General features: G+C 46.0%; 3 protein-coding genes and 2 pseudogenes across 10 annotated transcripts; 2 read left to right on the forward strand and 3 right to left on the reverse strand.

Moving 5' to 3' along the window:
- Positions 1-23,487: 23,487 nt before the first annotated feature.
- Rplp0-ps1 (ribosomal protein lateral stalk subunit P0, pseudogene 1) lies at positions 23,488-24,581 on the reverse strand (annotated as a pseudogene).
- A 14,526-nt stretch (positions 24,582-39,107) lies between these two features.
- Positions 39,108-39,577, reverse strand: Rpl35al5 (ribosomal protein L35A like 5). The gene has a single exon (XM_063276994.1). The coding sequence runs from the start codon at positions 39,474-39,476 to the stop codon at positions 39,144-39,146; it is 333 nt and encodes a 110-aa protein (XP_063133064.1). The 5' UTR covers positions 39,477-39,577; the 3' UTR covers positions 39,108-39,143.
- Positions 39,578-47,513: 7,936 nt separating this feature from the next.
- Positions 47,514-83,992, reverse strand: Sfxn1 (sideroflexin 1). 6 transcript variants are annotated; one of them, XR_005495309.2, is made up of 12 exons: positions 83,375-83,652; positions 69,870-70,044; positions 66,765-66,935; positions 64,873-64,971; positions 63,825-63,900; positions 63,178-63,263; positions 62,231-62,358; positions 59,365-59,414; positions 51,984-52,003; positions 51,168-51,217; positions 50,255-50,302; positions 49,492-49,543 (listed from the first exon to the last, which is right to left on the reverse strand). XR_005495309.2 is itself a non-coding variant. In XM_008771502.4 (11 exons), the coding sequence occupies exons 2-11, from the start codon at positions 70,031-70,033 to the stop codon at positions 49,447-49,449; spliced, it is 969 nt and encodes a 322-aa protein (XP_008769724.1). In that variant the 5' UTR covers positions 70,034-70,044; positions 83,877-83,992; the 3' UTR covers positions 47,514-49,446. The 6 variants fall into 6 exon arrangements, 5 of the variants coding, with proteins under 5 accessions (XP_008769724.1, XP_063132735.1, XP_038951897.1 ...); XM_008771502.4 differs by lacking the exons at positions 51,984-52,003; positions 83,375-83,652 and adding an exon at positions 83,877-83,992 and having other exon boundaries at positions 47,514-49,543; XM_063276665.1 differs by lacking the exon at positions 51,984-52,003 and having other exon boundaries at positions 47,514-49,543; positions 83,375-83,714.
- On the forward strand, positions 47,764-47,883 carry LOC120098019 (U2 spliceosomal RNA; annotated as a pseudogene).
- A 17,694-nt stretch (positions 83,993-101,686) lies between the features above and the next one.
- Positions 101,687-106,228, forward strand: Drd1 (dopamine receptor D1). Of its 3 annotated transcripts, none has more exons than XM_006253600.5 (2): positions 101,687-101,864; positions 102,803-106,228. In XM_006253600.5, the coding sequence occupies exon 2, from the start codon at positions 103,241-103,243 to the stop codon at positions 104,579-104,581; it is 1,341 nt and encodes a 446-aa protein (XP_006253662.1). In that variant the 5' UTR covers positions 101,687-101,864; positions 102,803-103,240; the 3' UTR covers positions 104,582-106,228. The 3 variants fall into 3 exon arrangements, with proteins under 3 accessions (XP_006253662.1, XP_006253661.1, NP_036678.3); XM_006253599.5 differs by lacking the exon at positions 101,687-101,864 and adding an exon at positions 101,896-102,687; NM_012546.3 differs by lacking the exon at positions 101,687-101,864.
- The last annotated feature ends 37,444 nt before the right edge of the window (positions 106,229-143,672 follow it).

Genomic DNA, 143,672 nt, shown 5'->3' on the forward strand with positions numbered 1-143,672 from the left:
TGAGGACCTGCAGTTAGCCTATCTGTTTTCCCCAGGATATCTTTCCCTTTTTAAGTTAGAAGACATGTTATACATGTCATCTTGTAATATTTCTTTCGCTTCATCATAAGTTATGAAACCCTCCCCTAAGTGCACACTTAACTACACCTTCCTCTGTACCCACCTGTAGTCATACAGTTTTTGTAATGTACTTTTAGTAAATGTTCAACCTCTCCCCTCACCCATTCCCCAACAGAGGTAGTAGAAGAGAAAAGTTATTAGGCTATTGGGGAAGTGGTCATGTTCAGCAGTAGTTCCTTGGGGGTGAGCTCAATCTTCTGTGGCAGCAGTTCAGTCCCAGAGCAAACACCAAGTCCAACTCAGCAGCTGCAAACCAGTCCTCTAGGCAGGCAGACACCACACAAACCGGGAGATGAAGAAACCACAAGGCTCGACAACCAGCCTGAAGCAAGGCTGCCTCGTGGGCGGTTCTTGGGCAAGTGTCTCCCATTGGTGGCATTACCACAAGTGGAGCTCAACAATGCCATGTAAGGCGAACCAATACACGCATGTTGTTAGTGAAGAATAGCGAGGCGTAACTCAGTGCTTGTGTCCCACTGTCTGTCTCCTTCATCAAGTATCCTTTGAAGTAGAAACTTGAGGGTTCTTTGGTAAGGTGGTTGAATGGTGTTTTGCTGGGGTTGATTTGAGGCACATGTTGAGGCAAGGCACAGTGGGGTACACGTGATGTTTGGAGGGGATAAATCGGACTCCGTGGAATGACAGAGACAGAGCTTGGCTTGCTGGTACAACTAGCTGTGCAATGCTTGTGGGTCTCATGTCTTGGCTGATCTTCTCTTCCCTGAGAGAGGCACAGCCAAGAACTTCTGCTGGTGTCCCTCTGGGTCCCTCCTGCTGACTTCAGCTGAGGCTGAGGCCTGGCTGTCTCTGCTAAATCGTGTCACCGCTGTTGCTAACCCACCTCTACGGAACTGAACTATTGATGGATCCATGAAGTGTTTGCGAGTGGATCGAGCTGCCGCTGACTGCTGACCTGTGAACTGAACTGCTGATTTCCAGACAACACAGACAGGAGTTGTTCCATAGAACCTTTCTAAACAGATCCACCTCCCCGTATCCTTTCTACCTCTGGTGGGTGGTAGGTTACAAGGGAGGTTAAAGCATTTAAGAACCATCATTAAAAATAAGGTTTAAAAAAATTAAAGTTACAGTCCTTTTATGTGTCTGCTATAGCAAAACACCCTTTCACCTGTGTGCCCCAGCAGAACATCATTTGACGTAACTGACTTTCCGAAGAAACTAGAAATTTCCACTTCAATCACCACACTCCTTGTACACTAGGGAGGGTCAGAAAATAGCACCTTAGGTTCTGAGGGCTGAGAGGCCTTAGAAACTACTTCATGGTCAAGGCTACTCTGGCCTTTCCCTGTTTCTGCTTCTACCCTATGGGATTGGAGTTACCAATGGCTTTGGCTGCCCTGGGAGTGCTGACGACTAAACCTGGGGAAGATGTTTCCCTGCGTAAGAGGAACCAAGTTCAGTTCCCAACACCCACCTGGTGGGACACAATTGCCTGTAATTCCAATTCCAGGGAATCTGCTGGCCTCCTCTGGGTGTTTCATGCATGTAGTACACAAGCATATAAGCAGGCAACACACACACACACACACACACACACACACACACACACACACACTTTTTCATGTTAAAAAAATACGCATGTACATGTGTAGATAAGAGTTTTGGGAGGATAATAATTTTGGACTATATCACAGGCCCTGTTGCCCTTTCCCCTCTCTCTTCCTTTGAAAAAGTATTTAGCTAAAATGTATGCGTCAACTGTGGAATTCGGGACAGAAAACAAAAGCCGATTATGCAAGGCCTTTATCTCAGTCAGACCTAACCAAATGTTAACTAATTCCAGCGTTCATTTCGAGCTCGCTGGTAAATGAATTCCTGTCTGGTTCTTTAATGTTAACTGGTAGGAATGGTTTTCGTCTGCACTTTCAGATGTTAATTTGGAGAACTGAGGGTAAAGGGAGGACGGGCGAGCAGGAGGCAGCTGCTTGCAGAATTTATAGGAGATAGAACGATAGAACGGTCTGCAATAGGATTGGAAGTGAAGGAGCCCAAGCGTGAATGCAACTCACACCACAGAGGGAAGAAGAGAAAGTTTATCGAGAAGTTAAATATGAGTGACTGTGGCCCTAGGACACAGATTTAGGTCCCATGCTCCAGTGTGGCATCACTTGAAGGAAGGGGTTTATAGTAACAGAACAGTGAAAGCTATAAAGTGGGGTGAAAATGGGGTGCTTTTCGAATGCACTGATGTGAACAGTAAGCAGGCGGGTACAGCAAAGTGGGAATTCTCCGGCCACAGACCTAGGGTCTTGTCTGATGACCCTTAGGCCTTCAGTTGGTGGAAACTAGGACTTTGTTAAGGCATTCCAAAAAGTTGTTTTCTCTTAGCTATAGGGATGTTAGGTCTGACACAGAGGTGGGCAGATGATGGCTAGTTCAGGAACCAGAAGGCAGCTCAAAAGAAATTGTAATTAGGCTCTGGACCTGTGACTCTCTGACCCACTCCAGGGGTTCTCAGAGTGAGATACCGTTTATGATCTGAATGTGAGACTCCCTCTCGAGGCTCATGTCTTTGAACATGTGCTTTCCAGCTGGTGAGGAGGACTTGGAAGGCTCTTATGATATGGGGTCTCACAGGAGGGAGTGGGATGTTGTGGGATATACCACCTGCCCTGGTTCTAGCTGAGTTTGTTTCCTGGTAACCTTTAAGGTAGATGGGAGCAAGCTGCCCCCTGCCCCCCCTGCTGCCACAGATAGGAACGGCTCCACCACCTTAAACGCTACTGCACCTTCCCTGCTGTGCAGCTATGAGCCACAGTACCTCTTCCTCCTCTGAGAACAGCAGCTAATCTAGGCCCCCAGGCTGCACACAGCAACACCACCCAAGAACATGCTGGAAACGCCGAATCTTGGTTGTGTCCCAGACCCGCTGGCTCAGAGAGGAAGAGGCAATGCCCAGAATTATTTTCTTTGACAAGTCCCCAGCTGGCCTTGCTGCTGGTTTGAGGCTCGTATCTATTGACTAGGGCGAGCTTCAATGTCACCAGCTGGGCATTCAGGGGACTGGGCAATCTGAGGAAGGTTTCCCACCATGACCTGCTTCTGATGGTGCCTTTACCTTCAGGTTTGTTAAGACTTGAAATGAGATGGCCGTCAGGTGCCTGACATGGAGCAAGTCAAATATAATCATGGTGAGTGTCTATCATGTTATCATCATCATCATCATCATCATCATCATCATCATCACCACCACCACCACCACCACCACCACCACCACCACCACCACCATCACCATCATCACCACCACCATCATCACCATCATCACCATCATCACCACCATCATCATCGTCGATGTTGCTGCTGCCGCAACTCTGTGGCAGGCACTGCTGCAGGCACTTGAGAAAAATCTGTTAACAAAAGAATCCATCGTGTTGGACCTCTCGAAGCTCAGAGTGGAACAGAAGTGCAGATGTTTCCCAGGCAGCGAAGGTTTGACTTAGGAGTTCCAGACAACCTCAGCACAGACGCAGCACACATTCTACTCGGGTCTCCCACTCAGCTCCAGGTTTACATGAGACAACAGACTCGGAGGTCTGAGTAGCGATAGGCGGTTTCACTGTTGTGACACGGTCCTGAGAAAAACAACTTAAGGAAGATCTATTTCATTTTGCAGCCTTACGGGATCAGTCCCCCTGCGACAGGAAGGGCAGAGCATAGCAGCTTGCCTCATGGTGGTCAGGAAGTGGGGAACGAGGGGCGGGGAGCTTCTCCTCTGGCGCTTCTTCTCCCCTTTATTCCATGAGGTCTGAGGAATTAGGGATGGCGCTGCCTACGTTGACTGTGGTTGGGCATGCTCCTCACCTCCAGTACGCCTCTCTGGAAACATCCTCACGGACACCCAGAAGCACTTGCTAGCTGCTCCTTGATCAGCCAAGGTGGCCATCACAATTTACCACCACAGAGACCTGGAGCGATGGATCACTCAAAATGCTTGCCAGGCAAGCATAGGGATCTGAGTTGGATCCCCTAGTACACATGGTAAGACATTCCTGAAATCCCAGCACTGGAAAAGAGACAGGAGTGTCAGGTCCCAAGGAAACCCTAGACAAATCTCCCTTAGTACCTGTGGCTCCGCCCAGCGTTTCTTATCCCACCCACTACCCTAAACCTCTCCAGCCCAGGGGCGGGACTTCCCGTCCCTCCCAGGGGCGGGACTTCCCGCTCCTTAGCCCAGCTTCTCTTATACAATCCAAACACTTTGGCCAAGTACTCTGTCCTTGTCTCCTCTTTTGGTCTGCCCTTTTTCCTCTTCTTTCTCTCTTCTCTTCCTCTCTTGATCTCTCCCCCTTTCTCTCCTCTCACAGCCTGGTTTAGTCTGGACTCTTCCAGATGCCTCTGGCTGAATTCTCTCTCAAGTCTATAATAAAACCCATCTCCCTCAACCATAACTGGGACAGTCATGTCCTCTTTTCGTTCACCTGATTCTCGAAACCATGGAGCAGCATATGTAAGCTCCCTTCGAAGGGACTCACAGCCTCTGTAAGCCAAGCTTCTGGTCGGACTCTCCTAAGGTATGTACGCATCATTTGTTTCTGCTGGCTTCTGCCGCCCATTCTATTTGACTCTTAATGCTAGAGTCTGCCTCTCTGTACCTTCTTCCCTCTGCTTGCCTGACCCATCCGTTCCTCCTCACCTACTTGGTAAGTGTCCTCGCTGGTTCCAGGAGCCTGCAGTGCCCTCATGGGACACCCATTCTTTGGGCACCTTTGCATCTTTCTGGTTCCTGAAACCTACTATGCCTTCCATTTTGGGAACTTGCTCCTCTGCCTATATTGGAACCCTCTGCTTTCCCAAAGCCTCTCTCCATCCACCTCTTCAGCTGTTCTCCTCTACCTGCTCCCAGCAGGCACCTCTCCTCCATTAGGTGAGTGTCACCACAGAGCTGCCTGCTCTTTCTACTATGTACAAAAGCCACTCCAATATGCCAAAGCTCCTCTAGCCAGCCTGGGCCCTCGTCACATGGAAAGAGATGCCTCTCCTCTGTGATTTGGGACATTTTCCTCTGACAAGTCTCTCAGTCAGGACTGAGTCAGTAAGGATGCTACCTCCCCACCCTCCCCCACACACCTCTACTCCCCACCCCCTCCCTCAAGCCCTGATTAAATTTTTTTGTCACCACAGCAATTACCTCTGCTCCCTTTGCTCTTGGATCCTTCCTGGAACTTCCTTGACAGTCCCTACAGCTGCAGACTTACAGCTTCTGTCTGTCTGCCCTCCTGGCCTTTAAGATACTGGGATCCTCCCTCTGGAAAAACTCCTGTCTGTGACCTGTTCTCTGTCTCTCAGCTTCTTGGAGCTTCTAGGAACCCACCCTCCATTGGAATTCCTAACCCTGTCTCCTTTTTCCCTCAGACTCAGTTTTCCACTTGGACTCAGAGATTTTACTAAGGCCTAGCTGTCTTCCTACAAACAGCTTGGCCACAGTACAGCTCAATGGCCCACTCAGCTTTCAGACTCTCTCCTAGGGAAACGACCTCTGCCCTGTCCAAACACACGGTCCCCAAATCTCTTATATCTAAACTTTCTCTGCTTCACACTCCCCAAAGTCTCTTATCTCTAAGGTTTTTCTACTTTCCACTCGTAAAAATCTTTTATCTCTATGATTTCTTGGCTCTCTCACTTTCAAAAAAAAAAAAAAGGAATCTACTAGGAAAATAGATGTTTTTAAATAGCAACATATAATTCCATCTTGGCTGATGATTCACCGTAATGGAAGCAACCATGTGACTGGCAGCCATCTTTACTAAGATTAAGAGAGAGTATACGCAATGTGACATCACCACCATCTTGATTAAGATGACCACGTGATATAAATCACCAAAGGGACACTCCTAAAACTTCTTAGTCCCACTGAGCCCTCTGCTTTAAGTTACATTTCCTTTTTAGACTAAGGAGACAACAGCAGGTCTCAAAAGTTTTGATTTAGAATGGGTTTTTGTATGACGTATGACAACACATTCCTAAGGTTGTTAAAAGTGTCCTTAGGTTGACAGAACGTGACTTACAGATGATGCCTCACTGCTTATGTCTTTATGAACTATACAGCACCAGGCTTCTAGAAACTTTTAGGTAAGTAACAAGGTATGCTTGATAAATGATACATATTTGATAAATAAGGTTTAGGAGTTTCTGAGGTCCGCTCAGGTTAACATCGACTGACCTGAAGATGTGTGTCTAGCCTCTTTGTCTTTGTGAGTTGTGTTACACTTTAGCTATCAGGGCAAACTGAGTCATACAAGAAACTGATATTCTGTAATGGTGCATCATAAAAAAAAGATCAGGAAAGTTCTCAGTCCTGCTATGGATTGCCTTTATGGCTTAAAGCTTTATTTTGATACTAAAAGATTTTCAGTTAAATCTTCAGTTCAAATCTTTAAGGCTCAAAGTTAACCAGACGAAGCTGTAAAATCCCAACCTTATAAAAACTACCAACTTGTAAACTAGTAAGGATTACTAAGACATGCAAATTAATAATCAAATGATCAAAATCTTTTTTTTTTCCGGAGCTGAGGACCGAACCCAGGGCCTTGCGCTTGCTAGGCAAGCGCTCTACCACTGAGCTAAATCCCCAACCCCTTGATCAAAATCTTTAATGTGATCAGAACTATGCTCACTGCCATGCTAAATACGAATGTAATTCGTTTACAGGGATGAGCTTTATTTAGCTTCTTGCGCATGTCTTCTAGGTTAAGCCTAAAGCAAGTAACTAAAACCGAGTAAAGTTTGTTTCAATCAGGTAGACTTGGTAGAAAATGGTCCTCAAACTCTTCAGAGATCTACTAAATATGGTGTTTAAAGTGTTTGTGGAAACGCTTCCTATGATAGACAGAAATGCCAGCTCCTAGAAGCAACACTAAGGCCTCCAAAGAAGACAGTGGGGCACAGATGACTCTATCTGAACTGTAGTGCTAGCCACTGGGAAAAACTGCGCCATGCCTCACCCTACTGCCAAGGCCCCGTCCACAGTGTGGACATGGTTAAGCGACAACTTTACTCTGCCTCTTCAAAGTGAGTCTGTTATCAGGAAAACCTCTCAGACCTGTGTCTGGCGGCACATGAAGGTGCTTGCTGTTCTTTGCAGCAGCTGAACATGTGACACTGGCCTGTATGACCTCTGCCTTCAGAGGAGACCACAGGAGCCTAGGGGATCCGAGGGGATCCGTCCTGGAAGCAGTAAGTCTCTGTCATTCTAACTGATACAAAGACCATTTGGATGAAACTTTCTGCTACAATGTATCCTTCTCCCGTGTTTGATGGTGTGGACAACTTTAGCTTTCTCAGTCTGGCAGCAGCTAGCTCCTAGCTCCCCCTGCAACAATGGGACTGCCTGGTTGGTTCATTTCATATATAAAAATCAGCCCTCACTTTTCTAGAGCTGCTAGGTCTCCTGCTGAAAAAGGAAGACTCACAGTTTACCCTGCTGGCAAGCTTCACTCTGAAAGAGATACGTTCATCAAATAGGTTTCAATATCATGTTTGTACTATTCTCTTATTTAAAGGACTTGCTTTGTGATGGCTGCTCTCGGTGATCTTATACCTCATGATAAAGGATTGGACGGAAAGAAAGTGTTTGAAGCTTATGCAAGTCATGAGGGTCTGAGAAAGTAAATGCAACTCGTAAAGGTCTAAGAAGGTAATTGAAGGGGGCTGGGGATTTAGCTCAGTGGTAGAGCGCTTACCTAGGAAGCGCAAGACCCTGGGTTCGGTCCCCAGCTCCGAAAAAAAGAACCAAAAAAAAAAAAAAGAAGGTAATTGAAGGCTCATAGTTAGACGGAAAAAGAAATGCAAAATGAGAAATGTTTCCGATTTCTTCCCTTCCTGGTCTGCTATTGTGAAGACTGCCAAGGGTCAGAGTTTTAACATTAATCAGTGGCGTTCGGATAAGCTATGAATCTACCATTATCATAGTCGCAAGCCCAAAATTCTAAATGTCCTTTGGTCGTCTTCTAAGCAGAGACATAAAAGTGCTTCTCATCATGATGCTAACACGTCTGTCCAATCTACATATCCAAAGCTCAGGATATAAAGGAACCGTGTTCATGCTTTTAACTCATAATCATTTCTTGGTTCCCAAGCTTTCGCTCTGACTCAGAAGCCTGAGTCTATTGCCTTTTCTACCACGTGGATGTCAGCATAGATGACTCTTGTAAACCAAAACGTGCATGTGAGCTTGAGGGAATCCTGGGACTTGGATCCACCTCTCACAGCTCAAATAGACTCCAGATAAGTACTCCTGTCAATCAAGAGCCTAAGCTCCCCCCACCCCTGCCTACCCCAGAAGGTGACTCCCCATTACCCTGGTCTAAGTTTCATATGTACACCCAAGATAAAAATGCCCCCTAAACTCCTACCTTTACCTTCTGTCCCTCGTCTATATCTGTCCCAGCAGGTTTCCAATCAGCTGCAGCCTGCAAACTGTTCCAAAACTGCCTGCAGTACTCCAGCTTCAAGCGCTCAGTCACAACCTGCATCCTAGACTGCTCCGAGGTGGTTCGTACTTCCCTAGCCCCAGGTACCAACAGAACCTGGGCAGTGACCCGCACAGCTGTCCTCCAGCCTGCACCCCTCCCTCTTCCTAGCTTGGATCAGCATTCCAGTCTTCCTGACCCTGACCAATGACGTTCCTCATCATCAACAAAAAGGCTGCAATGTTAGGTCCCTAAGAAACTAGTCTAGACCAGAATCTATGGCTCCTCCCACACTTCTTGCCTCGCCCCCTATTCTAACCCCCTGCAGCCCAGGGGTGGGGCTTCCTGTCCGTTTCCCCCAGCCTCTTTCTTTACAAAGCAGCCAATTTGGCCGCCCACACTCTTGGTTCTTCTCCTTCCCGGGGCTCCTGGCTGACTCACTCTTGTCCTCTTGAATCTTAGCTCCTCATCTCTCTCTTCCCTTTTCTTCTCTCGCCCTTCACCTCCCTCATAGCTCAGTTCAGTCTGAACCCTTCCAGATGTTTCTGGCTGAATTCTTCCTCATATCTATAATAAAACCTTCTCCTTAACCATGCCTAGGAGCATCTGATGCTCAAAAACCCAGGAGTGGCATATATGAGCTCCCTTCCAAGAGACTCCGCCTCCCTGAACCCAGCTGCTGATTTGACTGTCCTCAGATATGTATGGATTGTTTGTTTCTTCTGGCCTCTGACACCCAGCGTATCTGACTCATAATTCCAGAGTCTATCTCTTCAGCGTCTATCCTCTGTCTGCTCTATATATTAAGATTTCAAAAGTTCAGAGTTCTCACAAGAAGAACTCTGGAGCCTCACTGGCGAGCCAGTTGAATTGGTGAGCTCCGGGTTCAGTGTGTCCTGTGAGTTCTCTTGGGAGATAGGAAGAAACATCTGTTCACCCCAGATGTGGCACCAATGGCAGACTAAGAAATGCTTGCCCTGTACTGCCATCTAACTTGGCAAACCAATTTGGTTTTGTTCTTGTTGTTGTCACTCACAGAAGTATAGGGGAGGAGTTGCAGGACTAGGGATAACAAATGTGCAGTTAATGGATTTGCTAAGCTCAGCCGGGAGAGTGGCACTATTAGAAGGTGTGTCCCTGTCAGGATAGGTGTGGCCTTGTTGGAGCAGGTGTGTCGCCGAGGCTGTGGGCTTTTTTTTTTTTTTAAAGATTTATTTATTTTATTTATGTGAGTACACTGGAGCTGCCTTCATACACACCAGAAGTGGGTGACAGCCTGGGTGACAGTTTACAAGAGTTACAACCCTGAAGCTCTCTGCAGACCTGGGGACTGCTCCACAGATCTCTCTGTCTCTGTCTCTGTCTATCTGTCTCTGTCTGTCTGTCTGTCTCTCTATCTCTCTATCTCTCTTGCAGTCCTTATTGCTTATATAACTTTGGAGAAGGTGGGGCTTTGTGAATTATGTAAGTTGTTTACTTCCTGTCTTCATGAGCCTCCCCTCAGGATAGAAATTTGGAGAGCATTGTTAACACTCAGGCTCCAGTATATCCTTCTACAGTGTTCTCTGTGCCTGATAGGAAGTATGACCATGGAAACTCTTATAAAGGAGAACATTTAACTGGGGCTTTCTTACAGTTCAAAAGTTTAGTCTATCATTGTCATGGTAGGATGCAGACAGAAATGGTGCTGGAGCGGTAGCTGAGAATTCTACATCTGGGTCTACAGGCAGCAGGAAGACACAGTGAGCCACTGGGCCTTCACTGATCCCACCTCCCAGTGACGCACTTCCTCCAACAAGGCCATATTTCCAATTATACCACTGCCTATGAGTCTCTGGGGGCCATTTTCATTCAGAAAAACCACAGGGTCTTACTGCCTACTTCTAATTAACACCAGAGGCAATATCCTTTATTTTTTACGAGGCTTTGGGAGTCTCTCCAGCCACAACTCATACGGATATAACCCTTGCTTGCTAATGGGATTTTTTTTACCCAACAATCTTATGACTCCTGAAAGCATCTTTTGCCATTTATGGAGAATGTCTTTATTTAAGATTCTTAGCTGATGTTCTGTTGTTCTGATAGATGTTTTTACACGTCTGCAAGACACTCGGGTATATCCAGGTGCTCCATTTTCATTTCTGTTGCTAAAACACCCTGTTGAAAAGCCATGTAGGGAAGGAAAGGGTTTATCTGGCCTACAGTCCCAGTTACAGTCCTTTATTTTTGGAGATGTCAAGGCGCAGATTTAATGCATCGTTTCCACAGTCAAGAAGAGAAAGAGGATAAGTAAGAAGATCTCTGCTTGTGGCTCAGAGCCCAGGCAAGGCCGTGGTGGAAGGACAAGTGGCATGAGGGACTAGGATAGATGTCTGAGTCGTCCCCCCCCCCCAAACACACACACGAGGGGGGGTGAGGAGTGGGAGAGGGAGGGGGAGAAGGAAGGGAGAGAGGGAGGGAGGGAGGGAGGGAGAGAGAGAGAGAGAGAGAGAGAGAGAGAGAGAGAGAGAGAGAGAGAGAGAGAGAAAGAGCGCCTCCTAGAGGGCGCTGGAGAGAGAGCTGTCTGAGAACTTATGTTCAGATTGCCAGAAGCCAGGTAAAGCCAGAGTCAGTACCCTTCCTCAAGATGGGAGATAAAGACAGGAGAATCCCTGGAAGCTCCCTAGTAGCTAGCCTGTCCGACACAAGAGTAAATAGGAGACCCTGTCTCAAACCTGAGGTTATCCTCTGACCTCTACACACATGCTATGGCGACACACACACTCACATACATCATTGAGACGGGTGGGAGTGGGGTGGTGAGCAGAAAGAGGACCTGGGATCACTTCGCTGGAACCGCCCTGGGGAAAAGTCACCTACTCTCCCCAGAGATGTGCTGTGTCGGTATTCCGTTTAAGCTCCACCCCCAGAGCTACCTAGCAGCAGCCAGGTATGCTCCGCCCCACAGATGCCTGGCAACAGCCAGCTGTGCCTGACACTATAAAAGGGGCTGCTTGCCCCCCTTCCTCTCTTTCTCTTACCCTCTCTTACCCCTCTTGCTTTTTGTTCTTCTCTGTTCTTGACTCCATTTCCCCCCCGCCCCCCACGTGCCCGTGGCCGGCCACCTTTCCTCTCTTTTTCTACTCTTCTCTCATTAAATCTTCCACGTGGAACCATGGCGTTTCGGTGTCTTCTGTCGGGGCACGGCCGAGATTTAAATCCTAACATGCTGGTCTCTCAGGATGAGGGTCCCATCTCCCAAGACTGCTGCACAGACAGAACTTCAGCTTTCATGAAGGAAGTGAGGAGAGAGCAGGCAGAGAGCTCTCAGCAGGCCACGGAGCCTGCCCCTCCCGATGGCTGCTTTGCTCTTCTGCAGGAAGTAGGAGGCGGAGTTCAAGGGTGACGCTTTTATCTGAGCACTGTAGGTCCTCACTTTAGCTCCTCCCCTTCTACCTTTGCTTCTGGATTTTGAGGGGAAGCCTTGCCCCACTCACTGTGCATTACTAGCACCAGGGGGGCTGCAGGAGTCCTCAGATGAGGCCTGGGTAACCTCAGGCCCAGATACGTGGTTAGAGCGGTGGTTATCCGCCTTCCCAATGCTGTGACCGTTTAATACCGTTCCTCTTGTGGTGACACCCCCCACGCCCCCACCAAAAAAAACCATAAAATTATTTTGTTGCTACTTCATAACTTCGTAATTTTGCTACTGCTACCAATTGTAATGTAAATATCTGGTATGCAGGATAGACGATAAGTGAACCCATGCAGAGGTCATGTCTCACCCGTTCAGAACCTCTGAGTTAGAAGCTCACTATGAGGTGTTTTCCTTGCTAAGCTGTGGGGTGCAGGTGGGTGATCAGCTTGCTCTGGCCCAGGGAAGCTCTGCTCGTGAAGGAAGTCAGCGTGGGGCAGCAGGTTAGAGAAAGGAGAGATCAGGGAGAAGTCTAGATAATGAGGACCAACCTCAGAGCTTAATGTGTCCTGACTGTGTGTGTGTGTGTGTGTGTGTGTGTGTGTGTGTGTGTTTACCGAAGCTAGGTTGAGTTGGTTCTTTGTTCCTGACTCACTGCAAACTGCTCCACCACCAAAATGGAAGCCTTCGTGATATCCTAAGTAGGAGTGGTCCTCGAACTTCGGTGCTCAGCTACTTAGGGCTTTTGTCTTCTCTCACTTGGACTGGGAAATTGCTCTTCTCTCAATATTGTCTGACCCTCACAGCACCCAGCACCATTAGGTGCTTTAGCTTCTTCCTAAGTGGCAGGTGCTTTTTAATTGGCTGCCTGGAGAGCTTGTTAAGAAATCAGTAGGGAAGAATGCTGAGCTTGATTAGTTATGCCTGTTGTGGGGAAGCATGTGTAAGGAGAGCAGATTTCAGTTCATCCATAAGGAAGGATGCTGAGAGTGATTAGGGATCACACATAAGGAGGGCAGGTTGCTGGGCTACAACCTCCCTGTGGGTGTGAATCAATCTTTGCCTGATCTTATCTATGCCAACGTTATCAAGAGAAGGGAGTTTTACTGATTTTCCAAAACAGATTCCCCAAACTGGTGCCATTTATCAGCCCAACTGAGAAGTTAGAGATGGAAAGATATGTAGTCAGAGGTGATTGAGGAGCCTGAAACAGAGGGAGAGCCTTAAGGGATGTGGACCAGAGGCCACATCCTGCCTCCAACACCTTCCTGAAGGATTATTCCCCTCCCATGACATCTGCATGTGAAGAGAGCCCAGGCTGGACTGCAGGGGGCTCCCCTGCTAACTGAGCCAGATGCTCTGGTGCCTTGTCCCTAGCAGATACTATTTGTGTCCTGTGTTTGTGTCCCTTTGAGATGGGGTTTGAATAGATATGGCACCCATAGATTCATTGTTCAAATCCCTGCTTAGACACAGGGACTGGCACTATTAGGAGGTGTGGCCTTGTTGGAGGAAGTGTGTCACTGCGGGGGTAGGTTTTGAGGTCTCCTATGCTCAAGCTACACCTGGTGTGACACACAGTCCCCTTTCGCTTCCTGAGAATCCAAATGTAGAACTCAGCTCCTCCAGCACCATGTCTGCCTGCAGGCTGCCATGCTTTCCGCCATGGCGATGATGGACTGAGCCTCAGAAACTGAAAGCCAGCCCCAATTAAATGGTTTTCTTTATAAGAGCTGCCTTGATCATGGTGTCTCTTCACAGCAATAAAACCCCTAAGACAGATGCTATTCTTTTTTTTTCTTTTTACTTTTCTATTTTTCGGAGCTGGGGACCGAACCCAGGGCCTTGCTCTTGCTAGGCAAGCACTCTACCACTGAGCTAAATCCCCAGCCCGACAGATGCTATTCTTACTAACTCTTTCCCTGTTGTTACAGTAACACTGAAGGCCCATTGAAGGAACGATGCCAGCTCCTAGCCCAGGGGATAAAATCTACTTTTGGATGTCTCAGACCATCCCTTAGGAATGCAAGTTTGCACTAATCCATCCTAAAGCGATAGTGTAGTTGGTCTTTGCTACTTTGTGGGTTCTTCTTTCTCTCACCCTTTATCCCTAGACAGGAGAGAAAGAAGGGCGGGTGGGGGATATGAATCTAATTTCTTTTCTCTTCTTTGAGCAGGACAACTGACAAACTGCAACCAATCTCCCTGAACAACCCACAGCCACCCCCACCAGCCACCTACCTGGGCTCTAGCATTATACACTTCTGAAAAGTTCCCAGCATTCCAAAGGTTGTGCAATTGCAGAAATTATCTACGGCTGACAAAACCATGCCTCTGTTGGAGCATGAAGCACATCATAGTCAGCTGCTGCAGACAGTCCAAAGCAGCCCCACATCCCACCCCTGGGATTAAAAGAAAGATGTGTTCTTATAATATTTCTGTGGGTTTTTTAAAAAAGATTTATTTATTTAATGTATGTGAGTACACTGTCACTGTCTTCAGACACACCAGAAGAGGGGATTGAATCCCATTACAGGTAGTTGCGAGCCACCATGTAGTTGCTGGGAATTGAACTCGGGGCCTCTGGAAGAGCAGTCAGTGCTCTTAATTGCTGAGCCATCTCTCCAGTTCCTATTTGGGTGTCTTTTAAAGAAACCAAAACCCCAGAATTTCCACTGCAAGGTAGGGGGGTAATTATCCCTTCAGTAAGATAATCCTTCTGGAATCCCTGCCTGAAACAAAGTTGCTTATAGATTACAGCTGCTTTCCCCCACTCTTCAGGAAACTCCAACTTTTCCTTTTCTTCTTTTTATCTCTTTTCTGCGTATTCTCTTCCTAACATTTTGGGCTCCGTCTTTCTTCTAAGCCTCTCTGCCCACCCTGTGGTCACTTGCCTATCAGGTGGTTGACCTCCACACTGGCCTGACTCAGAATGGCTTTGTCTCCGTCTTCCTCCTCTGGGAAGCTGCTGAGATGGGCAGCTTATATGCCCTGCCTTTTTTCTTCTACATTCCAACAAGATTAGCCTTGAGATTCCTTTTGGGCTTATTATTAAATCTTTTATCAAAGAAACTAAGAACCCCCCAAGTAGAGATCCAGATTTCTCAATAACATGTAGGGAACCAGGAAGACTCTTCAAAACTTCCAGTAACACGCCTCTGTGATAGGGTGGTTCAGAGCCTCCTTTTGGGATGGGCTGTGCTGTCCTGGGTCTGTGGACCTACTAGGCTGAGCATCCTGTTCTGATTTGGTTTTGCTCTAGCACCTGGCATGCAACCTGGTGCGGCACAGGTGTGTGGGCAATGTTTACTGAATGAACAAAGTTGTGATTCCTTTACAGAGACTCAAAGTAGCTGAGGGACCCAGGAAGAGGACAGAGTACCTCTTTCCTACAGGACTCTGTAGCTGTTGGGTCCCTGCCAGTAGGTGGCCCTATCTCTAGACCAGCCTTCCCCTCTGAAGGCTGTACAGCCCCACCAAGGACAAGGACACTGCAGTCAGTTCGAGGCAGTGTTTACATTCGAGAGCCTGTTTTTCTCCGAGCTTCCTGCAGATTGGGCTGGGTGTGCTAAATGCATAATGAATCTGCTAAACTCTTTAATGCACTCGCAATTCTTATTGATTTCCTTGATGATTACACATAATTTGCTGAACTGATTTCGCAGTGTGACTTGAAAGGCATTTGGGAAAAAAAAATCTCTGTAATTTGTCACTCAGCGCACCCTGGACCTTAAAACGAAGGCAGAGAGACATATTAGGAAACTTGCACGGTTGTAAGCAACTGGTGTTAACGGTGTTATTTTGGGTGGATGTCCCATATGCAATGAAACAATTTTTTTTTTTTTACCGAGTTCCATTCATGTGCCAGACCTCAGGGGAGCACCCAGGGTTTCGCCGTTGGAGTATTCAGAACTGGGGTGTTCAGAACTGGGGAGGGGGTGTTGCGAGGGTAGGCATCAGAGCCATCACTTGAACAGAGGTTATGCTGTGGCTGCATCTTCAGAGGGATGATGTTGTTTGAATATGAAATGTCCCCACAGGCTCGTGTGTTTGAAAAGTTGGTCCCCAGCTGGTGGCTCTGTTTAGCAAAATTACAGAACCATTAGGAGGTGGGGCCTCACTAAAGGTAATGGATCAACGGGTGCAGACTTCGAGGCTGCATAGCTCGGTCCCGCTTCCTGTGCACTCTTGCTTCCTAGATGTAGATGCCATGCACGGCTCCCACCTTTCTGCCTGTTGTGTTTTATAAAAGGAAAAAGAGAAGCCAGGGATATGTTTGGTGGAGGCGCAGTATGGAGTGGGTGGGTGGGGGGAGGGGATACCTCTGCTGGCCCATTCTGAGGCATCCCTTTCCCGTGAGGGACCAGCCACAAGACAGTATAGTATAGAATAGACTTTATTTAGGGCATGGAGGGGAGTGTAGGGGGGTAGTAGAGAGGCGGGGGTAGAGGCTGGTCATGAGCATGTGGAGAGAGGGAGCGGGAGGGGAATGGGAAGAAGGGGGGGGGGGAGAGGAGAGGCAAGAGAGAGGAGAGGGCAAGCAGCCCCTTTTATAGTGAGTCAGGCGCACCTGGCTATTGCCAGGTAACGAAATGCTAGCACTGCCCATGCCACTGTGTTTCCCCTGCTTGCTCCCCTGTCTTTTCTACTGTGGTCGATGGATCGTATCCCTTTGGAAATGTAAGCCCAAGTAAACCCTTCTGTCCTTAAGTCACTTTTGCAGGGTATTTGCTTCCAGCAACAGAAAAAGAAGCTGGGCCAGATGGTGACCTTGGAGCTGGCTCAGAGCGGGACTCTCCAGGAGAAGCAGTTCAGGAGCGGGAGCTAGCTGCGGTTTTCACCTCCCCCCTTCCTCAGCCTTCCTTCCAGACCTTTCTGCCTTGCCCTGTTCCTTGTTCTAAAGGGTTCAGGTGGAGCCAGGTGTGTGCCTCTCCCCGACCCTCACAAGTAAGTATTCACCCTGTGTTCTGTGGCTTCTTCTAAGGACAATGGGCGGCGGCTGAGCTCAACTGACCTCATCCAGTGCTTTCCTTCCAAACTCCCGGCCCAAAGTCCCTTCCAGAGTTGCTGAACACAAACTCTTGAGATCCTAGAAGCAGAAAGGTTTATTGAGCTGTTACTAATGCCTACAAGAAAAGAACTGGGCACTGGGACAAGTTCTGGCTAAGTCCAGTAACCAGGCTAAAGAGACAGAAGGCTGGAGAAGGACCCACTATCTCTAGAGCTACTGGAGGGAAGACCTGTGTTTCTCTGAATTGGCAGAAGGGAGGAGTGGAGGGCACAGGCATCCTGGGATGGGAGGGAGGGTGGAGGGCACAGGCATTCTGGGATTGGGCGTGTCCGGGCAGGAGGGTGAGGATGGGGGAGGGGCGGGGGGTAGTTAAGGAAAGAAATGCCTGCTGAGTCAGAACTCTTTGCAACAGTGTCTAACCTTCAGGAGTCTCCGGTGGCCTTTTGTTCTTTTTACTCCTCGAGATAACTGTGTCTCTTCTTCCCTCCATCTCTATCACCCTCTGAAATTCTCTTATCAAGGCCATGGGCCACTCAGTAGTTTAAGTTAGCTTTATAGCCCAGAGCCCCATAGCGAAGCTTTATCATGAAATGGGAGGGGGAATGGGGGGGCGTACACTCTCTCTTCTCTCAGTCCTTCCCTAGAAAGACGGGATCCGTGCTCCTTCCTCAGCCAGGCCCTGAGTACACTTCCAAAGCATGGGTTTCTATTCCTACCGCCTACCGCCTGTCCCCAGCTTCTCCCCCATCTCACAGAAAGTATTTCCACTCACCCCCTGTTTAAGGACCTTATTACCTGCCTTTTTAAAAATTCTCTCTCCACCTGATTGCTTTGCTTTGGGTGTGATTGAGCTCTGAAAAATCATGTTGGCCCCCATGGTAGCGCATTAAGGAGATAGGACAAAAAAAAACCCAACACTTGTGTTACAGGGTGTTTTGGGGGGAAGTGGGAATTAGATAAAATCGTCTTGGGGCAGCCCTGTGACTGTACTTTTGGGGGGCTACTTTACTGGGTTCTGTTACCTACCACCTTTCTCCACTCTTATTTCCCTATAATCCCCCCCCCCCCCCCCGGAGCTGGGGACGGAACCCAGGGCCTTGCACTCGCTAGGCAAGCGCTCTACCGCTGAGCTAAATCCCCAACCCCCCTATAATCCCTTCCAACCCCCAACACTAGGTAGGAGGGAATAAAGGTTAGAGAGAAAGGGGACATAGATCTTATTAGACTACTTCCTGATGATCAGGGGCATTGAGTTCTTAGGGGCAAGTCTAATCTTTGTCATCAGGTATCTCCAGCCAGCAAACCAGCAACCAGCAAGCCAGCAATTGCAAAAGCAGCAAATGCCACAGCAGGAACCAGCAGCCAGAGGGGGAGCCACAGGCTCTCTTGGGGCTTTTTTTTTTTTTTTGGTTCTTTTTTTTTCGGAGCTGGGACCGAACCCAGGGCCTTGTGCTTCCTAGGTAAGCGCTCTACCACTGAGCTAAATCCCCAGCCCCCTCTTGGAGCTTTATACCCTCTCAAGAGTCCCCAGAAGTGCAAATGTAAACTGTCTGCAGGTGGCAAAAGCCATGGTTAGCAGCCCAATAACCCACACCTGAGATGAAAACAAAGCCACGATCACATAGCATAACTGGGTTTTCTAAAGGAACCAAAATTCTCACTACCCCATGACTGAATCCTGGCAGGTTTGTAAGGAGAAAGACCAGATAGCACACACATACCGTCTTAAGCCAAGCAACGCCCTGAACTTTGGGGCTATGGTGGCTATTTTTGGTTATCAACTTGACTACCTCTAGACTTAACTAAAACCCAAGTAGCTGGGTATACCTGCGAGGAATTTTTCTTAAATTATTTGAAGTGGTAAAACCTATCTTTAATCTGGATATTTTGAGGTGGGAAGATCCACCTTTCATCTGGGCCACACCCTCTGGCGGCCATCTATAGAAAAGGGTATGAGAGGAAAACACTGTGTCTTCTCCATCTCTCTGGCAAGGCTATTTCTTCGTTGGCATTAAAGCCTACTTCTTCGGGCTCTTTCTTATACTAAAAACTGGCTGAATCATCCCGCCCTGTGGACTGAACAGCTACCTGATTGTTGGACCTTCCATTGTTAGACAGCCATGGTTGGACAGCTGGCCCATAGTCTGTGAGACCTTATAATAAACCCCATATATTCATTCTATCAGTTCTGCTCCTCTAGAGAACCCTGACTAATACAGGGATGGATAACCAGGAAGGCCGTCACCACAGGTAGCCTATTGGAGGGGCCTGCTGAAGAAGTTTGCAGTCCACTCAGTCCAGCCAGCTCTACAAGCTTGGTGCAAGATGGGGGACTCCCTAACTCCAGCAGGGATTCTTACTTTCTGCCTGACCTTATTGGAAGAGGTCCCTGAGCATGGATGCCTGGCCTATCTTAAGGGTGACCTTTGACACCGTTCCCTGTTTGTTTGTTTGTTTTAAGTTTTCTCCTTCCTGTCCATATGATAATTAGGTGTTGTGCTCCCACCTGGGTGATTGGATTATGCTACGTAATGCAAATGAAGCATACTGTGAACACCCATCAGGCAGTCCCCTAGTGGCTGTCTTCTTCAGATATATTCCTCTCACCCAGTGAATAAAGTTGGGCTGGCTCTATGAAGCTGATCCCAGAAGTCTGTCATTACACTGTACTTAGGGACCGTCAGAACTGCTTGCTCTGACTCTGCTCCCCTTACCCTTGTGGGCCAGTGGCCAAGGACCCCCCAAGAAAATGGGTGGTGCACAGTAGCCTGTTGACTTTGGACTTCCAGAACGAGGCATAGTGATCTCGATAGGTTTTTTGGCCAACTTGGAACAAAGCCTAAAGTCATCTTCGAGAAGTGAGCCTCAATTGAGAAAATACCTCCAAAAGATGGACCAGTAAGCAACCTTGTGTGACATTTTTCTTGATCAATGATTGCTGTGAGAGGACACATCCTTTGGTGGTTTGAATAGGACTATATTTGATGCTTTTGTTAGGTAAGGTGCAAAATACACAAGAGCTTCTCCAAAGGACATGGGGCCTGCTGGAGGAGCATAGGTGACCGAATGCTACTGGAGCAATGGCTTATGGGCAGAAGACAAGAGCAAGATCATCAGAGGGGTCTTGGCTACCGACTGGTAGTGTTTAGACACTAACAGACAGTAGGGGGTAATGATTCCTATTTCCATACGTGTCTTGTTCTTTCCCTTTCTCTGCTTCCTCAGAGTTAACTGCATTCTCAGACTTCATGTTACAGGACAGCTGCACTGGGTCCAGCTTATTTTCTTTCTTTCCCTCCTTGGCTCCAGTTCTCTACTCCAACCCACTCATGGTGAAAATATGATGACTGATTAGTCAGGCTTGGGTAACTCTGGAAGCAAAGAGGGATCCAACTTTACCAGAAGCCAAAGTACTGGTGAAGAAGGTGGGGAATTGCTCAGAAGGAGATGGGATGAACCCATTCATAATTACTTACTCACATTCTGCAGACAAGTGTTCTGCTCTGAGAGGTGGAAGACACACCTTGTCTGTATCTCTATGATGGAGGCCTTAGTGCGAGGACAAAGGTGAAGGGAAATTCATGCAAGAGAACATCACAGGAGGGATGCTGTGATGGGAGACCAGAGTGCCCGCTCCTCGGAAGGTCCAGTTTTGTGTTGGAATTTGCTTCCTGGGTGACTTCTGACACGCACTCATTTCTCTGATCTTGAACCTTCCTGATCTTGAACGCACATGGAAGGTTTCTGTCTGAGAGCTGGAGAACTTGGGCAGTGCTGGGCCGAGTAGGAGAACTTCACACACTGTAATGGCTCTTATGATTCCTCGCTTTCGTAAGAGACTCAATTGTAGTCGGATCCTTGATTCGGAAAGCTTTTGGAGAGGGGAAGAAAGCAGTCACATCGCTTGCAGGAAATAGCTTGAATTTGTGTGTGTGAACCACATCCCTTCAAACTGTGGCAAGGAGCAGCCCAGAAGGGGTCAGCGGAAAGGTGCAGACTCTGGGGGTTCTGTGCTGTTACTAGGTGTTGATGGGGTCTGTTATTCCAAGGTGTCCACACCCAGTGACTCCTGGACTCTTCCTGCCTGTGCCTCGGTCCCTATGAACTCTCCAGTGTCAGGAGCTCAGAATCACATCCCTCCCCTCCTCATCTTCATCAGATAGGGAAATGAAGTAACAGAACCCCAGCTTATTTGCATTCAAAGGAATCATCCAAATTTCACCCTTGCCCCTAACAATAGCTCCTTTACCATGTTCCCTCCACCCCGTTCCGTTCCTTTCCGTTCCGTTCCGTGTCAGGCTTCACTGCCGCTGGAATCAGCCTGTAATTTCCATTCTGTACCCTCTTCCCCTTTGGGTGATTACCACTCTCCCCATGTAATTACCAGCCTCCCTAAATAGAATTTTAATGACCGTAAGACATTTCATTGTGTGTCTGGGATTGTTGTATTTAATCATTTGCTATTTTTTGAACCTTCAGTAGTTTCCAATTTGTCACTAGGGGTTGATCACTTATCAGTGACTCATTTTCGGGGAAAACTTATTTCCTATCTCTGACAACATCTTGAGAAAACAATCTTGGATGCAGGAATGCTGCAAAGAAAGGTTGGGACCCGTTTTGGGCTCTTCAAAAGTCTGTCAACACTGTAGTCTTGCAGATAAGGTCAGGCCTGTTGGGAAGGCTGTGCTCACGTAGCTGTACTTGCAGAAACATGAGCACGCCCATGTTTGGCATTTGCAGCAATGCCTGTGCACACACATGTAGCCTCTGCTGTGGGACTGGGAAGCTTTGTAAACTAGGGAAGTGACCCTTTAAAATCTGCCATCTGCAGATGGGATGGGAGGAATCCAGGGACGTTTACATGGCTGCCACTAACTGATAGCTTCGGGCTCAGACACCATACCTAAGCTTCCCTGTGAAATCAGACAAAGCTGTGATCTGAAAGCTTCCTCTTCCTTCCCTGAAGAGTGGCATCCACCCCCCCAAACCCCGACTCCCACCCCGCACTCCGCCTCCCAGGCTACTCCTTCCCCTTAGGCACAGCTCCACGTTTCCTTTCTGTCTATCTTGGTCCTCAAACAACTCTCAGGGGTGCAAGAGAAAGTTCTGTCCTTTGTTTCTTTGTTTCTTTCCTTTCCTTTTTTATTTTGGTTTGTTTTCGAAACAAGGTTTCTCTGCATAGCCCTGGCTGTCTAAACACCACCAGTTGGTAGCCAAGACCCTACTGATGTCCCCAGTTCTTGTCTTCTGCCCATAAGCTATCACTCCAGCAGCATTCTGTCACCTATGCTCCTCCAGCAAGCCCCATTTCCTTTGGAGAAGCTCTTGTGTATTCTGCACCTTACCTAGCAAGTGGCCACTTCCTGGGCTCTAGGAATGCAGCTTCTCAGTTCTTAGCTCTGTGGAGACCCTGCCCCTTTGTCATTAGGTTATTAAAGAGCAGACAAAGACCCTTAGATGTGCAGAGACCCCACAGTCCCATGTCTGTTACTACAGTTCAGGGTCTAGGTCCTTACCTCAGAACCAGTTGGAGTATTTAGACCGTAAGTTGCCTGCTGTCTTTGCTAGGTTTCTGTTGCTGTGATGTATTCATCACACAATCAAAAACAACTTGGGAAGGGTTCATTGCAGCTTCCAATTCTCAGGCCACACTCCATCACTGAGGAAGGCAGGAACTGAAGCAGAGGCCCTGGAAGAATGCCACCTACTGGCTTGTCCCTCATGGCTTGCTCATGAACTTGAGATCAGGCTGGCCTCAAACTCACAAAGATCCGCCTTGCCTCTGCCTCCCAAGAGCTGGCATTAAAGGTGTGTGCGCCACAGCCTGCCGAAGGCTTCATATCTCTGAACAAGTTTTCGTGTGTGAAATTTAGTCCATATCCAGGAATGCACACACTGCACATGGCACAGAGAGGTATTCTGGTGAACAGTATTCCGCAGAACATCCTGGGTACCAACTCCCAGACCAGCAAATCAAATAGGGACCAGTCTATCAGGATCTTTTTGCCTCACTTTAGTAGTGCAGCTCTCTGCGTTCTGCTAAAGAGAGGGAGCGCCTGATGCTGGAGTTCGTGTTTTCATTACGATGCCCCAGAACAACGTGACTTAACATTCATGGCTTAAGAGTTCCTATAAATCAACTCAAGGGTCTGTGTCAGCTTGTCTTTGACCTTCCTCTGATCTAAAATATGTGCCTAGTTATTCATCTGTTGTCCTGTAACATTTTCAATGTGTGTTATACTATTTTTAAAAATCGAGCTTTATTAAAGCACAGTCATGGCTCCTCCTCCTCCCCTCCTCTTCCTCCCCTTCTTCCTCTTTTTCTTCCTCCTCCTCCCCTCCTCCTCTTCCTCCTCCTCTCCCTCCTCTTCCTCCTCTTCCTCCTCCTCCTCCTCTCCCTCCTCCTCTCCCTCCTCCTCTCCCTCTTTCTCCTCTTCCTCCTCTCCCTCCTCCTCTCCCTCTTTCTCCTCTTCCTCCTCTTCCTCCTCTTCCTCCTTCTCCTCCTTCCCTTTTGAGAATTATGCTATTATCACCCTGTTTCTCAGGCTAAGCTGGCTGTTTGGTGCCCTGACAGAATTAACCAGAGACCAAATCCCACAGCCTCATCTGACCTCCTCCATCTTTCCTTGGCTTCAGCCTTGCCAAGGGCTGCAGGAGCTATAGGAACATCAATGGTGGGGGCAGCCTTGGAATGCAAATGCATCAGGCAGGAAGGCCTTGACCTTTTTATCGAGTTGCAAGGTACCCTTGGTCTCAGCAGACAAAGCCAGGCTCTGCAAGTACCCACTGATGACAGACTGTGGCACTGAGGTAAGAGTTGGGGTAACCCATCTGCACGCAAACGCTGGCAGCAGTTTGGACACCCTCTGGGAATCCAGAGCACGGAGTTTGTCCTGTGACGGCGCGCACTTCCAGGCTGTGGAGGCTGCTACTGTCTAACACCTGCTGGGTAATCAGCCCAAGGGAGAAGGCGGAGACGCTCAGCGTGTTCTGTAGTGTGGCTTCTCGGCTCTCACTTCGTGTCTGCCATCAGCTCATAATCACTCAGAATTTCACTGGTGCCTCTGGAGATTTCAGTGGTGATACCCAAAGGCCTGGAACAAAGAGGTCCTCTTCCACCCCAGACCACTGTTCTGAGCTGGCATAGTGACCTCCCATGGGGGGATGGCAGCCTGCACTTTATTGGCCAGCAGCATGTCCCTGATTTCAACAGTTTCTGCAGAGCTGGGAAGTTAACAGATGCCTCTGGATAGCCGTGGACATCCTGGGGTTCTTTCTCATCGGCACTGTAGCCTTTCCCTGCAGGAACCCGCCAGTCTGACGTCCTGCTTAGAGCCCACATTGTCTGCTCCACGGATAACCATCTAAAAGATGGATGATCTTAAGGAAGGAGGTGGACTTTCCAGGTTGCCTCATCTTTCCTCATAGCATCAGGGGCTGCCACACAGGGTTTGAAGATGATGTCACTCTAATGAAGAAGCCTGGCGAGAGATCTTTCTCATCTTCTCTACGGTAGTTTTCCCTGCCTAATGGTGGTAGTGGTGCGTACTTGTTCCTCTGTGCCCATGCATTCCACAGCTGAGGACTCAATCCACTGCAGATCAAGAAATTCAGGGAGGAACGCCATCTGTGCTGGACGCAGAATCTCTTTCCTTACCATTATCTCCGGAACGACACAGGATAAAGCGCTCGCCCAGCATTTGCATTGCATTAGATGCCCTAAATAATCCCGAGATGGCTCAAACTCTGCAGGCAGAAGTACACGGCTATAGGCAGACAGTATTCCATTTTAGACGAGGGACCTGCATCCTCCAGTTCTGACGTCTGCTGGGGATCCTGGAGCCAATCCCCATGGAAGGGACAACTGTGCAAGCTCTTGGGCCTTGTCAGAGTTTGCTGACCCACGCGTTGCACCATTGACGGGCAGCCGAGTTGCCTCCCAGTTGGAAGGTGTCCCCAAGAATTACTCTACAACCTGTCAATACCTGTATCTGATGCAGTTGCTCAAAAATTTCCTGTGACCAAGAGATTCACCACAGAGCCCATTCATGCTCTCCTTGTCCACCGGCTCTTGATGTTCAACATCTTCCTGGTACCCACGTGTGGCCAGACAGTAACAGTTTTGTGAAACGTTGACTGAGAAATAGAATCTGGCTTCCATTTGCTCTCTACTAAGTAATGGTGGTGACTCTTTTTTTGGGTGCCTTTATGGGGTTTTTGTTTGTTTGTTTTGGGGGAGCCCTTGCTGTTTCTTCTCCTGTGAGTTTCTTGTTACTTTTACAGAGGCTTCATTTGACTGTTTGTCCTAGGAATGTTTGCCAGAATGCAAGTAGAATCGTGTCTTTCAAACCCTCACAAAAATACACAAAGAAACAACTCAGGACACAGGGATTGCACATACACACTCGGTGATAAGAACGGTAACTAGCTACCTGGTCAGAGCCATGGTGCAGAGACCACTACAGCATGGCCGAGAAGATGCTCCTGCAAGGACAGATGTCCAGCAACTGCCTGCCTGAGGGACCTGCCATCACCTGTAAGTGATGCCCTCGACTGAGAATGGCTGCTCTATGTGACCCCTTTACACCCTCGTGAATTTCCCATGCACGCGCCTTCCTGGGTCAATTCAGAGACTATCTACTTGCTCTTTAGGGTGACAGCCTTTCCATACATGATCTATAGGACTCCTTTACAATATCCTGTTCTCCAGTGTCCGCGAGCGCTCCCACTTTCGACTACTCCCTCCACTTCGTTATTGATCACAGTTGTTTAGCGGCTTTGGATTTTAATCAAATCAACTCATTCCCCTGTGGTTTGTGCCTTTTATATGTCTTAGAAAATTGAACATAGATTTTTTTCTTTTACTTTTTTTTAAAAAAACCTTTTTATTGATTCTTTGTGAAATTCACACCCTGCACCCCAATCCCACTCGTCTCCCCATCCCTCCATATCCACCCTCCGTCCTTGTGACCTCCCCCACTGCTGAAATCCCCAAGGACAAAGATAAAAGGTAAAACAAACAAACAAACAAACAAACAGACAAACAGAAATCTCTTGTGGAATCTGTGTTGTGTCACAGTGTGTCACACAGTACACCCTTTTCCACAAACAGATTACCTGTGAATGTTCATTCCAGTTCGTCCTGAGTCTGGTTGCAGGACCCTGGCTACTCTGTCAATATTGGAACCTCACTGGGGCTCCTCCTCTAGGACATCCTGTTGTTGCTTTGTGTTGTGGATGGGGTAAATATTTGGGTGGGTCACCTCAAAGCTCTGAATCTGGGCCTGAATGGTAACTGATGAGTGTGTCAGCCTGCCAGCTCTCTCATGCTCCAGCCATCAGGGTCAACTCTGCAGCACTGCCCAGGCAAGGGGTGGGGCCAGCTCTATGCAGCCCTTGGGCATCAACATGGCCCTTGAGTCAACCCAGACCAGGGACATCAGCGTGGCCTTTGGTGGTAACATGGGCCACAGACGTCTATATAGACCCCTGCTGCTGCAGGGCCTTGGACCTAGCTAGACGTGGTCCTTGGCAGCAGCAAGAGCTAGGACCTCACCGTGGCCTCTCTTCATTGTGCACACATTGTTCTGTTTCTCGTTCTCTCCCATCCCTCCATCGCTTGGTGGCACCCAGGTCTCTGAGCATCCTCCACCTGACCTGAGCAGCATGGCAACAGGCTGAGGCTTGAAAATAGGTTTTCTTCATACACTACATTCTGATTATGTTTTTTTTCCCTCCTCCAATTCCTCCCACTTTTTCATTCTTTAAAAACCTTTTCCATCTAAAAATATAAAACTCTTTGTGAATTTGCACATCTTCCTTGCACAGACAGGGTCCGTGCTTGTGAATTTGCACATCTTCCTTGCACAGACAGGGTCCATGCTTGTGAATTTGCACGTCTTCCTTCCGCAGGGTCCATGCCCATCTCATGCGTTTGCATGTCATCTTTGCATGGGGTCATGCTCATCCTCAGCATCATTCTGGGTTTACTGCCAGGGTCCCTGTATTGGCCTTTTGGGGTTTGGAGCTGAAGAGGAGCACAGAGTTGGACAAAATCCAAAAGACTTAATGCTCTCCAGCCTTGTAACTCTCTCTAACTGTGCTAGTGGCTAGAGTCTGATCGCCTCTGGAAGCTTAACACTCTTGCTGAAAACCGCTGGCTCCTTTTCTCTCTAACTCTCTGTGCCTTATTAAGTGGTGAGAACTTAACGTTTTTACTACTGTTCTGCACTTAAATGAGCACCGAAAACTTAACTCTTTGTACTTAACTAAGCACTGGGGAATCAACATCTTGTGCTTAAATACATGCTAATTTTATAATTCTCTTATTATTTGTGCTTAAATAAGCACTGATTTCTGGCAATTAATACATGGAGTGGGGAATTAGGAAAAGATTTATTGCTAGTGCTCCTTTCCCTGGCTAGTCAGCCAGGAGCCCCTTGCAGGCTGGGCAAGAGGCTTGGAGCGCCTTAACTCTTCAGACAACACACACACACACACACACACACACACACACACACACACACACACCAAGTGAAGTGGAAAAGGGACACACCATCTTTTTTTTTCTTGTTTTCAGCTTTTTATAGCTTTTAGACAAAAAGTTCTCCATGTAAGAATTACCTCGTAGTTAAAATGTCACAGAAAAGGGAGTTACAGAAAGGTATCAGTAACAAGTTCAAAGCAGTGTTTCATTCTGTAAGTTCATTATAAGTTCAAAACAACAGTTTTTGCATGGCCTTCCTTGTCTTATCATAGTGCACACTTGTGGCTTCATTCTTGGATCTGAATGTTTTTCCTTGAACAAAAATTTGTCCCAAGCCTATTTCTCTTTTTAGTGTAATTATGAAAGCTCATTATATTTCTTATTATGCAGTCTTTACTTACTATTTATGAGGAATGGGCACATTCTATTCTTGATTCTACCATTATTTCTAGCAAAAACAACTAAAACCGTCTCTTAAAGTTTTTTTTCCTAAAATTATTTGAACCAAAACCAGGAATTTTATGAAATAATTAATTCATCTAAGCAGCATTAATTCATGACAGTTCATCTTTGTGTTGATCTGCAGGAAGTTTGCCCAATAGGCGGGCTGATGTCCAGGAATCGTTAGGCTATGTAATAGTGATAGGAAAGGCATATCAGCAGTGAGAAGTGATCCTGAGGTGAAGTCTCTTGAGGCCTTGCCTCTCAGAGCTCATCTATCATAGACCATGCAAAAAATGGTGGGGCTTCTCCAGGAAAGTCATCTGCTAGCCTTAGCCTCTCCTCGAGGCTCCTGGCAGTTTACTGTCTGAGCTGCTGGAGCAGACACTTTCTCTTTCAGTATCTAATCCCAAAAGTACTCTCTTATCTGGACATTAAAAAGGATTTTTCTCTAACGTGTTTTAAAATGTTCTCAGCTGGATTCTGGTGACAGCGCATTCATTCCTAGGGTAGTTTTGTGCAGGCAGCCTCTTGTTCTCTGCTGAGACTGGGAAGCTGAGAGAGACAGTGAGTTCCTCAAGGTTCACAGCCAGGAATGACAAAACGGAGTGAGATCTGTGTCTGCAGTAGCCCATAGCTTGCTCCTGAATCCCACAGCCACAGATTTATTTCCTTCTTGAGAGATTAGGCAGGGACGCTTCCTTCCCATATGGCTTTGGGCCCTGGCAGATGCTGCCATTCCCTAGGGCAGGTTGTGGGCTCTCTGTTCATGTCTGAGTGTGAAGGTGGCCCCCTCTAAAAGTGGCTTCTTTTATTTTGTTTTTCTTAGACGTTTGAGTTCTGCCTTTTAGCCTGGTGTTCAGGCATGGAAAGCTCCCAGCAGGGTGCTGAATAAGCTTTTAAAAGTGATTTGCAGAGAAGATCCACTTTTGAGTGATCAAGGGGAGCTTGGGCCCCTGAAGCATGTTCTCTTGGCTAGTTCTCCATAGCTCTGGCAGGATGCAAAAGCAATCATGTAGGTGTACAGATGTGGCTTGCTTTGACAATAAAGGGTTTATGACTTGCAATGAACATTACATCCTCAAGTAGTCAGCACACTACTTACGTTGGTCACAGGACCTAAATCTAACACTTATTCTTGTAGGCTCATCTCCAAGCCTTTTCCCCAAATCTGAACCTTCCCCTGTGCTCACTTGGATACTTCATGACACAAAGAAAAGTCACCATTTGACCTTATAAGTCTCAGCTCACCAGATCTTCACAGATGGTCCTTGAACCTTGAACTGTCATGACAGGTGAATATCTTCAACTAAGGAGATACTCACTTACACACACACACACACACACACACACACACACACACACACACATCTATTCACACACTCACTAGGGACACAGAGAAACAAGGTGCTTAAGAGAACTTGACTGTGCTTTGTGTAGCCATGGATGCTTAGTCTAGTAAGTGGGCATTATCGTGGTGTCTCCTAGGGGGACTTCTAAGTGACCAGTCTTTCTTAAACTCATGATGATTTGTCCAAAAGTACACTTTGCATGAATATAATTACTTGTGTCTAAAGCAGCATGGGGACAGAGTTAATTGGTCCTTGAAGGGGAAAAAAAAAACCTTCTTGTAGGATTTTCAGGATCAGATAGGTTCTTGAAAATCTTATAATGAAATCTTCTTGAGAGAGAATATTCTCAATATGCAAGTGACCAATATGGGGTGGGAATATGCATGCTGTGCACAGGAAGTGACGGCTCCCATACGGTTAAATGTCTTTAAGCTTTATTTTCTCTCTGTGCTGGGAACTCAGAAGATGCAACCCTGCCATCCTTCAGGACTTGCAAGCTGACTGTGTGCAATAGGAAAAAGGCCATGTTGTTACATGTTACCCCAAGGATAGATAACTAATGGCTTTCCCTTAAAGAGTGATTAAATGGTTAAAATACTCAGGAAATGTCTAAGCTGGTGTTTTGTTAGGCAGATTTAAAACATTTCTTTCTACATAAGTTCTTTTTGGGGGGCATGGTTTCTGGGCTCTGCTCCATATAAAACACACATATATTTGTCCATGTCAGAAGGAGATAATTTTATTATTGGATAGTAAAGCTGTGCTAGGATCAATTCTAATGCTAAGATAGCGTATCACTAGGAGATGATACATTTTGTTATAAATAATGCTACAAGACTGGATAATTCAATATCTGAGTTGGTGTATGTGTATAGTGTATGGTTCTCCAGTATATATTTTATTAAGCTATTTATGTTTTTGACTATTTTTGCTACCCAGGAAATTATGTCCTATCAAAGGCAAGGTTCACTTCCATACCTGCCTATGTTAAGGTCTTTTAAATTTATTATCAACTGTTTTAAGGTGATTTTTCTGTAGGGGTGTATGCTGTGTGCAATACATACATACATACATACATACATACATACATACATACATACATACATACACACACACACACACACAGACACACACACATATATATATCCAGCAAATTTGCACAGCTATATATCTAAACTTTACATACATGTAAAAGCTTTCAAAGTTAAGAACTGGAGAGATAGCTCAGTGGTTAAGAGCTCTGGCTGCTCTTCCAAAGGACCCAGGTTCAGTTCCCAGCACCTACATAGTTCCTCACCACCTTCTGTAACTCCAGTTCCAGGGGATCAGGCGCCCTCTTCTGACATCTGCAGGCATTGCATGCATGTGGTATTACATAATACAAGAAATGCAAAACACTCATACACATTTTTAAGTTTACTTAAATGCATATTCTTAACACATGTAAGGTGGCCAATAAACACTCCTGTTTAAACAGGATACATTATATCTGGATTTTGAATGTGTGAAATGTCCAATGAAATTCTTCTGCCATTGCTAAAATGCCATTCAGAAAAACAAAAACAAAGCATTTAGATACAGTTAAGACCTAACTGAAAGTACTCAGATGTGGTGCTCAAGGGGAAACTGAGGCAGATTGTTGTGAGTAAGAAATATATTAGAAGAGTTACTAATGGCCTAGGCAGACAGACAGATAACAGTAGGGCAAAAACTCTGAGAAAAAATTCAGGTGTCAAGAGTCAGAAATGGACAGTATGGTGGGGCCCTCAGGAGAACCAGGCACATGAGATGGTAGGAATCCTTATAGATCTAGGAGGAGGAGAAGGAGAAGGAGGAGGAAGGGGGGTGAAGGAGGAGGGGGAGGGGAGGAGGAGGAGAAGGAAGGAGAAGAAGAGGGGGAGGGGGAAGAGAAGGAAGGTGGGAAGGAGGAGGAGGAAGGGGAGGAGGAGGAGGAGGAAGGGGAGAGGAGGGGGAGGAGGAGGGGGAGAGGAGGGGGAGAAGGAAGAGGCAGCATTTTACAGTGGGATCCTGCAGCCAGGGTCTCTGATCCTCAGGCAGAAGGCAGAAACACTGGTTGACCACTAAACCCTCCAGCATGAAGTCTGTCAGCTGGAGATCCACAGACTCCACTGTCTCTGTAGGAGGCTCGTGGGTCTCTGGGAGGGGCGTGGCTGTGTGGATACTGTGGCCTCAGTGGCACTCAGGTCTGGATTCTCACATCACACCTGGACACTGTCCGTTTGCCTTGACTAAATCAGTGCTTTGCTTTTGTGCGCATGTACCACACACGTGGTCATCAGAGAATGAGACCGTCATTAGCGCTGTTCCCTCAAACTGCAAAGTGTCTAAAGATTTGATCTGTGTCTGTATTGTAGTCCTACTATCTGACCTGATCCTAGACTCCAAACATCTTGCTTCAAATGTAAAACTGGAACATTGATATGTGAAGATCGTCTCTGTGGTTCTGCGGGAATGATGTTAGCCGTTGCCAGCCCTTTTCTGTGTAAACACAGTCCATGTCCTTGGTGGAGAACATAAGCCCTCCGTAGTTTAGGAGAGCGCTTCACCAAGCTGATTTCCTCTAAGCTAATACTGTTAGTGCAATAAGCCATCCCAAGCAATGTTCATATCTTCCTAATCCTACTGTGACTATTCTCTCTCTTTAATCAGCTAGGCTCCCCGTCCCCAACCCTGCACGTCCCTAGCTGGGTCGCCTACTAGTTAAACAGTACTGGACATTCCTCCATATCTGAAGAATACAGCATTTAACTTTCAAACTCCATCTCTTTAAATATTTGCTCTAATTGCTTGTGTTTTTTGCAAGAGTTCAGATCAGCTGTCAGTTAACATTCTGCAGAAGCACAAGTTCTAAGAAAAGATTCTAGGACATCACCCGCAGGGCTGAAATCATTAAATGGATGAAAGGAATCCAGGTGGGCCTGGCCTAAAAGCCAGTCATTCCAGCACCTCCTGTTGCTCAAACTTGGCCATAAGGGTTTTATTGGCAATTAAGTCCTTGACATCTCTTGCTTTGCCTCCCAACCTAGGGACAGATTGGATCAATGGGGGCACATCAAATCTCAGCAGTGAAGGACAGTCCCAATCAAGTCACAAGATGGTCAATCAGTGGAATGCAGTGGCTTGAATAGAAAGGGTCCCATAGGCTCACAGATTTGAATGCTTGCCCACCAAGGAGTGGCTTATTAGGAATGTGTCACTGGGGGTGGGCTTTGGAGTCTCAGAAGCTCAAGTCAGGCTCAGTGACTCTCTTTCTTCCTTCTGTCTGCTCATCTGTATGTAGAATTCTCAGCTATCTCTCTAGCACCATGTCTGCCTGTGTGCCACCATGCTTCCGCCGTGACGATAATGGACTAAGCCTCTGAACTGTAATCCAGCCCAAATTAAAGGCTTTCCTTTATGAGTTGCCTTGGTCTTGGTTGGTGTCTCTTCACAGCAACAGAACGCTGACTAAGGCATCTTCAGAGAATATTGTTCAGGGACACAGGCAGTGGGTTTGGCAGAATGTCATCAAGACACTTGGAGAGCTGTGACAACTTGACAACAAAAGCCATTTATATAGGTGTGCACCAATCTATTTCTTCATTGGATGTACATCACTGAGACTCTACTGTGTGCTAATCCTCATGCCAGAGGTTCATTTTCAGGAGCTTCCTCTGAAGAAGTGGAGAGAAGTAAATATGGTGGAAACACACAGGCAAGCAAGACCTTGCCAGCTGGGACCCTGAACCCATAGATTCAAAGCACCTTTTTTCCTAACAGCTGAGGGAATGACGTCAGCAGAGGAGTGACGTCAGGACGATGTTTCCAGAACAAAGCACCCTGGGAACTGCCAGCTAGCCCTGTCCACACACCCAGTCTCCACTCCACCATACAGTAGACAAACTTTGCCTCCCACTGTAGCCAGAGCTAGTCCCATAAGTATCAGCAGCATAGTGTCTCGGCTCCATGAGGGCAAGGAGAACAAAGTCGAAGAACAGGGTTTAGACGGCCTGTGAATATGACTGAATGACAGGCTTCTGGGATCAGCTTTGGAGAGGTGGCTGGATTTTATTCCTAGGACAGCAGCTAGGTTATTTCTGATTGGTGTTCACTGTATGTCCTCCATTTTGCTCTGAACTTGGAGAGCTGTCTGAATATGGTGAACTGCAAATGACAGGGCCCACCCAACATCCGTGACTCAACATTCCACATGGGTCAGCAAACAAAAGACCTCAATATGAGAGCCACCTCAGAAGCATACGGTGAACATCAATCAGAAATAACCTAGCTGCTGTCCTAGGAATAAAATCGAGCCGCCTCTCCAAAGCTGATCCCAGAAGCCTGTCATTCAGTTATACTCACAGACCGTCTAAACCCTATTCTTTGACCTTACTCTCCTTGCCTTCATGGAGCCGAGACACTATGCCGCTGATACTTATGGGACTAGCTCTGGCTACAGTGGGAGGCAAAGTTTGTCTACTGTACAGTGGGGTGGAGACTGAGTGTGTGGACAGGGCCAGCTGGCAGCTCCCAGGGTGCTTTGTTCTGGAAACATCATCCTGACGTCACTCCTCTGCTGATGTCACTCCCTTGGCTGTTAGGAAGAGAGGTGCTTTGAACCTCTGGGTTCAGGGTCCCATGTGAACAGATGTTTCAGTCTCCTGGGTGCCTCTCAAAGAGGGAGTGACATGGTAAGTCTACAATGAAATTTTGAGAAACTTCCAGGCCATCTTCTAAGTCAGCTGCACCATTCCCATTTCCACTGGCATCCTGAGGGTTCCGAGTGTCTGCCAATGCTCTCTGTTGTTCAGAGTCTTCGTTCTGGCCTGCCCTGGGTGCTAAGCAGTATCTCTTTGTGGATTTTATGTTCATGCCTCTACTGCTTAAAAATATAGAGCACTTTCCCCCCTGTATTGATTGGCCATCGTATTTAGAGAAATGCCCGTTAAGTTTAATGAAAAAAAAAAGCCAAACAAACAAACCAAAAACAAAAACCCAACCAAACAACAACAAAACTGGGTTACTTGTCTTTTTGTTGTGATTCTGTGAGTTCTTCTGTATTCTAGATTTCTAGATGCAAATCTGGTATCATATACATGACTTGAAAACACCTTTCATTCTGCATTTAATTTTAGTAAGAGTGCCCTTTAAAGTACAAAGGTTTTTTTAGTGTGTGTGTGTGTGTGTGTGTGTGTGTGTGTGTGTGTGTGTGTGTGTGAGAAAGAGAGAGAGAGAGAGACAGACAGACAGACAGACTGACTGACTGACTGAGGTTACTAACTGGAGCCCTCATGCTTTCACTCCACCCTGAGTCTGGAGGGTAAGTTCTGGAGTCACCAGTTACCATGAGTTGTACCGACACACATGGAAGGAAGGGAGAGAGTTTATTACAGGAGAGATGCAGAGGAGTCTGGAGGTGTGCCATAGTTCCCCTGTGCCCTGGCACCAAGAAGGCAAAAAGGGGAAAGCCTGCAGGGACCTGTTATGGGTGATTTATACAGCACGTATTCCACTTTCCAAAACTCCTGTATTGTTAGTTTTTCTGAGCATCTCCTTTTGGTTGAGTGAAGCACAGGTAAACTATGGTTGCTAGTCTTTTGTCTGAAGCTGCTTTCGTATGTTAATCTCTAGAAAGTCTTCTTTCCATGTTTTCTAGCTCCCTGCCTAATGACCCAATGCAGCCATCACCCCAGGACAGATTTTCTTTTTTGTAAGTACTGGTAATAGGATTCGGAGCTTGGTGTTTGCTCTATCTCCAATCCTTGGGCTCTTAAGACTGGGTCTTGGTATGTAGTTCATGCTGGCTTTGAACTCTTGACCCCTCTGCCTCGCCTTCCTGATACTGGGATAACAGAGGCATGGAATATCTGTTTGAAGCAAGCTTCAGATCTTGTAAAGTCTAATTTATTTTTGTTATTGGTCCTTGCCCTTTGTGGTCATATGTCAGAAAAATATTGCCTAATCTAATATCACAAAGATTCATCCTCATCTTGAAAATAATGTTATAGTTTTAATACTAGAGAAGGCCTATCAATGGAGACCAGTTCTTCTGCTCCGGAAGATGAGATCTCTGACCAGGGAAGAGACCTAACTTTCCAAGCTACCCGTAGTATTGCAGAGTTAGCTGGGCTGTTACAAAGCTCCTGGTCATGGAGCTACGCCTCGAGAGAATGCGGCACCACCACTAGGAAGGGTGGATCACATTAAATGCTCCAGCCCTACTCATCACCCAGAAGACTTCATACTTGCAAGGCTCATTCAGCTCTGCCTGGCACCCAGGAAAGGTGAAGGTGTCTATCAAGCTTCCAGACGCTGTGTGATATCCCCCGAGGTCAGCAAACCACCCACGTAAGGGAAGCTTACCTTATTTAAAAATAAAGTGTTAGCCCACTCAGAGTCCAGATGAGGTAGGTGCCTTCGACCCCTGTCTATAATGATACTCCAACCTCCCTAAGCGCTGGTGCAGCAGACGCTCTGCATATGGTGCATCGGGATTTCTTGACCAGTGAATGGCACACTGGAGGGGCATAGTTTCCTCAAGAGAGTGGAGGTGGTGAGGATAAAACTAGAGTTGGGTGCCCCAACCACCATTACAACACAGGGCAACACCACCATAATGCTACAGTCATTCCTCTTGAATAAGGTGGACGCTTGCTTTGAAAGAAAAAAAAAAGGAGTTAAAATAAATAAATATTGAAGAAATAAATGAATTCGGCCAATAACTTCTTTCTGCATGCACAAGTCCTGGTACAAAAAACCATGAGTAATGTGAAAACCCAAGGCAACCAAAATTCACCTAGAATTCAATAATCTTACTGTAATGGCCCCCATTGAGAGTGAATTAGATAAAAAAAATCTAAGAAATTAAAGGAAAGAACCCCCCAAATAATTATAAATTTGTTCTGTTAATTCCACTGAACAAGAGTAAAGACTGTCGACCCATTTTGTGGTGGATTGATCAAGCTTTCCTTAAGTACAGGTCTGTCTCCCTAAAGCAGGATTTGAAAGGACAGTGAGGGGAAACTTTTTAGGTCTCTTTTATAGGGAAAAAAAATAAAGTGCAGGCTGGGGATTTCCAGAGGAATTTGGTAAAGTAAGGGCTTCACAATCGAATTACAGAAGCAGACAACAGATAAGATTATTGGACAGAACATCTTGGCAGGACACGTCAAGATTCCTTGGCAGAACATCTTATCAGGGTAGAGTTCAGGGTATGGTCAAATTCTACAGGGTAGGGACTCTTGTTATCTTTTCCATGTGGGCTTTTTAGCCCTTTCCCTTCCTTTAATTCATCCCCTAATCTGAGGTGTACAAATCTGAGCTTTCCGTCTGGGGACCTGATAGCCTAACGAGCCAGAGTCCTTAGGAGTCAAGTAATCTCTAAATAGTCTTCTTTACCCTTGGCAGCCAATAATAAGTCATCCACAAAACCAAGTAAGGCAACTTCTGAGTACTTACTGTGGAGACAGCTTAAATCCTGGTTAAGGGCCTCACCTAAGATGGTGAAAGAATTGTTGAGCCCCCAAGGTAACTGGATCCAGGTCACTTGTCCAGATCTTCACAGATCAAGGTAGACCCAGTCAAAGCCAAAGATGAGATGACTTAGTTTTGACAGGGGAATGGAGAAAAATGAATCTTTTAACTGCATCCCAGTTGAGACCTGATGCTCCAGTAACCGTATACTCAGCAGCACAGGAACTGGGAAGAATTGGGTGAATAGTCTGCATGTTCACCTCCCTTAAGTCCTGTACTGGGTTCTCATCTTGGGCTCCTGACTTTTGAAGGGGTAATGAAGGAGTGTTCCAGGCTTGGGTTGAACATGCCTGCCTCGAGGAGGCATCAGATGTGGATCCTGACCCCCCCTCTGGCCTCTGAGCTAATAGGGTACTGTTTAATTTGGATGGTCATAGTCCTCGAGGTCAGATTGTAACTGTGGGATATGTGCTTGACTAGGCCAGGGAATATCTTCAGCCCAGGCAGTGGAAATATCTTGTGATTGTTCTTTTAGTTACTCCTCTGGATCTTGGGTGGGCCTAGGAGGAGGAGATATTTCTCACTTAAGGGGCAGGTGATAGTCAGGCCTGTGGATAGGCTACCTATTTGCAGCTTGGGCTTGTAATGAGATGGCTTATAATCTAAAAATGGAGTCAGGTGGGTCCATCAGTTCAAAGAAAAAAAAAAAAACCGAATGTGTCACAAAGGGACACACATGGCTAATGAAATAAGGAAGTCAATGCAAGATATGAAAGAGGAACTCGATAAGGAGCTAGAAACACAAAAGAAAAATCAAACTGAAATACTGAAAAATGTGTTGTGAAAAGCCTCAGTAATGCCATGGCTGGGGGAGAAGATGGAACATTTGAGCTTGAGGACGAGGTTGAAGAGTCAACATTCCAACAAGGATAAATGTAAATTAATTTGAAGATAGTACTGAGAGCTTTTCAGATGGTTGGAACACTTTTAAAAGACCACATTTAGGAATTACAGGATAAAAGGAGTAAGGCATTCCATCATAAAGGCACAGAAACAATTTCAACAAAATTATAGAAGAAAAATTCCCTAAATGAGGGGAAAGGATGCCAATCCAGCCACAGGAGTCATTTACAACACCAAACGAACAGGACTGGAAGAGAGCTTCCCTTGGCCACATTGTAACTAAACCACTAAATACACAGTGCAAAGAAAGATACTGAAGAAAACAAGAGAGAAACACAAAGTCACATGTGAAGGCGGCCGCTCAGATTAGCAACAAATTTCTCAACAGAAATGTCAAAAGCCAGGAGGGCTGGGAAGGAGGCTTTCCAAAATTTAAAAGACAGCAACTGCCAACCCAAATTAATATAGTCAACAAAATTACCTGTCATAATTTAAGGAGATAGCAGAGCCTGCTATGAGAAAAGACAGCTTAAAGATCTTGTGCATTGTAAGTCAGCTCTCCAGAGGATGCTGGGAGGAATTTCTTGGACTGAAGAGAAAGACAAACACATTCACGAGGCACAGAGAGGAACCAACCACTCTTGAATAGTAGATAATCAACAGAGGACTCGGGAAGACACCAAACACTGCAAATCAACAAAATGACAGGACACAATATACACCTTTCAATAATAATTGGTTGGTAAGGGTTGCATTCCTCATCAAAGGACGCACATTAGCTGAAGGCCCAACTATCTGTTGACTGCAAGAAATGCATCTTACCATAAATGACAACATCTTATGGCATTAGGCGAATCCACCTTCTTGATGGGTTGTCTCAGCCAGGTGATTAACAGCCCAAATTGATTAACTCTGGGTAGCCTTAAGGCCAGAAGGAAATAGCTTTTCCTTAATGAGCTTCGACAGAGCTCTCTGGTCAAAGCTACTGCAAAAGGACAAGTAGAGTCTAGCAAAGTAGAGACAATGAGAGGCTCTAGATGCTATCTGATAACTAGCTACTGGATTGGTGGACTCAGGAAAGTTAGCACATCTTAAAGGTTTAACTGATGGTTGAAAGAATGTTAGGTTAGACACAGAGATGGGCAGTGAATGGCTACTAAGGGGACTAAAGATAGACCATTATAATCTGGCCCTGATCTGTAACACTCCAACTCTCCAAACTAACAAAGTTCTAATCAGTCAACCAGTCTTGTAGAATCCTTAACATATAGATGTGGTTCTTCCCCCAAACCCCACACTGGGAACTTCAGTTCATCGGACCAAGGACTTGAGAAGATGGTAGTCTCTGGGAGGTACGTACCCAGAGGTCTGCACCTGCAAACTGGTTCTAACATTGAAACTTGAATCAATGTCAGGTATGTTTTTCTTGGATTTCCTGAATAAATGCAAGTTTATTCAACAAATGTTAAGTTTTTTTTTTTTTTTTTTTTTACAAGAGCACAAATCTACTTTTATTTATTTACTCTCCATTAGTTTAAATCCGGGATGGGTACAGCATCACACGGATTCTGTGTCCAATGGCCTTTGCAGGAAGGTTCCTTCGGAATTTGGCACGAACCATGCCACTGTTTCCATGGGCCCGAGTTACTTTTCCCCAGATCACTCTGGTTTTGTTTGGTTTGCCTCCAGGAGTCACTGTATTGTTTTTTGCTTTGTACACATAAGCACACCTCTTGCCTAAGTAGAACTCAGTTTCATCTCGGGCATAAACACCTTCAATTTTAAGAAGAGCCGTGTGCTCTCTTTGGTTCCGGAGGCCTCGCTTGTAGCCAGCAAAAATGGCCTTGCACCACAGCCTTCCAGACATACTTGTTTTTTTAGAAGTCCTGTTCCCAGCAGGCCCTAGAAATCTGCCCTCAAAGTTCAGCAGCAGAAACTCCCCCTCACCTCCAAAGACGCCAAGATGGCGGAAATGTTAAGTTTATACTTAGATTTGTTTGAGGAAACTCCCTAATGGGAATGGGGAGACAGACAGACTCACAGACAGACAGAGAGACAGAAAGGCTAACCAGCCAACCTAGGAATTGAGTCGTTTCTTTCTTTGGCTATTGCTCTTTACAGGAAAAGTAGAAGAAAGACTTACTGGCCATAAGTCAAATTAACCCCTTTGGTTACCATGGCACCTTCTCTCCCTGAATTGATATCTCTTCTTAAGCTACATTTCTTACCCTTTTAGAAAAAAAATGGCCAGAAATGATTAGAACGGAGACAAAGAGACTGGGCATCTTGAAAGGTAAAGGCATCGCAGCACTGAATTCAATCACCCCTTTTATTATGCAAATAGATTCCCATTGAGTCTACCTTCCATGCATAATTAAATGAAACCTCTCAGGATAAATGGAGCTCTGAGGCAGAAGAGAAGACACAGCATTTCTCAAGTCCCCTCTCCTCAGAAGCCAACGAGCTGTCTCCCCCCCTACCCCCCATCGCTTCCGTTGTTTTCTTTAAAACCTGGTCCATATTCCCTGGGGAAATTCTCTTTTCGATTATTGTTTCTGCCCAAGCTGAAAACAGAACCAACCAATCTTTCATTACCACGAACTTTATCATTCCTGACCGGATGGAGCTTTGCTTCCCACGGCTCACAGGTTTACCTATCACTTCCTGTGTGCCAGGCATGGTGGCAGGCTGTCTTAACGCAGTACATCGTCTTCTCCTCCCCACAGCTGTGCAAGGTGGGCTCTTGCTCTGACCGTTTTTCCAGGTGAGCAGCATGAGACTTGCCCAGGACAGGCAGTCACTCAGCTGATGCCAAAACCAGAACTTAGGTCCATGGTAGGTTCAAAGTGCTGACTCACAGTACAGCAATGCGTAGAAGCCTGTGAGCGTCTCTCCAGAGCTCAATCAACTCAAGGGGAAAAAAAAAAAGGTTTACTTGAGGAAAAAGGCCCTGAGCCTAATCTCCATTTCTGCAAACGTACAATGCAAAATGCACATGCAAAGGTGGAATACATTCAAAGTATACTTCGATAACGTTGTGGTATGTATGACCGTGTCATCCTGTGTCTTTGTTTTTCTGGACCCTGAGCTTCCAGAAGCAGAGTCATACACAGGACAACTCAAACCAATGGCTGACTAGATACCACTCCAAGAACAGGGTAAAGAGATGAAGAGAGTCTGTGCTTTGGCATCTAGTCCTCGCCAGGACTTGGCTTTAAAGTGGACTGTTTTGTAATCATTCTCCCCACTGAGAAACATTTCCTCCTGGGCAGAGAAACTATGAAGTGATGGCCAGCGGGCCGTCAGAGATCTTTCCCATCCTTGGAACAAAACTTTATTACATAATGCTACCTACCCCTTGAATGTTTTACAGACTTAGAAAAGCATCTTGACAAACTAGTAAAAATAGTGATTGAAGAGTTGAACGAAAGAACCACATGTGAGCAGGGGGAAGACATGGCCAAGAGACATACACGACTGTCGGGTAACAGTTTCATTGGCAGGGATGGGCTCCCTCTTTATAATTTGTTAGCTGGGGGAGTCCCCTCTCCTCACATAGGCTATCACCACTGGTGTTGGGTGCCTCTTTGAACTAGATGCTACTGATGAGGTCACTACGTTTTAGCATAGTGCTACAGGGGGCTCTGAATTCTGCTGGGGTTGAGTTGGCATTGACAACCCTTCTCAAGTATGGATCCTGTCTGCTGCATCATCAACAAGCAAGGCAAGTTGTGCCTGACGGTGCAGTAGTGGCACAATTGTTATGGCTGTAACTAACTGCTTTCTTGCTTAGTGTGAGATCCACTCTATAGAAAGAAACTCACAACTAGTGCCACAAGATAAAGACTTGTGGCTGGGAAGGCCATAGGCTCTGTTGTTTTGTTAAATAGGTGTGGTGTACGGTGGGGGCGTGGTGGTGATGAACCAGATAATTTCTGGATGATTGTGATCTATGAGTCAGGAATCCAGGATCTTGAGGTACAGAAGAAACTGGGATTCTGGGGCTTTGAGAGCAGGCCATTAGCATACATGCCAGTGGCATTTCGAAACATGATGAGGCTTCTGGGTGACATAGTGAGATCCTGTCTCAAAAGAGGTGAGCTCCTACACACCTCCCTCCATTGTTCTGGGGTTTAGCTGCAAGAGTGATTTCCTTTGGACATAGACAAGTGCAGCGCAATGAGGAGTGTGGTGAGGACTTGGAATGATGAGGTCCAGCCTTACAAATGGTGAGAGACCATGGGGTGGGGGTACTAAGGTGCCCTAGCCAATACCTTGGCTTGACTACCAGGCATGCACATGACTGAAGCCACGTCTGGTTTCCCAGCAACCACATTCAGCTCCTCGCACGAGTCTGGGTGAGACCAGGAGAGGCAAAGCCTGGCCAGCTACAGGATCAGAAGTAGGAGCTTCTTAAAGGAAGTGATTGTAGTAGAGCGCTTGCCTAGCAAGCACAAGGCCCTGGGTTCGGTCCTCAGCTCGGGGTGGGGGGGGGGAGTGATTGTAATGGTTTGTTATGCAGCAACAGACAGGGAGCTTCCATGTAGCAGAATAGGCACCTTACTAGGAGAAAAGAGACTTTGCTGAAATCTTACATTGGAGTCCACAGCCATTGTGCAGCATGACAGTGAGCTATGGCCTTAGGGACATCTGCTGCCTGCCGTAGGCAGCTCCGGGATGTCTTGATCATTAACATGGGGACAGAGACTAGTCCTGTCCATCTGGACAGTGGCAGAAGGTAGGCTGAGGGCTGGGTGGGGAAGGAGGTGGCTGGGACAGACAGCGCTGTGTTGGGCAGGGTACCCTGTCCAGAGCTCTCTCTGTCTCAGGGTGGCTGCTGGGTCTTTCGAGTGCCATGCCCCTCCCCCACACCCCCACCTGTGAGGTGGCGATTTCTACAGACATTCACAGGCTTGTGAGGGATGAAATGACGTGTTCTCTAGAGAGGAATAAGCTGACTTTCTGCAAAATGGGGCTCATTGATGGTTGAGATTTACATGAAAGAGAGAGAGAGGAGAGCTTGTGCCAGGAAGCTCTCCACAGTGCTGGGCTGAGTACAACTGTGTGGGCCTTAATCTGCTTCCTAGCATTGCCAAAACCACCGAGCGATTTCTGGTCTGTTCCTGTTACTAGAAGGTCTCAGCCAGAGATGCATCTTAAAATAGAGTCCCAGAGCTTAAAATTCTAGTCCGCAGCCCAAGCTCTCACTGAGAAGGGACCAGAGCGAAAGACCCCTTTAATTCCCTCTCAAATGAGCTTGGAATTGGGATTTGGGGTAAAGCCGTGTGCTGACTGTATACTCAAACATCAAGTGCTCTAATGCTCAGTCAGCTTTCAGTGACGTCCCATTCCTGCCACTCTCTGTCCTTGTCCCTCCAGAACAGCACCCCTCACCCCTGCCCCAACCTCTGGCTCTGTTCTCAGGTGAATGGACTCAGACCTGCCTCCTCCAGTTTTTCCTGGGAGGCTCTGCTTAAGCACCTAGGGATTCCTTTGTTCCTTGTGCTAAGTTCAAGACATTGCCTTGTCCCACTGTAGCAGACCTATTTCACATGGTGGCTTCATCTTCCTCCCCCTCTTTCTCCTCCCTCCTCTTCCTCCTCCCCCCTCTTCCTTCCTCCCATTCCCCTCCTCCTTCCTCTTCTCCCTCCTCCCCTCTCCTCTCTTCTCCCTCCCCCTCCTCTCTTTTCCCTCCCTTCCCCTCCTCCCCCTCCTCTCTTCTCCCTCCCCCTTCCCTTCCTCCTTTCCTCTTCTCCCTCCTCCTCCCCTCTCCTCTCTTCTCCCTCCCCCCTCCTTTTTCCCCTCCTCCCCCTCTCTTCTCCCTCCCCTTCCCTTCCTCCTTCCCTCTTCTCCCTCCTCCTCCCCTCTCCTCTCTTTTCCCTTCCCCCTCCCTCCCCCTCCTCTCTTTTCCCTCCTTCCCCCTCCCTCCCCTCCCTCTTCCCCTCCTCTTCCATTACCACCACTACCAGCTCCCAGCACCAGCACCGCCATCACCTTCTCTGATGCCTCCTGGCCCGTGACTCACCCACACGCTGCCTTTAGAGCTTCCCACCCTCCCTCACCCTAGGTGGCTCCTCTCTGAAAGTGGATTCCCAGCCATGCCTTTCTCATCTGAAATTATTATTCAGTTTGTACCATGGGGTTGGGCCCGTCCTTGTTTCAATAGAACTGGTATTTTCCTCCCTATTTTTAGCTTTAAAAGGCTGTTCTCTCATATTACCATCTTTGTCAGAGTCGCTACTCCTGTAGTCAGCATTTTCATTATCAGAGTGGCACACCGTCTACTATAAAAAGGGAAGAGAACAGAGCCTGGCTCCTCACTGCTGTCAGCCCTGTCGGATCTGCGCTCCTGGCCCTGAAAGCAGCTGGATGACTCTCCAGGACCACCCGAAGCTCCCAGAAGCAGCAAGGGAACTTTTCCATTTGGAAAAGGGGCCGAGTGACATAAACAGGCCACTGGCCCAGGGTTCCCTGGGAATCTGAATGTTCAGACTGCTCAGTGGAACGGATTGGCCCACGTTACAGATGAGGATAAAGGCTCCGAGAGCCAAACTGACACGTCTCATGTCGCAAAAGCAGTTCTAGCACTGGACTTTGAAGGAAGGTAGCCCAGTATTGAGGCCGAAGTCATGCTGTCTCAGGTGCTCAGAGCTCCCAGGACTGGGATCCGTGGACTCTTCCCAAAGTTGCTGCATGCTGCTCTCTGGGTCTTCGCACAAGTGGAGTTCCTTCCCTTCCTGGTGATTTCTGTTCCATTGGGGATGGCTCACTAGTGACAACTTGGGCTTGCTGGGGGCATAACTCGTTCTCTGTCCCCTTCCACAAAAGGTTCAATGCTCCTGAAATACTGTCAGCACTGGTGACACAGAGGGCAAGGGCAGGGCCCAGCCCACCTTAGTCTGGAGTGTGACCGTGCCTTTCTCTTACTTCTACTGAGACCCTCTTTACAATGTACCTTTAAGAAATGTGCACAGAGAAGAGTCCATTCTGCCCACGCTACAGCAATAGCTACTGCTGGAGGCGTCCTGTCTTTTCCGAATCTCCAGGACCATCCGCTTACCAGACCTGGAATATTGGGGGCCCATGCTTGGGGCTGGCCTGTTGCCGCTGGCCACCAGCAGACAGCTGGAAGCATCTAGCATCAGCCTTGAGATCTTGTAGGCAATGCTGCCCTCTGGTGTCACCTCGAAGTACTGCCGTTCCTTTCTGGTCCAGAGCTGGGTGGGATCTCAAAGCCTGGCTTTGGCCTGACAAGGGATGTGAGAGACACATGTCTCTCATTGGCCTGTGGCTTACCTATTAGGCCAGGCTGGCTGCCAGAGAGCACGAAGATATCTGCTGGTCTGTGTCTCTCCAGTTCTGGGTTACAAGTGATTATGGGCTAACACCCAGCTTCTTATGTAGACACTGGGGATCGAACTCAGGTCTTCATGGCTTTATGGCCCTTTTTCTCTTCAACCTCAGATTTACAGAGATCACCTGTGTCTGCCTCTCAAGTGCTAAGAACAAAAGTATGTACTACTGTGCTCTACCGTAGAGTTATTTTTCAACAGCAACAAATATGTCCTGAATTCAAGAAACAGAAGAGGGAAAAAATAGACCTCAGGCCACTATCAGTCTTAGTGCCCAGTGGCAGCCTTTCTTCCCAGCTTAGTTTATACAGTGACAGTCAAGTGTACCTATATGTCTATTTCACAAGACTTTAAAAAATACTAAAGGACTTGGGTTCTGATATCTTCAATTATTCCTATCATAGTACATGCCTATTAGTTTTTGCTAGGAAATATCTTTTTTTTTCTTTTTTTCGGAGCTGGGGACCGAACCCAGGGCCTTGCGCTCGCTAGGCAAGTGCTCTACTGCTGAGCTAAATATCTTACCACCCTTGGGGAACATCGTCCAACCTCTCCCCTACCCTGACCCCTTCCCCTTCCCTAACATACTCCGTTCACGCGGCTGGCATGGGAAAAGCCAGAGGGCATGAGAATGGTATTTATTTGTAGAACTGAAATATTTTTTTTTTTAAAAAAGGAGGCATGCAAGTTTTATTAATCTTGACAGATATTGTCAAACTGTTGCACTCTGTAGTCAGGAACACCCATTTTCCAATAGGGCCGCAGACAAAATGCCTAGAACTCTAACTCAAGAGTATTGAGCGCGCACCATGCCAGGCAGCATGCTACGTGAGCCCTCATTACCACGCAGGGAAGGAAGCCAGGCTACATGCCACCTGAACCCTCCTTACCACCCAGGGAAGGAAGTGCTGTCTTCGCATTACAGCGGCAGGAACTGTGGTTTAAAGAGCTTAACCTGCATCCATTTAAGGACCAGAGCTGAATCCAAGCCAGCAGAGTCCAGCCACAGCTTGAATTCTCCCAGCCAGTGTTTCTCAGGTCTGTGTCTGTCAGAACCACTCAGGGATAGTGTCTGACGGGAAGTATAGAGTGGGGATGAGAACGGGTAGTTCTCAGTCTCCAGTGAGGTAACAGGAACCACACTGTGTTTAGAGACCACCTAGCTTTGCCATTGACTGGGGTGATTTCAAACTCTGTTATATAAACTACGTGCTTCTGTCAGAACAGAAAAACAGACCCTTTCATGGTCCTCTAGGTGTTTCAGGAGAGGTCTGTGGTGATTTTTTTTTTTTTGGCATGTTATACATACTTGTTACTGTGTAGTGTGTATGTGTGCACATGGAGGTAGGCTTCAAGTATCTTTGCTTGGTTGATCTCCTTTTTTTTTTTTTTTTTTTTAAGGAAAGAGGGTCTCTCACTGAACCTAAAGCTCTCTAAGCTAGGATGGCCAGCCAATGAGACTCAAGGAGCAGCTGTCTGTCTCCTTTCCACTGGAGTTATAGGCATCGCCTACCTCTCCTGGTTTTTCACAAGGGATCTGGGATTAGAACTCAGGTCCTCTGCTTGTGAGGCAGGAACCTTACAGGCTGAGCCATCTCCCATCTTTGGGATCTTTTCTTGATTCCTGACTTCTGCTGTCATTGTTCTTTACACTTCTTTATGACAATTCTTACTTTTAGTGGAGAAGATGCTCAGAGGAACCTTCGGGGAGTTACTATGGAGATGGCAGACAGTTACACTGTAACTATGGGGAGTTACTATGGAGATGGCAGACAGTTACATTGTAACTATGGGGAGTTACTATGGAGATGGCAGACAGTTACATTGTAACTATGGGGAATTACTATGGAGATGGCAGACAGTTACACTGTAACTATGGGGAGTTACTATGGAGATGGCAGACAGTTACACTGTAACTATGGGGAGTTACTATGGAGATGGCAGACAGTTACATTGTAACTATGGGGAATTACTATGGAGATGGCAGACAGTTACACTGTAACTATTGGGAGTTACTATGGAGATGGTAGAGTGCTGTGCCATGGATGGTTACATTGTAACTAAAGATGGGAAGACTTAGACTGTGTGAGGCCAGGGTGTGGCCTCCATGTACAGCAGGCTCTTTGTACATTTGTTTTCCCTGTTTTTCCTCATTATCTACCATAGTCCAAAAAAGATTACACAGAAAAGTCCAGAAATAAATAATCCGTGTGTTTTAAATAACATCTTAGAACACTGTTATAGCTCACCTCTCATCATTGTAGTTACCACTGTTAAACTTGTGTCTAAGTTATCAATGGTATTTTACTACTAGTATACATATACTGGACAAAACCCTACTCTTAGAGGGCTGTTTCAGGTTTCCTTTGGGCGTCTCTGAGCACGTTGGCTGTGGAGAGAGGGGTGTTGCTTCTGTGAGGTTTAAGAGGATGGAAGACAGCAGCCCAAAGCAGAAACACACTGTTAAGGGACCGTTACTAACAGATGTTGCAACTGGGTTATTTGTGATACTCGGACGAAGGCAAGTAGGTTACTACACTCAAGCCGCATGCTTCACGGACAAATAAGAGTCGTTTATTTTCATTCTGCATTTATTTGACAGTTCATCCAGTTAAACTGAAATGACACACTGACTCTGATATTGGCAAGAGACCTCGCTAATACTGATATCTGCCAGCCAGTCACACACACATAACTATCTCTCGTCAGAGAACTATCAACAAGTCACCGCACAACATTATTGCACTTCATGTGGCTTTTTTCTTCAGGAAAAAAAAAGTATTTTTAGAAGATCAGCAAACAATCGCTTCTCGGCCTTTTGGCTAAGATCAAGTGTAGAAGATCAGCAAAGATTGCCAATTTTCATTCATTTGTTCTTTTTTTTTTTTTATAAATCATGATTAAACCACACAGTGAGTATCACTATACAAAAGCAGTAAGAGGCCGACACTTCACAAAACAAATTCAAAAGAGCCCAGCTCCATGTCTACTGCGCGTTTCTCACTAACTGGGCCGACACTTGGTGAGTTGGTCCATCTTCCAACTGAGTCTTCACATTCTCAGAGCTACACACGCACTGGGGCAAGGACTCTGAGATTGGCTGGGTGAACAGACCTCGAGGCCTTCAGCTTCTTCTGAAAGTGTTCTTTAAGCACCTGTGGACTCTGCCTTGAGCTCCAGGCTCTCACCACCGTTTAAAACAGAAGCACTGAAGGCAGTGAGGCTCGTCCGAGGCCAGAGTGCCACAGGGAGCCACTGCATTTCAGGTGGTTTGGCGGTCATCGCCACAGAAGATTCTAGCAGCATGGGGGAGGGCTGAGGGCTTCAGATCCATCCATCCTTTCAGAGGAAGGAGAAGCACAGACACAAGGCACACCATATTTTCTTTATGAGGAAATTCAATCTGGAAACATTGGGAAAAAGAATCTACAGAAACTAGATAGTCTCTATTTTTGTGGGGTTTTTTTCCACGTACAAATATCTGAATTAACAATGATTTTTCACTCAGCATAACAAGTGGCTTGTCTATGACGTGGAATAGCCACAGACTTCCAAAGCAACCTCAGCTACACCCAATATGTCACATGTAAAAATCACCATAGAAATGTTGACATGCCACAAGACTTCATGGTCTTCAAACAGGGTGGAACGCAGCACAATGTGCACAGTTGCTGGACTAGTTTGTGTGGTTTCTGTATATCTTCCTGAAAGCCAAAGAAATTCTACAAGGATGGGGGGAAAAAGGCATATAGGGACTATGGTTTCACTTCTGAAAAACCGGTCACCCAGTCAATGTCACATTGTACTGGTACTGAATAGACCATTTCAGTTAAGTATTTGATGGAAATTCATGATTATAAAGTACCTGTGAGGTACAATTAATATTTTAAGAACACTAAACACATTGAAGAGTTGAAGAATCCAGGATGGCAGGGAAGGCATCCTACCCTGGTCTATGGCTGACTTCAGGAAGGTGTATGGAGTGTTTATGCTCTGAACCTCAATTTTTTTAATTGAGGTTCTACTTTGGACTGGTCCATTGCCAAACTGGAGATATAGTTTCCTTAGTATTTAAATTTGGATATTTTGTCTTAGACCTTTTGTGTTTTCCCAATTCATTGCTGAGACCCCAGTGGGAGAGAAGTAGAAACAGAATGTGATAGTTGAGCTGGTAACCTTTCCAATGATTGATAACCAGTGTTTGCTGAGTGTGTAACTGGAGCATATATGCTATGCCCACCAGAGCTTTTGAAAGCTCAAGGTGGGGGCTTTGGAAAAAACAGCATCATTAAAATCTACCAGAAGGGTATTTTTTGTAAATTACAACACGATTCAAATGTCAGGTTCCTGACAGGCAGCTTGACTCTAACACAGATTTTGCAGAGGCTTTTGTAGCGGGGAGTGCCCAGCACACGTATTTCCTCACTGCTTGGCTTCAGGAGGTTCACAGATGGCAGGAGGTGCCTCCAGCACTTGATCTTGGCTTCACAGGCCCTTGTTAAAGTACACACGCCGTAATTCAGGATGACTCTTTTGGATGCTGGCTTGCAACTCATCCTCCAAGCTTGTCACAGACATGGAACTGGGACAAGGTAGAAGGAAGAAGGTTACCACAGGGGTAAGTATGGGAACCCCTCCCCCCCATGCTAGGAAATGCAGGGAGAGGACACAGGTTCAGAGACCCAGGGTTGGCACATGGCATACAGCAGAAAGGTTGCACATGGGCTACAAAAACGAGCATCCTGTTCTCTTCAGAAAAACAGTCGTCACTAACGAAGAACTGTAAGAAGCCAGTGGCTAAGCCTGTTTACCTCTTATTTCTAGCTGAAACCGTCTCACTGCTGGCAAGAGCACAGGGCAATGACATTCATAGACCTGGATGACCACAGCACTAGGACTGTAGATGGCTACCCAAGTGAAGAGCTATGGGCAGGGAATCCACACTAGTGGATGAATGCTCAGAAATGCCTGCCCATGGCTCCAAAGAAACGAGTCACACTAAAGGTTATAGAAGCCAAAGCAACCCTACAGGAGGTAGACTGATTCTCACAAAGGCTAAAAATGTTCCCAGAGGTAACAGTAGGGGGCAGACGAGACCTGGATAGACAATCTTAAGGCCCCACAGACCAGAGCTGGCTCTCCAGCCTCTTCCTTTCAGAGGCTTGGTCTGTCCGGCCCCTTTAGAGAGACAATTTCTTGTCACTGAAATCAAATAACTGCACCTGTGTCCCCAACTCGTTTGTAGAATCAAAATTGACAAGAATTCTTAAAAAAAAAAAAAATCACCACCTACCTCTTCTGAGGAAACAGAGCACAGCACAGGGGGGTGGCGAACACCAAACTTAAAAGACAAAACGAAATGGCAGGTCAGCAGGCTGAAGTGGTCACTTCCGGCTTCCTTTTCTCTATATAAGTATTTTAATAACAATCTCTTCCCTTTCTTTAGAGCACAAGATTGCCTTACAAATGTTGACTGTTTGATCACCAAAATGACAAAAGTAGCGAAACCATAGATAGGGTTAGCTGAGGTTTACAGGACGCCTAAATATGTAGGAGGTTCCTATACAAACAGTTTCCACCTTTCTATTCACTGGAGTCACACATTCCAGGCACTCCAGGTTGGTGCCATTTTCAAAAGTTTTCTCTTGTATCATCCAACCTTCCATAGGCATAAAAATTATATACCTACTGGCTGGTTTTGTGTGTCAACTTGACACCAGCTGGAGTTGTCACAGAGAAAGGAGCCTCTCTTGAGGAAATGACTCCATGAGACCCAGCTGTAAGGCATTTTCTCAATGAGTGATCAAGAGGAGAGGGCCCAGCCCATGGTGAGTGGTGCCATCCCTGAGCTGGTGGTCCTGGGTTCTATAAGAAAGCAGGCTGAGCAAGCCAGGGGGAGCAAGCCAGTAAGCAGCACCCCTCCATGGCCTCTGCATCAGCTCCTGCTTCCTGACCTGCTTGAGTTCAGTCCTGACTTCCTTTGGTGATAAACAGCAATGTGGAAGTGTAAGCTGAATAAACCCTTTCCTCCCCAACTTGCTTCTTGGTCATGATGTTAGTGCCGGAATAGAAACCCTAAGACAATATACGTGTAATTTCCGTGTTGGCTATCATAATCATATAGAATACACACACCTATTGAACAAATACATGTATGACACGTAACAGTAGTAGTCAATTTTTTTAAAAGGTTAATTTCCACTTACCAAAAGCCAACCAGTGTGACTTGAATTGGTGCGCTCATCCACGGGAACCTCTGTGTTGAGAAAGACACAAGCGTGAATACTTTCCATGTGCTTCTTCAAGGCAGTGTCCTCTGCTGACTAAACACCATGCACATGGTGGCAGACCAGATGCATTGGGATTAGTGAGATCCAGGGCAGCAGTGCCACGCGGGTTAGTCCTGACTTCAGGGACACGTGCGATGACCAGGCAGCAGCCACCACACCCCCAAGTGTTATTTGTCTCGGTGCACGAGGTAGGGGACCGGCTCATTAGCATTTATGATTTATCTGCTGCTAGAGAGGCAGAGGAGCCCAACATACAAACTTGAAGAGACATGAACTCTCACTAAACTCGCTGCCTCACCACCACTGACTAACTGTGGAGAAAGCAGGGAGAGCCCAGGGTTTGTTAGGATGCAAACTAACAGGTCCCTCTAAGGGTGAGGATGCAGCCAGGATCCCAAGACAGTGTCCAAATGTGAGAGGAACCCAGCAGACACCATATTCCACATTCTTTCTCAGATTTAGTTGCTGTCAGTAGGTTAAAATCCTTTCCGGAGTGAACTATCTTTGCAGGCCAATGAAGGTGTAGTTTGGTACTTGAGAGAATAAACACTGTTAGACATTTAGCTTTTAAAAGGGGAAAAAAAAAATACAACACAAAGTGCAATAGGATACAGGGTTATCTAAGTAAGACCACAGAAATCCCTGCGAGAGCTGTGAATTGGCTGGGATGTAATCAGACACCTCGGTTCTGAGCCACGAAGTTGTTGCCAGACACGTGCATAGGAGGCATACCCTCGTGTCCAAGGAGACTCCTTTGGTGAAAGGGATCATCAGGAAAGTCAACATGGATGGAGGAAAAGGAGGAAGGAAGATGAAGGGGGGAAATGTCATCAAAATGAAACCAATCCACACAGGATATGCCTTAACCAAAATGATTGAAAAAGCAACCTATTGTCATGTGTCACTGAAAGACAGGATGCATTTTGAGAAATGCATCCTGGGGCCAGGCTGTCTGGGTACTTACTAGGACCCACTCCTAAATTCAGGTCACTGGGCCATATGGTCTCAACACATATGGTCTTCCTACCTCTATACAAATGACTGGCTGTTTAAAGAGGGATTTTCACAGGGAGATGATACATTCTTACCCAAGATCCTCTTGGACATGAGACTCCCAGGATGGCACCCAGCCATAGGGATGGGACAGCAGGTTAACTGGTGGGTGAGCTCGTAAGGGCAGATAAATTAGATTCTGTAAGCTCAGGCTTCTTGTGGCCTCTTGTCTGCCTAAACAGAGCCAGACTTATCCAAGACAGCGCACTTGTATGTCACCTCAGGATAGATAAACACAAACTGAAGGCCAGCTTACGTTGAGGGTTCTTCGTAGTGACAAGGACGCTGGAAAATTGTGACTTGCTTGCAAAACGGAACGCATCATCATCCCTGTCTCCACTACCTCATCCTGCCTGTGCCTCAAAGAGAATTTGGCCTGAGGCCCAGAAATGAAAGAATGGAGGCTATTGGATCTCTTACTACACACACACAATCCCTCAAAGTAGAGACAAATCTCTCTTAACAGACTGGAAAAGGGGGTATATTACACACACAAAAACCTTCAGATGAATCAAAGATAACAGTAAGTTTAGAAGATCTACCATCTTCAGGCTGATATGGGTTGGGACACATAGTGACGTGGATGGTTTTCGATGTTAATGTGAGTTTCAATTCCTTTCCCCTAACAGCTCCTTTTCCATTAAATTTATCGGCACACAATCAACATTATCAATCAATTGATGGGTACAATGTAATTTGTGACCTTATGCACAGCGATGCCATCACACTAAAGAATAATAACTCCATCTATCATCTTAAATGCCTTCCATATTCCCCATGCCCTTCCTCTCTTTTCCTAGTCTCTGTTCCCTGGTAAAGTTGTCACTTTGATCTTACTATATATTAATATTCCCTAGCATTTGAGTATACTATTTTTTTTGTAGAGTCTCATATAGTAGTCCAGAGTGGCCCAAGCAAACTCATTACAAAGTTAAGAATGACCTTGAACTCCTCCTGGTCTTCCTATCTCTACCCCTCAATGGCCGGCATTACAGGCATACATTACCAGGTCTGAATCTCGGGCTTTATATACAATGTCTACGTTTTTGTGTTGTTACTTTGGGAATTAGTCAGACTGCTGCAAGTGTCTATAATTCATTGCTTTTCACTGAGGAAGTAAGAAGTGTTCCTCTGAACAGGTTGACACACTTTCCAGTTGACTTTGGGGCCGTTTCCAGTTGGAGGCTGACATAAGCAAAGCTGTGATAAACTTGCTCCTTTGTGGACGTTTGCTTTCATTTCTTTCAGGGAAACCATTAGAAACGGCTGGATTGCGCTGTATGTTCGTATAAACGGCTAGCACGATTTCCAAAATGGCTGCCCTATTTCACACGGCTCTGAGAACTCCAGTTCCTACACAGACTCGTCAACACGTATTACTGTCAACTGTCAACTGTAGCCATTCCAACAGGTATTTCATGTGGAATTTCATTTGAATTTCCCCAATGACTACAAAAATCCAAGAATTTTCTATGTGCTATTTGTATGTGGGTATCGAGGTTTCTGCTGAACTCTTTTGCCTGTTTTTGCATTGTGTTACTTTTCTTGAACGAGTGTTTTAATCTTAACAGAATTCCTGATTTACTTTCTTACCAAAGAGTTCCTTGTTACTTGTCTTACCCCATGGATTTTGAAAGACAGAATTTAAAAATGTGTTGAAATAGTCTAATTTTTTGTTTTTTTTCTCCCTTTGGCCTTGTATTCAAGAAATCTTGGCCCAAACTGTTGTTCAATGATATTTTCTCTTTACAGTTGAGTTTTACTCAATTTAGATTTCATAAACTGTGGAGGGGTAATTTGCATACAGGATAGAATCAATTCCTTCTGTACGACCCAACCACCCACAAGTCCCCACGAAGCCACGTTCTCTTCTCAGGAAGTTACCGGACATGTGCCACCAGGTGGTCCTCTGTAAGTCTACGCCAACTGCAGTTCCTCTGCTTTCTCTGTTACTCCAAGCTGAAGTCACCCTGTGCTGTGGCCTCTGGTCCTGCACCTTCTTCTTGCACCGAGAGCAAGGCTCATGCCCTGCTTGTCTGATTTCTACTTCTGTGATTCTACCACCGAACACTGCTTACCACAGGCTTCTAGCAAAGGGCCCAAGACTAGATAAATACTGCCTATGAATAAGTAAAGAACGTCCATGTCCAAGACGGTCATGTCCATTAGCAAACAGTCCCAAACAGCTACTGAGCACACACAGCATAGTCTGTTATCAAACATAAAAGATCCAGAATGAAAAGTCCTAAAAGTGACATCAGGACCCAAATCTATCAGTTTTACTCCCAATGAAAAAAGTACCAGGCAGCTGAGGCCTCTCCTTCAAGACAACTCTTCAAGGATACATTGTAATTTAGGCAGGGAATAGCTATAGGGATTTTGATGAGTCACCAGCCCATAGCTGGTTTGTTTTCCCAGCCTTCCACTTGGAAAAGATGAGATGTGGGGGAGGATGAGTCATGTTGAATGTTCCCTGAGACTTGTTTAAAAAGCCGAGAATGTTCAATTCGGTTTCACATTCTTCGTAGAGGAGTTTGGTCATCACAGAAAAAAAAAATCTGCATTTCCAAAATAAACGATGAAAAAATGCTTCAAGCTACAAACAGGAATGCTGATGTAGTCTGTGGTGAATGTTTGCATAATGGTCACACTATTAAACACACCCCAAGTGCCAAGATAATATGTAATAATGTGAACTTGGGAGTGTTGGGGGTGTGTGGGCCAGCTTTGAACTTGGGAGTACTGTGTACATGTGGTTCTTTCGAGAACACGTGGCTTTATGGTTTCAAAGTAGCATGTTCCCTTGGAATGGAAACAATTCAGCTACAACCAGATTCTCCGTAGCTGCTCATGGAACGATCCAGAACTATTCTAGCCACATCTTTCTAGCTTGCCACTAGGACTCCAAAGCCAGTAGCTCCTTTGGGAATTGTGATGGAGGATGAGTGAGGTGGGTTACTTCCAAATTACAGAAGACTGTGGACACAAGTTATGCCACACACTATAACGTAAGATGGGTGGAGGGCAGTGATGGCTCAGTGGGCAAAGACTGAGACCAATCCCAGGAGCCAACATAACGATCAAAAGAGAAGCAACTCTAAAAAGCTGTCTTCTGGCCTCCACATGTGTGCTCATATATACGTACACAACAATACATTTTTAAAAATTAAAAAGGGCGAGGTGGGGTGACCATGACATGTGTGTCTTTGACAAGTATAAGATGATGTGGACGGTGTGGACGATGTGGCTCCGATGAGCAGAGTGCTTGTTTCGTCTAATGTCTTTCATGTAAGAAATTGTCAGGATATACACATCCAGGAACTTTGTCTACCATAGCCAGAAAAATATGTGCAATATTAGATCTTCTGTCCAGTGTCTGCTTTGGTAAGATTAGAGTTACCATGGTAACTATTCCAACATCGAGATCCCAGGACTTCAAAGGCATGAGTGAATTGGAATACAAAGAACTGACTTCACAAAGAATTGACTTCATGTCTTACCCCCCCCCACACACCCCCACGGCCATTTGTCCTCCATCAGAAAGATGCAAACTTTCTTATGAACGGATGCAACTCCGAGCCATGATATCAGATCTACACCGGCAGCCAGCATGCTCTGTGTCCTTGGCCAGGAGTCAGACTCTTCTGAATAATGTCCTTCCTAGAAGGGGTGAGATTCTCAGCTTCTACGCTACTGTCAAGTTGTGCATTATGCACTGTCTGTGGAGTCTCCCGTTTAATATGTTTGGACTGCGGGTGACCCTATAGAACTGAATCGTGGGTGTTTACCGCTAACTGGGTGTGGGGTGACTCCAGGAAAGCTTACCCGGACTGATGCTGCTATTGAAGGCAGCCTGCACACTTTCCATAGTGACACAAATCGTGATGACCGTGACCTGCAGGTCAGACTATCATTGGCTGTTCTTTCCTTGCAAAGGCTGTTACTTTTATGCCAGAAAATGAACAGAGATAGCAATAGTCAAGAAATCTAGACACACACACACACACACACACACACACACACACACACACATATATATATATATATTTGTGTTTATGTGTGTCTGTATGTGGGTAAATATACATGAATATAGATACAGATGTCCCAGGAGATCAGAAGAGGGCACTGTATCTCCTGGAGCTGGAGTTAAAGGATGTAGGTGCTTGGGAGAAGAAAGTGAGCCCTTAGCAAGAGAAGTCTTAACCACCAAGCCATGCCTCCAGGCCTAGCCTTGCCTTTAAAGGCTGATATCACTTGCCTTTGACAGGAGCGGGTGTTTGCCTTCTTTAATATGTTCTCGATTCTCCGTTAACTTTCAAAGTTATCTACGCCAGTGCCTTAAGATAGGACCAAGCAAGCTAAAAGGCTGATTGGGTCAACGTATATCCTCAGTGTGGATGGTGAAGATGGGGTGCCTTCCCAGACCGAGCCGGCAGAGAACAGCTCAGGACACTGACTCCGTGTCTGCCGTGTGGATCTGTCAGGAGGCTCCCTCGCCACCCCACTCCCTCAGCGTCTGAATCCAATTCCTGTACATCAAGCAGAGACTGACAGAGGAGGGCATATGAGTTTGTTTTCAGATTATCTGAAAGCTATGGAGATTTCTGACTGGCAAACTGCGTACGATGCCACCATTCGGTGATTTATAGATAGAAGTTCTATTCACTTAATATATAAAAGTATATAAAATAAAAAAGTTCCTAAACTTTGTACTAGAGAAAAAGACTTTAGTAAAAGTTTTTTTTGGGTATCCTCAAAATAACAATTTATTGAAGTAGATTAGTGGCAAAAGAGGACACAATGTCATTTTGTTCTAGATGTCAACTCCCCTTACCCAAGCCCCCCAAGTGGTTGCCTGGAAGCTTGGATAGCGCCAAGCCGGGCATGTACCACATTTCTGCTTACATATAGTTTCCTATGACCACATTTAACATAAATCAGAGATACTGAGCTAACAATAACAATATTGGCAGTAGCTAATTACACAGTTATTAGTTCTAAGAATAGGAATTATTACAATACAACATAATGAAACTGCCAGGAGCACAACCTGCCTTTGGGGCCGTTACTGAATAATTGAGGGACACTCAGAAGCAAGCACTGTGAAACTGTGGCAGCTGACATGAGCAGAGAGGTGGCTGCCAGGTGACTGACAGGCAGATAACATGAACAGCATGGACACCCTGCACAAGAAGCTAAGTCACACTCTAGATGGGATGCAGAGGACCATTCAGAAAGGTCCATTCACTATTTAAGACATATGCATCGCTGGTTCGTGGAATTTTCCACTTAGTATTTCTGGACTGTGGGTGACCCTAGGTAACTGAGGCCTAAGGGATCCACTGCCGTGTTGACAGGCTCACTGCGTAAGTATGAGCTACTACTTTTGCCTTTTTGTTAATTTGAGGCTAAGGCCACCAGCAGCCTCCCGGGTATGGTTTTCCAGAGAAGCAGGAGGGCTTCCTCTGACAATGCTCAAAGAGAGAAGAGACATTTTGTCAGTACCTAGCAGTCTGACACTATTGCACATTGCTACATTAGAGTGACAAAGCCTTGGTGTTTCAGAAAGTATAGCTTGTGGGTTTCAATTCTTCATGTCCCCAGGGGTTCTGGGAGCACGGCTTAGAGTTCCTTTCCCTTACAGGGGCCCGGTGAGGTGCTCACATTGTCTCCTCACAGCATATTTTCTTGGCTTATACAGAGAAAGTTTCACCTGTCATTTGGTCTTCCTTTCCCTAGGTGTCCAAATGGGGCCCATGAACCTATGAATATTCTTAACAGCCTCATCCAGAAGCACCTGGTCTGAGACAGCATCCCGTTTTCTCAGCTTTCTCAGCTTTTATGAATGACACACCCTTGTTCTCACAGTTCTGCTTTTAAGACTCAAATGGTCCACCCCAAGGGAGCTGCTGTGCTTACCCACCCCTCCAGGGAGGGCCAGGACCTCAGTTCCTGAGTACCCTCCACACACAGCAGGATACGAGAGAGCCATCCCAATGGGGTAATCCTTGACCCCATAAACACAATCTGGGGGACACAGAGAAGGTGCGCACAATACACACTTCCTTGCGGAACATTTCTAGGCCTTCAGGTCAAACAGTCGATGGATTAATAAACTGTTAGATGTGCTGACTTCCAAAGAGAAATAAATGCTAAATCCAGTATTCCATGAAGCTACCTCTCCAGACCTTTCCATTACCAATGTAACTTCGCACACTCCAGAGTCCCCGCCATCTTCCCACTTCACCCAGCTAGGTATGCAGCAGACACAGCCGAGTAGAGAGACCTTCTCAGAAGCAACTTGTAACTTTCCAAGGGAAACTGACCTTCAAGCTGTCACTTGGGAGCAACTTTGTAACTTTCTAAGGGACACTTGTAGGAAGGCACAAAGTTGGCCTGGCCTAGCTGCCTAGAGAGGCGTGCGCCATAGGTTTTTCAGGTTAGAGTCCCTGGTTCCTGGGGCACTGTGTGCCTTCAGGTAGTGAAGTGTTGTGTGTCTCTGTGTGTTCCCTTAGAAGCCAAGGAAGAAGGGAAGCTGGCCAGGACAGTTTAGATATTAACCTTGTGTACCCTGTATGGCTTGCAAAGGCTATTGTATCTGGGCAATTCCAACTGTATCCATCACGGAAACTGTCACTGTATTCTGTCTCTGAGAAAAGTATAAAAAGTCTGATTATGCTCAACAAACTTGTCACCGCCTCAGTCTTGCGGAGGTGCCTCCAACCCAAGCCTGGCTTAATTTCTCGCCGGCCACATCAGGTAACTTGGCCTGGTAAGTAAGCACAGGCACCCACAGTCGCTCAAACCATTCTGTTCAGTGTGAAGTCTGAAGAGAACCGAAAAGGACTCACAGCCAGGCGCGTGGTGCACACCTTTAGTCCCAGCACTCGGGAGGCAGTGGTAGGTAAATCTCTGTGAGTTCAAAGTCAGCCTGGTCTACACAGTGAGTTCCAGAATAGCCAAGGCTGTGTAGAGAAACCCTGCCTCAGAAAACACAGAAACAAACAGAGAAAAGAAAGAAAAGGACTCATAGAATGACAGCAGACGGAACTCGTCTTACCTTCAAAAAGGCTTTCTTCTCCAAGGTGTTCATGATAAACGGAGGGATGGCTGTAATAAAGACAGGGCCACTTAAATCTGCACTTATTGCCTGTTTGCAGTGGGGTTTCCCACAACAATTTGAGAGGAAGCTGTGTCCCTTCTAGGCTAGTTTTACCCGGGCAGAGAAATCTACTGGAATAATCTTTAAATGATTGAATTTAGGTTTACTGATTGTTATACATCAGATGCAAGTTGAGTTATCCCAGCACGCCTCACAGATTTATCCAACGGAAATAATAACAAAGAAGGGAATGGGGGCTTAGAGATGGCTAAGTGGTTAAGATGAGAGCCGCACGCTCTCAGAGAGGATCTGGTTTGGTTCCCAGCACCCACCCACACCCAGCCACTCACAAATCGGCTTTAACTTTAGGTCGAAGGAATCTTTAGCCTCCACACACATGACCGCATGCATGTAGCATACATACAACATGCACATACATAAAAGTACTTTTTTGCCTTAAATTTATAATATTAGACACCAGGAATGTTTTTCTTTCTTTGTTAGCAAAATAAATGTCATTTTCCTTGGGTGTCTACCATGCAGGGAGGGCAGCTGGAAGGGTCCTGCTTTGGCTCAGATGAAAACTGTTCTGGACATTTGAGGCACCTTGTCAGTTGGAGATCCTGGAGCACTTACCCAGTTTCTCAGAGCCTGAGTTTCCTGTTTTCCCACTTATGAAACAGGGACCACTACATTAACCTGGCTGTTCTGTGGGAGACAGCACCCGTTCGTTAGCTCAGAGCCTTTAGCGGTGTAACAACACGTTGACTGTTTCAGCATGCCCATGACTCTCACAGATGCCAATGGCACGGAGAGACTGGGTCTTCTCTGGGGAAGAAACAGTGTGGAAAATAACCAAGCTTCTGGAAGCACAGGTGCTGACTTGGCTGACTGTGGCAGGAGGGCATCTCAGAAATGGGAAAGCCTCAACCCAAAGCACATGCGGAGCTGAAGCTGAGGGGACACTGAGGCACGATGCTGTTTTAAGGAAGTCTGGAAATCAGGGCTCCCGAGGTGTGTTGGGGGCTCATAGCCTTCTCTTTGTCAGTGACAAGCATTGGTCTTGGACTCAATGGAGTCTCTGTATGTTGCGGGGCTGTAGTTTCCTAGATACCTTCACAGACCACACTGGCATCCCGCTAGAGTACAGAGGGGTTCTTCTGTTCAGTTAGACAGAGGTGAGTTAGCTGAAATGCAATATCGCTCATCTCTCAGTACTACAGGGAAAGGCATCCAGGACTCCTTATCGGGACAAAGTGCATGGATATTCAGCCTTCATGGCTGGGTCATCTCTAGGTGACTTGCAGCACATAGTATAACATTATACTATGTTTCATTGTATCCCCGAGGGATAATAAGAGAGTGGGAGTGTGTTCAATCCACAAGTGTTTTCCTTTTTGAAAGTCGATTAGGTCTCTGGATGCACACAAGGTTAATGGGAAACTCCTCAGTTTTACTTTCTGCACTTTTCTTCTTTTGTTGCTCATTTGGACTAGCCAGTTCAGCACATCATGTGACAACAGTCAAAATATCAGCAAGCAAACCAGGCAGCAGCTGACAACACCCATCATGGGAGAGCATCTCCTAATAACCAAGTGCTGTTTCCATGGAGCTCTGGCGAAGAAGTTCAAGCACATTTACTCCTGGCTTTCTTCCTTTGTTTTTCCTGCAGAGGTCGCCACTTCCATTCGCTTCTAACTGTCAGAGAAGCATCTCTAGGCCCTCTAAGCAGCCCACTGGGTAGACAAGAGATTCTCCAAAGGTCTTAATATGACACAGATGTTCTCTCAGTGTATGCTGACCCCACACCATGTAAATACCAGAGTAGGGGTCAGGCGTGCATTTTCTAAAAGCTGTCCCCAGCATGACATTGTCCCATGCTCCGGGGAGAACTTCAGTAGAAAGTATTCTCCACAGACTTTGGACACATCTTCATAACATTTAGATAATCCACAGCTCACTCCACTTACTCGCATCCCCACATTGGTCTAAGGAGGCATGGTTTGCTGCCTGTGGTGCTGAGACAGCTTTCTGAACAGTCTCCACTCACCCCTGCAGCCCCCCTTTAACCTGATCTCACATAGCACCCATGTTCACATAATTACCACGTTCGAAACTGTGCATGGTCCTCTATTGTGCAGAGCTTAGAATGTCCCAGTCGCCAGCCCCACAGTTGGCCCGAGGAGCCTCCAGTCTTTGAGGTCTCTTAAAACCCTCTCTCCTCCAGCTAAACCTGCCTTTGCACAATGCCTCCCACACAAACGGCAAACTCCTGCTTCCCCAGTGATGGCCGCTCTACCTCTGATGCATCATGTCTACCCTGTCCCTTGCCTGTGGGCCATGCTTCTTCTATTCCCCACCATCCCCTTTTCTTAGCTCTTAGCTCTGAAATATTCTCAGATCAGAAACTTATCGAGAACCAACTAATGTCCTAAGTAAATGGTCAGCCACTCTCAGGTCACATGACACATCAGTTGGAACACACACCCACTATATCATGAAACCATTAGCAAGATTGCATGAAATTATGTTTCGACCCCATGTACAAGACGCGTATGAATCATGGATAAACTTCGAATTTAACTTTGGGCCTTATCTTCAAGACAGCTTGTTTTATGTTCCAAAACCCAAACAAATTCTAAATCTGGGACATTTCTGAAAGCCCCAAGCATTTGGGTAAAGGCTGTCCCGTTTGTAGTCCATATTTTCTTTACTTGGTCATTCAGAAGGTAATTTCCACAAGGGGAATCGTGCTTGCTGCCCTGTTTACTGATACATCAGCGCTTGGTATAAACCACAGGGCAGGAGCACCAAGCTCACTCACCCATGCCAGGGGCCGCCATGAGGATCCTGGAGATGACCACCTGCGTGATGGCTTGCTTTGCTGCGTTGGTCGATTCTCCCAAGCGTGTGCCATTCTCATCAGTGACAGGAATACCAACCTTGAGTTCCCTGAAGGGTAGAACACACACAAAGCGGTTCACAGATGCCTTCGGGGAGGATCCTGAAGGAGGACTCTGTTGAGAAAGATCAAGTGCCTCCTTCATCCAGTTTCCCACTCGAGTGTCATTTCTGGCACTGATAAGCCTATTTTTAAATACCATTAACAGGTTCAAGAAGCCACCCGTGATAGACACAAAGGGAAAATAATACAAGGACCCCACCTCCCCACCCCAAGGATGTACCTTTCCAGTAATGATATGATTTGAGGGGTGGATATGCTAGCTCAAAGGTGAGGTTAATTTCTATGCTCCTATACAGATTTGAACAACTTTCTAAATCAGAACTAGACACAGCACATAGCGTTTTTGAGTGAACTCAGGCACTGAAGTCAGTGCAACATAGCCCTGTTAGATATTCATTAGCTACAGTTCCCAACACTGGGAGCCCAACTCTTATTATAGCTCTGGTTTTAATACTCTTCTTTTATTTCTATCCATTCTAAGAGACTGAAATCACCTTAAGCTCCATAAGAAAATTCCAAGGAGGGAAAAATAACCAAGAAACCTTTGCTTTGCTCTCTGGTCTTGATCTTATAGAATTCTTTCTTTGCAGAGAGTGTAGGCTACAAACACACCTTTGAAATAGGAAGGGCAAGATTCTAAGCCTCTAGGCACTTTTAGGCCCACTTCAGTAAGTAAGAACCCAATGGACTTGCCCTTACAATTCCCATCCCAGAGTATTTCAAAGCAGAGCTCAGAATTCATTTCCTTTCTAAACTCTATTGTCAGGCATGAGGGCGGCCTTGCCCGGCCTAAGTGTTCATCTTACCTTTGTCTCATCAGCGGGATGTTAATGCAGTTAGCAGCAGCTACAGCAGCGAAGGGAACAAAACGTCCTATCAGCGGCGACACATGCTATAGAAAAGATAATTCCGGAAGCATTGTCTTACTTTTCCTAGATGGCTGAATGGAAATGCTTATGTCCTAAAAGCACGGCAATCCTGGCTGGATAGAGCCAGGCCAAGAGGCCCTCAAACTTTTGGCTTAGAAGCATTTTTGTATCACTGGCAAGGACGCATAGAGACAATGTATCCATCTCAGACACTTGGATAGCTTAGTTTAAGCGCTGAAAGCACACGGATGTTAGAGTCCTCAAATTCCAGAACTAAGATTTCAGATGCCAGCTCTACCTTTTCAGGGCACATGCCCTGACTCCCATTCCAGTCTCAGGGGGGCCTTTTAGAGTTATTAAAAACATTTAATAGTTACTCCTCAGAGCTGGGAACAGACCAGTCTTGGATGATGTTACTAAGTACAGCCCTTCCTGGATCAACCAGAAGATACAATTAAAATATGCAGTTGAAGATGGCTACAAGAAAACCGAGTGACTGGAATCCCTGAGAAGTGACAGAGGCACCCAGAGTGACAGATGAGAGTAGGTTAAGACATGTTACCATGGAAATAAAGCTACAGTACCTTGGTTAGGGCATTGAGTCCAAGGGCTGTCGCCACGGCGCCGGTTGTTGCAGAAACATAAGCCGTTCCCAGCTCACTGAAAAGAATAAGCCACTGTGTAAATGACAGGTAACATCAAGAAACAGAGAGCCTGTAGAGAAAATCTGGGGTCACTCCTTCAGCGTGAGAATCCAGAAACAAAGCAAACACATCCCTAAAAATGGGCTACAACCCCAGACAAGCAGACACGCAGATGAGGCACACACGGAAGGTGAGAAAGGAGCAGAGCTGGGAGTGTGAGGAAAGCCACAGACTCAGGGAAGCCTCTGGGCTAAGTGTCCGAGGCACATTTGCACAGATCAAAATTATTGCTCAAGATCTGAACGGACACACAGAAAGCAAAGGGCAGAACTGCCACTCTTACAGTGTTAACTCACTGTATAAAAATTCCAATCTCATCTCTAATGTGCAGCTGAGCCTGAACCGTTCTGCTCAGCATGAGAAACACCACTGGGTGGCAGGTTTCAGTGTCCTTTGCTTCTCTTGATGATAGGAAGTATTAGGAGTCAAAGGCAATTTTCAAAAATAAACAGGGAAACGATTTCTCTTTCAAATATTGTGCGAGTGATGTCTATGGTTTTATTTATTCAGTCTTGGCTTGTCCACACCTCCCACCCCCACAGGAGACAAATTCATAAGCCCATTGCTTTCTTTGGAATCCAGAAATGAGGCACTTTTTAAAAGCAAAGCATCTAGAAATGTCGCACAACAGCAAGGTCCCTTCATTTTGTTTTGAGACTGGTGGCTTTGACTCATGCAGCCCAGTGGGGAGGTATTTCACAGAGGCAGGGCTGAGGGATGCCTGGTAGACATTCTGCAGGGCCCTGAGCTTGGGGTCTAAGGCAGACAGCATTATACAGCTAAGAGCACAAATGACGTCAGAGAAGGCGGGACAATATTGGACAGAGAGGGAGGAGAAGAGACATTGCATGAGCAAGCCCTGTGTATAAGTGCACAGCTAGGTAAGATGCAGGGGCTCATGGAGGGCAGGCTGGCTCCGTAGACTTACTTTACAGTGAGGGGAGCGTCACCACTTCTATTGGTGTAGTTGACCACGGCATTGAAGGACTGGTTTATCCACTGCCAGAAAAGCACAGCCGGTGTGGTCCTAAAATACAGCAAGTTATCACGTACCATGAACGTCAGTGAACATCTCTCAGTATGTAAAGAGATGTTAACCATCAACTACCAGCAAGGAAAAGCACTATGCAGGGGGATAGCCTGGGATAAGTCTACAGAGCATCTAGCTTGACACTTTGTTTCCTTATTATCAAGCTCACAAGACTCCTGACTTTGGGTTTGTACTGCTGTGGTGAACATGGTGACTAAAAGCCACTTGGGGAGGAAAGGGGTTTATCTCAGCTGATACTTCTACATTACAGTCCATCATCGAAGGAAGTCAGGGTAGGGACTTAAGGCAGGAACCTGGAGGCAGGAGCTGATGCAGAGGCCATGGAGGGGTGCTGCTTACTGGCTTGCTCCTCATGGCTTGCTCAGCCTGCTTTCTTATAGAACTCAGGACCTCTGGCCCAGGGGTGGCATTACCCACTGTGAGCTGGTCTCTCCCATATCAATTATTAATCAAGAAAATGCCTAACAGACTTGCCTACTGGTCAGTTTTATGATAAGATTTGCTCCATTGAAAGCCTCCCTTCCCAAATGACGCTAGCTTGTGTCAAGTTGACAAGAAGACTATTCAGGACGTCTTCTATCACAAATAAATAAAACTTATAAAAAGACTTGCAAAGAGTAGATAATAAATAGATTTCTTCTCTTGGGTAAAACAAAACCATTTGCAAGCAAAGCAGGCTTGGCTCTTCTTATGGATTTAATCCATGAAGACACTGTATCGTTGTGCCTAATCCCCTCGGAATCTACAGAGAGAAAGAGCAGAAGGATTTGTTTCTGGATTTTTTTTCCCATCTCTATATTTATTTTTATCTTTGGTGTATGAGTATATTGCCTGTATAAAACACACACATGTTTGTGTGTGCACCGTGTGTGTACAGTGCCTGTCAGAAAGTGCTAGTCCCTTGAAACTGGAATTGCAGACAGTTGTGAGCTGCCCGAGGTGCTAGGGGCTGAGCTAGGGTCAAGAGCAGCAAGGGAGTGCACTTAGTCACGGGGCCACTTCTCTGGCCCCTCGCTTTGCATCATTCGAGGCAAAACACACATTTAAATAAAATGATTGAGTTATTTATCATCATTATAATTAATTTATTTTGTTTGGCATGAATGTCAAACTCGTGACCTCTGAGCGCCTTAGTGTCCTGTGTGCTAAGATCCCAGGTACGAGCCTCCGTGCCCAGATAAAACGGATGTCTACTTGCACATTTCATGCTAGAGGCTGTTGAAGAGAGCGGCAGCATTTTTGTTTGCTGTGCTTGTTAGTCTGAGACAGGTGTCAACTGCATGGCCAGGCTGGCCTCACACTCAAAGTCTTAGCCTCCCAAGAGCCGTGCTTGCAGGGGTGAACCGCTCTATCCACCTCTATCTTATTTCCGGCTGTCATATGTTCCACTTTATTTTAAGTTTTTAATTCAAATTTTTACTTATTTCGTATGCACGTGCGCATGCACGCACATGGGGGTCAGAGGATGACTTAGAACAACCCGGCTCGCTCCAAGTGGTTCCCAGGAATGAAACCACGTGTTCAGGCTCGGTGGCAAGCCCTTTGACTCAAAGAGCCATCTCACCCGCCCTACACCTTCTTTTATGTTTTTACTGACTATATTTATGGGGTACAACATGCTCTGACACGCTGTAGGGATGAACTCATCATTCGTGTCAGCATAGTCACTGTGACACTCATTTCAGCAGAACTCATATTAAAATGCTCTTTGGACGACTGCAATAGGGCACCGACTAACATGAGACAAGCACCATCCTGCAAGAACGTACCGGTAGAAGGTCATCATGCAGCCCGTGATGGTCATGTTCATCGGGACCTGAGCCGACATTCTTCCTATCAGAGTCATCTTTTCACCCGTGTCGGGATGGAAGGCCGAGTCATACGCGTACTTCGCTCTCCATAACTCATTTTCCGTGAGGCCAGCAGGAACGATTCCTTGCCTGGAAGATGAAAACAGTCGGTCCAGCAACTGCCTGCCCCTTTCGGGCGTCGCCGACCATGAGCTACGTGTTTTTCGACACTTTACTATGCCTATGGGACCTGGCAGGCCTATTAGAGCATGGGTTGTAATCATTGTCTTGTTAAATATTTATGTTTTGGATACTCAGGATTGAACCCGGCGGAGCATGCGCCCTGCCTCTGACCCGCCCACGCTCGCAGCCTAGAGCACAGGAACGAAACTGGTGATGGCGAACTTCTCAAACCCACTCTTCTCAATTATCCGTAATTCGGAAAATGACAGGAAGTAACATGCCTACCGAGGAGTGTTCAGCTTGAAGACATTCTTTGTTTTAAATGACATGTCAAAAGTGCCATCGGAATTCGGCAAACTCCGAACCACTTTCAGCCAATCAGACCAACACTACAGCACTCAAGGCTACTTTTAGCCTGTAGTTGGCGAACAGGTCAGGGTCCCTTTGGTGCACATTTTGTCATATTTTATCATCAATGGAATACTCCTCAGAAATTTAGAAAATATTCAAATTTAGTGGAGCTCTGAAATTGCCCACAGCGTATCTACTGTTTGCTACTGGCAATGTTTGGGCAAATACAGTCTTCCTAGGTGTTTAAGGTATGATACAAACCAGATGTTCACTAACCACTGTGGGGCAGGGAGCTGTGAAAGGTATCCTGGTTCCCCGTCGGGATAAGGTCAGAACCCCGGTGACCCTAAGGGACAGTAGGCGGTTCCCTAAACTCCCAGGAGGCCAGACCCCTCTAGCTACAGCATCCCACCCCACCCCCCTGTAGAGAGGCTTATGGCTATCAGACAGTAGGAGCAGGACCACGCCCTCCCATATGTAGATGAGGTCTTCCCAAGCTCTCAGACCAAGCCAATAGGGAGTACCTGCTGTCAGACCTTGACCCAGCCCAAAACTGTATATAAGAATCCTATCCAGGAGGATTAAAGGTATTCGAGAACTACTCCATCCACTGAGAACTTCTGCCATAAGAGCCTAACACTGCTGCCTGGGGAAAAGATCTGCTCTCCCGAAATCAGATGGGATACAGGAATACATGAGGGAAGAGTCGACCTCCCCTTTTCTCTGTAGTAACCATGGAAACCGTGAGTAGAATGAGCCTTCTTTTGGGTTATTTGTCAGGTATTTTGGTCAGAAAAATCACCAAGGGAACTACTAACGGAACAAAGACATCCTTTCACTCCTTACATTTTTGTGTGTCAGGGAAGGGCAAGGACAATCCCGAGCCTGATCCGGGTGATCAGAGCAATTGTCACAGTTTCAGAACAGCCCTGAGAGACTATCTCAAGACCTAAAAACGCCTGCTGGCCCTTTCGCTAGGCTTTGCTGACCTCTCACGCTGGGCTTACTTCCTCTGCTGTTAGTTCCTGAATGTTGTTTCCAGCGGAGGTTTGAACTTTTCCATGGGATTTTAAAGTTTTTGGTCTCTTTGTCTTGGCATCTTCTGTCCAAGTGGTCAGCCTGCTATCTCTCTGTCTCGTGTTTCGGTCTCACAAAGAACACTGAACTCCTCAAATTCCTGCTTATGTGGGAGGTCTTCCTCTGCACTGTTTCTGAGTATGTTTCCAAAAGGATCCATGACCAAGCTTCCAACCTACCTTCCTTCCTCCTTCTCTTGACATACTGCAGAATCCAGTCAGACTTTACTATGTGCTGGTCCCTTTCTAACTGCCTCGCCAAAGGCAGACACCTGAGGCATGCTATTCCTGGAAAAGCTTCTGATGGTCCAATTCCCTCTATCTGATTGGCTTTTCCCTAGAGCAGAAGTCAGCCAATGACTGTCCAGGGTCTGGGTGTTCCTTGGATCACGGGGCTCTTACATTATAAAAAGAGCTAACACAATTGTGATGTGACTGAGGCTCCTTGAGGTGAACGAAGCCTGAAGAATTTATTCTTTCAAAACATTTTGTGTGTGTGTGTGTGTGTGTGTGTGTGTTTATAAGAGCATATGTGTGCACACCACATGTGTGTCGGCCTTTGGAAGTCAGAAGGAGGCATCAGATCCCCTAGAAGGGGACTTACAGGCAATTGAAGCTACCGTGTGAGAGCTGGGAGCTGAACGCAAGTTCTCTACAAGGACAGGAGCGCTCTTAAATGCAAGCTACCTCCAGCCCCCTACAGTATTTCTTATCCAGTCTCTTATAGAAAAATACATCTACTGCTGAATTAGCTGTCCCAAAGAATACAAACTCTGAGATTAGGGTATTTGCTATAGGATGCATGATGTTTATTTGCATTTAGTTCCATATGTTCCTTATTCATTTTTGAGATGGGGGTCTTACAACGTTGCTCAGGTTTGTCTTGGATACTGGCTAGACGAGTCTCCTGCCCCAGTCTCCTGAGTAGCTGAAATGGTCCCTGCGTGGGTGGCGTCCTCTTAAACTCCTGTGCGGCTCTCTCAGTGACCGGGTGCATCTCACATCTGCATCCCTGGACTGCAGTCAGATTCCTTCCCATCTGAACACACACCCAGAAAGTCTCTCTCACTGGAGCTGTGTGTCAGCAGCAGTGGCCCTAGCCCACCCAGGTCTCGGGAGCCAGTTTCCTGAATGAGGCTGTTTCTATGCAAAGACAGAAGGATGCTTGACACAGGTGTGTTAGAGAAAAGGATACAGGACTCTGGGGGAAGAGACCTCACAGCTACAGCGAACACCGGCTCTTTGTGGTTCTACTCAGTCTTTCTATTTATTGGTTGGTTTTAGTAAGCAGCCGTTTACTGGGAAAAAATGTTCTGCAAAATCATGAAGCAGTTTGAGAACAATTAACTTGATTAATCGTCATCTTATGGTAAGCCAAGAAACGCACGGGGGTGTTTCCTGCAATTGCGTACCACGCAAGAGTGGGTGGTGTTACGGTAAGCCGGGAAGCGCAGCCTGGGTGGGGTGGCGTTACCTGTAATCGTGTACCACTTTCCTCGCATTCTCTAGCTGTTCGTTCGTTAAAAGGATGTTTCTGGGATCAGTAACCGTGAAGAAGTGACTGGCTCGGCCAATGAACGTGCTCTGGTCCCATCGAGGCTCCTTGATGTTAATGTTGGGTGGCACTTCCCCAGACATTGTCCCAGATCCTGAAAAGGGAAAGACAAGCCAGGTGAGGTTACTACAAGCCATTTTCTTTTCTTTTCTTTTTTTTTTTTGGTTCTTTTTTTCGGAGCTGGGGACCGAACCCAGGGCCTTGCGCTTCCTAGGTAAGCGCTCTACCACTGAGCTAAATCCCCAGCCCCACTACAAGCCATTTTCCAGTTAACCCGCATGTAAATAAACTCGGCCAGCAAAGGCTTATCATGCTAGCAGGGTGACCTGCTTTCTACTCCTGGAACCTACATCAAAGGTAGGAGAATCAACTCCACAAATTTGTCCCCTGATTTCCATTGCTTACCCCCTCCCCCACACCGAGCACGCACTTTCTCTTCCACATATACCAATAAGCAGTTAATCAAAAAAACCCAAAAACCACAAAAAAAAATTCACGTTTAAGTCTTGATTTGTTTGGTCACATTCTTAGCTATCATGGGGTGCATGCAGCCCATAATCGGCACGCTGGAAACTGTTCTGAACCAAAGCAAGCAGTTTATAGACCTCAATGTATTTCAGCCAGATGTCAGAAATTTACGACATCATCCTCCTCTCTAAAGGACATAGTGTTTCATCATTGTTTTCCTGTAGGAAAGTCAGAATGACTGTAGATAAGACAGAAACACACAAAGTTTTAACATAGCGGGAACTGGGGGCAGGGAGGGGACGCACTTAGTAAACTGCCCGCCACCCGGCACTGTGGACCAAGCCTGGAGCTCCCTGGCCTGCGAGTTGAGCCAAACCGGCCAGCTCCAGGTTCAGCAGGGGACCCTGTCTCAAAAGATAGGATGGAGAATGATCTAGGCATGTGTCCTGGAGCAAAGCAGCTGATGTCGAAGTTACCACATTCTGGCCTAACGAATGTCATTCCTGCCCGACGTAACGGACGACACAACAAGATTGTAAGATTATCAATAACGAATAACGATAACGGATGCTGACGATTATAAAACTGAAAAAGACAGGTTCTCTCAGCCCGTTCAACACAGAACCACTCGTCTAAAATTAAAGATCATCTTCTTTAATTTACCAGAAACACAGAGATTAGCAATACAAGCTGACTGCCCCACAGACCAAAGATGGCGCCTTCCCTTTCCCTCACAGCATGCCTGCTCTCTGGTCCGTGACTGCTCATTTACTTCTGAAGAATATTGCTTACTTCAGAACTGCACCGTAGTGTTGTACCACACGCTTCTGGTTTGCTGAAAACCACCACCTTACTATGCAAATAAAGAAAATTTCCCACAATCCAGCCTTTCTGCCATAATTGATGCTGCCTTCAGACATTCCTTTCCTGAAAACTTCTACAAGTATATAAAGTTTTGATATGCTATCTTTTAAATTTTATTTATTATTTTAGGATTCCATACATGAATATGTTTTCATTGTATCTATCCCTCCCCAAACAGTCCTGTGTCCCCTCTACATCCCCCTCTCAAATTTATAACCTGTTCTAAAAATATGTATTACATATGTATATATGTATATATTACATATATATGTATACACACACACACATACACACACACACACACACACACACACATATCTCAAGTCTAGGTATGTACATAGGTGTAATACTAACCACTTCAGCATGGGAGCCTATCAGATGGTTCACCCTGAAGAAAACTCCTTCCTTAGCAGCTGACAGAGTCCTTCCCTCAATCCAGAATATGGACTGGCATGGTCTCACTCAGGCAGCCCATATTGTTAAGAGTAAGTGGGTGCAGTTTGCCCATTCCACCCGGAGGACACTGTTTCCTAGCAGATCAGCCCACCCCCGCTGCCTCTTACAACCTTTCCACCCTTTTCTTGGATGTCCACTAATAGTCGTTTCATAAAAGTCCTCCAGCGGTGTCAGCTCATCACTGTGGGCCCTCGATAACCCTTTAGGCCTGCTTTGTGCTAGTTCTCTACACAGAACACCACAGCCTTGTCTGGGGCTCTCCTCTGTCCTATCTGGTGATTTTCTCAGCTGAATTCTCTGGTGACCGTGGGTCAAAGGATCCAATCACTACGGAGGCCTCATATAATCTTACACCTTTTAATTTCTGTTTCTAACTTTAGTGCTAACCACAACTTTCTTTAATGCTTCATGAATTCTAGGGAGCACCAAGGCATCAGATGCAAATGTCAGGTCGCCCTACCATTTGTTCGTCATAATGCATCACTGACCACTGGGTCAAAATTGAACAGGTCAGTCAGGCACCCAAGCCTGAAGCGGAGCGGCGGTGAAGCGAGAGAGTAAAATCCCGCTATTGATAAAGCGGGCTGGGACAGCAGGCCCAGATGAAAGCAGGCGCAGAGCCAATAGAAAACCACTTTCCTCCCATCTGTGAAGAATCCACAGCTCCATGTCTGAGTGACACCATCCTAGCGGGCAGACTTGGCTCTGTATCATCATAGATGCTCACAAACGTTGCGATTGGAAACAGAAGGACCAGCCAACCCCGCCCTCCTTTGCTCCCAGCACGAGAGTCACTGAGTTCCCAGCCCAGGCACAGGGCTTCACATTAGGGACGTTCTGGACTCAGATCCTAAGTCCATCTCAACATTGTCGTTTCCAAGGAAACAGGGATATGGGTCCACTTCACAAGTGCAAGCTTCTTTCCCCAGTCATGGTTTCTGCTCATCCTAATGCTGCCACAATAAACTCCACTGTTCTCCACAGTGCTGAGGTAGACCTTCCTTCTCTGCTTGGCTCAAGACCACACAACTCCCCTGGTAGTGATCTCCCTTACCACGGTGAGCCCGGAAGTACACCTCCACTGGACAGCAGCTGACTGTTCCCTGATAAGGTTATAATACAGAACAGACCCAAAGTATAAATTAGAATAAACAGTTGTACATGTTAAATCCAGGGACAGAGACACGTAGTAATTCCCCTTATCTGAGGGATTCCGCAGTGGATATCTGAGACTGTATGGACCCCTATATATTTTTCTATATATTTATAATCAGAATAAGGTTAATCAATAAATTAGGCACAGCAAGAAGTTAGCACGACTTACAAATGTTACAATACACATGCAATATAAACTGTGTGACTATGTTCCCTCTCAAAATATTTTACTGTTTTTTTGAAATTTTCCATTCAATGCTTTTGGACCATGGTTGATCATTGGTTGCTAGCAGGTAAATGGGGCTCATGGACATCTAAAGGCTGGGTCACTGTGTGGGAACATGGATTATTTACGCAACCTACAAACAGTAAAATCAAAACTGCAGTTCATATGTATGGAAGCTTCCAGATTTGTCCATAGAGTTAGCCAAGGCATTTCAGCAACTTCCGTAATGAAGGGGAATCAGGAACGTGAGTCCTGAACCCAAAGGTTGTCTGCACCTCAAGCTGGTCTGACCTGCCTTCGGTTTGCAGATGACGGTTATTAAGGAATTTTTACTGCTTAGGCAAATAGTATTATTATTATTATTATTATTATTATTATTAGTAGTAGTAGTAGTAGTAGTAGCAGCAGCAGCAGTAGCAGCAGCAGCAGTTGATAACGACTGTCAGAGTTACAGCTAAGGATGGAAGGATGGCTCACTAAGCCCAGAGAAACTCAAAAGCAAAGATGGCCATCACATCAAAGGCTTGGTTTTTTTCCTACAAAGGCCCCGTCAAAGACAAAAGCTCTAAAGCACAGGATGCATCAGGTGGAGGTGAGCTTTTAAAAACACACACGTGCCTTCAAGAGATACTCACACAGTAGGCCCGCCCGAGGCTGGCAGGACATGTGACTAGGCACAAACCTTCAGCTTGATGGGTGGGCTCTGAACCATGCTCTACACTCCGCTATATGGCTGATGTCCTCTTCCTGCCCTCCCTCTGATGTTCCTCAGGCTAGAGTAAACTCTTCCCCAGGGGCCACAGGATACCTAGGTTTTCTCTAGAGCATTCTTTCTCCTTTATGCTTAATACAGATAACAGGCAACATTTTAAATGTAGCCTTTATAAAACTCCAGTTAACAACACACTTTGTCCAATGAGTCAAGCGAAAGCACCATTTTGGCTAAATTGTAACCAACACTATGCCATTATAACAGACTGGATACCTTGTGGTAGTATCACATAAGAACCATACAGAACCTTACAAATGCATTATCCAACAAGGTCATCATACAGACAGGAAAACGGAGACCCAAGGGAAGGAAATACTGTCAGGGGACATGGCTGAAGTTGAGAGGGGACCCCAGCATATCACCTTTCCTCTCTGGTCTTTTTAAGCTTTTTTTCCCTTAAGGATAAAATCAGTTACTATCTATAGAGAGCTGGATGGAGTCTCTGAGGTCCCCTTTTTTCTCTAAATAAGAGAAAACTTCTTAGAAAGAAACTTCTAGTACAATGGACATTAAAACTTCATAGAGCATATACCAACAGAGCCACAGGAACACTTCAGAGGCCTTATGAAATATCCCTTCTAAGGGACAAAGATGGCCAGGAAGTGAACAGTTTTCTATTAAACACAGGGATACCTTGGATCCTTGAGAGGACGTGCTCTCCCCTCAGGACAGTGCGGAAGTAAGACAGCCCATTTTCCACAACCACTGTGTCCTTTCTACACAGCAGACATCTTACCGATGAGGAAAGATTTTCGTTCTTTCTTCCTTTCTTTCTTTTTTAAGATTTTATTTATTTATTGTTTGTGAGTACACTGTTGCTCTCCTCAGACACACCAGAAGAGGGCATCGGATCCCATTACAGATGTTGTGAGCCACCATGTGGTTGCTGGGAATTGAACTCAGGACCTCTGGAAGAGCAGTCGGTGCTCTTAACCGCTGAGCCATCTCTCCAGCCCCAGGAAAGATTTTCAGAGGCCATTCCCAACCTATAGAGGAAGGAAACAGGGCAGCTTTGCCTGCACAGAGACCTTCATACCCCAGGCTAAACTGTCAAACCTCAGAAACCACAAAACCCCACTGGAAGGCCTTGTCCTCGGGGGCGGAAAAATGATCTCCCACCCAAGATGTGCACACCATGTACCCAGGAGCTGGGGAAATGCTGTATGTGATTATCCGAGTGGGTCCAGAGTCCCGAGCTGGAGCCCGAGTGAGGCTGGGCGGACAGCTGAGCAGCTCAGGAGCTTCCAGTGACTGGAAAGGCAAAGGGACTCTTCCCAGAGCCTCCAGTCAGGCGTCTGACTTCCAGCACACTAAGAGAATAAATAAACTTGACTTAGATACTAAGTGTGTGGTTTGTTAGTGTGGCAAATGGAACAAACAGGGCTCCATTCCCTCACTGTGAGTTCAAGTGGCTCTCTACTGACACAAACTGGATGCAGTAATCTGTGCCTCCCACGCCCAGGCCACCAGATTCATCAGTAACGGGGTATCAGCACCCTGACTGACGCTGCCGATAGCAAGCCAGATAAAATTTAACTCTTTACTGCGATCAGTTGCCCAGACCCTTTTTAAAGTATGAATCTCCACCGGCAAGCCAGGCTTTCACTTTCTCCACTTTTGATTTCTTCGGGAACTGACTGGTTCTATTTAAAAAAAAAAAAACAAAACAAAACAAAAAACCAGACAAACAAAAAGAAAACTGGAAAACCTACCTCCCCTCCAGCCCCTCCTCCACCCTGATTCCCAAGTTCACTTGGGTCAGCCATGGGCAGGAACAGGGTTGTTCTTGTACTGGGTACTCAGGAGCAATGTGTGTGTCAGGTGGAGGAAGGACAGAGGAAGCAAGGCTGAGAGGATGCTTGGCCAGCTTCACTTTGGGTCAAGCATGGGGCCAAGGAAGGGGCTGCTGTATGGGACTTTGGGCAAACCGCCTTCCTCCCACTCATGTGGTCATTTTGTTTCAGGTCCTGCTGCAACGTGAACAAAGCAGCAGCTGGATGGTGGTGGCACTGGTTACCAGGGTTACTGGCCTGAGTGACATACAGAGATGGGGTGCCTGCTTGGCACAGACTAGTCAGCTTGCTGGGAATGCCACACACACACACACACACACACACACACACACACACACACACACATCTTAGATGTGAGGTTGTGGTGGGGGGATGGGTGAAGTAACAAGGATGGATTCGGGTTCATGAATGTCTGGTTAACATGCAGAAAGCAAGCAGGCGTCCAATGGCTTTAGTGACAGACTCGTCCTGAAGGTTGAGAGTGGGCAGAGTTCAAACTGACGTTTTTTAGAGATTTTCTTGAGGCAGGAAAGAAAAGAAGAGATTCGTGATAATCATTGGTGTGGGTCCCCCATCCGATGAGTCAGCTGGGAGAGGCTGCTGCCTGCCAGCAGAAAGGCCTTCCGGTGCTCTGCCTCACACTGATACTGGGGAAGGCATTGATGCTCACACAGCCACAGATAGTTCAAGATGTCGGAGGAGACCCACACCTTCCAAACTGCAGATGGAGGCACGGATAGTGAAAAATGCCATACGTTAGTGGCACACAATAGCCAAGAATGTTCAAGAACATCTCGGCTTGGGTACACCAGAGGCAAATGAAACACCAGAGAGAGACAGGAGACAATGGGTTGGGAGAACCTTCTCGTCACGTCCGTTCTCCAGACAACCAGCAAAGGTGCTAGCTCGTCAGGGTCACACCCCATGTCGGTCTACTCGATACAGCAGCCAGAGGAGGCATCCACAGCATCACCAGCTGCAGGGGAGCGGTGCTGGGGTTCACATAGCACATGGGCAGATTTCTCCCGTTTCACAGACGAAAGGGGACGAGTGCCACAACCACACGAGCTTGCCCACAGCTGACACACCAGAAACCAGACCTGGGGCAAGAGGTCTCCCTGTACATTTCAAACACTGAACTGTAACTCCTGGAGTTTGGGCCAGCTGGGGGTTAGTTCTGAACCGAGTCTGTCCCGCTGCTGCCTCATTCCACAGGTCAGTTGGGATATGGATTCCTATTAAAGGATCTTTTTTTTTTTTTTCTGAGCGATTTTAATCCTTAGAGTTAGCACCGTGATTTTTTAAAAACACCTGCTTTTGTAAGAGTCCAACCAACAAGAAGAGGAGGTAAGACGTACGCATTTTCTACAGCTTACTAAGAAGCAAAGTGATTTAGAGCCATTTGTCTGCAAGTACTCATGAGCTTTTCCCAGTCATCCACTCTCGGTCTCATAAACAATTTAGGATGTCGGCCACTAGGGTCATTAATAATTATAGCCCTACGCTGCCTTGAGAACTGGAATTACGGATGGTGGTGAGCTGCCGTTGTGGGTGCTGGGACTCGAACCCAGGAGCTCTGCATGAGCAATGAATTGCAGGAGGCACGGAGGTCCTTGAGAGAGAAGGTCCAGAGGGAAGCACCAGGGAAAGCCAGGAATGTGAAACACCGGTTGGTCTCTTCAAAAGAAGAGACTGGAGATCCTGTTTTCTGTCCAGAAGGCAGATAGTGGGAGTGGTTTACGACCTGGAGACTTTGCTCTCTCTGAATGACTGAGACCACACCAGATCCTCCCCCCATCCCCCCCAACCCCCGACCTTTAGGGTGGCACATATAGTCAGGCTATAGAACTCATCTTTACGGAAGATGTCATATGTGCGTTACAAAGAATCTTGATGTAGTCATTCCGCGCCTTAAGCTTTTCTGTGCATATAGGATTGAGGTCATTGTCACCAGGAAACTTTTCCCCAAATTGTGCTGTCCTTAAATATGCCTGAAAAAAAAACTGCCTGGTATCAGACTTGCGAATTTTTTTCCTTTTTTTTAAAAATTCATTTATTATATATAAGTACATTGTAGCTGTCTTCAGACCCACCAGAAGAGGGCGCCAGATCCCATTTCAGATGGTTGTGAGCCACCATGTGGTTGCTGGGAATTGAACTCAGGACCTCTGGAAGAGCAGTCGGGGCTCTTAACCGCTGAGCCATCTCTCCAGCCCCAGACTTTCGAATTTTGAACCAACCCTGGGTACTGAGCTGTGTTGAACCAATTTCCTTCTAGGCTCTCACTGACCATTACCCTGCTGTCCCTGGTGTTAGCAGAGACCCCCATAACAAGCACTCTTATCCATAGAGGCACCCATTTAAAAAAATTTATCCATTTTGCATGTGTGTATGTGTGCGTGTGCATGCGTGTGTAAATGTGCATGTGTACAGATGTGCATGTGTGCCATGACATACAAGTCAGAGGAAAACTTGCAATAGTTGGTTCTCCCGAAGGTGGAGATCTTGGAGATCTACCTCAGGCCCAGCACCAGGTACCTGATGAATCATTGCGTCAGACCTCGAAACAGCTTTCAAAGAGGACAGGGACACTCTGTTAGTGCTAACATTTGATCTCTTGGCCAAGTCTCAGGGAGCCTCATCCAAACACATTTCTCTAGTCTCTGTAGACATTCATTAACAAACATGGCCAGTGCACACTAAGGCGGTTTCACTGGCTTAGGCTTGTTTCCAACATTCTCAACATGCAAAACATCAGGTTGAAAAGCAAACAGAGTATTGCGGAACATATCCTGCATTAGTCTCTTCTAGTGCGCATACAAAGACCCTTCACACAACAAGTTGTTTATGCACAGGCCTCATCCAAGCTTGCTGGAGGGGCATTGTCAGACCGCTAACCCAGCAAACCCTGTCTGGGATTGGGATGGCACTGACTGGTGTTTGAATCCGCACATTGGTCAGAATAGTCTTTATTTCAATGGGCTCAAACTGCTTTAAACTTCACAACAGCTAAGTCACATGCAAAGCAAAACAGGAAGACGGTATCTCCTCAGAACATTATACCGTAAGGCCAATGGCTGGGTCGGCTCCCTCCCAGCACCACATACGGTAACTGAAGTGATGACTGAATTAACTTGCTCCTGGAACTTAGAAGCTTTAGTCTCACATTTCTGTCAAGACTATTCTCTCCAAAGAAATTATAATTAACCAAGAAAACCATTCTTACATGAAAACAAGAAAATATCAAAGAACAACACTCCTCATCCCACCTGACCATGTTTCTTTAGGTGTTGGGGAACCCCTACTCCCACCCCCACACCAAGCATCAAGGATCCCCGAGGACTAATTGACAATTCAGAATCCACATCGAGAAAACTGGCTAGTGGAAGATTTAGCGACCACTTGGGCACTCGCCTGGCTGAAAAACTAGACCCCTTAGAAATGCCAAGTAAGTCTTGTACGTGAAGCCCCTGGCAGGAAGGCCTGTGTGTGGAAACTTACTGCTGCTGCTAGTGAGGTCATGCTGTCTCCTGGTCTTAGCCTCACTAGGTAACAGGGGAACCAGATTGCTCATGCTTACAACACAACATGTCCTAATCCTCATGAGCAATTCGGTGAGAATACCATAGCCCTTCCTCTGGCAGGGAGAATCCTCCCTGCACCATACAGCTGGGTAAGGGAAAGGTCCAGCCCTTGACACTTAGGCCCTGGGGTTCTTCCTTCTCAGCAACTCCTCTGTGACTCCAGGTTACGTTTGTTATGATTGGGCACTGTTAACCAGTGGGCTAGTCACCTGCATTGACCTGAGATGCCATACCCACCTCGGCCAGATGTTCTGTAGCTTGCGATGGAGGGGCGTGGCATATGCGTGAGAGCTGCTGCAAAGCTAAAGGCAGAAACTTATGCTTGTGGGCAGAGCCAGCCCGAGCTCAAACCTCAGCTCTGCTAACTACTTGGAGAACTGTGCTACTCAACGTCTTAGAAACATTTATAAACATGGATTTCCAGCTACCATTAAGTACTAATATTTGCTAATCACTCTAAAAGCTGCCCTCACAGCATCCCCATCTAAACTATCCCTGTCACCAGCCTCATGCGGCACAGGAAGGTAGTTCCTTAACTCAGCCAGCACCCAGATGTGAGCCCCTGTCACTTGCTGCCAAAAATCTCTGTCCCCTTGAGAAATGCCTGTGACTGCGGGACAGCATCGATGTAGAGAGTCTGACAGAACAGCTGAGGGAAAACTAGTTTGTCAGAGGTACACTGGGAATATTCCTAAGACCAGCAAGCTGGCAAACACGGCTGGAGAAAAATTAAAACAACAACCAAGTGACCCAGACTTAGGGAAGACCTTCAAGGCCTGAGCTAGAGCAGTCTAAATATTCCAATGATGCCCTGCTCTTTGTACCTGCTGTTACTGGCCTGTTTTTTCTAGGCTAGCTACCATCTAGAGAGGACCCCAAGTTTGTGACCTACCCTGGGAGCCGGATGAACTCTGATAACTAACAGAATGGGAAGTGAGCCAAACGAACATGACTTGGATCAAAGTGTGGACTTTACGACCCCACCAAAAAGGAGTTACTTTTCATCCTGAATCTCATTTTTCTGATGAAGAAACCGGACACCGGAGCTATTTCGCAGAGCCTGTAAGAGCGTCCCATGGAAGGCGGTATTGACCATAAACGGAAAGTGGCAAAGGTAGGGTCACTGAACAAGCCATGATGGAGAGCGGAAGATGCTGTCCTCACTGGCAGTGGCTGGCAGAGAATGAAGGGGGAGCTGCACTCGCTTTCCAGAGATCCTCACACGTTCCTAAGCAAAAGAAGCTTCTTCAAAATAAACCAAATTCCAAACCTTTAGTTACATGCCAGAATATGTCCAATTACTGGCTTAGAAAAGGAATTCTTAGAAATTTCATAGAAAATGAACACGGAATGAGCTTCCTCAGTGATTTGTGACAAACCTTTAACCCTGGCTAACGATTAACAATGGTAATTATATTATTAAACCAGAAGGCAGGTTGTTGGTTAAAACAACTGTACTTTGGAGAAGCTAAGCAAAGGTCTGGGGCAGGGACATAGCTCCCTGGCTGAGACTTGCCTTGGCTCTAGTCCCTGTACTGAAAGGGAGGTGGGGCTTATTATCCAGTTTGGCTCTGTTGGGGCTGAGCAGGTGTGAAGTAGCCCAATAGAACCACTGTGGTCCACTGTTTGGGGCTCCTCAGGTTCAGACACTGGGGTTTCCACGCAGCATCAGACTGCTGAGTCCTCATGGCTTTCTAAGGTATCTCCCCACGTTCTGTACTTACCACAGTTTTGGATGTAAGAGGTGAAGTGTCTGCAATGGATGATCACATGAAATCAATGCCAATTAGTTACTAATTTCTGTTTGGCTTTTTTTAGCTAGTCACCTGCCCCACAGTGGTCCCTCCTTATGGTCACAGTCATTCAGGAGATTCAACCATAGATATGAAAATTATAGTTTGTGTCTTGAAAGCAAGGAGTTTGTAGAACAAACCCATTGTAACTGGACATGCTTTTATAATATATATTTTAAAACACACACACACCTATATATAAATTAAATTTAAAATAATATTCTTTAAAATTATATATATATATATATATATATATATATATATATATATATATCAACCAGAATAGGGTGAAACCATATGAAAATTGTATTGATTTGCCTTTGAGATGGTGGCATTAGCCTGCAAAAATGGTAACACACTACTCAACCATGAACAGAATATTATGGACATATTCAGTCCAATGTTTGCCATTCAAAAGCAACAACTTGGCATTGGGAGTTTGGCTCAGTGGTAGAATGCTTGGTTAGCAAGTTCAAGGCCCTGAATTTAGTCCTTAGCTCCGGGAAAAACAAATCAACTCATAGATTGTATATAACAAAGTCTATAAAATTATGTTACCAATTAATAGTATCAACTAAACAATAAATTTGAACTTTGTACAGATGAAAGGACCTGGGTGTTTTTCCTCTCCCTCATTAAGTGATATATGAAGTTTGCACAATGATGGAGTCCTATCAATTAGTTTTTACTTTCAAATGAATAGCTAGGAAAAAAAACCCCGAAATATACTGTTACAGACTACTCTAGATGTCTTACCTTGGGCTCTAAACTGTAAATTGGACTTTTCCACAACTTCACAAAGCTAAAGGCAACTTGTTTACACAGCTGAAGTGGCCATTTCTGCAGTGACACTTTGTGTCTCATTTCTGCAGTGACACTTTGTTTCATTTTCAGACCTCAATATTAACAAGGTGAGGGTCTGGGAGGCCGCCAAGTGGTCAACAGGCTGGGCACTCTTTCAGAGGACCTGAATTTGGTTCCTCAGTCCTCATCTGGCAGTTTGCCACCATGGGCAACTCCAATTTCAGAGGGAGCTGATGCCCTCTTCTGGCCTCTAAGGGCACTTGCACATAGGCCATACCCAGACATATACTACACACACACACACACACACACACACACACACACACACACACACACACACACACTTTAGATAAAAGAGAGTGGCCCCACTGCTTGCTTTTAGAGTCCTTTTGGCCTGGCTTTACAGCCTTCTTGGCAGGAAGTTAGGAGGGGAAAGGGGATGTTTCCTCTTAGCCAACTTTTGCTGCAGACCTGGGGTGGGGGTGGGAGGTGTTTCACCAAACTTTCACAGAAAACTAAAAAACTAAGTGCACTCTCCATTTTGCAGACCTCTGGCTGCACCCTTCAGGTAACCCTTGAGTACACATATGGAGCAATTCCTTATCAGAGCTGGGTGGGAACTGACAAACTCTTCCCAAACACTGTCATCCCTGTGAACGTGACAGCCTCAGTCCAAAAGGGAGGAAGGGGCACTGGGACTTCCTGCCGAGCTTCCATTTGTCCTCCAAACAGCTCTCCTTCACACAGTAAGCCTGAGTCCAACATTCTAAGAGCCACAAAAATCACCTTGTTTACCTGAGTGCTTGCCTCCCTAACTCCGGCCTCTGGCTGGAGCACAGACTGAAAGAAAAAAAATCTAGGCAGTGGGTTTCAACCTCCCTAATGCTGCAACCTGTGTGTAATACAGCATCTCGTGGTTTTAGTGACTCCCCCAACTATAAAATTATTTCGTTGCCATTGCACAACCATAATTTTGCTATTGTTATGAATCGCAATATAAATATGATATGTGACCACAGTTGAGAGCTGCTGTCTAGAGGCGCCCAAAGTGGTATCAGAGGAGGAAATCAGGAGTATGAGAAAACTATAAAGAGTTCTGGGTAAGTGCTCAAACTCTGAAGTCCAGCAGAACTACGCTTTTCCATGAGGTCTCTCAATAAATCTTCAGTAAGGGCACACAGATGGAAACAATCAACTGTGACACTTCAGGCAAGTGACTCAACTCCAAATCTGGATTATGGAGACAGTACTAAGGATTTGGCGGCATTGGTGAACACAAAAGTCAGAGATCTAACCCCGGAGACACAGACCTTAGAGTGGTCATTGTCATTCTGGGGCGGTTGGACCTGAGATGATCAGAGGTAACGGGATGTAGGAGCTGAGGGTGCGGGTCCCATGGCCCTACCTGGGACACTTCGGTCCCTAAAAGAGATTAAGAGTTGGAGGTCAGCCACCAGGTGGTCTCCTCGCCGACCTCCGAGTCCCAGCTACCAAGAGCCACCTGGTCACCTGGCAATTGCGCGCGCCCATCCTCGTGGAGACAGTCCCCTGGCAGCCATCTTGGCCGCTTGCACCCAGCAAGTTTCGTCATGCGGTGGCCAGGGACGCGTGGCACGGTGCGTGACGCGCCCCTTCACATCTGTTCCACAGGATCAGTTCCAAACTGGGGCCTCCCTAGCCCCAGGCGAGAACTGCGGACCCACGAGGTCCCCGGGCTTAGGTACCCGCCCCAGGCACACTCCAGGGCGCACAGCAGACCCTGCTGTGTCCCCTGCAGTTCCCGAGACCGCGCCAGCCCGCGCGTCCCCGGCTCCCCGCGCGCGCTCCGCAGCCCCCCGCCACTCACCGCCTCCCCGGCCGCCACCCGCGCCTCTCGGTCCCGCTCCGTGCCGCCTCCCGCTGCCGGAAGCGCCACGGTCCCGCGCGCCGCCCCCAGGAGCGCGGCCCCGACGCGCGCTCACGACGCGCGGCCCCGCCCAGAGGTTCCTGCCTCTGCCTCGGTGTCACTCACGGCTTTGGCTGCTGAACTCCGCAGTCTGCGCACGCCCCTTGTGCCTGCGTCTCTGCTTCTGACCCCACCGAGAACGCCTAAGTTCATCCTAGCGGCGGCCCAGGTCAATGCCACTGTTTTCCAATTTGGTTTCCCTTAGACCACCCGTCATCACTGCTCTCCATTCATTTGGGCTAATGCTTCTTAATGTGGCGCTTGGCACAGCCAGAGCTATAAGAAAAACTAGACCAGTGCCACCTCCGAAAGAGTAACAGGACAGAGACGGACCACAGGGGAGGTGCAGATTAGAGGTCTTTTCTGGAGGATCGTGAGCTTAGCCAGGTTGGACCTGGTTAGACCAGGTTGGACTATGTGGAGAGATGCATAGAATCTTGAATTTTGAAGGCCAGCACAAAACAACAAATAACCAATTACATTCTGGGCATAGGTAGAAAAATTCCACTTTTTAAAGACACAAATTCTCCCCCAAATAACCTCTACCAGCAATGAATTTCCGAAGTGAATTTGGACTGTGTGCGTGTATGGCTTGTGATGTGTGGCGTGTGCGTGTGTGTGTGTGTGTGTGTGTGTGTGTGTGTGTGTGTGTGTGTGTTTCTGTCTGTCTGTAACCCAACAAGATGACTGTAAAATGTATTTTAGAAAATAAAGAGTGAAACAGTGAAAACCCTTTGAAGGAGTAGCTCGTCCTACAGTTACAAAAGGTGGCACAGAGCAATGGTAATGGAGAAAGGATGTGTCTGTACTAGGATCGATGAGGAGCTCCATTCAGCCAGCCAGAAATGCCAGACCAGGCTGAAAAAGGTCACCTCTTGTTAGGGGCTTCTACTGTGGGAGGCCAGTCCAAGGCGGCCCAAATAACATTGTAAAGAAAAGTGGTGTTCCTTCTCAGTGTGGAGGGGAAAATGTGCCCAAGCCCACACTGATCAATTAGCTACTAATAGGTAGAAAAGAGATGCTGCTTTGAAGCCTACTGAATGCCATGTGACCCACTGCTTCGGGCTCCAGCCGCCTTGACTTCCCCTGGATGATGGACTGTGCTTTTGAACCGTGACCTAAAACAAACCTCTCCCGGAATGTTTTATCACAGCAACAGAAAAAGAAACCAAGGCTGTCCAAAACTAAGCCAAAAAGATTGCCTGTTACTGTTTTGTCCCATTGTACTATGCTCATTAAATGTGTCCCTTCTACTTAGAACTGGCTTTCATGAATTCTTTTACTGACCACCAATCCCCCACCATATATGTAGCTCCTGAATATACTGTATCACAAGGCACTGGGATACAGCTAGGTATGCACTCAACATACTACCTCAGACAGCATAAAACTAACTCAATTGCAAGTGAATTCATAAAACAAACTCGGAGAACAAAACTTTGAGCAATATTTCCCAGACATTTTGAGTGGTATTCATTATACGCAGAACTTCCATGTGTCCCTAATCTGATTCAAAAACAGACTGAAAAAGGACTGAGAAGGAAAACAAAGACCCAACATCCTGGCTAGTTTTCTGTCAACTTGATACACATGAGAGTTATCAGAGAGGAGGAGCCTTAATTGAGAAAATGCCTCTATAAGATTAGGCTGCAAGCAAGCCTGTGGCACTAATTAATTTCTTAATTAGTTATTGATGGATGAGGGCCCGCCCCCACCTCTACCCCTCCCCATTGTGGATCATGACCTTCATGGGCTTTTGACCCTAGGTTCTTTAAGAAAGCAGGCTGAGCAAGCCATGAGGACCAACCCAGTAAGCAGCACTCCTCCATGGCCTCTGCATCAGCTCCTGCCTCCAGGTTCAAGCCCTGTTTGAGTTCCTGTCCTGACTTCCTTAGGTGATGAACAGTGAATAATGAGGAAGCGTAAGCCAAATAAATCTGTTTTCCCCCAACTTGCTTTGGTCCTGGTGTTTCATCACAGCAATAGTAACCATAAGATAATTAACAAAACACAAAAGGACTCTACAAAGTGCTAGTGGGGGGAAACGGACATTGTAGACAACTATTTAAGATAAACTGTATCAATCCACTGTGAACTTTGCAACAGTAGACTATCTAACTTAACATCTTTGCAACAGTATTTGTAACTAAGTGCTATGCAAGTCACCCCGTTGGCAGCAGAACAGAAGGCATAGTAGATACAACTCATCCGTTTCCTGTTGCTACAGTAACCACATAATATCGTAACTCTAAAACCCCAAGCGGTACAACTGTAACTGTGTCTTCTGTCTCCCAGTCTGTGCTGGCTGGGCGTTTCCCCTTCTTTAAGCTGCTCTCTGCATCCTTAGATGACTGATGACTGTACTCATCTCTGCATCCGAGGGAGGCCTTAGGTAAAACAGTTGGGTGACTTTGCTCTGCCCTGGTTTCTTTTTTCCCATGGGCTGTGCTGGGCATGTTTGCATAGCAGGGAAACAGATGGGATGGAAGACAGAAGAAGTCAAAACTTAGAACAGGCACACTTCCATTTCTGCAGCACTCTGTGGGTCCAAGCAAGTGACAAAACCATCAGTCATCAGGAGGAAGAGATCACATCCCTATGGTCAGGAGGTGCCAAGCAGCTTTGTGCAGGTGAAGACTTGGGTGTCCCCCAAATTCTGACATATGTGTCTTTGCCCTTTCTCCTGGAAATAGACTCTCTCCCTCTTTCCATTTGATCTGATGGTCTGATGATCACTTATCCTCTTAGATCTGCCTCAATTACAGGTACCTGACCCACAATGGGTCAAACAGACTCCTGGGTTGAATTTGTCAACACTGGAAAAGAGACATTAATCCTATCTAGTTCCTTTGCCACACACAGATTGAGGGTGCTAAGCTAAGAGGATTCCAGTCAAAGAAGCCAAGTAACCCTTTTTTGCCAGTTTGCAGAGGTGAACTAGCAGAAAGATAGAATTTGAAGGGTATGTCAATCCTTGAGCCTAGCCAATCCTGAAGCCAACGCTGGGCTTCTAGTTACAGGGACAAGGAATCTGTCCTTTCCTATCTTAGTTTGGATTTTATTGCTATGAAGTGATCCCATGACCAAGGCAACTCTTACAGAGGTAAACATTTTATTAGGGCTCATGTCGGGAAGAATAGCAATGTGCAGGCAGACATGGTGCTGGAGAAGCTGAGAATTCTACATCTCGATCTAAAGGCAGCCAGGAGATGACTGTCTTCCAAGCAGCTAGAAGAAGGGTCTTAAAGCCACCCTCACAGTGACACACTTTCTCCAAAGCCCACACCTCCTAATAGCTCTAATCTCCAGACCATGCATATTCAAACCACCACAACCCTTTGCCCCAAGCATATCTTTTGAGCTGGATTTCCAGACCTGGTTGACAGGAAATTCATGGCAAAATCCAAGTCGAATAGAACTATTGAGAAAGTAGAAGGCATAGGTGAACAAAGGAGGAAGAAAAGAGAGGAGGCCTTAAAAGAGAGAGTGGGTTTGCACCATTGCTTTAAATAGATGGGTTTTGTCATTATTGTTTGTTTTGTTTTTCCCCCAGGGCAGTAGCTTTCTGGGGACTGAGGGGCCTTTGTTCCATATTGAAACAGAAAAAAAAACAGAATGCTTGGGGAGTTTTGCTCCCTAACCCTGCTGAGAGCTGTGAGGACTTTGCATTTGAATGTGGACTTTGAGTCGTTCAAGGAACATAAGAACAAAGCTACAGTGTAGTTAGCAATAGTCCCAGCACGCTTCTGAGCATCCGGAAAGTTTGGCGCTCTGAGCAAAGATGTTGCTGAGCGCTGAGCCTGCATTTGCTTTGTTGATTGGTTGGATGTTTTCCCTTAAGTGACGGGGAAGCCTAAAGCTTCTGGGTTCAGCAACTCAGCAGAGCCTTCCAGATGGGAGAAGACCAACAATAACTGGATGCCCGCCATGAGCTGAGCATGTGCTGTAATGTGCAATTTTCTTTAGTTGTAACATGGCTGTTTGCCATGGTAAAAAAGATTGAAGAACTGGTCTATATGTAGAAGTGGCTTTACACTGCTTCTGGGCTTTTCTCCACAGAAAATAGATGCAGATCTTGTCAATGTCAAGATAGGTTATTTTTTCCTCCAGGAATGATAAAGTTGTCACTCATGTTAATCCAGTGCTATTAGACTATGCATTTTGTTATCAATGATGCCACGAGGCTAGATGTTTTAAGATATAGGTTGGTATGCACATATATGCTATAAAATTATTAATGTGGAATCAGTATTTTTCATAAAAAGATCTCACAAAGATAGTTAAATTTAGAGTCTCTATGTCCACTGACTGTCAGACTTAATATTGCTATATAATCTATATAATGAAGTCTCTAACATTCAACATAACCCATAGTTTGTCAGAATATATATATATATATATATATATATATATATATATATATATATATATGAAGCTAGGTCAGTAACAACCAAAACATAAAGATGTTTTAAGTGCATTGATTTAAGGAAATTTGACTTTCTGAGAAGGTTGGTCTGTGGTAAAGTTTAAAAATGCTTGTCTCATTGTGTTAAATGTCCAGAGCAGCACAGGGTAGCTTTCATATTAATTAACGCACGTAAGTTGTGAAGTTAATCAATACCATGGATTGGAGGTCAAAGGCTCAGAGGCTGGGAGGGTCATAACGAGAGACACAGAGGAGCTGGCGCTTAGCCAAGTAAAGATGGCATCCAGCACATCCACCACCCACAGGCCAAGTCTGCCTAGCTTACTTAGCACATTGTCACAGTGGGGGTAAGGGGTCCATGTGGTCCCCTCTTCTGATGTGTTCCAGCCAAAGCCGTAAGTCATGATTTTTAATGCAAAATTTTCTAATGTTTTGAATGCTGGCCACTGAGTTATTATTAAGCAAAAGGTGTGACAGCCCAAAGTTGTCACACATTAGGCCTGTGACCCTCGGCACTAATTTGTTCCTTGCTGTGACTGCGAGCTTTCCCATCTATGCATAAGTTCCCTGACATAACCACTCTGGGACTCAACTGTGTTTACAAATACCTTGGCCCTAAGCTTTGGCTCCTTCTCCAACTACGTCATAACCTAATATTCCATTTATTCTAATCTAAGTTCTGCCATGTGGCTGGTCAACTCTGCTCAGCCTTCATTATCTGTCCTCCATCATGTCCCAGGGTGAATCCTCCAACCCTTGACTCTATCCCAGAATCCTTTCTGTCTACCGGAAGTCCCACATTCTACTCTACCATTTCCTATAGACCACCAATTCTTTTATTGACAGGTGATGTATCCATACACTACACAAGAGAGTCTCTCTACACTTTGCACATAGAGCGTGACTGCATAACATGTGTATCCTGATAACTTTTTACGTTGGAAGATTAAGAACAAAAATTTGTGAGAATATGACTGCTTATAGTTAAATGGAGACTGGTCTACACCTCTGGCTTCAGACTCTTGGTTCCCTGTGTCCCATGGCAATCATGATGTTCTCAGATGTGTATCTTAGGGAAGGCTGAGTTCATCGAGGGTACTGGGGATACTGGGGTAAGTTTCATAGTATCCAAATCAAGATCTTCAGGTTGAAGGAAGAAGCAGGTCATCTCAGCAACAGACAGGCTCTGAGGAAGGAAATTGGTCCATTTGGGGTGTGTAGGCTTCAGGGAGAGGGGACAGATTTCCTGAGGTTCAAAGGGTGAATTGGGAGAAGAGGTGTGGGGAGGGACCAGTGTGTGTGACTGCGTGAACCCCCCCCAGGCAGTTGTGGGTGGGAAGCTGCAGCGGTTGGGAATGGTGAGTGTGAGGTGGACCTGGGTGGTTGGGAGGGCCGGGTATAGTTCTGCCAAGCAGGATAGCTAGAAGACAGGTAGGAATCCTGCCTTCAAGAGGGGCTGGGGTAAAGGATACTGGGGTGCCAGTGTGGGCTCCTTTACCAATGAAGGTATAAAGGGGTTGGAGCCATAGCTAGGGTCAGAAGGAGAGCTTGAAACAGAGAGAAAGAGCAAACTGTCGATGTGGCCAGCAAGGTCATTCTCCAGGAGAAGTGTGGACACTGGGACTCTATTGTTAGTTGCACAGGTCCACACTAGCTCCACTTGCAACCAGCTAGGAGACGCTGAAACACTCCCCTTTCTTCTCCAAATAGAGAATCTAGAATCTGGATTCTGCGTGCTCTGAAATGAAAGGAGCCCGTGAATGGCAGGGAATCATCCCTCTAGAGTTGTGAGTCTTGGTTTCTGTACTATCTTGGCAGTAGTGGCCATGCTGACCTGCCATTTTTCCCTTAGTGGTATCGGAGATTGGCGAGCAAGCCCTTTGTTTGCCAAACACACAATAATCTGACACACAGTCTTGTGTTCAAGTGGAAGTCTAACAGGGCTCCTGTGCGAAGCCCCCAGAGTGGCTCTTTCTTTAAAAATAATTTGTCGTACTGAGGTTGAGTCCAGCATGAGCTCATCATCTAGCACTTAAGAGGCAGAGGCAGGAGGATTTGCACAAGCTAAAAGCCAGCTGGTTCACACTGCAAGTTGCAGGTCATTCAGGACTACACAGTGAGACCCTCTCTCTGAAAGCAAAAGTGACAAGAAGAATAAAATAAGCTCCCTGTGTCTTTTAAACAGGTTAGAGGCCAAACTGATGGTGTCTTTGCCAAGAAACTGAACCCGATCCATTATGGGCTCTGAGGGAGCTGATCTACCAGTAAAATAAGTTGCTAAAATTGTTATATATGTGCTTGTGTGTGTTCATGCATGTTTGTGTGCATGTATGTTTATGTGTGTGCATTTAGGTGTATGTGTGCATGTTTGTTTATGTGTGTGTTTGTGTGTATGTGTGCATGTATGTGTTTATGTGTATATGTGTGCATTTGAGTTTGTATGTGTTTGTGTGTATGTGTGTGCATGTATGTTTATGAGTGTGTATTTTTGTGTGTATCTGTGTGCATGCATGTTTTCGTGTGTGCATTTAGATGTATGTTTGCATGTATGTTTGTGTGTATGTATACCTTTGTGTGTGTATGTATATGCATGTATGTGTTTGAGTGTGTGTGTATCTCTGCATGTCTATGTCTGTGTGTATCTGTGTGTATGTGCATGTACATTTGTGTGTGTATGTATGAGTATGTGTGTGTACCCACATTAGCATGTGCATGTGCCACAGGGCACATAGGAAGCAGGTTAGAGGATGACTTGTGGGAGTGGATTTGGTTCTCTCCTTTGCCATGGGGGACTGGGAATTGAACTTAAGTTGCCCAGCTTGGCAGCAAACTAAGCCATCTTTGCTGCCAGCCAAATGAATCTTCATGTAATTGGGTGAAATTCCGGTAACCCGTACGTCAGATTTTTTTGTTTGTGGCTAACTAGGCACTTGCTGCTGTGCTTCCCTAACTCTTTGGAGAATGCCCAACTTCACTTGCTGTTTAGATCCAATCCAGTCATTCTGTTAGTCAACATAATGGGTGGTAGAGTGTCCCACCTTGGTGAATCAGAAACCAAAGTCCGTACAGCCATGGCACGAAAGGGCAGAGAGTAATTCATTACCTGCAGCAGGCATAGGAGCAGGAAGTCCTTTTCAAAGCAATGTTCTCTCAGAAAAACAGGGAGGACGGAGACTTTACTCAGGGGCTGAACGTGTTCCTAGAGAAGGAGCCCCGAAGTTTCTCCTTACCAAATGGCCCTTCTGAGTCTCCTGCTCAGCGTCCTGCATCTCATTTTCCCAGTTCCAGGTCCCTAACGATGACCCCATGAAGCAGGATTCAAAAGGCCCAAGGAGGGGACAGGTTCACTCTAAGGCAGTCGCCTTCAGCAGTAGGGCCAAGACCCTCGCTCAGAGTTCTCTGTTAACATGAGACTTGCTGTTATTGCTGCCTTCCTGCCCTACTGTAGCCCTAAGTGCAAGGGATGTGTCTTAAGTAGCCAAGTCAAGCCTGAGGGGTCAACTCCTTCCTTTTGTCTGCTCCATAGGGAAGTCCCTGAGGTACTGGGTTTGTTTTGGCCTCTTAGTTAAGGAAGAGAAAGGAAGAACAACTTTTAAAAGAACAAAATGGGGTTGGGTATTTAGCTCAGTGTGGTAGAGCACTTGCCTAGCAAGTGCAAGGCCCTGGGTTCAGTTCCCAGCTCCGAAAAAAAAGAAAAGAAAAGAAAAAAAAAGAACAAAGTATCCCTTCTCCCAAGAAGGGGGGCTAAAGGAGCTCAAATTTCAGTTTTCCTAGGTTGTCTCTAAGGTAGTCAACACGTCCAATGGTGTCTAAGCTTTGCTGGAAGGTGACTGGCTAATTTACATAATGCTGGGGAAGGAGTCTGGCTTTTTTCAAGCCATCTTCTAGGTAGACTTGACTGCCTGCCCAGTGTGTGTGTGATCCATTCCCCACCCCTACACACACACACACACACACACACACACACACACACACACACACGTACATGTTGCAGAGGCTTCTAGAATGTGCAGGGCCACGTGAACGTGTCTTAGTGATCTGCCGTTTATTTTGAACACACAGATCCATCGGTTTTGTCTAGTGTCCTCTAGCCTATATCACCCTACAGAGTTCTCTAGTACAACAGTAGATTCTTCTCCCAAGGTAGATACAATGGAGTTTGCTGCAGGATATTTTTGCAAACCTACATAGTGATTAAGAACCATGTTCATACAGGTGAGAGAAGCAGTTGTATCCAAGCTGATACCTTGTATCCAAGCTGATACATTGTTTCCTCATGGAAACAATGCTGCTGTCACCATCATCACTGAGCACCAGGTGTCTGGCCTGTCAGCCTGCATCACTGAAGAGTTTCACATTGGACCAGGATTGCTCAGGATCACATCCCAGTTTCGTGTGGATAAAACAAGCTAGAACTAGTAGCTCTCCTGCAAAGTAATCTGGGGAATGTGCTTTGTAACTCGGATCCCCTAAAGAACAGGGGAGAAAACCAGGAGAGGCTTGGAATGAGTATTTTCAGTTAGTTCCTGATATAATTCCAACATGCCCGTGGCAGACAAAACCTCCATGTTGTCCTGAGTAGGCCAGAGCTTCAGAGTGATATTTTGAGCCTGTTTTCTTCTTTGGCTACAGATCCTATTACAGGTGTGCAGAGCTGTGAATGTTCTCTCTGATCAAAGTTATTCCTAGTTGTGTCTTCTTATATTTTCTTTTAAGAAATTCACAGCAATTGCAATCAAGTTATAAATATCCACACTTGTGTGTGTGTGTGTGTGTGTGTGTGTGTGTGTGTAGATTAATAAAGGACCATAGAGAAAGACAGTTCCCCCCCATCCTGCCTCTTATTGGTGAGTGATGTCAAGCCAGTTGATAAATATTAGTGTCTTCCTGTTTGAAACAGGCTGATAAAACTTGCATCAGAGTTGGCCCATAGAGGGCGCCAATGAGACGATATTCACTTCCCTTTTTTTTTTTTTTTTGATTTTGCTTTTGTATGTTTCAATTTAACAAATTCAAACAGTAATAATGACACTCATCACACTGAAATGAAAATAAAGCATTTTTATACTGACTTTGATTCAGAAACCCCCATCCTTTGGGAACTGGCTTTGCCTCGACGTAGTTTGACACAACTAATTAATTCTATAATTCATAAGTTCACTTAATGACCTCTTGTCCTGCCATTGAATCTTACGCAGTGATTTTATGCTCAATATAGACTTAAGAAAAATATGTGGTGATATGAAGACTGCTTTGTTTTAATTTATGAATTTGTTTTCCACACTTTCATTTGTCAGAAAATTCTATTTTTTTTTAAAAGTAATTTTGAGTCCTTGTATGAATCCATTTGAGGAGCCAGCTTTGACTTGCCAGTGCCTGACAGAATAGTTACTCTGTTATAGTGGATGTTAAGCTTTGCGTAGAGATGGCTTTATTGTGTTCCCAAAGGTTTATGTGTTAGAAGTCACCAGTGTGCTGTGCTAAAACGGTAGCACCTTGGGGGGATGAGGCCTAGTAGAAGTCAGGGGGTCCTAGGCCATCACCCTGGGAAGGATTAACATGGCTCTTAGAAAATCCCTCTAAGTTTCTGCAAAAAGGAACATGAAAAAGAGCAGGCCTGGGTCTCGGCTCTCTGGCTTCTGTCTCATCATGTGACCTTTCTTTCTTGTACACACTCCCTCTTTCACACCTTGTCACATTGTGATAGAGTGGGGGGGGTACCCCTCCCCAGAGCCAAGCAGATAAGCGCCCCATGCTCCCGAATCTCCAGGACTGTGAGAGGGATAGATCTCTGTCCTGTTTACCAAACCAGATTGTCCCGATTTATCGTAGCAATAGAAGATGGACTGACATCCCCACTTCACCAAATAGAGATTGTAGCCTGGACAGTCAAAAATGACTAGACAGGATGCAACCGGCAACTCCATTCCATGCATCCAACACATCCCCCTTTCTTCTCCCAATCTTTCCGTTTAGGCAAGATTCATATGGAATATTACATCTTGGCCCAAACCCAGGACTTTGCCTGTTGGTGGTTCTGACTTGTTTCCGGGGCATGCATACCTGTCACCTAGGGAAAGAATATTGCAAAGAAACCTAAACAAAACTGTAAGTGTAACTTCCGAGAAATCTTAAGTGTGTAGCGACTGAACAGATAGGGCGACCTGGAGTGAGGTACCAAGCACTCGTATAAACGGAACCTGGGAAGAGTGCACACCGCAGAAACTATTTGTTGCACAGAGTGAAGTAAGGGTGCTCCTTGCTTGGCAGCTTCCCACACACCTTTCAGCTGATGCTCTTTCAGGGGAATGAGCTCACACTGGATCTCTCAGGCCACAAGAGGGCTTCATTGTGCAGGTGATGAGCAGTCCGCAGGCAGGATAGGAGCGCTGGTCCACCAGGCCTTTCAGACTAGCAGAAAAGCATGGGTATGCATGTGGAGGGGGTGGGCTGCAGCCACAAAACCTGGCAGGGGGGTGTCACTCTGCAGACCACTGTTGCTGGTTCAGATCCCACATCCTTTGTTTGTTTGTTTGAGACAGGGTTTCTCTGTGTGGCTTTGGAACTCACTCCGTAGACCATGCTGGCCTTGTACTGCCTGCCTGCCTTTGTGTTGCTTTTCTTATTGTGATAAAATAACACAGCATTCGCCATGTTAATGTTTGAAGCACATTCATGCCACGGTGGGCTCATCGCTACCAGCCGCCACAGAACTCTGTTAATGAAAACTCTTTCCACTGTGGTAGCTGTGTAAGGGGGTCAAGGGAAGGAAACAGTGCACTGATTGGTTGTTTAATCTACTGCATATGTTTACTGTTAACAATGGAAGTTTATAAATGAGATAAGTCATTGGGAACATGACTTTTATATTTACTGTGTAAGTTACATAGGCTAGTCTTCAAGGGGAAAACCCTGGGACCCTTTCTTTGCATTTGATTTTTTTTTCTTTGCTGCCCAGGCAAATCAAAACTGTGTCTGCAGTTCATTTAAATAAAATTAAAGCATGGAATGTACCCTTCTCCCTCCTCCTTCTGATCAGAGAGTGCTTCCTGGGTAAGAGTCACAGATTTCACTTCAGCTATGCTAAGCACAAAGATGGCCACCCTGGCTGAAGGGCGTGGCTTGGGAGTGGACAGGAAGCAAAGCACACAGAATGCAGAGTGCCTGTAAACAAGCCACAAGCAGATTCCCCAAGCAGACACAGTCTGGTCAGGGTGACATCGGTAGGACACATGGCTTCTCATTCAAATTTTTCTGTCTCCCCTGTTCTTCTCATGGGGGAAGCACCTGGTTATAAAACCTCGGCTCACATGTCTACCCTACAGCGAGGCTAAGCAGGCCACTTTATCATATCAAGAAAATTTATTCAGTAAGGAGCATCCAGATGCCCCAAACTCAACGAATGGTCACTTGAAAGTAGCCTTTGCTAAGACAGGGTGTTAGGAAGTGATGTGTCCCGGCTGGTCCCCACATCCTTGGTGTTCCATGGACAGAACTTCATTTGCTCCTCACAGTCTTGTGTGGTAAATAGCATTTTCATAGTATAGGTAAAGGTACCAGAAGGATGAAGAAACCTGGCTTCTCACAGGCAGACGGTAATGAAGTCAGTCTTCAACCCTAGGTCTGCCTGTTCATTGCTGGTCCATGTCTTAGTGTCTTAGTTAGGGATTTACTGCTATGAACAGACACCATGACCAAGGCAACTCTTATAAAGGACAGCATTTAATTGGAGCTGGCTTCTAGGTTCAGAAATTCAGTCCACTATCATCATGAAGGAAGCATGTTCAGGCAGGCCTGGTGTAGGGAAGCTGAGGATCTACATCTTGATCTGAAGGCAGACAAAAGACAGGCATCCTTGGGCAGCTAGGAGGAAGCTCTCAAAGCTCACGCCCACAAGGCCACACCCACTCCAACAAGGCCACACCCACTCCAACAAGGCCACACCCACTCCAAGGCTCTGCTTCCTAATAGTGTCACTCCTTAAGGAAAGCATATTCAAATCACCAAAGCTAGTTACTTTTTTTTTTTTTTTAAATCACGGTAATCAATTTCTCGAGGAGAAGCAACTTGAGGAATGAGAGGATTATTTTGGCCAGTGGTGTCTAGGGACATAGTTCATCTTGGTGGGAAGGCAGGGCAGTGTGAATGTGAGGCAGCTGCTTGCTCCTGTCTCAGGGACCAGGAAACAGAGAGCAGACCTGAGCGAAAGCAGTTTTAAGCCCTTAAGGTCTACCCTAATGACCTACTTCCTTCAGCAAAACTCGGCCTCCTAAGGTTCTAGCGTTTTCCAAAGAAAGGACAGCAGGATGGGCTTAGGCACAGGAATTACTTCCGGACTGAAGGTTCCCTCTGGGGTCAGTCATGTATCTTCTGGGCCCAGCTGAAGCGCTTGTAGCTTTAGTTTCTCCACAGAGCAGGCATTTTCAGTCTGAAGAGTCCAGTTTAGTAACATATTTCAAAGACTCTTGCTACTATGTTGTCCATAATATTGCTACAAAAAAACCTCTCTCTGAATATAGAGTAAATAACTTTTGTGAATTAACATTTCCTCTGGCCTGGCTTAGGCTTCCTACTCCCTCTTCCTCTCCCTCTCCTTCCCTCCCTACTTCTCCCACTTCCTTTCCCTCTCCTTCCCCCTCCTCTCCCTTCCTTCCTCTCCTTTCCCTTCCTCTCTTTCCCCCTCCTCCTCTCCCCTTCTCTCCTTTCCCCTCCTCTCTCCCTCTCTCTTCTTTCTCACTTCCCCCTTTCCCTTCCTTCTTTCCTTCCTTCCTTCCTTCCTTCCTTCTTTTTGTTTTTAGTAAGCTCATCTGTTTTTAACAGTAACAAAAAATCAACTGCACTGCAGTTCCGCACTACACAGTACAAAACACAGCTACCATTTAACACTGAAGTACCAAGTCTCTGATTATGGAGATGCTTCCTTTCTTATGGCCGTGGTCTTAGCGCATGGACTAGCAGCTGTCCAGTAACACACTCAGAAACACTTACAGACTGCACGGTAACATTCGCAATGATTGCATCTCTTATAAAGAATTAGCTATGCTCCTGACCCCAAAAAGCCAGCCTAGACCAAACAGATCCTGCACCTCTCAAAACTAAGGGATTTTTCATGGGAGAAGGGAGAACCTGGGTGCCATTACCATAGATGGGGCCAGTACTCCAACCTATGGCCTAGTAGGCCAGGATCATGAGATGGTCTAAGTGTTTGAGTAGAAAAAGAAAGTCCATGGGACAGCAAGATGTCTTAGAGGGAAAAGGTGCTTGCTGCTCAGTGAGACAACCTGAGTTTTATCTCCAGGATGGAGACTTTATCTTCCATCATGGAAGGAACAAAATTGTTTCACACGTTGTCCTCTGATCTTCACATGTGAGCAGTGGCACACGAGTGCATCTGCATACACACATAAATGAATGTAAAGAAATGTGTTTGTTAAAAGAAAAAAATCCAGAAGAGAACCCATATACCCATATACCCACATAACCATATACCCATATACCCATATACCCATATACCCATATAACCATATACCCATATACCCATATACCCTTATACTCCTATACCCATATACCCTTATACCTGTATACCCGTATACCCATATACCCATATTCCTTTATTCCAGGTCCCCTTGCCTACCAAGAAGGGTTTGATATTATAGCTTTAAAATTAAAAAAAGTCAAGAATAAATTGTAAAAGTTGAGATATTTCCTGACTTCTTAACATCAAGCAACAAAGGACATTAAAGTCAGATCGAATCCAGGGTGGAGAGTGAACAGGTGTTCCTGCTTTCTGATTCCCCCACAATGGGAAACCAGGGAGATGAACTGGACAGGTGCATCTACTTCCTGTTTCAAGAGAAGTTCCCACCCATGGTGTAGTCTGGGAGACTCTCCAAATTGAAGACTTGAAGAAATTCAAAAGCAAAATAGCTAGAAACTTCGAGATGGGGGCAGGGGGAAAGAAACAGAAAGAGAGCAAGAATGGGAAAGAATGCTGATAGCTTTAGAGAATCTTTTCTGAGCTTGTCAGAGAACTAACCCCTCCCCCCGTTAAGAATGAGGATATGCAACTGAGAAGAATCTGATGAAGTAAGGGCCATGGACAGTACCTGTTCTCACCAGCCAGACGAGAAAACCCCATCACTTACTGCGCAGGGGGCAGAGGGACACAGATGTCCTTCTCAGTTACATTAAAATAGCCTCAGGTCAAACATTGTCTAATTCTACTCAATAAACTTCCAGTGCAAGGTCTGAAGAGATCACATGGTTTCTGGGCAGCTCTACAGGACCCCGGAAGTTAGAAAAAGTCCAACTCTTCAGGTGTAAACCTTTGAGGAGATCTGGAGGAATACCATTATCATGTTCCTGGGTATATACGGGCTAACCTATCACTTGGAGGCAGGCTGTGGGAAGATCTTATCTCTGAGATGCAAACCAGGAAGCTATCATGAACTTAAAAGGTTAGAGAGAAGTAAAAGGATAAGTGGTAGAGGAGACGCAGTGGAGTGCGGCTCAGGGGGTGGGGCAGAGTGCTTGCTCAGTGTGGAGAGGTTGTAACTTCAACCTCAAAAAAAGAAACCCCAAACCAAACCTTACCTAAGCCCATAAAAGAGGAAGAAAAACAGAAGCATAGTAAATACAGTGGGCACTCTAGCTGTCAGCTTTTACCCAAAGGGGTACGCATTGATTTCAAGTTGTATGGTAGCTACCGAAGGCGAAAACGGGACACAGGGTTAGGGATTTCAGGGTTACTGTCTGAACAGAGTAACGCAGTCCCTTGCTGACGATCAAGCTCTCAACACTCTTCTCGAACGCTGCAAGCAACCATTTTAGGGAGCAAGCCAGTTTTAATAATCCCAGAGGCTGCCTACATGCAACCTCTGAGAACACTTGACAGTGCGCTTGTCTGACAGTGCCTTCTATATTCACTGACGTTTACAATCCTAAAATAAAAAAAGAAAGTTATTGAAAACATCTTTTTAACCTTTACCTCCTCGCCCCGCATAAATCACAGCATACCGACAAAAGACATGCTGATTTGGGAGACAAAGATGCTTTTGTGTTTGTGTCTACATTTCTGGCGTGATCAAATGCTAATACCTGCTCGCATTTATATTCGTGTTCTCACTGTTTGTAGGGAGAGTTTTGAAGAATAAATTGGAAGGTTTTTGCTTCACCTTGTCTCCAAAGAAGGGGGGAGGGGGGAAGAAAACAAAACAAAAACCAAATCTCTAGCCAAACTTTGAGATCCCCCTGATGTTCACACTGTGCATGGTTGAAATCCTGAGAGTTAAGCTACCCTTTACCCTTTCTGGACCTCCTAGTGACTGTGCTCACATGCCAGTGAGTATGCCTGACTGTAAAGGGTCCTGAGTGTCTGTTTCCGGATTACAGAATCCTAGCGAAACAATCCAACAGTCCTGTTTCCCACAGAGGAGAGATAAATCGACCCTTTAGGAGTTCATCTCATCCTTCTCCCGTCTCTGCTGTTCACAAGCATCTTCTACTTGCCCGTCAGCTTCTTTCAGGAAAGTAGGCAATCAAGATGGCTGACATTTTCCTGGGGTGGAGAAACATCTCGAGTAAAATGATAACTGACAGCGAAGAAGATGAAGACGGGTTTGGGCTGGTTTTAATAACTTAGAGGCATTTCCAATCAGATCTCTCTGTTTGAGTAGCTGCCAGTGTCGGAAGGAACCAAGGTGCCCCACGATTAGCCTTTCCTCCCACTTTATATGAATTCTTTTGCTGGGGACTGGCACTGCAGGCAAAGCCATGCCACCTGAGTCAGCCTTCGTATGGCTGGCATCCTACTTTAAAGAGCAGTGGCCATTGCCCAGAGGCTTGGGGACACCTCTCCAAAGCAAAAGTCACTAGGGGAAGTTTCAGTCCTCAAATCGCCCTCACGGTCACCCCCAGGTTCCGTGGCTACAATCCTAAGTGCTACTGTATTGTTGCCTCTTTTAATTTGTGTTTGCTGGTGAAAAATGAAGAAGTATGGTGAAATAAAGCTCCAATCGCTTAGAGAGCAACTGCCACACTGTGTGTGTGTGTGTATGTGTGTGTATGTGTGTGTGTGTGTGTGTGTGTGGTGAGAATCCCCTCAGGTTTTACACTGAACTGACTCTAAAGCAGATGTTCTCAACTTGTGAATCTTGACCCCTTTGGTGGCTGGGGGTGGGCTCATATCAGATAGTCCGTCACACATTTACATTATAATTCATAACAGTAACAAAATTAGTTATGGGGCAGCAACAAAATAACTTTATGGTTGGGGGTTCTCCGCCTGTGGAACTGTATTAAAGGGTCACAGCATTGGGGAAGTTGAGAACCTCTGTTCTTAAGGCATGGGTTATATGTCTGATCACGAGTCTGTGGAACTTTGTGTGTGACAGCAAGGCTGTCAGTGGGAGGGCAGAACTGGGAGAACGGGCGGAGGAGCATCTGTGTCAATCATTCGACTAGTACACCCAAATCCGAGATCTGATTTCTGCTGGCTAATTAGGAGAGCTTCTTAGGCTATTTAGAGAAAATTCGAGCATTCAGTGCGGTGTATGGTTCGCATGGAAACAAAACTACTATTTTATTTTTTATTTTAAAAACTGGTCCTGGAAGAAATTTCTGGCCACCAAGGGCTGACTGAGTCCATATCTGGTGCCCGAGTCTTAAATAAATATCTCATTTAATTCTTAAGAAGTTCTTATCAGTAAGCACGGGAGTCCAGGCAAAGAGGTTCACAAGTTCCATCCTCAAGCTCTTTTCACAGGGATGGGAAGAAGGTGTTGTGTCTATGCTCTAAACGTTTCCCGAGGCCACACATTCCTGTCTCTACTTTACCCCCGTGGTAACTGTTTAGATGGCGGGCTCCGTTCTAGACATGGTCGTACAAGCGACAGTCAGACAGACAGGTCACCATCCTCATTAGCTACTGTGTTAGCGTTGAGTAGACCCCACACTTTTTCTGAGCATCATTTTCCACTCAGAGAAGTAGAGCCGTGCAAGCCTGTAAGGAAGGGGTTTTGCAAGATGTCGAAGGTGTGTGTGTGTGTGTGTGTGTGTGTGTATGCGCGTGCGTGCGCGCTTCGGGGACACAGAGCCTGCTGAGTTTATGCCAGGTCTCTGTTCACTTGCACAGTAAGTTGACCTGTTGTCCCCACTGCTGCTCCAGCCTTGGCACACAGGGGACACAAAAGGAAAATCCTGGCTTAACGAATAAAATGCTAGCCAAAGGGACTTCCTACTCTTATGAGTTTTTAGAAGTATTTCAAGCGAGGGAGCTCAGAGAGCGGAAGACCCGCCTCTAATCATCCAGATTCTGGCAAGCAGGGACAGGGAAAAAACAGGGTCGAGGCCCTGTACTTTGGGGTATACACTCACTGGTTGAGGCTTCTGTGATCTGAACCTGCAGGGGCGCAGACGGGGAGCAGGAAACCACAGGCACCAGCAGAGGGCGTCGGGTACCTGCTGAGCGTGCGGCGCCGTGTTTGGGGTGCTTGTGGGGCGCGGGTCACGGGCTTCACTCGTGAGTTGACCGCAGAAGCGCCCTGGCGGGCGGAGTGCAGAGCGCAGAGCAAGCGGCCTGGGAGCTGGCGCAGGGTTGGCAGAATCCAGGAGCGTGGCCTCCCAGATCGGTGAGCACTCTCCAGCCGGGGCTCCCCGTACCCCTGTTGCGGGGCACTCAGAGAGAGCGCAGCGATGCGGGCAGTGTCTTGGGTTAGCAGGGCGTGGGCGTGGGGAGGGTCGGCTCTGATTCCGAGCTTTGGGTGGAACTTGAGGTTGGCCTGAAGAGACGCTGAGTTTTGGTTTACTTGATTTGAGCATCAGGATTTGTCCCTCGGGTTCTGTCTTGTGCTGGGGTCCCCTGGGGGGCTGAGGTAGCCAGAGAGGGCACGGAGATTAGGTAGGCGTCCCACACCCCTGCTCCAGCTGTGCCTTCAGTGAACCACGTGTGGCTGTCGCCCGCCACTCTGCCTGTCAAGCTCAGCCCACCACCAGGGCCGGGAGGGGACGCGGAGGCGGGGTGGGCTGTGCCCTGCTGGAACCCAGCCGGCCGGTGCCCTCGCCCAAGCTGCTGTGCTTGCCTGGAGCGCCTGCCACTGCTAACAGGGAGAGGGTGGCGCCACGGGGAGGCTCAGGGTCCTGCCCTAAGAACGAGGAACCAAAGTGGGACCCAGCGCTGGGCTCCCTCAAACAGGACAGAAAGCTGCCCCAGTGACTAGTCCTGGAGGTTCCTCTCCCCAGGAAGCTCTGAGAACCCTCCCCGGGAGAGGGGACAGCAATCTGTAGGTGGGCAAGGTAGCAGGAAGGGTACCGCTTCCCTGGATGCCTGGTCTGGGATTCCTTCCCCAAATCCATCCCAGAGATTTTTCTGCATCAGGAGGGGAACAGTTGCTATGCTGACTGGGCTGACTGTGGGAGCTCCAGGGGTTCTGGGAGAAGTGACCCTAAAGCAAGGTAGGTGGTCTTGATGGACTTGTCCAGGAGATGATGCGCTGGGGTTGTGTGTATCTAAATATGCGGTGTGCACAGAGTCTTGGTGAACGACGTTGTCTTTCCCTTTGCTTTTTAGGGCATTTGGAGAGATGCGGTGCCAGGGGCTTGGAGGAGAAATGCATGTATTTTAGGCCGTGTCTCAGAAAAAGAGGCAGCATCCCTGAAAAGTGACTAGAATTGACCTGGAAGAGGCCATGGACTCAGAGTGTGCTTAAAAGCCAATGCTCTCCTTGGGGAATGTAGGGACCAGCCGATGTCACAGGGACACACTGTCACAGGGACAGTGACCTGGAGCACCAAGCCCAGAAGACAGATGGGAAGCAGGAGAGTCTTTACCCCGGCATGGCTTGGATTGCTACGGGGAAGCTCCTGATGGAACCCTACCATCCTTTAGTCCAGGCAGCAACTGGGGCTGAACAAGAAGGGGCTGGGTGGTGAGTGGTTGGGGGAAGTCTGGCTAAGCCTGGTCAAGAACTTGAGGGGCAAGTCCCCGGAAGTGTGTTCCTTCTGGAAGATGGCTCCTAACACTTCTACCATGGATGAGGCCGGGCTGCCAGCGGAGAGGGATTTCTCCTTTCGCATCCTCACGGCCTGTTTCCTGTCACTGCTCATCCTGTCCACTCTCCTGGGCAATACCCTTGTCTGTGCGGCCGTCATCCGGTTTCGACACCTGAGGTCCAAGGTGACCAACTTCTTTGTCATCTCTTTAGCTGTGTCAGATCTCTTGGTGGCTGTCCTGGTCATGCCCTGGAAAGCTGTGGCCGAGATTGCTGGCTTTTGGCCCTTTGGGTCCTTTTGTAACATCTGGGTAGCCTTTGACATCATGTGCTCTACGGCGTCCATTCTGAACCTCTGCGTGATCAGCGTGGACAGGTACTGGGCTATCTCCAGCCCTTTCCAGTATGAGAGGAAGATGACCCCCAAAGCAGCCTTCATCCTGATTAGCGTAGCATGGACTCTGTCTGTCCTTATATCCTTCATCCCAGTACAGCTAAGCTGGCACAAGGCAAAGCCCACATGGCCCTTGGATGGCAATTTTACCTCCCTGGAGGACACCGAGGATGACAACTGTGACACAAGGTTGAGCAGGACGTATGCCATTTCATCGTCCCTCATCAGCTTTTACATCCCCGTAGCCATTATGATCGTCACCTACACCAGTATCTACAGGATTGCCCAGAAGCAAATCCGGCGCATCTCAGCCTTGGAGAGGGCAGCAGTCCATGCCAAGAATTGCCAGACCACCGCAGGTAACGGGAACCCCGTCGAATGCGCCCAGTCTGAAAGTTCCTTTAAGATGTCCTTCAAGAGGGAGACGAAAGTTCTAAAGACGCTGTCTGTGATCATGGGGGTGTTTGTGTGCTGCTGGCTCCCTTTCTTCATCTCGAACTGTATGGTGCCCTTCTGTGGCTCTGAGGAGACCCAGCCATTCTGCATCGATTCCATCACCTTCGATGTGTTTGTGTGGTTTGGGTGGGCGAATTCTTCCCTGAACCCCATTATTTATGCTTTTAATGCTGACTTCCAGAAGGCGTTCTCAACCCTCTTAGGATGCTACAGACTCTGCCCTACTACGAATAATGCCATAGAGACGGTGAGCATTAACAACAATGGGGCTGTGGTGTTTTCCAGCCACCATGAGCCCCGAGGCTCCATCTCCAAGGACTGTAATCTGGTTTACCTGATCCCTCATGCCGTGGGCTCCTCTGAGGACCTGAAGAAGGAAGAGGCTGGTGGAATAGCTAAGCCACTGGAGAAGCTGTCCCCAGCCTTATCGGTCATATTGGACTATGACACCGATGTCTCTCTAGAAAAGATCCAACCTGTCACACACAGTGGACAGCATTCCACTTGAATATTGGGTCCTCATCTCTGAGGCCACGAGTTCCCTTGGGCTTGCTGTTAAGGAATTAACAGGAGATCCCTCTGCTGCTTTTGGACAATTACGAAGCTTCTCAAACTCACTGATTCCAGTGTATTCTCTAGCTTCAAGGGAAATGACTTCGGCTCTGAAATCAGTTTGGGAGTATTATCTTAGGACATTATAAAACAACAACAAACAAACAAACAAACAAACAAATAGGGCCAAGAGTCAACTGTAAACAGCTTCACTTAAAAATCGAACTTTCCAGAAAGGAAGGGTAGGAGTTGAGTTTGCTGTCCAAACAGGTGCTAAAACTGTCCGAGCAGTTTTCAGATTGGAAAGGTAGGTGCATGCCTTTGTTAATTAACTTCTCCAATAATAATTGAGCCTTACAGCAGGAGTGGGATTCCTTTTTCTCAGAATTGACAGATGCATTGTTGATGACGGTTTTATTTATTTATTTATTGTACTATATGAATATTTTAAATTTATCATAGTGAATCTATATTTAACATATTTAACAGAGCAAACCAATGTGTTATCTGAGACTGACCTCTCCATTTGTACTAGCACTTTATGAGCCAATGAAACATACGCGTAGACTCTGAGATTCTGAATTGTGAGTTACTTCTGGGAACACAGCAAAGACTGATGTGGTGGCTCCTTAACTCGACAAGGACACAAAGAAACGCAAGAGGAGAAGTGACTAATGCCACCAATGCTCCCCCTAAAAAGATTTTGAAAAGATTAGTTTTTTTTTTTTTTAAAAGAAGCTACTATTGTGTTCTGAATGTTTTAAATGGCAGAGGCTTTCCCCGGGGCGAATTTGCACTTCTGTAAATATCTATGTAAGAACCAGCTCAAGAGGAATACAACTTTATATTTCCGCTTTTGGATGGCGAGGAAGAGCATATGCCACTTTGTATTTATGTAAAATAATTGGCCCTCCTTGTCATTTCTCATTTCATGCTTGAAATAGCTTTCTGAAACAAACAAATGACTGTCCAGGCTGGAGATCTGCAGGGTGGAGAATGAGTTGTAAATTCACAGGTCACAGCAGCCCCTCCGATAGCTGGGCTCATCATTGGTCCTTTATCTGCCCAGGTCTAACCAAGTCGGCTGCTTAAGGGGCTACTTTTGTAGTGCTTTAATCCGAATTTAGTATCCTCTCTTTAAAAAAAAAAAGCTCTTTAATGTTAGTGGTAAACTAGCTAATGAACGGTACCTCATCGCTGCATAATACACTTCTGTTGGTGGGGGCGTAGACGAGCCCCTTCCCGGTGCGAGCACCACAAAGCCATCTGCATAGCTAGTCACAAATGCTGTTTTTCTTTCTCTGTGGGTTTGAATCTAGTTTCCTTGTTATCATAGCCTGGACTGCAAAAAGAACCATCGAGTCCCCTCTTGTGGGGGCATTGCAACAGTGTTTCTTTTTGTTTTTGTTTTGTTTTTGAAATGTTTACAAGGTGTTCTTTGGAAGCAGTTGCAACACGTGGATGGAACTGAAGAAAAGGCTGACTGGCTTGCTAACGGTATCTCCTGCAGGGGGTTTGTACTGCGGACTTTGAATGTTTTCTCAGCTCTAAGGCTTGTATGCTTTCTTACATACAATAAACTTATTTTGTGAATTCAAATCAACCCCAACGGAGCTGTGCTGCGTTTGTTAAACCCATTTTTAAAAGTCAGACTGTTTCAGGTTCTTAGCTAAGAAAACCAGGGTATCTTCAGATATTCCCTCCTCTTTTAAGCCAGGGGTTTCCTGGGTGCCCTTAGTTGCTTTTGAATGTTTGTGTGGAAAAACATCGCCTCACATGTTCCTTATATTTTAACTATGTTCTAACAAGAAACCTTTGTCCACTTGAAGAATTATTCTGCTTCTCTTTCCTTTTCCCCCCCAGATTTGAAGAAGTTCTCTCTTTTTTTTTAGCTCTTTCTTTTTAAGATATTATTTGTAAGTGGAATAAAAATTTTAGAAAGGACCATCTTGCTCTGAGTGGTTGTGGCTTTGTAGCTGAGGGCAACTGCCGTACGGCGAGTGGTGCTTACTTCAAAAAACATGCTAGAAACGATCTATTCTAAAGAAGCCATGGCTTGCGACACTGGGATCGCCAGAATGCTTGGCAGGCACACTCGTGGATTCTGCCAGTGCCACTTGTCGGCTAGCCCAAAGAAGGAAAAGGGCTCAGCTGCTGCTGACGTAGAAATAAAGGGTTAAGTTTACAGTCTGGAGCATCATACAGCAGATGGCATCTTTTTAGAGTCTCACTCCCATCTCCCAGGCCCTGGCATTCAGAGAGCACATCTGGAATGTGCACTAGGAGAAACCTGTGCCTTTTCTTCAAATATCATGGCTGCTGGATGTCTTTACCCCTGGAGGCTCTACGTCATGGTCAATGCAGAAGCTCGGCCAGCCACAGGCTACAGTGCACAGGCAAGGTCATCACTGAGAAGACAATGAAACCTGACATGAGGGTGTCCCTTCAATAGTGCATTCAGAAGTGATTTTAAGTAAAGTTCAACACACCTTGAATAACATTGTGCTCAGGGTTTCTCTGATTCTGGATTGATTGAGGCCATCCAAAGAATGTTAGCTCTGAGAGGTAGAAAAGCTAAATTGTGGTAAGACTCATATTTAACTTTTTAACTCTTGGGTTGTTATAAATGTCCAATATATGCGAAATACGTAACTGTGATGGGGACAGTTTCAGGGTTTCTCTCTCTCTCTCTTTCTTTCTCTCTTTCTTTCTTTCTTTCTTTCTTTCTTTCTTTCTTTCTTTCTTTCTTTCTCTTTTTTTTTTCTTTTTCAGAGCTGAGGACCGAACCCAGGGCCTTGCGCTTGCTAGGCAAGCGCTCTACCACTGAGCTAAATCCCCAACCCAGGGTTTCTCTTTCTTCTTCGTGAAAAAAGCTGCCTTCATTAAATGTATACATAGTGACAAACATGACAGGAAGGAGGCCTGAGAATGAATCAGATGTTCCCATAGGCCAGCCTCTGGCTTCTCCTTAGCAAGCGTTACCGAGACTCCCACTTGAGCGTGTCCACCAATGGGAAGGGTGGAACTTCTTCTTCAGGAGAGGCTTACCCTAGCACCAGGTCAGTGTGTAATCAGCTTCAGAGACTTCCTGAGTTCTTCATTTCCTCTGGGGACCAGGTGACCTCCGGCCAGGCATGCACCAGTGTTTCTTCCAGTTCCTACTTATTATCCTAAGCCTTCTGCAGAGAGTACAGGGTCCTCTTTCAATAAGAGTGAGCATAAATGAGTATATTTGCTCCTCTGAGCCCATGTGCCTTTTTTAGGAGATGAGGTGCAGTGTGCAGGTTGTCTGAGGGTCAGAGTGGAGCAGTGTGCAGGAGCCTGGGATGCTGTCTCTTAGCATTGACCTTTAGTATAAATGGATGTGCTATTCAATTTTTTTTAAATGGAATGTAATTTTCAGCATACACTTGGTCGGGGATTCTCCCAACCACCACTGTCTTTTGCTGTAGCTATTCACCCTTCCAGAAACAAGTGACATTTTATGTCTTCCTGGTTAAGAAAATTGCCTTAAGCTGCCACTACACGATGATCAAATCTGCACACAACATTTTAATCCACCAAATCTCCTTATCTTAGAGAATTTGTCTCAGGAATCATAAGCGAGCGGCTTGCCTAGTCTGGGCTAGGAAATGTACACTTGTTTGTCTGTGTGGCTGGTGTTACAGAGGTCATTTGAAGGAAGCAGCATGGTGGGTCGCAAGGTCGTGACACTGTGTAGATCTTATGTAGCTGTACAGACTTGTTTGAAGTCCCTACATAGGAAACATGACCTGCTTTTTTGCCAGAGGACTGAGGGCACAGAGTGTCACAGCACAGACGTACTGCTAAGGTTTCTGCCTGGCCGTTTGTCACATTGATGTTCACGGGATGCACAGATTTATAGAAGTAGCATTTGGATTGTAGGCTGTTCAAGATTTGGGACTTGTAATTTAAATAGTATTAGACGCTCTGGATTAATCTCCGATTTAAAGAGGTTTAAGCTTCTAATCTCTATGAGAAAAATGTATGGGGCCTGGCTAGAACAGCCCCCATCAGCACTTGACATTTGTAGACATCTTCAGCCACGATGGGAAAGGATTTGGTCTGAGGCCACCTCACACATCTCTGGGAACAGACATAATAGCAAAGTGGCAGACAGCAATGGGGCCCAGGAAGACTGTGTCACAAGGTACGATGCTTCATTTCACTTAGACAAATGGCTCCATTATTAACATCACCTGTAAGTTCACACCTCTGCGACAGGACATGGTTGGAGTGAGCAGAGGAAGGGGCTCAGATATATTCTGGTTGGAAATTATGAAATGTGAGCTCCACAATGGGCAAACGTTGACTGTGACAGGTTTCCCTCAGGTAGATTCTCTTTGCTATTAGAAACCATGACATTAGCAGAAGGAAAGTTTTCTGGAGTTATCGCAGAGGAAGGAGCCTCTCTTGAGGAAATGCCTCCATGAGGCCCAGCTGTAAGGCATTTTTTCAATTGTTGATCAAGGTGGGGAGGGCCCAGCTCATTGTGGGTGGTGCCATCCCTGGGCTGGTGGTCCTGGGTTCTATAAGAGAGCAAGCTGAGCAAGCCAGGGGAAGCAAGCCAGTAAGTAACATCCCTCCATGGCCTCTGCACCAGCTCCTGCTTCCTGACCTGCTTGAGTTCCAGTCCTGACCTCCTTTGGTGATGAACAGCAATGTGGACATGTAAGCTGAATAAACCCTTTCCTCTCTGACTTGCTTCTTGGTTATGATGCTTTGTGCAGGAATAGAAAACCTGACTAAGACAATATTCACATAGAGAAAAGGTGAAATCTCAGATTGGCAAATGAGAGGAAACATGGTTCTTGTCTTCCGAGTCTGTTTCTAAAGCTAAACACGGTGCTCTGCAGTTCCATACACTTTCCTCCAAATCTCATGGTTTCAGTTTTCTTTAAGACGGGGTCAGATTTCATCGTGTACGTACAGCACATTTTCTTTACATATTTGTCTCTTGACAGATGTCTAGGCTGGGTCTATTTCCTACCTATTACGAACAGTGCAGCAGTAAACACGGATTTGTAAATACCTCTGTGGTAGAGCTTCAATTTCATTGGGTACATGCCCAGGACCAGTGCAATCCGGTTACCCAGTAGTCCCTCCCACTTTTGATCTTCTGAGAAACCTTCATGCTGATTTCCATAGTGCTTTGAACTCAGTTTACACTCAGACCTGTAGTTAATAAAGGTCCCTTCCCCAGCATCAGCCAGCAATAGGCTTTTTTTTTTTTTAAACGATAGCCATTCTCACTGAGGTGAGACTGAATCAGAAAGCAGTTTTAATTTGCATCTCAGAAGGATATTTTAAATATGCAAACAGAACTGTGTTTTACCTGCTATACACAGCATCCCTGAATGGATTGTTGTTTTTTAGAAAGAAAAAAAAAAATCATCACACTTATTCAAGGACCTTCTTGACCCAAGCCTAAAGGTGGCCTGGTGGCCTCTGCAGCCTCATGACTGTCATTACACAGGAGTACCATTCCACAAGCCTTTCCAGCTTTGTGCAGCCAGTGCCTGGAGTCCTTCCTTGCTTTTATACCTTTGCACAGGCTGTTCCTTCTGCTGCAATACCCTTCCCTGTTTAAATGCCCGGAACTCCTTACCCTTTAAGATTATGTTAGATAAAACTGCCAGAGGCTTCCCTTAACCTCTTCTGAGACTGCTGAGGGACAGTCTCCTCTATTACCATCAGAATGAGGTGGGACAGTCTCCTTCCTTACTGTTATAGGCCTTGCCAAACAGAAGCTGTTTTCTTCTATGCTCCTATATTCTTTTAAAAAACTTACTGAAATTGAAAAAAAATTATTGTCACAGAGATGGTGTCTTAGTTAGGGTTTTCCTGCTGTGAACAGACACCATGACCAAGGCAACTCTAATAAGGACAACATTTAATTGGGACTGGCTTCGGGTTCAGAGGTTCAGTCCAGTATCAAGGCAGGGACATGGCAGCATCCGGGCAGACATGGTGCAGGAGGAGCTGAGAGTTCTACATCTTCATCTGAAGGCTGCTAGTGGAAGACTGACTTCCAGGCAGCTAGAATGAGGGTCTTAAAGTCCACGCCCACAGTGACACACCTACTCCAACAAGGCCACACCTACTCCAACAGAGCCATACTTTCTAATAGTGCCACTCCCTGGGCCAAGCACATATAAACCATCACAGATGGCATTGAATTCCCTGGAATGGGAGTTACAGGTGGTTGTGAGGTGCCGTGTAGGTGCTGGGAACTGAACCTGAGTCCTCTGAAAAAGCAGCCAGTGCACTTAACCACTGAGCCATCTTTCCAGCTCTCTGTGTCTGTTTGTAAGTATTCAGGATGTGTGGCTTACAGCATTTGCTCACCAAACTTCTACCGAATGAATCAGTGAGTTGAAACAGGGAATGTTTGAGCCACAAATACATTTATGGATTTATTTATTTGTGTATGTGTATGCACACAGGCTGTGTATGTGTGTCTGTGGGTGTACATGCATATGGAGGCCACTGAACTTGCTGGCCAGTGAGCTCTGGGGAATCCACCTGTCTCCATGCCAAGCACATAGACGTTACAGATGTGCACCTATATTTGAGTTTCTTAACAGGGGTCCTGGAGGTCTGGTCTCAGGTCACCATTCTTACACGACAAGCACACTACTGACTGAAACATCTTCACAGCCCCTACAGGTTTTGTTGTTCAAATGCATTTATTTATTTGTATGTGTTTGTTTGCACGCATGTGGGTACATGTATGTGTATGTAGAGGTCAGAGGTCAACCTTGGGCTTGTTTCTCAGGAACTGTCTACCATTATTATTGTTATTATTTTTTCTTTTCTTTTTTTTCGGAGCTGGGGACTGAACCCAGGGCCTTGTGCTTGCTAGGCAAGTGCTCTACCACTGAGCCAAATCCCCAACCCCCCATTATTATTATTATTATTATTATTATTATTATTATTATTATTGTTGTTGTTATTTTAGGTAAAGGCTCTCAGTGGTGCCTAGGGTGGCTGGCCAGGGAGCCCCAGGAGTTGTTCTCACTGTTTCCCATCTCCCCAATACTGGAATTACAAACTATGTCACCACGCCTGCCCTTTTACGTGGTTAGTTGGGTTCAAAGTCAGGTCCTTTTCTGTGCACGGCAAGTGTTTTACTGACTAAATTATCCCTCTGCGTCCCCTGGAGATGCTTTTGATTTATTTGGAAATTTGATATATTTGCATTAAGTCTTCTTTGCTTTCTCTAATCTGTTTGGATTCAGTCTTCACTTGATGTCTGTGCTATAGTTCCTTGACGTCTGTCACAGAGGTAATTATGCACATACATATACTTCAGGAAAAGCTTCTGCGAGCATGCGCGCGCACACACACACGCTCACACACACACACGTAGCTAGACTAATAAACATATGGCTGTTTAGGTAATAATGCATATATTTATAAACACAACTTGATACAGTTTTGATACTTAGTAATCTCCTAAGGACACCTCATATGGGCACATCCCATGCTGCATGCTAGGGGTGGGCAAACAAAGCAGCCCTGAGGGTGTGATGCAGGGGGAAAGGAAGTGTGCTCTTCCGGGTATGTCAGCAGCTCCCGTGTGGTGAGCCTCAGGGAGGATGACTTCATCACCAACTCCCATCCTTATAGCAGTAGCTTTCTTTTTTTTTTTCTTTTTCTTTTTTTTTCCAGAGCTGGGGACCGAACCCAGGGCCTTGCGCATGCTAGGCAAGTGCTTTACCACTGAGCTAAATCCCCAACCCCCCCAGCAGTAGCTTTCAACCTGTGCATCACAACCCCCTTGGGAGTCCAATGACCCTTTTACAGGGTTACCTCGGAGCAACCAGAGAACACAGACATTTACACCGCAATTCATAACAGTAGCAAAATTACAATTATAAAGTAGCAACAAGAGTAAGTTTATGGTCAGGGGTCAGCACAACACGAGGAACTGTATTAAAGGGTCATGGCATGAGGAAGGTTGAGAAGCCTTGAGCCCAAAAGCTCGGAATACCCAAGATGCAATTCCCAGACCATATGAAGCTCAAGAAGAAGGAAGACCAAAATGTGGATGCCTCAGTCCTTCCTAGAAGAGGGAACAAAATACTCACAGGAGGAAAGTCAGTGGAGCAGAGACTGAAGGAAAGGCCATCCAGAGATTGCCCTACCTGGGGTTCCATCCCATGTGCAGCCACCAAACCCAGAAGTGCTTGCTGACAGGAGCCTGATATGGATGTCTCCTGAGAGGCTCTGCCAGAGCCCTACTGATACAGATGAGGATGTTTATAGCTAGCCATTGGACTGAACGAGGGAACCCCAATGGAGGAGATAGAGAAAGGACTGAAGGAGGTGAAAGGGTTTGCAACCTCATAGGAAGAACAACAATATCAACCAACCAAACCCCCCAGCCCCCATCCTGAGTTCCCAGGAACTAAACCACCAACCTACGAGTACACATGGAGGAATCCATGGCTCCAGCCACATGCAGCAGAGGATGGCATTGTCTGGCCTCAGTAGGAGGAGAAGCCCTTGGTCTTGTGAAGGCTCATTTCCCCGGTGTAGAGGAATGCCAGGGTGTTGAGGTGGGAGTGGGTGGGTGGGAGGGGGAGCAGCCTCATAGAAGCAGGGGGAGGGGGAAATGGGAGAGGGGGGATCTGGAAAATAACATTTGAAATGTAAATATGTAAAATATCCAATAAAAAAAGGGGGAGGTTGGGAAGCTCTGCTCTAGGGGCTCAGTCCATTCTCACATGCATCGGACAGAGGGCATTGTTAACGCCACCATCCCCACCTCAGTCAATGCTCAGAGAGGGTATAGGATACGGTCCAGGTCACACAGCTGGAAAATGATTCGTTTTAACCACAAACCCATTCTCTTTACCAGGAAATAGTTCTTATTGATTAAGTAACTTCTGAAAAAGTGTTCTAAATCACTTCAAGTTAGTATATTTAAAAAAGAAAAAAAACCCCTTTTATTCTAGACACTTCCCCAGGCATATACAGAATGAAATAATTCCATCACTGTAAACTACGTGAACATCAACTTCATCCCATGTGGTTTTGTCCCCTCACCCAGCTCCAAGCTGTAGAGTACAGCTCCGGGGGTTGGTTTACGAGTAATGACAACAAGAAGTGTGTGTCTTTGAGTGGTGCATAGAGTTGTTTAAGGCAAGCAGATTTATAAGACATTGAAATTAAAAAAAATCATGACCTGGTGGAGTTCAAGGAAATCCAGAGGCCACTTATGCTCAGCTAAGATCTGCCTTTGCACGCCAGCTTGATTAGACACATTTAGTCAATCTAGGTAAGATTATTTATCTGCCTCATGCTCAGGGTTGCTTTATAATGAGGATAGGGGGAGGAGGGGGTGGGAGTCAGGGTGGGGGAGGGTCAATGAGGGATGGAGGAGACCATGCTAATGGAGGGCATGGAGACTGAGTCTAGGGCTGGGGAGTGAGCAGCACGAAAAGTGGGCCACAGGATGGATGGAATTTTGACAGGTTGAAGTGGACTGGACAGAGGGAATGCATAGACTGGGAACTATATGGGGCTAGGGAAAGGTGCTGAGCCAGCACTCTGGATACAGGGCATGGTGTGGAGATGAAGGTTTGCACCACAGTCTGCCAAGTGCATGACTTTGACATGGTGTTTCCTGCAAAAGTGCATGTTAGTGTACCTGGAGAATAAGCCAGATGGTCACAGGATCTTTCTCACTCCTGCCGCATTCATCTGGTCACCCTCAGGTGACAGCCCTTAGCTTTTCTTCCTCCTGGCCATCGTCCTCATCCACATGAGACTCCCCATGGTATGAGTCTCCCTGTGCTTCTCCCCAAGGTCTCCCTCTGAAGCCTGCTGCTCCTTGGAGGACCAGCCTCTGTGCTGTCTGCTTTCTGTTTCTCATATGAGCTTGGGCGTCCCCGGAGGGAGCCATGTAACCTTAAAATAAAATATCCTTACTGCCCAGCACGGCTGGCCACATAGTAAGTGACAAATGGATTTTAGATGTATCAGTGGGCTAATATATTTGTAAAAAGAGTGATGTAAGTGTCGCCGTACATACAATTTGGTTTCCACTATGGGGTTGTCTCTGCTGAGGATATACAGATCATTCTGAGCAAAGGTTTCTCTATTGCTGACACGATCTAAGGAACTATTTGAAATGGTATTTAGGTGGCAAATGATAACTCTCATATTCATGGGCCTGGATAATGATTCAGGCATTTACATAGGAGAGAGAGAGAGAGAGAGAGAGAGAGAGAGAGAGAGAGAGAGAGTGAGAGAGAGGAGAGAAATGTCAGCCAAATGTCACAGGAGCATTCCTGGATTGTCTAGCCACACGTGTGTTGTATGGAGACTGGATTTTTAGGTCAAATGTATTTAGCATTGCAAACAGGTTGACTGTAATTAAGATAATGGTTCACCCCATTTCTAAGACGCTTTTTCGGTGCTCACTGCTGTTAGCTATTAAACTGGAGGTAGGGGGAGCGCTCACCCACGATTGTGCAGAACATCTGTGGATTTTACTGACCTCATAGTAGGTTAGCTATGAACAGACTGTTTCTGACGGACATAAGGAGATTAAAGAGGACCTAGTTTTAGAGGGGACCCGGGGCAACAACGTGGTGGCTTCCGCTTGTTTAAAAGGCTTGGCTTCAACACTGTCAGGGCAAAGGCAAAATGCCCTTTTCAGAAAACATCCATTGGCATCGACTTTGAAGCAAAGGCTCATTTGCTCGCCTTTGGTGCCACACAATTTATAACATCGCATTTGGATGGAGCTCCATCCTGTAGTGGAATCTCCAGTTGGGGGCAAGACACAGACTTTTTCCTTTCCTGGTCACAGCAATGTCAAAAGGGGAAGGCTCTGGCAGGAGTGACCGGACTCTAAAATACATGCAGGTGTGACTCAGTGATTCTTGTTCCCCAAGTCTGCCCTATCCACCCTCTTGTGCAGGATCCATCCTGCTGGTTTTCTCACGAATCCGTGGGAGACAACGAATGTCCACAATACAGGAAGGAACCCACTGCAGGATCTGCGAAAGTCTAGGGAAATGTCTCCTCTGGCCTGGGAAGGTTCCCTGGATCAAGCAGGAACAGGCAGACTCACGTAGGAAAAGACACACACACACACACACACACACACACACACACACACACACTCAGTTATTCATGTCAATCTATTGGAATGCAGTCACACTGTGTGATTATCTTGTAAATCAACTGTAGTCACACTGTGATTTCCTTGTAGCTTAACTTTTTTTTTTTTTAGAAACATATTACCCCCCCTTTTTTCCACCGAAGAGGGGCAAGCAGGGGTTTTAGTCACAGTCCCCAAAAACCCGACAAGAAGCAATTTAAGAAGAAAAGGTGTTGATTTGGCTGACAGTTTGGGGGGGTACACTCCACCATGTCAGGAGAGGCCGATCACAATGCACCTCCTCTCAGGAGCAGAGGGTGAACAGGAGGTGAACAGAGCTATAAAACCTCAAGCCAGTCCCTAATCACCCACTCCTTCCAGAAAGTTGCACCTTTCAAAAACGTCGTTGAGATTGTTATAATTACATCATTTTTTCTTTTCTCCTCTTTCCCTCCAGACCCTCACACACAGCCCTTCTTGCTCTCTTTCAAATTCACGCTTCTTTTCTCATTAATTGTTGTGAACATACACTATGTGCCTGTCTAGTCTGCTAAGCACCACATGTTCAAACAGGGGCATTGAGCATTTAAACACAGCAGTAGAGGATTTTTAGAGGAGCGGTTCTTTTTTTTCCCCCTGAAGATTGCAACCCTGTGGGTTCAGAGTACATCTGACCCACAGAATGGACAATGTTTTGCCAGTGATTCTCTGTGGTGGGGAGGACCATGGTGTGTGTGGGGACGCTGGGGAGACGTTCATGACTTGCCCTAGAGCGAAGAGGCATATTCCAAGATGATACACACACTACATCGCTTTTTAAGATTGGAAAGTGTAAGAAACATTTTATATTTACTTTCATGCATGTGTCCTGGCTTGTCTGTGTCTGCATCGCGTACATGCGGTGCCCAAGGAGGCCAGAAGAGGGCGACGGATCCCCTGAAATCGAGGTACAGATGTTTGTAAGCCGCCTGAGGGTTCTAGGAACTGAACCCAGGTCCTCTGGAAGACCAGTGGGCTCTTAACCACTGAACCATCTCTCCAGTCCCAGGAGCGCATTGTAATGTAAATACATAAAACAGGAGGTAAAGGAGCGCTTTCCACCTTCACAGGCAATCTATTCAGATAAGTTAAAGCCAATAGATGATCTGCCCTCAGGTGGCAGAGGTTCAGCCTCCTAAGGGTGGGTGCACAGGTGACTGCCCTTGGCCCGATCGCTGGGGAAAGGCCAGAGAGGAGGCAGACTTGACGGTGTACCCTGTATATCCATTAGCTTTTGTAAGACGTTTTCGCTTATGTCTATCACACCCAGAGCTGAAAAAGAAAGTTTAAGCAGCATTGCCAACCTGAGTGCTAGGCAAAGGAGGGCTAACTGTAGCTGTTTCAACAGTGAGAAACAGCACGGGAGAGGAATGGAGATGAGTAAGGGGCTGGGACGTCGAGATGGGGAGCAAGGTTAGGCATGTTAAAGAATGCAGGGCCAGGGTGCCTTTAGTATCTGTGGACTCATCTGTGAGCATCTCTGGATGGATGTGTAGCACCGACTTAGCTGCTGCTGCTGCTAGTGCTGCTGCTGCTGCTGAAGCTGAAGCAGGTGCTGGTGCTGAAGCTGGTACTGGTACTGGTGCTGATGCTGATGCTGATGCTGATGCTGATGCTGATGCTGATGCTGACACTGATGCTGAAGCTGGTGCTGAAGCTGAAGCTGAAGCTGGTGCTGAAGCTGAAGCTGAAGCTGATGCTGATGCTGACGCTGATGCTGATGCTGAAACTGATGCTGATGCTGATGCTGAAACTGATGCTGAGGCTGGTGCTGATGCTGATGCTGATGCTGGTGCTGATGCTGATGCTGATGCTGAGGCTGAGGCTGGTGCTGACGCTGAAGCTGATGCTGAGGCTGGTGCTGATGCTGATGCTGAGGCTGAGTTGCTCATCCATCCGGGGCAGAGGAGAAACTGGGCCTGCCTCGCACCATTCTATCTTCTCTGTCTCTCCCCTCTCCCAGAATAGGTTTCTCACCACACATCTTACTTTCTTAACACCAAAGGCTGTGGTTCTTTTTTATTGAGCTAACATGGGATCCTTGTGATGTATCCACTACGTCTCATTCGGAAAACAATGTCGAAGTAATTTCTTGGTTTAGTTTTTGGAAAACAATAGGAAGCAGACCCAGTGGGATTCTCGGTCATCTCAGGCTGGGGGACATCGGTGATTGCCAATCTGAAGTCTTTGGATCTGACAGGCAACCCTCCCTGGAGCCTCTCAGCCCTAAGAGCTCAGTAAGTCTCCCCTTTTTGGTATGTACCTCAGATCAAGCCTATTAAAGTCTGCTCCTTTAAAACATGTGTATGTATGCACACGTGTATAGCTGCAAGAAGGACTTTTAAGTATTGTTTGTAAAGGCTTCTTTATTTCAGTTTGTAATTCCGTTGTCTTATTTCAGTGTTCATTCCCCTCCCTACTCAGGGCTGAAGTATTTGTGTACTTTTTAAAGCTCAGGGCCCTGGGGACTCCCAGGGCTTGGGCCTTGAATAAGCTACAGCAAAAATTCTCTCCCAGCTTTGAGAGCTCAAATGTTTTCCTACACCACAGGATTCTCCTCTTGGCTTTCTCTGCGATGCTAAGTTAGGCTGAACTCCTTCCACACGTACAGCTCTATTCTAAGCTCAGGGAGCAATGGTGATTTCCGTGGTTTCTTTTCTTGTCGCTGTGACTAAAGTAACTTCGGGAGAAAGGTCTGTTCTGGCTTGTAGTTCCACGGGTATGTGTAGCCCAGTATGACAGAGGAGTATGGAGGCCAGAACACGAGCCTGGCTGGTTACACTGTATCCGTAACCAGGAAGCCATGATAGTGTTATATCCATAGTTACGAGCAGAGACAATGAACACACACTAATACCCAGCTTCTTTTCCCCATTGTTGTTCAGCCCAGGGCCCAGCCTACCATACGCTGTTGCCCACATTCAGGATGGGACTTCCCACTTTCATTAACCCAATTAAGAAAATCCCCATAGACATGCCCACAGGCGGACAAGATCAAGACTGTCTCTTTCCGGTGATTCTAGATGGTATCAAGTTGGCAGGTAAAGACACCATCACAGCGGCACAAAGGGACTCCAATTAGTTTGAAACTACAAAACACACCAGGGTTGGTCCCTAGACATAACCTTTCGAGACATTTCTAGATTAATTTTTCTTATCACTGATACAAGTAACAAATGTTTTATTACTATGTCTGTGTTAAATGTCCCCACTGGCTCACTTTAGATATTTCTAGAACATAGCCATGAAGGCTTTCAAGCAAAAAGTTGCAGGTTTGGAAATAAAAACAAGGTAACAGAAAGGAAACGTCGGGTGCCTCCCCATTTGGTCTTTTGTTCTGAGGGGGAAACGTTTAAGTGTGAAATATCTGATTCCACAACCTGTAAGATTCTCAAAGAAGTCAAGTGCAGCGATCACCAGGCCAGAAGGGAAATGGGGAGGAAAGAGTTTGGATACGATTTGAGTTAAATGGTCCTCAGTGTGGCAGTGTCAGTGTGGCAGTGTTCTGAGATAGTAGACTCTTTGAAGAGGGCCAATGGGAGGTGCCTGATCTTTGATGGCATGCTCTTGCTCTCAGGAGGGATTCATGCCGCTCTAGTGTAACCTCATTTAATTCTCACCAGAGTGCATTTTCCAAGCTGAGAGCTGGGAATCTGATCTTGGAATTTTGCTTGGCTTTCCCATGTGTCATCTGACTCTGCCTGCCCCTGATGCCCTCTGCCACAAAGCCCTTAGCAGAGGCCAAGCAAGTGGCCTTAGATTTTCAAAATGAACGGAATAAACTTACTTTATGTTTTTTTAAACAAAGTATCCAGATATTTTGTTATATCCACAGGAAACAGGCTCTCACAATGGCTACAAGTCAGTGGTAGAGAGAGGCGGTTAATTATTTCAGACACATATTGTATGAGAAAAGGTCTTTGGGGTCCTCTTCTCACAGGTCAGTTCGTAGGAGGGACAAAGGCCACAGCCTCCTGATCTCTGGCCAGACTCTCCAGCATCACACTCAAGAAGTAGGAAGTGTGAGCCTGGCTTGGTTCACCTAGATGGTTCTGAAACCACAGATGTGCAGCTGGCAGAGGTTACAAAGGCAGCAGAGCACTCAGGAACGGAGGCAGGGGGAGGATGACCGAGGAGGGGAGGACTGATGGAGGGGAGGCTTCAAGGCTCATTAAGAATTAAGGACTGATACCTTTCTTTTTATGACGGACTTTTATTTCAGAATGGCTTTAGATTGGCAGAAACATTGTAACAATAGTATAGGTTCTAACAAACCCCATATCATGCCCCCTCCCCATGGCCAATATTTCACAGAACTATCCAATCAATATGAACGAAATACATTGTGTAAAATCCTCAAAAACAATAATAAAAATATACCGAAAATAAGCTGAGTATGGTTTCAGTTCATGAAACACGTTGCTATGCTGGTGTGGACTGATACCCACAATTTATTCAGGCTCCCTTCGTCTCCCTTAAGTTCTGCTTCTTATTGTAAGATTCCAGCCAGGACACCACCTCAGATCTGGCCACCAGGCATCCTTAGGCTCTGACAATGTCTTGGCATTTTCAGAGACCCGGCAGTCTAGATAAATGGAGGTTAGACATAGAAGACTGATTCTCAGCTGGGATTTGTGGAATCTGCATCATCAGACTGTGGATGGGTTTTGAGGAGGAAGGGTGAAGAGGTTAAGGACCACTTTCATTCAGTCACATCAAGAGTAAACTGCAGTCATTACTTAACACCTGGGTCGCACAGTGGAGAGTATTTGTCTGGTTTTCCACTGAGCGGTTACTCTTGCCCCTCCCACACTTCATTTTTTTAAAATAAAGTTTTTTCTTTGTCTTTTTTTTTCTTTAAGATTTATTTGTTTTATGTATAAGTGTTCTATGTGCATATACACCTGTGTGCCAGAAGAGGGCATCAGATCCCATTATAGATGGTTGTGAGCCACCATGCGGTTGCTGGGAATTGAACTCAGGACCTCTGGAAGAGCAGTCAGAGTTCTTAACCACTGAGCCATCTCTCCACGCCCCCATACTTTATTCTTTTTAAAGGACACCATTTTGTGTGTCTGAAGGACTGAGGCTCCCTGTTTGAACTCTTTGTGGGAGACATGTTTATACTCCCATGTTTGTTTAATCTGTTACTTATTTAGGTCAGCGTGGATCTAAGTTTTAACTGAATTAGACTGCAACATCACCTAACTTTTCACATTCAGTGTTAACTTTGACCTTTGGGAGTTCTGTCAGTTGCTCCCATGCCCCTTCACATGCAGCTGTCAGTGAGGCTTTCCCTGGACCTCTGTGCTTGCAGGCATTGTAAGAGGCTTTAGGCTGGATGGAGTATTTCCCGTCTCAGCCCTAGAATCGAGCATCTTCTCAGGGAGACCTACACACTGAGCTCTGCCCACTGAGTGTGCTGATTGTTGAGAGACCCCCCCCCCCTGCTCTCTTAGCTGACAGCCTAGGGGATACGTATGTATACTAACCTGTAAACCCACACATTGATACACATTTAACGCGTAACCATTGGTAGATGTGTTCAGGTAAATTTGCATTTTCTGACATCTCCATCTCAAACCCACTGCCGCACGAACCACTCTTATTCCCACCCCCTAACCTCCCCTCTCCCCCCGCTCTTCTGAAATGGGAGAGCTTGGTCCCCACCTCCTTCCATCATTCAATGAGAGTTCACTGTTCAATGCCAGACTGTGGCGATCACTTCGTCAAGTGTTTACATAATAGGCCTAGGGGGCAGTTCCGTTTGCCTTTTAGTCTTACAGGTCCCATCGATTTCAAAGTCACATTGGATTTCCTCTTCACAAAGTTGTTTCAGGTGATTGCGATCCAGCTAAGTTCCACCTGGGGTTCTCAGACCTTTGAAATGCCATCTTCCTAAGGAATTCCGTGTGTTAGGGCACGTTCTGCTCCTCAATGTTCAGAAGAATTGCATCCCACTGTGTGTCTAGCACAGGTGTCTGCGTGGTGTCTACCACACCACGCAGAAAGCTTCACGGTCCCAAAAATACACCGTGGGGCTGGAGAGATTGTGGAGTGGTTAGGCTCTTCCAGAGGACCCGAGTTCGATTCCAGTCACCCATGCGGCACATGCAGCCACCTGCAACTCCAGTTTGAGGGGATTCAATGTCCAGGCAGGTAACTGGTACTTAAGCATGCATGCGAGGAAAACATTTCTACTTTGCCTACTCAACCTTTCCCCCTTCCCTGCCTCTGGAAACCACAGATCTGTTTACTCTTTACGGTTCAGCCTTTTCCCGATTGCCACACGAGTGGACCTGTTCACTGAGTAGCAGCCTTTAGACCAGTTTCTTTCAGTTATTGGGCTGCCTGGTTCTGCGTGTCAACTTGATACAAGCTGGAGTTATCACAGAGAAAGGAGCCTCCCTTGAGGAAATGCCTCCATGAGACCCAGCTGTAAGACATTTTCTCTATTAGTGCTCAAGGGGGAGGGCCCAGCCCATTGTGGGTGATGCTATCTCTGGGCTGATTGTCTTGGGTTCTATAAGAAAGCAGGCTGAGCAAGCCAGGGGGAGCAAGCCAGTAAGCAGCACCCTCCATGGCCTCTGCATCAGCTCCTGCCTCCAGGTTCCTACCCTGTGTGAATTCGTGTCCTGACTTCCTTTGGTGATGAACAGCAATGTGGAAGTGTAAGCTGAATAAACCCTTTCCTCCCCAACTTTCTTCTTGGTCCTGATGTTTTGAGGATTTGGCCAGAGTGGCTGGCCAGCAAGGCCCCAGATTCTCCTGTCTCCACCCCTAGCCAGTGCAGGAGTGCAGACATAAGCTGCCATGACAGATTTCTAGGTAAATGCTGGAGATTTGAACTCAGGTCCTCATGTGTACACACCAAGCGCTTTCCTAAGTTATCTGCTCAGCCCAAGCTCCTTAACATCTTCCTTCATGGCATTTCTTTGGCACTACATTCAGAACTCATCGTCAAAGCCAAGGGTATGCGGGCCCCTCCCATATTTTGTTCTAGACGTTTTTATAGTTTTATATTTCACATACAGGTATACAGAAAACCATTCTGAGGTTAAGCTCTGTGTATGTTGTAAGGCTTGGGTCTAGACTCTTTTTATATCTGTCAATTCAGGAGTTGCAGCACCATGTGTCAAAAAACAAACAGAGCTGGAGAGGTGGCTGCTATCCCAGAGGACCAGGGTCCAATTCACAGCAGCTTTGAAGGTGGTGTGTGACGTAACTGCAGTCCTAAGGATCTGATGCCCTCTTCTGGCCACTGTGGGTACTGCATGCCCGTGGTGAACAGCCATATAGGCAAAAGACTCACGTACATAAAACACAAATACAATTTCAAAGTTAAAACAAAACAAACGCAAACCAAAATGAAACAAATTGCCCTTGTGCCCGTGTCACAGATCAGCTGACGACACTGATATGGGTCTGTCTCTGTCCTTGTTGTGTCCCCTGGTTTGTTTCTCAGTGTCATGTTCTCCTGCTATGTGACCCTTGAAGTACCTCTGGAAACTGTGTCCTGTTGGTCTTTCTGCTCTTTCAAATTGGTTTTTGTTCTTTTGGGCCTCGTTTCTTTCCATGCAGACAACAGAATATCTTTGATGGTGTCTACAATTTATTTTTTTGCTGTGCCTTTTATTTTGATTACATTATGTGTAGAGATCAAGGTAAGAAAATTGGCATCTTAAAAATTCGAGTGCCTAAATAATTCCCTGTCCTTTGAAGGTATGTGTGTTTATTTGTTTTTGTACAAGTGGTGTATGCATGTGTGTAAGTACATGTGTGTATGTGCATGTGTTTATGTGCGTGAGTTTATGTGCATATGTGTATGCCATGTGTGTATGCACATGTGTATGTGCATCTGTGTGTGTATGTTCATGTGTGTATGTCATGTGTGTGCATGTGTATATGCACGACTGTACATGCATGTGTGTATGCCATGTGTGTGCATATGCACATGTGTATATGTGCATGTCTATACATGCATGTGTGTATGCTGATGCATGCTTAAACAGGTATCCTGCTGTCACTTTTTCTTGTTCCTTGAGGTAGAATCTCTCTCAACCATGAACTGGTCTCATGGCTCCACTATCCTGTCTCTGTTTTGCACAGTGCAGGGGTTACAGACACATTCAAGGCCACACCTGGGTCCTTCCCATGAACCCAGGTCTTCATCCTTACCCACTGAGCTGCCTCTCCAGCCCTTCTGTTTAAAGTCTTGAAAGCGGACTTCCTTGTCATCCACGGGAAAAAAAGATAAACTGCGTGCCTTGCATTTGCTGCTCTGGGTTTAGTGAATTACCTGCGATTTCCGAGAGGGTGCTGAACGCTAAGATTGAAGCAGAATTCCCTGCTCCTACCTGAGGGGAACCATCTGCTTGGGAACCACCAAGAGGATGGAGTTGGACAGTTCCTGCTCAGAGCCTTGGTTTCCCCAAGTTGAGGAGCTCTCACACTGTTCCTGGCTCGCTAAGAGTTTTTCAAATCATAAACGTCTGATAGATTTAATAAAATGCTTTTTAGCAGTCTCCTGCTCTTATTGTCAACTTTTCTTCTTTTGCAATTGCTGTGCTGTGTTACAGGTGGGTGATTCTTGAATGATGAGTCCTGTGTCGTTGTCATGGAAAAATTTTCTATCCTGTTGGGTTTCACTTGCTAACGGTCTTGGGATTTTTGTGTCTGTTTGTGAGGAGTAGGTGGCCAAATTTCCCTTCTTTCAGCATCTCTTTATCTTCATGATTTTTTTTTTTTTGTGGTTTTGACATTAGGAGATGACTGGCAATGTAAAATATCTCTCCTGTTTCTGTTTTCTGAACTGGCACCATTTCTCCTGAAGAAGAATTGTGTGTGTTTGTGCATGTGTGTGTGTGTGTCTGTGTCTGTGTCTGTGTCTGTGTGTGTGTGTGTGAGCTGGGGATTTAATTCAGGGTCTTTCACACAGTAGGTATGCACCGACTCTGAGCCACCCTCCCAGCCACATAGTAGGTGTACACCAAGAGTGAGCCACCCTCCCAGCCACATAGTAGGTGTACACCAAGAGTGAGCCACCCTCCCAGCCACATAGTAGGTGTAAACCAAGAGTGAGCCACCCTTCCAGCCACATAGTAGGTGTGCACTGACACCGAGCTACCCTTCCAGATCTTAGTTAATTCATCTTTATTTTAAAACAGAGCAAATCAGGTTTTTCTTTGTCTTTGTGTGACCTTGGTAGCTTATGTCTTTCAAGAGACTTTCTTTCTATCTAAGTCTGCTCTGTAGGCACTAGGCTGTCGAAGTTCGGGCTATCCTTCGAGTGTTTATGGGACCAGTTATGAAATCATTTTTACACTTCAGATATTACGATTTGTGTCTTCGTCCCTATTTTTGATTCATTAGTTTTACTGATTCTTTCAAAGACCCGGCTTTCGATTTTTTTTTTTTTACTCGTTGTTTTTGATTTTGTCGATTTCTGATTCATGCTTCCTTCTTGCTTTCTTTCCCAAGGTGGAGGCCTAGGTTATTGATTTCAGTTCTTTCCTTCCTTAGTTACATCAATTACATTGACGAATTTCCCCTGAACTACTGTGTTTTCTGTAGCCTACATTTTTCCTTTTATTGAAAGTTGATTTTTTCATACCCTATAATTCTGAGTATGTCTTCCCCAGATCTTCCTCCCCTTCTCTCCCACCCCTTCTTTCTCTCCCCTGTTACAGAACAAACAGACGTCATAAAGATAATAATAAAACAAACAAACAAAAAGTGGAACAGGGCAAGACAAACTCACAAACAGAAGACAATGAACAGAAGACACAGCGTGAGAAATACATGTGGATACGGAGGCACACACTATTGCACTCAGAAATCTCATAAAAATGCTGCACCGGAAGCCATCATATCTGTAAGAAAAAAAAATCCCCGTCAAGGTGTTATGTGACGAAGAACCTCCCAAAATGCCACTGTGTTCATTTTGTGTCCCCTAAGGCTATGTAGTGGTGGGCATGGGGCCTCTGTTCAGGAGTGGTCTGTACACCCACTGAGACGCCAATGGAGAAAACTAATTTCTCATTCCTGAGTGGTTATCAGATGGAGATGGCTTGGGTTAGGGACAGGAGTTTGTGTCCACTTCCCCTCTCAGTGCTGGGACCCCATTTGCCTTAGACCTGTGCGGGCCTGACGGATGGTGCCACAGCTTCTGTGAATTCCTATGTCCATCAGTCCTGCTCTGTTTCCTTGGCGTCCTCAGTCCCCTACATCCTGGTTGCGCTGGGAATGGTGTTGTGTTTATATCAAAGGAAAAATTCCAGGGAAGGTAGCTTTGTGACCACACTGCTTTCACCACTGAAATTTGGTCGCTAGACACGAGCATTCCTCACAGTGGTTGAGGAATTGTTAACAATGTTAGACCAGGACATTACACATGGGCCTCGCCCTGGCCATGAAGATGACACACGTGCCGTGTGACAGCAGACCAATGACTGTGTGCACATGACAGCTGACCCAGAAACAGCTGCGTTTGAGCTGTCTGTCTTATGGGGATGGACTTCGGGGGTGTACGGTCTATCACTCTTCTGCTTGGTCCCCCTGTGACTAGCACTAAAGTCCTGCCCTTAGCTGGAAAACCATGGAAGTGAACAGGTTGGATATTCTTTGTATGTGTCTGTTTACAATTGGCGGTGTGCTCTGTGCTGACAGAGTGTGTATTATTCTCTCGTTTTACTATTATTGTGGCTATTTTTGGGGGCTTAAAGAGATGCTTGCTGGTATGAACAGACCCAGAACCAGCCTTGTCTCTGTATAGGCACCTTTAATTTATACTGATGAGCATCTGGCTGTCTGCCCTGAGGATTTCTCAGGGGGTAAGTTTTATTCTTGCCGGTCTTAAGAGTTAGGGTACAGAGAGTGAGCAGACTGAGATATGAAAAACTCAAATTACTTCTCTTAGGTCTTTCTGCCGTTAATGTCACATCCTAGACCTGACAGCACCAGAGCTACTCTTCCCACTAAATACCATCACCCAAAATTGCGCAGTCTCGGATGATTGATTAATTGGGGTTTTATGGAGGAAGCGGCCTCTTTTTTCAGTCTAGCTGAACTCATCAGTGTGGGAGGCAGAAAGACTTAAACAGGTGAAAAGAAAAGCCATCTTCAGTGGGAACAAAAGGGATGTAGGAGGAACCAGGCAGGGAGGATTAGTAATGGGGTATGGGCTAGAGACTGTGACATTGGAAGTCAAGGGCAATTAGAAGAGAAGTTTTAGTTTCAAGGGAAATGAAGTTGTGTGACATACAGGGAAGAGAGCCGACATTTGCTGGTGTTTTGTTTTGTTTTGTTTTGTTTTTTTTGTCAGTCAGGAATGGTGTGGGACACTTTGGAAACCATTTTCTTATACGATGCCTGGAACAAATCTTTGAAATCCTCACATCCCATCGATCCCCTCCCCTACCTCTGTCTCTCAGAATAGTGAGTCAGGGTCCCAGAAAAGCATGTGGTATAGCATTTGGGTGTGACAATATATCATGACATATCCCATATCTCAGTCTCTAGGTAGATACAGAGAAAGAGTGTGGGCTTTCTGACCCTCAATACTCCAGGGACCAGGAAGTAGGTGAGACCGAGGTCTGGGAAAGTGCAGAATTTGCTCTGGACCAGCTAAGGTGGAGAAGGATGGGGTAAAAGGCCAAGCTGAGGTTCTGAAGATGGGACGTTCCTCTTGGTCTGTGAGGTGCCATTTACCTGACTCAGCGACCCACCCACTCCTCTGTAAAAGCTGTTCAGGAGCTGGAGGATGGAGTTCCACAGACTCTTAGCCAAATTTTCCCTAACAGAGAATTCAGATCATAACCGACTAAGAACTGTGGTGGTGGATGTTGATGATTCGAGTCCCCAGTGGGCTTCATGATGGCAGGCAGAGGTTTGACGCAGTTCCCTCAACAGAGAAAAACACTCAGGAAGAGCGTTTCTGTCCGTATCCTGCACACAGAGGGACTAATACAGGACCAGCCATAGAGAAGCGTGTGTCTGGTGGGTATAACCTTGATATGATGACCCTTGATGACAGCCCTGTTGCCTTATTTGCCATGAAAGCTGGACACCCGGCCACCTATGCTGACAGTGGAGTCAGGCAGAACTATGGTTAATCCTTTGATGACTATATGTATACTTTACATATATGTATATTGATTAATATATTATGTATACACATATTAGTTAATATATGTATATTCAAATATATGTGTATTTCACTAGTGAAGCTGGCTACACCAGCTATACAAACAGCAAGTCCTTTGCTTTGGAAATTGAAAAATGTCTTTTGACTACTTCCCTTTTGGGAGGGGTGGGCACAGGAGGTGTTTTCAATCTTTTGATGGTCCACGAATGCTGGGCATCTAAACTCAGGTCCTTAAGTTTGGGTAGCAAGTCCTTTACCCATTAAGCCACCTTCCTAGCCGTCTACCTTTTATTTATACAAGCTCAGGTGGTTTATTAAGTAACAGGGGATGGATTATTATAGAAGTTTGCTATCTAACTGGTAATGAGATGGGATCCATTCAGTTGCAGGTAGCAACAAAAGTGAATTCAAATGGGCTTGAGCGATGTAAGCAACAGGTTCATTGGCTTACATAACCACACCGTATAGAAGCACAGGTCCTGCTCCCGCTGGAAGACCTCAGCGCTGGTTTGCTGGAACTGCTCAGGGATCATCAAGCACCAGGGTACTTTTCTCTCTGTGTTTCCTCACCACTCTACCAGCCCCATCCTAAAACCATTTCCCTTTTATCGTCAGCTATGAGAGGATTGCTAGGATCTCCTGGGATGTGATTCGGATGTCTGCTTTTATACATCTCAGAAGACTAAACTCTTGCTTTCCTGAAGCTGCCTGCGAATGTCTGCAATCCCTCTGGCGCTAAATGAGCCGTGCCCTCACCAGTGAACCAGGGACGGTGCTCAGGCAATGAGGTGGTACTAACTGGCTTGACTCGACCCACCTGCTCCATCCCCAGAACCAAGGCTTTGGAAAGCTGTGAGGCAAACAAATTGCAAACCCAGAGAAGAGAGACCGAGGGTTTGAAACAAAGTTGCCTTCTGAGCTTCCGGAAGGATCAGTAACTCTCACTGCTCCAGTGCAGATTCCAGACTGGAGACATACTCTGCGCTCTCCTCGCCTTTCACCCTCAGGCTTCAAACCCTCTTCCTGGACCTTTGTTCCCTGGCCATCCCTGCCCAGTGAAACCGTCATCACACGGTTCCCATCATTACTTGAGCTGTTGGAAGCTGTCTGTGGTTTCACACCAATTTTCTTAAGATGTTCTTTCCTGTGATTTCTTTGAGACAAATGTTGCTAGATCCGTATAAACTGAGGGAATTCACCGAAGCCCAGGGAGATCAAAGCAAGTCTTTCAAATTCACGTACCTTGGTGCTAGACCAGGATTTGATCCAAGTTTGTCGGATTTCAAAAGCTCACACTGTTTTGAGTCTCTGTACTACCTTTCTATTCTAGAAGGAGGCAAATATTCGTTGAAAATAGATGATATTTGGCTCTCCTGTTTTGAAGCCACTCAAAGCAACACAGAGCAGGGAGTAAAGATTCAGACATCAGTGGTGCTGGAAGACATATGGAGGGTTATTTTCTAAGGACCCCCTCGACAGAAGCTATGTGAAAGGAAGCAGCCAGAAATAGGAAGAACTCGGTAAGATACTGGGTCGAGAGGGATATCACTATGACCTCTTACTGAAAAGAGATTAAGAAAAAACAGATATGCAGATGGGTAGATAGAATGCCCCTATCCCAGAGTTGGTTAGATTGAGAAGTGAGGACTCTTCTGGATGGATCTATGGGTCAGCTCTTGCTACACAACAAACATTTGCAAGCTCAATCAACACAATAACAGTCCTTGCCTCCACACCTGTGGGTGGTTGGGGTTGTCCCGCCTAGGCTGTTCTAAGTTTAATCAGACTCCAGACTGAGGGGTTTGGTGATGATTAACTCTGTGTGGATCCCAACTTCCTTAAAGCAATGTGCTTCAGGTGTGTTCTTTTCCGAAACCCAAGCATCAAGAGGGTAAGCTGGACGACACAAGCGTAGCTCATGGTCTCCTTCATCCTGGCTTGTCCCACCCACAGCTCGTGAGCTGAAAGGAAATTGCAAGATTGAGTCTAACACTGAGTAGGGTACTACAGTCATCTGACATTCCACCATGGTAAAGGGATGGATGTCGTACTGGCTGGTTCCCTGTGTCAACTTGACACAAGCTGGAGTTAGCACAGAGAAAGGAGCCTCCCTTGAGGAAATGCCCCCATGAGACCCAGCTGTATGGCATTTTCTCAATTAGTGATCAAGGGGGGAGGACCCAGCCCATTGTGGCTGGTGCCATCCCTGCGCTGTGGTCCTGGGTTCTATAAGAAAGCAAGCTGAGCAAGCCAGGGGAAGCAAGCCAGTAAGTAACATCCCTCCATGGCCTCTGCATCAGCTCCTGCTTCCTGACCTGCTTGAGTTCCAGTCCTGACTTTCTGTGGTGATGAACAGCAATGTGGACGTGTAAGCTGAATAAACCCTTTCCTCCCCAATTTGCTTCTTGGTCATGATGTTTTGTCCAGGATTAGAAACCCTGACTAAGACAGATGTGAAACACACTGCAGCAGCAGCAGAAGCATGCAGAAACAAACTTCCATACCAGCTCTCATGTGGAAGCCCATTAAGACAGTCTACTTGGAGAAGCTGCGATGGTTTGTATATGCTCTGTCCAGAGAATGGCACTATTAGAAGGTGTGGCCCTGTTGGAGTGGGTGTGGCCTCGTTGGAGTAGGCGTGTCTCTGTGGGCATGGGCTTTAAGACCCTCATCCTAGCTGCCTAGAAGCCAGTTTTCTAGTGGCCTTCGGTTGAAGATGCAGAATTCTCACCTCCTCCTGCACCATGTCTGACTGAATACTGCCATGCTTCTGCCTTGATGATAATGGATGAACCCTCTGAACCTGTAAGCCAGCCCCAACTAAACGTTGACCTTATAAGAGTTGCCTTGGTCATGGTGTCTGTTCACAGCAGTAAAACCCAAACTAAGACAGAAGCAATGGTATAGTCTATAGCAAGTGAAAGAACAACCTCTGAATCCAATTAATCATAATCTGACCCTGGCCTCTCTACCTGCAGCGATTTCATAAGACACTCGACTCAGAGAACCACTGCATATGGCTGTGACAAAAATGGGATGTGTTACGTAATAGACAAGGGGGAAAATACTAGTACTGCCATTTTGAAGAAATGATGGGGATGGAAAAGGGGAAGGAAGCAGCAGATTTCATCAATAAAGAGCACTTAGTACTATAATAGGCAGTGGGCAGATTAAAATTGCAAGCGAACATCTGTCACAGAGTAAATATGTGAGGAAGCATCAACATCCATGAACATCCGATGTGAAGCCACTCGGAAGTGAAGCTGCAAGGCGGAGGACAGAATGGGGCCTGCCAAAAGTCAGAGAGAGAGAGAGAGAGAGAGAGAGAGAGAGAGAGAGAGAGAGAGAAAATTAAACCGCCCTACAGAGAAAAAGAGAAAGAGAACAAATGTTAACAAATACCACAAGACACACTGAGACGTCCATGAAGTCTATAGATAAATACTGGGACGGCAAGACTGAAGGAGCAAAATGTAAACACACAGAGCGTCAGATTAAAGACGGTTTCCATTGCTGGGAAGAGGCATTGTGATCAAGTAACTCTCATAAAGGAAAACATTTAAGTCGGCTTGGCTTACGGTTCCAGAGGTTCAGTCCTATCTCGTCGTCTCGGGAAACATGGCACTGGGCAGGGAGACTGGGTGCCGGAGGAGCTGAGAGGTCTGCATCTTGATCTGGAGGCATCCAGGAGGAAGCTCTCTTCTGCACTGGGTGGAGCTTGATCCTAGGAGCCCTCAAAGGTCATGGTCCAAGACTAATCAAACCACCACGGGAAGTGTGGTTCAGTGGGAGAGCAATTTTGTGACATGTGTAAGACCTGGGCTAGATACCATGCATAACTGGAGGCCCCAAAGAATATACCAAACAAGCAAATAAGACACAAAGAACCCCAAAACATCATCCTGAAGTGACATGTGCCTGCACCTACTGCCCCAAACACATCTTATGTGTCAGGAAGAGAACACATGGCCTCTGTTAATGAGCAGGGAACCATGACTGGAGAAGCCAAGCATGCCACGTGGGGAGACTCCAGCTCCTTTCTCACACACGGGAACTTGTTTTGTTTGTCCTTTGGTTGACTTTAGATTTCTCCAGGGCATTCAGCTTCAGGTTTAAGGAAAACAAAACCGGAACCACTGATGTTTATAACTCGTCAAAGCAGCAGCAGCAGCAGCAACAGCAAAAGTAAACCAAACAACAAAAAACCCTGTTATGTAAAAGGCTCCAGAAAGACAATTTCAAAAACCCAGGAGCTCAACAGAGTCTGTTTCTTGAGCCCTGTTGTGGAAAAATAAAAACAGCAACTTTATCCAAGCAGGACATTAAAGAAACTGCTGGTTGACTTGCGGTGAGCATTAGACAGCCCTGTCTGGCGAACACTCATAATGTGTAATTATTAAGCTGGCAGAGTAGGCTGCCAGTGTAACATCTTGTAAAAACTATAGAAATGATGAAACTTACGAGGAACAGGGGAGGAAAACGTAAAGAAGCTAGGAGAAAAAAAATGCTTCTCTCATGTCATCGTTGGGTGTAAAAATATATTTAGAATTGGCTAAAAGTAGGAACACAAAAATAGCATCTGGCTTTGGCGGTGTAACAGCCAAATGCAGAGCGCTCATTCTTACACTGACCCATCTGTCATTGGTTAGGGCTCATCCGAAGTAGAGATGTTGGGCTGCTTTGCCCCAGGCTGCAGGCCATCTGGATTTGGCTGCCAATCATGAGCTGAGCTCACATAGTCGCATTCATTAGTTCTGGATCCAGGCATCAGGGTATCGGGCACGAGGGTAGTGGTCACGCAAAGGAAGGTCCTCTGATAGCACAAGACATGGATATGGGAATTGAAGTCAAGCAAAAGCACACTTCGGGCTTCTTTCTTCCCACCTGCTAAGATTTCATTGGCTAGATCAGTTCACACAACCAAGCCCATCAACAAAGAGGTAAGGAAAATAGATGGCCCTGGAAAGAGGAATTCAAGGTGATAATCTGACACACATAGTTAAGTATATGCAAATGTAAACATGAATAACGATGTAATGGTTTGTATATGCTTGCCCTACAGGAAGTGGCCGTATTAGGAGGTGTGGCCTTGAAATAGGCGTGGCCTTGTTGGAGGAAGTGCGTCACTGTGTAGGCAGGCTTTGAGGTTTCTTAGTGCTTAAGCTCCTCCCAATGCTGAAAAGACTCTCTTCCTGGCTGCCGTTGGCTAAAGATGTACAACTCTCAGCTCCTCTTGCACCATGTCTGCCTGGATGCTGCCATGCTTCCCTCCATGATGATAATGGACTGAACTTCTGAACCTGTAAGTCAGCCCCAATTAAATGTCTTTTATAAGAGCTGCCTTGGTCATGGCGTCTCTTCACCGCAATAAAACCCAAGTTAAGAAAAAGGTACTATTAACTAAAATTTGACATGACTAATAGGAAAAAAAAAAGAGACGAAACACCACTTTAAATTGTTCTAAGTTAACTACCAAAATGAAACACAACCCTTATAAACATAAAAAATATTATAGGAAACAAAACACAAAACAATCCTGAGGTGAAGAAAACACAATTATGAGTCATAACTGAGACCCAATCTTGTGCGGTGACCAGTAGAGAAACAGCGCACACTCCCCCTTCCTCACGAGGCTGATTGTATTCTAGTCACTTGGGGGCTGGATGTTATAGTCCAGCGTCCTCAGTGTGCAACGGGCCTGGCTGGCCAGCGTTTTGTGTCATAACTTCATGTCCTGCTACTTTGCCGAATGCGATGGTCAGCTGTAGGCGTTTTCTTGTGGAGTCTTCTGGGTCTTTTAGGCACGCACTATCAGAAGAATACTCTGACTTCTTCCTTTCCTCTCTGTACCCCTTTATCTTTTCTTGCCTTACTGCTGTAGGTAAGACACGAGCACCTCACTGTGCATCCTTGGCTTGCTACTGACAATGCTTTGAGTTTTTCTCCACTTAGTGTAATGCTTGCTGTGAGCTTCTTGCCCGTTGTCTTTAGTTATGATGAGGTATGACCCCTGTGCTCCTCGATTCTCCAGGACTTGTACCAGGAAGGAGTGTCAGATATCGTCAAAGATCTTTTCTAATGAGGCTGTTATGCCGTTCTGTCACCGAGTCCATCTACGTCGTGGATTATTTTATTGTACGTTGGACTGTCTATCCAACGTAAATCTCTGAGGCGAAGTCAACCTGATCATTGTGGATGATATTTTGTTGATGACCTCTTGGATTCGCAGCTGTTTTATGGAGAATCTTTGTGTTTATGTCCATGAAAGAAATTGGCGTATGATTTTTATTAGGTCTTCGGGAATTTTGTACGGTGTATTTTGATCATATTCACCCCCCCCAATTTTTTTCTCCTGTCTTTTTCATGATCCACCTCCACCTCGCTTCCTCACCCCAACTTCGTGTTCTATTCCACCCATTGCTGTTTTTAAATTTAAATTATGTTTTTTTGAGAATTTCATATCTGAGAACTGTATTTGCCTCATTTCCAAGTCTCTCTCCTCCTCCAGCTCCTCCCATGTACCTCCTAACCTTTCAAAGTTATGGCCTCTTTTAAATCAACTCTCTCCCTCTCTCTGTCTCTCTCTCTCTCTCTGTCTGTCTCTGTCTCTGTCTCTCTCTCTCATTCTCTTTTACATACTCCCCACCCCCACACTCACACACAGCCCGCTCAATCTGCCTGGTGTTGCTATTCTGTGCATACGCTTCGGGTTGGCCAGTTAGGGCTGGATAACCTGTCAGGAAGATTATCCCTAGAGAAGAATAATTCTCCCTTTTTTTTTTTTACAGTCACCAGTTGCTTGTAGCTCTTCATTTAGGGGTAGGGCCTTGTGGGGTTTCTCCAGTCCACATTGGCCTGCCAGTCAGGATTGTCACTGTAAGGTCTTATTTAAACAGCCATAAATATTTTCTCTTCTTTAAAAAAATTTTTTTAAATGGAAAATAGCTATTTTTCCATGCATTCTGATTGTGTTTTCCGTCCCTCACCTCCTCCCAGATCCTCCCCGTTCACCCAAATCAATACTCCCTACCCCCTTCTCATACAAACAGGCACCTAAAATGACACTAAGATAAGATAAATGAAAATAGACGAACAGAAAAAAAGAGCCAAGAAAGAGCACAAGGAGCAAAGCAACGGATTTTTGAGCAGCGGTGGATGTAGCCCCTCTGTCACTCACATAGAAAACACTATCTCGCAGCAGGCATTCTGGCCCTTTGGCTCTGAGCATCTTCCTCCCTATCTTGCACAACATTCCCTGAGTCTTAAGTAAAGGAGCTGCATTGTAGATGAACCAGTTACGGTTGGGTACCCCGCTGTCATTTCTTCTCTGTGTTTGGACCGGTAGTGGATCGCTATAATGGTTTCTGTAGATACATATTTAGACGCATGTATATATCACCTTTCTGCTAAAGGCTAATAGCATTTTTCAGGTGGTTAAGAAGGATAAGTGATACAGAGAGAATTCCTGCTGGCTTAGGAAAATGACAGCAGTCAGCTTTCCTGTAAGGTCCTTGGCTTTGCCATCTGCAGGTAACGGGGTAAGTACAGTGCCAGGTACGAACAAGCTCTTACCAGGGTTCCTTAAGTTCACACAGAAAATTGTTGGCTACCACCAGGACTGGGCCCTGAGGGACATCTGGCTGTGTTGTGTGCCTTGTAGGCTTTACAGCTGGGTGGAGGTTCTGATTGATATTGTCCCTTGTCACCTCACACAGCATCTTTGCATCGTTTATCCCAGGGAGGCTACCAGGTCAGTTTCATCCTGATGCCTTCAAGTCTTGTATCAGAAGTATGTGACGTCTTCATCAACAGGACCTTCTATTCAAGTTCCGGGAGGCCACCAAGGGCAACGGTAAAAGCCTATTTATTTTGGGAGTCTCCTTGACTCCTCTCACCAACAACTTGATGGCTGTGTCCCAGGCCTGGAGCTAAGTAGGCCATGGCTTTTGGTGTGGAGCTGACTTTCATTTCCTTTAGATCTTTATCTGGTTTTCGGCATCATAGGGATGGCTTTACAGAAAGAATTTAGAAGCGATCCTTTCTTTTTTGCTTTATGAACTAATTTGATGGGTATCGGTGTCAGTCCTCTGATGGCTCAGTAGAATTGTATTGTGGTCCACCCTACCCTGGACTCTTTAAAGTTGGGAAATTTTAAAGTTATTGCTTCCATTGTTTGCTGCGATGGGTCTGTTTAGATTATTTACTTCATCTTGAATTAATTTTAATTGTGGTAGGTCATGTGCACCTAGAGATTCATCTGTTTCTTTTAGACTTTCCAGCATAGACATATAGGGATTAAGAAAAAAGAATGTATGTTTCTCTGAATTTCTTCAGTGTCTGCTATAATATTCCCCTTTTAATTTATAATTTAACATCAATCTCCTCACTCTTTGTTTTGGTTAACTTGGCTAAACGCTGGGCAATCTTGTTCATCTTCTGGAGAACCAGCTCTTCATTTCATTGATTCTTTTTGTTTGTTTGTGCTTCTAATACATTAATTTCAGTCATGATTTTGATGATCTCTTCTCAACTACTGCCTTTAGGTGTTGTTTGTTTTTGGTTTTTCCAAGACTCTCAGGTGAATCAAGTTACTAATGAGTGCTCTCTGTCTCTCTGTCTCTCTCTGCCTCTCTCTTTTCTGTCTCTGTCTCTCTCATCTCTGTCTCTCTTGTCTCTTTCTATCTGTCTCTCTGTATCTCTCTGTCTCTCTGTCTGTCTCTCTACCTCTCTATCTCTCTGTTTCCCCATCTCCCCTCTCATGTTGGAGCTTGATGCTATGGACTTTCCTCTTAGGATCTTCACATACATTTTTGCTAAGTTACATTTTAATTTTCACTCAGTTATAAAGGCTTTAAAGTTTCCTTTGGATTTTTTTCCTTGATCCAATTATTATTCAGTAGTGTGCAGATTAGATTCCACGAGTTTGTGTACTTTCTGTTGTTTCTGTTCATTTCCAGCTTTTATTCCCACTGTGGTCAGCTAGAATGTAGGCTCTGGCTGCAGGTTTCCTATATCTTTCCCATATCTTGTTCTGTGTTCTAATATACAGTTGATTTCAGAGAAGGGTCCATGGGCTGCTGAGAAGAATGTGTGCCCTTTAGTGTTGAGTGGAATATTCCGTGAATATCTATTAGGTTCATTAAGTAATGATGTCATTTAACTGTAATGCTTACTTTGTGTGTGTGTGTGTGTGTGTGTGTGTGTGTGTGTGTGTGTGTGTGTGTGTATGTGTGAATGACCTGTCTTTTGGTGAGAGTTAGATATTCAAGTCACACACTATCACTATTTTGGGATTAACCTGTGGTTTTAGATTTAATAATTTATTTTATGAGTCCATGTTTGGCGAATAAATATTTGGAATTATAATATCTTTTTGGTGGATTTTTTTTTCTTTAATGAGTATGAAGTGAACTTTCTTATTTCTTTTGACTTGTTTGATTTGAGTCTTATTTTGTCAGATATTAGACTAGCCAAGCCTGACTGTTTTTAGTTCAATTTGCTTGGGATATATTTTTTCATCCTTTTATCCTAAGTTTATATCTACAATTGATGGTGAGATGTGGTTCTTGGAGGCAGCAAAGAGAGGGAACCTATTTTTCAATCCAATCTGCTAGTCTGTGTCACCTTATTTGGGAATAGAGGCCGTTAACTTTAAGAGTTATTATTGAACGGTGTGCATCAGTTCTTGTCATTGTTTTGCTTTGTGCTGTTTTCTTGAACAATTCTAGAATAGTTAATCAAAAGAGGTCTATTTATTACCTGGGACATCGCGGGTGTGGTTAACCTTTTCATGCCGAAGTATTCCTTCCAGTATCCTCTGTAGAATTCACTTCTTAGAGGTTATAAATTTCCTTAATCTGTCTTTATTGTAGAATATTTTTCTTTCTTTTCCAATTATGATCAGTGGTTTTGTTGTGTATAATAGTCTGGCCCAGAATTTGTGGTCTTTCATAACTTGAAGAATATCATTCCAAGCGCTTCTGGCTTTTAAACACTCTATTGAAAAAAATCAGTGGTTATTCTGTAGGCCTGCCTTTGCGAGTGAGTTGACCTTTCTGCCTTGTATCGTTCCACATCCTTCGTTTGCTTTATGCATTTAGTGTTTTGCCTATAATATGTTGTGGGTGGTTTTCTTCCCTTGGTCATGTCTATTTTGTGTGCTGTGCTTTTACGCCTTAAGAAGTATCTTTTCCCTTAGACTTTGGGAATTTCTTTCTATGATCTTGTTAAAAATATTTTCTGTGCCTTTGAATTGAACTTCTTCCCCTCATTGTTTTTAACCATTATCATATAAATTTGACCTTTTAATAATTTCCTAGTGTTCCTGTCACATTTTTGTTTCACTTTCCAGCTTTAACATTTTCTTTGGCTGAGCGATTCAGTTTCCCTAACCCTGTTTTCAAGCCCTGATATTTTCACTCCATTTGCTTCATCCTATTGATAAGACTTTCCACTAAGCTTTCTCTTCTATTCGCTGAGATTTTCTATTTTAAATTTGATTTCAGCTTGACTTTTCCTCAGAAATTCTACCCTTTCAGTAAGTTCTTTCTGTATGTATGGCTCGATTTTATTCCTTTGGATGGTTTGCGTTTTCTACAGCTTTGGTTCTGGTGTTTCTTCAGGATCTGTGAATTCTTTGAACATTTTTATTATAGTTATTCCGAAACCATTGTCTTCCTTGTCACTTAGGCTGCTTTTCTCAGAGAATGTTTCTATGGGAGAGCCCATTTTTGGAAAAGGTATCTTGTGTTGGTTATGCATGTTCTTCGTGCTGTTTGTGATGGAATTGAGTCATCTGGAGTTAGGTCACTGGCAGTGCTTCTGGAACGTCATCTCTACTCCACTTCTGTTGAGTAGGTGTTTGAGTATCCATTTTCCATTGTCACAGCTTCTCACTTTATGGTCCATCTAAAGAGTGCTTGGAGTTCAGTCTTGTTGATGTGCCAGTGGAGTACCAGAAGGGGTCCTGGCTCAGGCAGGGGTGGGTGTGGCTTTCGAGCATAGGAGCAGAGCTTCTGTAGAGTTAGAAGGCTCTCAGCGTTGGTCTTCAGAAGTCTCAGGGTGGTACCCTGGATATGCAGCTCTCAGGAAGTAGGGGTGAGGGTGGTTACTGGGGGGGGGGTGGAGCGCAGGAGGCAGGGGTGGAATGACTTTATGAAGGAGGTGCTCAAGACACCGAACATACCTACTTTTATAAGCACAAGCAGTTAGGCTGTGACAACTGCATGGATGTGACAATTTTGATCAGATCAGCTATTTTCACAAAAAGATAAGCAAAAAATAATCCCTGTCGTTGGGGTAGATAGTTGTATGCACTAGACTTTATAACTGTGATCATCTAAAAACACCACGAGAAGTAGCTTATATTTTGACGAAATTGGCCAAAATCAGAAAGTAATCATCACTGCATATGTGAATACCCAAAGAGCTGAGATACAGGAAAACTTAGCCTTCACAAATGCAGGCATATGAAGAGGACATTTTTTTTTCAGGGATGTGTAGAAGTGTTTGCACACAAAGAAAAATGCTGTAAAAACGCACTGTCACAGAGTCACATCTACGAACGCATGTAAAGCAAATTAGAAGTCTTTGTTCGGTTTCCACCTCTGGCATTGAGAAATGACGTGGAGATGAAACGCCTGGCACAGAACATTGCACAGAAATGTTTGTCAACTTAAGAGGCTGAGGAAAATTACCCAGAAAGACACAGAAACAAAGGAACTTGAAAAAAATAAAAAAAAGCACACTTGACATCTGAGAGTCTAACCCGCACTAGATCTACCGTGTGGAGGGGCCCATGGGAGAACACATCATTAACGGCAGCTCGAGGGCTCCCATTAGGGAGAGCACCTGCTAGGCTTTTCACTCAGGGTCTGGCTCTCCTTAAAGGAAGCGTGCACGTGGTTCTCGCGCGTTTTGAAATTCTGCGATCAGACATCCACTCTTCCGAACACCTCCTACTACAGCTGCTTCTCTCCCGTGCCACGCTCCTGGGTCAGTTTGGGCACGTGGAAGTCCGCTCCTAGGCATTCAGACACAGATCAGCAATTTGGCAGAAACCATTTGGGTCCTAAGCCAGCAGCAGCCCAGATGCCCTCTTATTCTGCTGTGCACATGGTGACTTTTAGAGTAGCCAGTAACTTCCCTGGCTTTGTGCAAGTGCTTTGGACAGAGAAACCGAAGGAATCTGCTGGAAGTGACCTGGACACCTTCCTGAGGGCTGACTCTCGTAGAACTGAAAGAGATTTCTCGAGCCTCCAGGGGGGAAACCGTCAATAGTCCTAATGACCTGTCCTGATCAGAACCATGGATGATCGGAAAGGCAAGAGAGCCCTAGAAGTACAGTAGGGGCAGATATGTCCTGGCAGGTAACCAACAGGTATGGAATTGGACTCAAGACCAAGTAGGAGATTCATGCCTTTCACTGGAAACATACCCGATGACCCATGGCTGGTGACGTTATGATCTCTGTAGGAGAAATTTTCTACTGCCATTTACCTAAACCAGTCTAATTTCTAACTGCATACTAAAAGCTTTCAACCTGTTATTGGCTAGAAGGCACATAGAGATATGATGCTTTTTTGTTTGTTTGTTGGGAACTGGACCTAAGCCCCTGCACGTGTAGAAACACATGCCCTACCACTCACCTACATAGAGCCCCTGCTTGACTTAAATGTTACCATTCTCTTGCCAACCCAAACCCTTCCCCAGAGCACAGTTCTCTCACCTCTGCCTGGGATTCTGATCCTAGGGATTTTGTTTTGCAGGATTTCAACATGTGAGATATGTAATCTTTGGGATTATGATAGTATTGTGATAAAAATTTTAAAAAATGTCGGAATGGTTCCAGCGCATATCCTGGCGGTCTCACTCTCGATAGTTCTGGCTCCAGGGGGCCACTGGAACTGGCACTAATTTATCTCAGTGGCTCCATGCTGCCCCCAAGTACTCTGACACAGGCGGTCCACGAGCTGTTCCAGTCTGCCAAGCTGCCCTGCCTTCAGTCGCAGCTCCCTTACTGCGGACTCTGCTTACATTCCCAGCATCCATACCCTGGTCCCAGCGGCGGCTGCCCTCTCATAACTCTCTGCTGCTGCTCTGTTTACATTCCCAACATCTGCCTTCTAATAGTTATGGTATAAACTGCCAACAACCGGTTAAAATCAAGACTCAACAAATTGCAAACCAACAGTCAGATCGATATGTTAAATTCTCAATCCACAATACACCCACACAATAAACTTACGACCAATTGATAAGGATATAAACTGCCCATCGTAAGATAAATTTGCCCACAGAAATCCATCCCAACTACGTTGACAATTCAAGACCACCTGGATCTGGGTCATCTTTCTCCATCTCCATCTTGATTCCCCTCCCGTTTCCTTCTCTCCCACCTTACAAAATCTTTGTCCCTGTCTTTTTTTTTTTTTACTGTCAAATCATGGCCTTGACGTAACTGGTGCCAGCCCTCACCTGCATAATGACATCAACATACATGATAGTCAGGATTTTAGACTTCAGTGCCTTTCACCTTACATTCAGGATTGTGGTCTCGGGGATTGTGCATTTGGGGATTATGGTTGGCACTGCTTCCCCAGGATCACCATAAGGAACCCAGGCGTGCAGAACCTTGTCTTTAGCCTTGTGAGAGCCACTTCAGGCATCATCTAACCTTCAGAACCAAAAGGTAAGTTTGAGTTGTTTCAGGGCTTTGAGCTTGTTACAGCAGCAGCAGGAAGCACGTTACTCACTCAGTGAAGAAGAGAATGCATCCAGGTCACGAACGAAAACCCACACCACAATGCTCAAGATCCCTGTATAAAATTAAAGACTAGACTAAGCTGAACGTGAAAAACAGGAACCCAGCATGTTTTCAGTTATGAACTGGGCAGGAGTATCAGCACTGGTTACTGGAGAGCTCCAAGAACTATCTGGGCAGTGAAATACCCACAGAACAGGAGCCCAGGGGTCGTGGGGAGTTTAATTCAGTTCACTCTGCCAACAACAGGTCAAATCACACAATTCATTGATAAGGCAGACATAATTAGCATGTAGAAAATTTTGTTCTTTGTAAACCGTGGGTAGGGTTTCTTTCTGTGAATCCCAGGAAGAGGTATAACATGCGATTACAGATTAGTTCACAGGGAAAAATCTCAGTACATGTCTAAAGGCAGTATCGGTGACATCGCCCATTTGTAACACCCCAAGAATGAGATTTGAAACAGGAAGACAAATCCCAAAGCCTAAAAGCATCAGCAGCGAATCCAAAATGAAAACAAAGCAAAATAAGGCCAGAGAAAACTTTCTTAAGTCGGGAAAAGAAAAAAAGAAAAAGAACCGATGGAAAGGAAGAGTGTACCATGATGGAGAGGGTCACTGCTGCTCCTTCTGTCACCCCACCTATGTGCCTGCTGCCTCAGAAGCAGGAAGGGAAAGCTCGTGGCCACACCAGTTGGTACAAAGAAGGCACTGGAGTAAATTCAGCATCCATTTGTGATTTCAGAATGTCACAATGAATAAAAAGAAATGCTTTCATGTATGAATTTAGTAATATATACGTATGCGTGTATGTGTGTATACATGTATGTATATGTATGTATGTGATGACAATAATGAAAGTGACCATGAATGTTAAAGAGAGCAAGGAGGGGTATATGGCGTGGTAAGGGGGTAGGAAAGGGAGGAGGGTAATGATATAGTCTCCAACAGTAATAGAGCACACAGACACACAATTCATGCTGTACACAGTCCTGTACGAACGCATTTGACATGTTTTCCTAGATTAACTCAGATACATATGTATCTTAAGGTATCACCGATTTATGCATGCGAAGTTTATATTTATACATCAAAGTCGAGTAGTGACCTCATGTCTGCAGAATACCCTTCCAAGGTTTCCGTTAGTTTGAATGAACACCGGCTTCAGAATACTAACAGAGAACCATAGCCTGTGTCTGCCGTGGATAAAGGGGATGCACAGCTCACGCTCCTCCCACTGCGGTCCTCCCTCATCTGCTCCGCTCTCTCTTCCACCGCATGCTCTGTGTAGGCCTGTGTTAAGTCCTACAGTGAGCCCTTCGTCCAATGGGAAGACGAGTCATAAGAACAGTAGCCGTCTACCTTCCAGTTTGCTGTGATGAGAATGGTGGGCGTCTGAACCAAACGGAGGCGATGGCAGAGGAAGGGTTATCTCCAAGAGAAGTTAATATGCTTTTTAAGGGTATGAGGTCCAACTTGGAACCCCACATATTGATGGACAGTATGGCGGAAGCTGAACAAGTCTACAATGCTTCTGGAGACCCAGCCCACAGCAACACTACCCTCAACAATTACTTGAGCTATGAAGAATTCCTTGCTTTTGTCCATAGACAAAATTTTCAAGCATCTACCCACCCCAGCAGTAAAAAGTCACCCAAAGCACAGCCAAGAACTTATCTACGACATATACACGCTCCACAAATATTTGGCTAGTGAGGAAGTTAGACCACATTTTAAATTAATCTAAACTTTATTTAAAATTCACATCTAGGAGGTAATAGCTCTGTCGTTGTTAGCCTGCCTTTTTCTCTTATTCATGTTAAATCCTCATGTCCTTGAGGTTCTAAAGGGACCATACAGAGGTATGGGGTTCTTAGAACGGACTCTCGAGCACATTAGCTTTACAGCACATTAAGAACACCAGGCCCCAGTGTACACTCTGTTCTCACACCTTGCACACCA

This window comes from Rattus norvegicus, chromosome 17, assembly GCF_036323735.1.
Source record: "Rattus norvegicus strain BN/NHsdMcwi chromosome 17, GRCr8, whole genome shotgun sequence".
Lineage (NCBI taxonomy): Eukaryota > Metazoa > Chordata > Mammalia > Rodentia > Muridae > Rattus > Rattus norvegicus.

What these genes read in the sequence shown, in the direction of transcription:
- Rpl35al5 (XM_063276994.1), bottom strand. Translation starts at nt 39,476, where the DNA reads ATGTCTGGAAGGCTGTGGTGCAAGGCCATTTTTGCTGGCTACAAGCGA.
- Sfxn1 (XM_063276665.1), bottom strand. Translation starts at nt 83,456, where the DNA reads ATGACGAAACTTGCTGGGTGCAAGCGGCCAAGATGGCTGCCAGGGGAC. An exon ending in GACTCAATGCCCTAACCAAG is followed by an intron (nt 63,264 to 63,824) that starts GTACTGTAGCTT and finishes TCTTTTCTATAG; the next exon opens with CATGTGTCGCCGCTGATAGG. An exon ending in GTCACACTGGTTGGCTTTTG is followed by an intron (nt 50,303 to 51,167) that starts GTAAGTGGAAAT and finishes TTGTCTTTTAAG; the next exon opens with TTTGGTGTTCGCCACCCCCC.
- Drd1 (XM_006253600.5), top strand. Translation starts at nt 103,241, where the DNA reads ATGGCTCCTAACACTTCTACCATGGATGAGGCCGGGCTGCCAGCGGAG.